Here is a 118,507-nt window from a genome sequence, read left to right as displayed (position 1 = left end):
GTTACAATTATGACTATTAAAATTTTATTTGTAATAGGTAAGAATTTCTAATGTAGTCTTGAATTTATATAAGTAGACTATTTAAATTTAAAATAGATTTGTAAAATGTAAGAACTAATCATTTGTATTATAGAATTCAATAAAATTTTGACTTTGATCTTGAAAATCTTATTATTTAATACGTGTTCTTTGGAATTCTTTCAATTCTAGGAGTCTTTCACTATCAGTATATAGATTTAGGAATAATTTTAGGTTAGGACTATTATTTCTTTTGTTATTAAAATTGATTTAGGAGTCCTTTAACTTTCTTTCTTCTTCCAGTTTTATGAGTCCTTTTTTTAGGTTTACATATACTTTGCACTGGTTATAAATTTTTGTGAGCCTAGCTTTGTTATTGAGTCTCCAAGGTAATTTTTTGATTTTTTCACGTTTTAGATTTTCTCTTTTATTACGTTTGTTTTATTGATCATGAATAACAAATTGTTATTTTTTATATTTGTAGGTAGCTTTCATTATTGAGTCTTCAACGTGACTTTGTGATTTTCAGGTTTCAATTTTTTTTCTATTATATTAATTTTATTGATCATGAATAACAAATCATCCTTTTATATTTGTATGTATAGATTTGAGGCTTATTTTGGAGGCTTTCCGTCTAGATATGCTTTTGATATATATGTTCATGCTAATATTGTCATCTTCTTGTCTTTTTTATAGTGCATTTTCACTCTTTTTTTGTCATAGATCTTAAATTACAATCTTGATAATTGATAACTTGGAGTTTCATTCAAAATTTGAAAGTTCTTTTTTAATGTTAAAATGGAAATAAAACTTATAAATAAGCTACGTACCTTTAAATATTAGGCAAACTTGAATGATAAAAACGTCTGTTGTCTGAAATAAAATAATGTAGGTCCAATGCACACCTCTTAGCAATAATCATTTAATCAAGCTCCTACTATTTAAAATTTTAATTATAAAAAATATCTTTCATTTGTTGAATCATGTACTCACCCGTAATAATAAAAATATTTATGGAATATATAGATCCTTTGCTTAATCAATCTATAGACTTAGAGTAGAATCAATAAAAAATTGTCTAATTAATCATATTGGGAGTGGAATAGCTTATCCAGGCTCTGAAAAATATTCGGTCATATAATTAATAAGTTATCGATAAGAAAAGATAAATAACAAAAATAATAAAACAGAACAGCCAAATAAACAACCATTAAAGAGTATTTCCATGCCATCTATCATTCATACAACAACTTCAATTCCACAATCTTAAAAGCATGAAAGCCTTTAAAATGTTGATGAATTTTTTTGCCATTTATTAAAAGACTTCGATTTAAATAAAATCATCTTTTCATCATTTTTTTCAATTATTATATTATTATTTTAATGATATTAAATATTAACTATAATAGACATAACAAAATTTTAATGGTGAAATTTTCTTATTATGATTAAATTTCTATAACAAAATCTTTTTCCAACTAAAATAGACCTAATAAAAAAAATTAGGTAAACAACTTACAAAATAATAAGTAAAAAGGTTTTTAAAAAACATCAAAAAAAAAGCAAAAAAGGTCCCAAATGTTAGGAAAATGAATGTTATTTTCCCAAGTGGGGCCCACTTGAAGTGGGCAACTTGCCCACTTGGGCTGCTATCATGTTGAGTATCCTCTTATATATATATATGCCAACCTTGGCATTAAGAAGAAGGCCAAGAACATAATACAGAAAACACGTAGAGCAATTACTTTCTACTTCTTATTTCTCTTAATCTCTCTTGTTATTATTTTCTCCTTGTTAAATTATTAATCTAGTCTATTTTACAAAACGTTATCAGCATGAGACTCCGGCTAATTTTTCAAGTTAACAAAAAGCGGTAAGAATCTTATTTAATTTTCTTTTCATAAAATGGCAAACATTTCAAAACTTGAATTTGTTGCTTTGGATATCTCTGGAAAAGATTACTCCTCATGGGCACTAGATGCCGAAATTCATCTTGAATCGATGGATCTGACAGACACCATTAAAGATGATAACACGACATCTAGTCCAGACCGTGCAAAAACTATGATTTTCCTCCGCCACCATCTTGACGAGGGTCTTAAATTACAATATCTTACATTAAAAGATCCCCTGAAATTGTAGAAAAATTTAAAGGAAAGATATGACCACCTGAAGTTGGTCATGCTTCCACAAGCACGTCATGACTGGTTGAATCTGAGACTAATGGACTTTAAAAATATAACTGAATATAATTCTGCTTTATTTAGAATTATAGCTCAGTTAACTTTATGCGGAGATGAAATCACGAAACAAGATAAACTTGAAAAAACATACTCCACATTTTCAACCGCGAATATGCTCTAGCAGCAGCAATATCGCGAAAAAGGCTTTACAAAATTTTCTGAATTATTATCTCACCTACTTATTGCTGAACGCCATAATGAATTATTAATGAAAAATCATGATAGTCGGTCTGTTGGTTCATTGCCGCTCCCTGAAGTGAATCAGGCAAATTATAACCAACGAGAAAAAGGTCATGGCCGCAGTCGTGGTCGTGGTCATGGGCGAAAAAGAAATTATAATCATGATAATCGATTGGCACCGAGAAATGATCAGCAATATAAAATGCAGGATAAAAAGCCAAAAGCTTTACCCAAGAAAAATTCAAAAAAGTGTATGCCATAGATGTGGAGGTGTGGGGCACTGGTCGCGGACTTTTCGGTCGTCAAAACGCTTGGTTCAGCTATATCAGGCATCGTTAAAAAGGACAGAAAATAATCCAAAGATAAATTTTATCTCTGAGGACAATATTGAGCCCATGCATCTGGATGTAGCTGATTTCTTTAATTTTCCAGAAGTAAACATGAATGTTGATAAACCCGATAATATTTAAATAATTCTCTTTGTTGTTATATGTATTAAATATTATGTTCGTATTTTTCTAGATCTATGTAATAAAATAAAATTTTGTATAATAAATTATGTATTAATTATAATATTTACTTTCTTTCCTTTTGAAGAAAATATGGAATAGCCTCAAATTTTATTTGAATCAATGATCAATCAAGAAGATATTTGTGTAATTGATAGTGGAATAACTCATGCTATTTTTAAAGACGAGAAATATTTTTCCAACTTGCTTAGAAGAAAAGCTAATGTTACTACGATATCTGGCAATTCCAAAATGATTGAAGGCTCCGGAAGAGCTACTATAATTCTGCCTAAGGGGACAAAAATTGTTTTAGAAGATGCCCTATTCTCTTCTAAATCCCCAAGAACTTGTTAAGTTTTAAAGATATCCGCAAAAATGGATATCATGTTGAGATACTAACTGAAATAAATACTGAATATCTTGGTATAACCAAGAGTGTCTCAGGCCAGAAATATATTTTGGAAAAATTACCAACTTTGTCATCTGGCCTATATTATGCAAAAATTAGTGCAATTGAAGCACATATGATCGTAAACCAGAAGTTTACTGATCCAAATACATTTGTGCTATGACATGATCGAATAGGTCATCCTGGATTAATAATGATGAGATGAATTCTTGAAAATTCAACTGGACACCCATTAAAGAACCAGAAGATTCTTACAAATGATGAATTTTCATGTGCTGCTTGTTATCAAGGCAAATTAATTGCCAGACCATCGACCTTGAAGGTTGGTATCGAATCTCCTGCCTTTTTAGAGCGGATACATGGAGATATATGTGGACATATTCATCCACTTAGTGGATTGTTTAGATATTTTATGGTCCTAATAGATGCATTATCTAGATGGTCTCATGTGTGCCTGTTATCATCTCGCAATCTAGCGTTTGCGAAGTTGTTAGCACAAATAATAAGATTGAGAGCGCAATTTCCAGATTATCCAATTAAGGCCATTCGCCTTGATAATGCTGGAGAATTTACATCCCAAGCATTTAATGATTATTGCTTATTAATTGGGATAAAAATTGAACATTCTGTTGCTCATTTTCATACTCAAAATGGCCTTGCAGAGTCATTTATAAAGCGCCTACAATTGATAGCAAGACCTCTACTAATGAAAACAAAATTGCCAATTACTGTTTGGGGTCATTCTATCTTACATGCAACAACACTTGTACGTCTCAGACCGACACATTATAATAAATACTCTTCGTCACAATTAGTATTTGGTGATGAACCAAATATAGTCCATTTAAGAATTTTTGGTTGTGCGGTATACGTGCCTGTAGCACCACCACAACGTACAAAAATGGGCCCTCAATAAAGTAATTCGATACCTTGAGCCGTTGACTGGAGACTTATTCACTGCTCGATTTGCAGATTGTCAGTTTGATGAAATAATTTTCCCGTCATTAGGGGGAGAGAAAAAGAAACCCGAAAAAGAAAAAGAAATTGCGTGGAAAGTTTCATCACTATCACATTTTGATCCACGTACCCGCACATGTGAACAAGAGGTCAAGAAGATCATCCACTTGCAAAAAATAGCAAATCAAATGCCAGATGTATTTACTGATTTGAAAAGGATAACTAAGTCACATATCCCTGCAGTGAATGTACCTATTCGGATTGATGTCCCAAAAGAACCATCTACAAGTACCATAGCTTCTAAATTTCAAACACGCCAGAAGCGTGGTAGATCATTGGGATCAAAGGATAAAAATCCTAGAAAGAGAAGCGTAAAAAATAATCAAAATGATACTACACAAAAACCTCCCGGAGAAGGTCAAGATTTGAATACTCCTGATATTTCTGAAGAAATCAGTGAGCCCGAGACTCAAGTGAATGAAGAACTTTCAATAAGTTCTACCGGTGATGAGATAAATCTAGATCGATCAAAAATTACAGTGGATAATATTTTTGCATATAATATTGCAATTAACCCCATGCAAGATAGTGAAAGTCTTAAGCCTAAATCCGTCGAAGAATGTCGACGTAGATGTGATTGGCCAGAATGACAAAAGGAAATTCAATCAGAATTGGACTCACTTGCTAAACATGAGGTTTTTGGACCTGTAGTCCAAACCCCTGAAGGTGTAAAACCAGTTGGCTATAAATGGATTTTTGTTAGAAAATGAAATGAGAGAAATCAAATTGTAAGATATAAGGCACGCCTTGTTGCACAAGGATTCTCTCAAAGACCCGGAGTCAACTATGAAGAAACATATTCACTAGTTATGGATGGAATAACATTTTGATATCTCATTAGTTTAGCTGTATATAAAAATCTTGAAATACACCTAATGGATGTGGTTACAACTTACCTTTATGGTTCACTTGATAATGAAATTTACATGAAAATTCCAGAAGGATTAAAATTGCCTGAAGCATGTAAAAAGTCTCGGGAAGTATACTCAATAAAACTCCAAAGATCATTATATGGTCCGAAACAATCAGGGCGCATGTGGTATAATCGCCTAAGTGAGTACTTAATAAATGAAGGCTATATTAATGATGTTATTTGTCCATGTGTTTTTATTAAGAAAACAGAATCAGAGTTTGTTATACTCGCCGTTTATGTTGATGACATAAATCTCATTGGAACCCCTAAAGAGGTCCAAAAAGCAATTGAATATCTAAAGAAAGAATTTGAAATGAAAGACCTTGGAAAGACAAAACTTTGTCTAGGTCTGCAAATTGAACATTTAGCAGATGAAGTTTTTGTCCATCAATCTGCCTACATTGAGAAAATCTTAAAAAATTTTTACATGGACAAAGTACATCCATTAAGTACTCCAATGGTTGTTCGATCACTTGAAGTGGAAAAAGATCAATTTCGACCTCCAGAAGAGGATGGAGAAATTCTTGGTCCTGAAGTACCATATCTCAGTGCTATTGGTGCACTTATGTATCTTGCTAACGCACCTATACCTGATATAACATTTTCTGTTAATTTGTTAGAAAGGTATAGTTCATCCCCAACGCGAAGGCATTGGAACGGTATCAAACATATTTTGCGATACCTGAAGGGTACTATTGATATGAGTTTGTTTTATACTAATAAAGGTTGCGCAGACCTTATTGGTTATGCAGATGCAAGTTATTTATCAGACTCACATAAAGCTCGATCTCAGACAGGCTATCTATTTACACATGGAGGAACTGCTATATCATGGCGATCTACAAAACAGTCCATTGTTGCTACTTCTTCAAATCATGCTGAAATAATAGCAATTCATGAAGCAAGTAGAGAATGTGTGTGGTTGAGATCAATGATACAGTTCATCAAAGAAAGATGTGGTATGTAAAATAATGTTAAAGTACCCACAATTATATTTGAAGACAATGCCGCGTGCATAGCTTAATTAAAAGGTGGTTTCATAAAAGGAGACAGAACGAAACATATTTCACCAAAATTATTCTTCACACATGATCTTCAGAAGAGTGGTAATATTGATGTACAACAAATTCGTTCAAGTGATAATCTTGCAGATTTATTCACAAAGGCATTACCAACATAAACTTTTGAGAAACTAAGATATAAGGTTGGAATGCGTCGTCTCCAAAATATCAAATGAAGTTTTCATCAGGGGGAGTAAAATACGCGCTGCACTCTTTTTCCCTTAACCAAGGTTTTTGTCCCACTGGGTTTTCCTTTTAAGGTTTTTAATGAGGCAGCATTCAAGGCGTATTACCAGATATGTGTACTCTTTTTCCTTCACTAGGTTTTTTTCACTGGATTTTTACTAGTAAGGTTTTAACGAGGCACAACATTTATGGATATTGAAATTTTTTTACGTAAAATTTCACAAAATGGATGTTATTTTCTCAAGTGGGGCCCACTTGAAGTGGGCAACTTGCCCACTTGGGCTGCTATCATGTTGAGTATCCTCTTATATATATATATGCCAACCTTGGCATTAAGAAGAAGGCCAAGAACATAATACAGAAAATACGTAGAGCAATTACTTTCTACTTCTTATTTCTCTTAATCTCTCTTGTTATTATTTTCTCCTTCTTAAATTATTAATCTAGTCTATTTTACAACACCAAAAAAATAGTCAAAAACGTTCAAAAAGATGGGGAAAAAAGTCCAAAAAAAAATCCAAAAGAAGTGTTATTTGTTTATTTAGTTTTAAGATTCACTTTTGAATTAGAATTCACTTTTGTTTAGGACTACCCACATAAATTGTACAAGGCTTCAAAGGAACGGAAAATTAGATTTATTACTAATTAGTTTTACTTAATATTAGTTTTCAATTATACCTAATAGCATAACCCTAAAGGATACTTATCACGAGGATTATATTGTTGTGTGTAAGGTGATGAGCTCTTTGATCGGATTGTTGCAAGGGGCCATTCAACTGAGATGGATATTCTCTATTTAATATGTTTGTGATAAGCTCATGCTTCCTTTCCTTTGCTGTTTAATGTTGATTGGATTTTTTATCCTTAGTTAAAGATTTTACTTTAGACAAAATTATATTTTTATTATTTTCCTTCAATTATTATATCATTATTTTATAATATTTTGAGGACTCCTAAAATATATGAAAAGAGATGTACTTGATATTAAAGACTCCTAAAATATATGAAAAAAGGCGCATGTGGAAAATTAAAGAACCTAAAATATATGGAAGAAATTAGATGTATATTTTTAATATTAGAAGAATAATTTATTTTTCTTAACCGTGAAAATCTAAATTCTTCGAAGTGATAGTTTCGATGCAAAAGCGTTATGGAAATCGTGTTCCTTTAATTTTATTCTCTTTTTAAAAATATTCTTTTAAAAATAGTATTAATTTTAAGCAATAAATAATATGGGAAAGAGAAGTAGTAGTCAAAAAAAGCAAAATGAATGAGATGTACGAAAGTTTAGAAGTATCTCAATTGTGTTTTTTCCGTCCTAATTTAGTTTGGTTATAAAAATAGAAATAGAATTATAATTAAATACTATTTCTGAATTTTAGTGCCTAAATAAGATCACAACTATTTTTTCGTACAAAGACCATTGGTCACCGATGAAGACCGTTGGTGCCTCCAATTAGAAGCGATATTGCAAGCAATTTTGAAGTATGGTATTAATTTAGTGGGAAAAAATTGCAGTGTTAATTTTTGACAGATAACTTTCAATTTTTATTTATTGCAAATTTCAAGTTCTTATTTATTATTTTGAAAATTAGAAATGAAGTGAGACTTTTTTTTTCACTTGAATTTGTACTTTTTGTAAGCTTCATTTTTATCATAATTATATATACAAAAAAATTAAACTATACAATATATAAAATATTATTGTTTAAATATAAATTTAATAATAATCACTAAATCACACGTGCAAAGCAGATACACTAAACTAGTCAATTTAATGATACGCAACCAACTAAATTTTATTTTTCACCAAATTAATATTTTTCATAAACTAATGCCCCTACTCTATCACCTTCATTGCAAAAAAAAATCCAATTTGTAAAAGTAGCGTATAAAGAGTAACCGGCGCACAAAATATCCTGCAAACCCGCATTAGCAGGGCTCTTAAAGGAAGGGGAGTGATGTCAACTATCTACCCTAGTGTGCATTAGCGGTTGGATATTAATCACCCACCTGGAACGCTGAAGATCGTATGTGTTTGAATTTTCTTTACATTTTGTACTAATAACAGAAACAAGATATCACTCTTTTGAAACAGTTGATTTTGAAAGTTTGAACACTTCAAAAGGGTCAATCACCTTGACAATCCAAATGAATCATTTCTACATTCGAGACTCGGGTGTCAGAGAAGGTATACACCACACTTGGTAACGCGGCAATCACCATATTACCTATTTAGTGAAACACAACAATTTTCAATAATGTTACAAACTAACCTCAGACAAACTCTTTTGTTCCCAGAAAGTGATCTTGAACAACAGAGACAAAAAAGGGTGGGGGTGGAAACCCGAGCAGTGGCAACCAACTCTGCGATAGCACAAGGTTCTGATTCTTAAATGCATCTGGCAAGGACCTAAAACCCAGCTGATCCAACAAGTGAAGAGTATGCCGCATTTTCATCACCGGTAGGTGCCTGTTCAACAAGTCTGTGGGATGTTCCAATCTCTGCTTTCGAAAATGTTCCAACATCTAGGTTGCACGTGGCACAGAGTTCTAAACGCTTCTCTTTTGCTTCTGCAGAATCACCGTCCCAGCAAGTTTCAGAGATAATCTCAAGTGCTTTCTCTAGTTTGTCTTCTGGCACAAGTGTGTCATTTTGTTGGAGCACAAGATAAGCTTGCTCAGCAGCGGCTTTCCTTACCTGCAAAATAGTCGAAAACAATTGTTGAGAATGCGTCCAATTCGTGTTTTCATGTTACTAATTTATCTATTCACTCGGTTTAAGTTTCTCTTGTGCAGGTGCTTTCTGGTACCTTTGGAAATCGATGGGTGAGGAAAGTTAGTAAATGACTGAATGCCTGGATATTGATGTGTTCTGGTACAGATGAAATATATCCAAGTATTGCAATTCCAGCATACAGCTTACTGAAGTCTTTTGATCCTTTCAACTCTATATTAAGAGCATCTAAAACTCCAACACAAAACACTGCAGTCTGCGCCTGTTAAAAGATATGAGAGAGAGAGAGGGGTAAAGTCACATCATCAGTACAGCAATGCTTGTGCAGAATAAGCCAGTACATATAAGAACAAAGGAAAGATACCGGATACATGAATGATTGGATACTATGAGAAAGATCAAGATGGATGTAGACTAACCTCCATATTTAAGAAAATCTTTTTGCTGAATAGGTTCTCAATAGTCTGCAACAAAATAGTAACACATCAGTGTTAGAAAACCTGTTCCATATTGGATGTTTAAGGTTTTAAATAATTTATTGTGTCTCAGGTTACTTTTTTTTTTTGATAAATGAGGTGTCCGGGTCAACTTGCATACACCTCGACTAATTCCACATACCTGCCACCTCTACCAGCAACAGGTATTAGATAACTCTGTCTACCAAGGCTAGGATAAAAGGGAAGAAATCACCTTGTACTTTGTCTCTGCTGGGGTTTGAACCTGAGCCATCATGGTTGTCAACCCACTTCATTGACCACTATGCCATACCCTTGAGCATGTGTATAAGATTACTCCATCCATGGCCTTAAGGTTATGGGTTGGATACTGTAATTCCTTCACATGGTACATACACCAAACACCATTCCTAATATCAGTTGCCCAATGTTAGGCCACTCAAATAATTTATATTATCCCACGTTCCATAGCCAATTCTGAATGTATGAGGGTGTCAAAATACCACAGTAGTTAAGTGTATGTGCTTTTGGTCTTCTTGTATGGTCTTGGTAAATCCTCGCCATTGCACTAGTTCTTGAGATTGGGTTAGACCTAAGGCCCCTTAACATGGTGTCAGAGCCGAACTTTTGTTCCACAACCGTCTTCTCTCAACATATTAATATTATATCACTTGGATCTCTCTCACTTGAGCAAATTGAGCCTTTATCTCTCTGCTCTAAGCAAGCCTATTGGGCTCTCTACTCCAAACCAACTCTTGAGCCTTTTAAGCCACGTTGCTCCTCAACCAAAAAAAATAAAAAAAGAAGGGCAACACAGCTTTCTGCCCATGCGCAAACCCTATTGAACCAGGTTACACATGCAGAAGGGTGTTAGAGAACCTCTCAGATATTGACATAGTAAGAGTTTCCAAATGAGTTAATAATTGTCCCTGATTTCTCCACCCATTGCCTTACGATTGTAGGTTGGATGCTTAGATTCTGTTATATTCAGAATAGTGGAACTTGAAGAATAACATAAAGAGTGCTTGTAGTTTTCCGAAAAATGAGATATGGCAAATGAGGACAAAACAGAATACTCTAAAGGACTTCTTTTACAAATACGCAAAGAATAAAATGGGACTTTATAGAAGGATTTAGCAGAGATTCCTGCAACGAGCCTGTCTAAAGATGAAGCACAGATTTGAGAAATATCCGTAGAGTTGAATTTGATCAGAAATATAGTTATAAGTCAGAGGTGGAGAGCGTGAGATTCCACTGGCGGAATTCATGACTACCAGACTTCTATTGTGATGGCAGATTTCACCACTTCACATTTTAATTCAACTATATTGCACACTCTCTAGCAAAATCATATATCACATATAGCTCTGAGATGCTTCAGCATAATGTTCACCACTAAAGATCCTTGTCCTTGGATATAGTAAGGTCACTTTAAAAGTGAAGGGGCATTCCACATTTTTCTTCTTTTCAAAGGAGCTACAATTCATAAATTTTTACAAGAAATGGTTTTTAACCAATAAAAAGGAAAATAGATAAAACTCAGGATGCTGCATAGACAGTCAAAAATGTAAAATTCACCAGATTGCTGCTGTAAAAAAATATGATTAACAAGCATCTTCACAACTGCAAGAAAAATAACTGCTTCATAAATCCTAACGTGATGATTCTAGAAAGATAAACAGTGGTCTACAATTAAGGGAAGGGTCGACAATTATCATTTGCAGAAAAGGAATTTCCAATCAAGTTTACCTTCAAAGTGGGTTCCACAACTCTGTCACACTTCCTGTATTTCTGAAGAACCCAAAGAATGTCATTGGAAAGATTGTACTCTTTAGGATCATTTATATTTTCATCAGTTGACTGAAGATATTCAAGCAACGCACTGAGTGATGGCTTCCTCAATGAATCTTGCAAGCCACCAATGGAAATAACCAACCCCGATATCACATATTTGCTATAGCAACTGATACCAAGTAACTGAAGAAACCTAGGATATGAAAAAGTAGGTACCTGCAGGTTGGCATAGAAAGGCTTGTTTGTCAGATACCAGAAAATATAGCAACCAACAAGACGAGCAATTTTAACCTACCCCCCATTTCAGATCTGCATCGTCAGGCACTATTTTTTCTAGTCTCTCTCGATGGGGAATGAATGGTACATAAATTGATTTATTATGCAAAATTCTTTGAAGAACATTTGCAGCTAGCTCTCTTAATTTATCCATCTTCTCCACTGCTTGTTTAACAATGTTTCCAACTAAATCAGTTGCCATATTTTCATCAAAAAGAAAATTCATCTGGTTTGTAACATCTGTCTCGTCCAACTGAGGAAGAGATCCAAGTTCCATTTGTTCTGACTTGCTTGAGAAGCCCTTGAGTCCTCTTTTGCATAGAATATATGTGCATCTCTCAAGGCCATCTATGGCAGCCTCACGAACCCAAGAACCAACATCACCTCTGTTATCTTTAGAGTAATCATTCAAAGCTTTAAATAAAGTCTGCATAACCTCATTCTTTATATAAGCATTCAGAGATATGCATTCTTCTGCAGACAATAGATGAGAATGATCTTGTGTCTTGGTTAAAATTTCACACACTGATACAAGTCCTTTGACAGAATTTACCCGTGCTTCAACATCTCTTTCTTCAGGGTTATCCTGTAGAGCATAAAGTTGTTCCATCATTCAAGATAATGTGTAGCTTACTTCCTCCATCAGCAAAAGTTAAAACAGAAGCACTTCCTTACCTCAATTTCACAAGCAGCACAAAGCTTACGAAGTATATCCTTCCATCCTACACATAGAAACTTAAATGGCAAAACACCAAGTGCAAGTGCAGATCCTCGTCTAGCAGCCACATTAGGATCAGTCAATTGCTCAAGGTATCTTAATGTAATGGCATTGAAGCCTTTACTTTCCAAAGACACAATGTAAGTAGGAATGAAGCTCTTTAAGGCTGCAACAGCAGCACCCTATAAACATAATAGTAAATCAGGCAATTCCCTCACAGGAAGCTAATCAGCAGGAAATTGACAAAGTCATAAGATAAACCTGTATCTGAGAATTAGGATGTCTCAAATTCTCATGGAGTGTATCAAGCAGACTCCGTTTTATTTTGTCTGTCAATTGGACACGAGCTGATGAAATGCATTCAATGAAACGGGAAACAGCAGAACGCACTATTTCTCCTCCCTTTCCACGATACAGTCGTGCTTTCTCAATTGCAAGAACCACACCAGCAACTTGATTCTGCAGATCTGTAATGGAAAAATAGAGGGATCACAATTAAGATTGCATATAAACACAGAAATAGACTGTGCCGTAACCCTTAACCAGATGATTTTCTCTTTTTATTAACTTAAACAAGAATCGTGGTAATTAAAAATTTGAAATGACACTCACATGGTAGGAACGTCACAAAAATTGGGTGTCCAGTTGTATGTGATGGAAAAACAATTAAATACATGACACAAAAACTATGAAAAATGAGTACAATATGTCTTAGAATGTAATCCTCTTTCCCAAATTCAATGTCCAGTACATCTTGGCTTTCCTGCTAATCCAAATTTCTGGAACTGAAAGAACACTCATTGCTCTTCTTAAAGTCACTTCTGGGTATTACATACTCCAATCAGTAGCTCACTTCTATTTAAACTGTACAGCGCAGCTATCACTCCCATAATATTCTTATACTCTTGCCCCTAAGGACAATTGATTGGGATTGAGGGACTATTTTAGCTATGCAAAGAAGAAGAATAGAGCAGCCAAGTGCATGAAGTATTATGTGTTCACGCAGGGTTTGGCGAAGGGCCGCACCTCATGGGGGTGTGATGTAGGCAGCCTACAGGGTGCAAACTTCAAAATTGATTCCAAGGCTCGAACCTGTGACCTGTAGGTCACACGGTACAACTTTACTTTTTCTCCAAGGCTTATTTATTTGGTGATGCGAAGAAATCACTGCAACCATAAGCACTGATAGGAACTAAAAAGCTCTGACAAAGAAGTTAGACAAATAATTTCACTGAGAATTCATGATTTGATTTCGCAACCAATAAGAAAAAAAATCATGTTTCATACATTTATGAATATATAAAATAACAATATGTAGAATTTAATTGCACAGATTGAGTACAAGTCATCATTACAATCTCATATATTTTAATAATTGAGTTTTTTTTAAGTAGTATAGTTACAGACTTCCAATTTATGAGCAAATTTCATTTTCCAGTATACTGAAGAACTATTCAACTCAAGTGGCGCGTAGAAAAAAACTAAAATTTATAAACAAAGAGGTAAAACACTCAAATGCATTGAAGTCCTTTAAACTGTAAACCAGTGCCAACCAGCTTGAATTTTGATCTCACACAAATAACTAAAAGCTTGAAGCTAAAAGGGAGACACAAACCTGGGAGAAGAACATAATCACGTTCATGTAGAGCCAATATAACCTCCCCAACAGCTAAAGTTGCACCATGACGCATGCACAAATCAGGAGATAATGTGCAAGGCAATAATTTTCCCACAACGGTGCTAGCAAAATGTCCAAGATCATACTTAGCAAGAGAAGAAAGGGCATTTGCAGCAAGCTCTCTCAAACTCTTATCCTATATTACAACAGTAAGGTAACCAATCAAAAGGACTCATCAATGATAGGAATAGCTAGTGAAAGCACATGCCAAAATTAGTGCACAAATAAAGTAGTACATTGGCCAGCTGGTATGATATTAGCAGGGTCTTAATTCTCAGATTTAGACTGTTATGCATGCATGTCTTAAGCTCAATAGGAAAAGGAACACAGAAAAAATTACAAGGAGGTGAAACATTACTAAATGACCTTATAGTTTGCCATAATTAGGGTTACACCTTTAGTTTCCCAACTGAAAGATCCTTAGAGGGATCAGCATAACCTCCTTTGCAACTATCTTTTCTAAACAGACATGTCGCCAAATTTGTTTACCTTTAATCCTGTCAAGTGTTACAAGAGAAGAAAACTATGAAGTTCCTAAAAGAAAAAAAGAGAGTGATATTTGTAAACAATATCACTGGCAAGGTGGTAATTAGACATGACATGACGTAGTTTCAGCTTATTGAGGACATCATCTTAGATAGAAGGGTGTGGAAGAGACGGATTGGGATAGAAGGTTAGTAGATAGCAGTGTGATTTCTGTAGTTGTCTTCCTGTCCATTCAAATAAGTAGTCATAGTATTGCTCCTATAGTTTCTCGTCCTTCAATTTTTGTTACAATCTATTGTTTCTTGTACCTCGACTATTATAGTATTGTTTTGTTGTAGTTTCCATTTTGTTATTATCTGCTATTTTTTGTTTTGTTTGTTATTTCATGTACTTCCATTACTTCTTTCTTGAGATTGCTTTGGACTGTTTTTCTTGAGTCGAGGGTCTATCGGAAAAAACCTCTTTACCTCTGAGGTAGGGGTAAGGTATGAGTACATTCTACCCTGCCCAACCCCCTCTTTGTGGGGCTACACTGGGTATGTTGTTGATATTTGTAAACAAATTCCCATCACATTTCTAATCCAATTCCTACTATCTTTTTTCAGTTCCATGATGTGACAAAAGTTGTCAGTTATCACAATACTACTTTTCGTAAGACCTCAAAACTTTGATGAGAAATCAGGTATATGCATCTTATCTTTGGTAACAAACTTATATAATGCACCTCCGCAAACCACAAATAAAAGGCACACTCAAGCAAACCATAAACATCTTTTTTTATAAAAGAAGTGTTTTGTCTGAGTAAAAGCTAGCTACCAAGCAAGTATAAACATACCCAGTGACAGATTTTGCTGTTCAGAAGCTCATCAACAAAAGTGTAAAGATAGCCATCATATTGAGCAATGCAGACAGCAACGTGAAGATAGGAGTTTGTACGTGAAGAAAGTGCAAAGTAATCAGCTGTATTCACTATATTGATACCATGAGGATAATTTCCTTGTCGTCCAACATTCTCTTGAAAAGCAGCAGCTGCTGCTCTTCTACAATTAACCTGGGAAGTAATAACAATGTTGCATCATTTTAATTGGAGGAAGAAGTGCCTTGACTGGATAAGGAATGATCCCTGTGTTTTTGGTACCTCGCGGTCATAGCAGGCCACAGTGAGAAGGTGTGGAGCAAGCTGTTGGAGAATGTTTTTCATATCTGCATGGCAATATGCACGGCCAAATGCCCAACAAACATAAGCAGCAGCATCACGTACATGAGATCCAATGCTATGTGGACCCCTTCGAATGTCATAATGTATTGCCTGCCACACCAAACTTTCCCTCATTATTAGGCGACAAAAATCAAGCTTCAATGAGGGAAGAATTGCATGAGTGGATAATGCAAGTCTAATGCAATCCATTATCTCGATTCGGTAGTCGAGATTGAATATGTTTCAGTAACTCATCCCCCCAACAAGGTACACCCATATATCCATTTATCATGCATATCCATTAGTAAACATCAAAAGAGGATGATATGTGTTCCGGCTGCTAAGAATTGAATGATAATATAGAAAATCTAAACAACGGGTGTTTCAAAGGTGAAGATTATATGATCATAAGTACACAATAGAAACATCGACAATGACACAAATACTCAATAATGTGATTTGGATCCATAAGCACACAGCAGTCAGTAAATATGAGCTCTACGGGCATCTGTGCTTCTGATTGCCTAACCAGCATGCTCATCATGGGTAAACAGAGACCCTTTTCTCCCCCTCCTCCCTCCCTACTTTCCCCTCTCTCTATCTCCTTTCTCTCATCTGTAAGTAGGCAGCAGGTCTTATCTATCCTATTTCTGAAGTAAGAAAGAATCTTATCTGCCTAAGAGCGACAAATTTTCTAAAAGAGAGATTCCTGTTAAGATGTTTCACTTGAATACTAAAGTGTAGGGCATAACAGAATTCCAATTAACCTATTTGAATTTCTAGAGATAGCTTAAAGCTGGTGAGCAACCAACCAACATGGAGTAGAGCATAGTCAACTAAGGGTTGCCTGCTTATCTTAGCCTATACGTTTCCTGGAAGGTAAGATGAACATTGATGAAGCAAGTTGTGTATCATTAGCAAGTTTATACTCTTTAGAGAAAATTAATTGCTCAATTGCAAGGTCCAACATAGAGAGATCAAAAGTACAGAAAAATTAGGGAACTTCAGTAAGGAACACCTTTATAACAACAGGAATAATTTTGTGAAAACTAATAGGCAACAGCAATCCTCTACGTGCCAATTCAGCCAGCGCCAAACAGCCACCATGCCATGAACCATCGCCCTGTAACACTAGAATACATAAGCATAACATAAACCAAATGAACAATCAAGAAATATGAAGCGGAAGAGAAACTATTAGCTTTACAAAGTCTGGGTCTCCTTAATTAATATTCTGTATTCAGATATAGTGGCTATATCATAAGATAACAGGAAAAACAATTGGTAAGAAACAACTGAAGTAACACACCTCGCTAGGTGAAAAGAGCTCCAGAACAGATGAAAGGATTTCATCGGAAAGCAAGTAAGTTAACCGTGAAGTAACACGGCCAATACCTTTTGCAGCAGACCAACGCACAACAGTATCCTGTAGTGCCATGATAAAATCTCTAAGATGAGAAAGTTGAAATAAAAAATAGATAGTGAAAATGTGAATAAATAAAAGGAAGCTATTGTAGCAGTAATATACTGAAATGGAATCAAATAATGCTAATGTATGAGAAGACACAAACCTGTTTTTAAAATAGCAACTGCAGATGAACGAAAAAGAGATCAGTTAGCCTGAATGGAAGTAAATAAATGTCCTTTTCTGTTCCATAATGTGAGTATCACTAAGAATCTCTGGAAACAGTAAGGAAATGACACTTTATGACTGTTCAGCTAGATGAAGTGTCATTTATTAACTGCTTTATGAGATTCTTAGTGTCAGTCACATTGTGGAACAGAGAGACAATTATTTACTTCTGTTCAAACTAACTGATCTCTTTTGGCACATGTGCGCATACTCAGACAGAGAGAGACACAACCTTGCATTAAGCTATCAAGTTTTCAAATGCACTAGCTCAAAATGAAATAGAAATATACGTGGATATTCAAACTTAAATTTATCATGATTCTTCCATGGCACATGAGGAAGAGGTGAAGGAGCATTACCAAATAAACAAATAAATAAAATAAATCCATCCAATGAAAACAGATATCAACTTGAATTTGTCTACAGGTATCGCACTAATTACTTAAGATTAACGAGGACAAACAGATAAGTACAAGATGGAAGCTCACCCTTTAGACATACCGTATCACGCAGTCCTGACAGTAGTAGTTCAATTATCTCTTCTACTATCTCAGGGACATCCATGTCGTCTTCTTCATGACAGTCCAGCTCTTGGTAGAAATTCGATAGATCATTGTTCCTATAATTATTGTATTGGTTCGTTTCGATTCTATCGACAGTAATATGCCCTCCAAGCGTGCTGGTTCTACCCTGCATGGCAAAGAAAGCATTGTTGCAAACTAATTTTCCACACTCTATGGTGAGTTGATCAGCACAAAGTATAACAGCGGAATACCGTAAAATGCATGTTGCTCTTAACTTTGATAAACATCACAGTGCTGTAATTTTTTAATGAGGGATAAATATTGACAAGGATCGAGAAGAGCAAGAAAGGATGACAATGTTCAAAAATCACATTAAGATCAGTGAGGCAACATAACGAAAAAAGGATGCCACCTGGCAAAAGATTACAAAGACCCTAATCTCCCTATTCCCCACAGATCATCATAACTTTTTTTCTTAGAAAGATGGTAGGACAGCTGGCTCCTAGTAAATGATACTAAACCTAGTTAACTATGTCAGTCCACACGAGTTTTGAAGCAGAGCAACCATCCCTCTGTAACTAGCAAGAAACATTTAAGCCCCGCCTTTTGAATAATTAGCTGCCTTACCACATATCGCCATGACTGATGACGTGGAGGGAGACATATCATCCCAATCCTTTGAGTTAGCTTCACAAGATACTTGCGAAGTAAAGGACTCCGAGCTGCAGTGTTGGACTTCATCAGAGCTGATGTGTCATTCCAAACACCAGGAATCACACTAAGCAACACTTTCGGGCTTCCATTCTGCATTTAGAGGAAAACAATAGTGTTCTAAGAAGTTCACATACTAAAGCAAGACTGCAAGATCACCAAATAATGAACAGGTTAAATAACCTCTCGCACAAGTGTGCCACTCCATAGTGAGTACAGCGAAAAAGATGTCTATGTTATTTTTGAAACTGGTAACTTAAAAAAAATAATTATAAATTTTTTTAAAAAAATTATAATTTTTTTTTATAAAATTTATAAAAAAAAAAAAAAAAAAAGAAGATGTCTATGTTATTAAGCTATTAGACTTTGTAACATGTTCAATGTGTCTCTTTCAATCACCTGATCGCTGGTATTATGACATCAGGAGATGCTTTCAAAGATAACTGAAACTTAAACTTGGCATTTGCTTGTAAAATCCAAATTGATTTTCCAAACTTGTCCATTTCTTTCAAAATGGATTTTCACCACACTCTCAGATAGTTACCAAAAGAAATGAAGATTGAACAGCAGCTACAAATACTTCATGGTCTGAAGGACGAGGAATGAAAGATGAATTCAGTTGATTCAAATTTGAGTTTGAGGGGAACATCTAAGTTCTTAAGTAGAATCACAGATTCTACAGATAGCAACTGTGCATAAAGAAATCTAGGAAATAACCAAAGTAGTGCACACAGAAAAGGAATGAACCTTGAAAATAGCACCTAGTGCTTCAACTGCACCCAACAGCTGGAAGTGATTGACAACATCATTTGAAAGACATGACATAACTTCATGCGTCCAGTCCACAAAGCTGAAAAACAAAGTTATGGGGGATGCAAATATGTAACTCAAATATATAGAGTAAAAGAATTTGCAAGTGTTAAATAATTCCCAAAGGAGGCATAAAATATTTACATCGTACTTGCTCAGCATATTTCATTGTAGAAGATTTTTTATTCTTTTTGCTGCCCAAACAAATAATACTAAACATGGAGAAAAATAAAACAGAATGCTCATCAGGCATCATGACAATTTGCAAGAAAGGACGAGGATTTTGTCTGCTGATCACGCATAAAAGTGAATTGCATGTGTAACATAACAAGTAAAGTGAAAATGAAGTAAATTGTACTCCAGCGAGTATCTTGTCATTTGCATTCACAAACATAATGTACATGCATGAAAGTGACCAGACAATTCATCTACTGTTACATGTTTTTTCCTTTCTTTCTTTCATTCTTTTTTTTTTCCTGATAATTTTCATCTGCTTGATTGCGAGATTTCAAATCATGAACTGTTAGAAATGGCAAGAGTTTTGGCAGTTGGACCTGGTAAAAGCCTTTGTCATATCTGGGCGTGTTAGAAGCCTTGAGAGCAGCAAACCGGATATGGTTCGCATAGGACCCGCATTTGAAAGGTAGTCTTTAGAGATTTCCAGAATTTTTAGAACAAGTGGAGGTGGCTCATCACCTCCAGCATAGTTATTATCCCCAGCACTAGTATCCATAGAGGCTATATCAAAAGGGATCAATACAAGAATGTAGAGCCACAACAGTATCACACACTTTGCCTCCATCTCTCCAGTACTTTCTTGTCGTAGTGATGTTCCAGCTTGTGTATTATGGCATTTCTCCAGGAGAGATACTGCAAGCTCCAGGTCAGAAACCTGATGAGGGAAGAACTTGACAACAGCCTTGTAGCCACAAACTGTCACCAGAGAATATATTATGATACACACAGGCTTAATTACTTCAAGAATCTCTTCCGCTGCAGCAGCTAGTTCGACAGCTTTTGAACGGACAATGGACATGAGGGGCGAAACCATACTCTCGAGGTAAGGCTCCAGTAATTGACCTTGCTCCTGATATTTGTCCATCTGCATATCATATATAAACAAATAATTAATGTACTACCAAAGAAAAATATAGTACTGCAACTTTTATACAATTTGCATTAGCTCTAAGCAACTGATGTTTTAGGAATTCTGAAAGCAAACTACTCAATCATTAAGTACTTCTAAGAGTTTGGACTTGGCATCATCAAGAGTATAGTGTCCTACATCAACATGCGTAAAAGGCGAACAGAAATTTGAAACAATACATTCTTTGAATTTCTTCTCCACAAATACATCTCTTCACAGTCATATCTCAAAAAACTAAATCTCTTCACAGTTCCTCTACAAGCTCACTTTTAGTTATCAAAACCAGAAAAATTTACTCACCAATGAACCATCATATCAGTTAATCATTCTATCTTACAAAAAAAATTGTCCTTAAAACACAAAATCAAAATACTTCCTGCAATTCAAACTAGAAGGTGGTGTTCAACTGAACTTGGAATTTAAGAAATAGAGTAAGACTTTTCACTCATAAGCTAAATATATAATCCTAGCAACTAGTGGTTTTCAACATGCCATATCAATTTGTATTAGAGCATGTCATTAAGGGAAAAGTAGAAATGTTAATACAATGAACTTTCAAATATACTTAAGAGTTGATCTTTTCAGGAGAGATCAAGGATGTATGACTTTCATATAAAATAGAAAAGAGAGCATACTTATCAAGCTTGAAGTTCAATAACATTCTTCAGTCACAAATGTAGTTTTACAGTTCCTTTAGAAGCTTAGTTTCTAATCAAATCACACCAAAGTTCAAATCTTTAGTCTAAATATATCGCCCAACAATAACAACATCCAGAATCACACCTCAATCTCAAACTAGTTGCAGTTGGGTATATAAATCCTCTATATCTAATATGCTCCATTTAAGTTTCTTTCATTCAACTACTCAATTGTTTGTGGTATAGCACAAATTAGGAATTACTCAAGACTCAAAAGGATTTTTTAGATCTGATGCCTTTTCTTACACTGTAATACAATCTTTAACCAAACTTAAAAGACTCCATCAAACACCATACTAATGTAAATGTGCTAATAACAAAATATCCCAATCCCGACTAGTCGGGATTGCCTATCCATACACTTCTCTTGCATCGTATCTTATCCTTTACTAATTTCGCAATGATCCCAAGAAATTGAGGTACTTTAAGACAACTTACTTTCATCATGTGATCTGAGTACACATGTTCCCTTTTAACACCTTTAGTCATCACGGTGTCACACCTATGGGCGAATGTCCTTGGAATGTAGGACACAATAAAAGCATCTCACGTAACCTCTCACTTTTTTCTCTATATGTGCTATTGTACATCATTTTAATCTTGTATGATCACACCTCATCTTAACATTCACATTTTTGTCTTGGATACATTAGGCACTTAGGCCTTAGAGGCCAAATTTCATTCACATAGTATTATTTGACTCCCAACCATTCTATATAACTGGTATTTCCGTTTGGTAGCCATCCTCTTATCACATAACAATCTTGTAAGATTTCTCCATTTCAACCATCCTACTCTAGCTCTATGTGTTATTTTCATCTATCATGTCATTCTCCTAACAGGATGAGCCAAATATCTGAATTATTTAGCATTTATATTGTTAGACAACCAAAAAACAAAATTAAAAAGGTAAAGTTAAATTTTACAGGTATTTCAGCTACAAACATAGCATTGAACTAGTAATTATGCAGTTCAAACAGACGAAAGACATGAGAAAGAGAGAGTACGATGGATCGGATCTTATGCACAGAGGAGATGTCAGAGACACGCCCATTGGAAATGATATCGTCGAGGAGTGATTTAACAAGCTTCCATTCCTGTAGAAAATATCTCTGCAGAACACTCTCTTTAGCATCGTGTTCATCGTCTTCTTCAGCTTCGCTTACTCCCATTTTCAATTTTTCCTCCATCTTTGAGCTTTCTTCTACTCCGCTAACAGAAACACCGAGAAGAAACACTCTGACGATTTGCCTCAATTTTTTTTATTTGATTTGATTTTGCCGCTGCTATTGCCGGAATGAGATTCATCTGCTTAAAAGCAATTATTAACGTCGGGGTTTAATTGATGAGCCTAATCGAATTGCTGTCCGGCCCAAAATTGATTTTGTTATGTCCAATTCTATTTATGGGCTTGTGTGTTGAGCTGTTCTCGTGAAATTGAGACAATTTTAAATATATATAATAAATTAATTAATTTATAATAAATATAATTATATTTTATTTACATAAAAAATAATTAAAATTATAGGAAATATATAGTAACTATATATTGACTATATAATATAGATTATTTATACATGAGCTATATATTGAATATATATATGATATACTCAAAAACTGAATATAGCTTGACTATACATGAAATATATACTGACTATACAGCGAATAAGCATTTTTTAATAATTGCTTTGTCCGAATGTCCACCGGGTGTAATTTGCCCATTGGAATTTTGTTGGGCTAGTAAATGAAAAGAGAAGAGGGAAACTTACATAAATATACTATATTAAGAAAATATTTATCATTTATAGCAATAATATTTTTTTTTTATTGGACACTTATAATACAGTTTTAATACATATTAACGAGAATAGTTTATAAAACTCATATAATACAAGTTTTATTCATTGATAATATATTTATCACACATTTTAATACACTTATAATACATTATGTCAATTTCTTACCAAACAAATATAATATATTTTAAAACACTTATAATACATTTATATTGCATGCATAGTTCACTTTTAATACATGACAGATATATCATAATATTGTTATGTTTTGTTATAAATAATAATAAATAAATAGTATCACTAAAATCAGTAATTATTTATTAAAAAATGTTCTCCCTCTAATTTTTTCAACAGAAAAAGCACTACATTTTAGAGCCCACAATTATCATATATAACTATAGTTTCTTTCAAAATTTATCATTTGTAGAAATTATTTTATCATCATGCATTTGTATAGCACGACGATTATAATCTATGTTACTTGTATTTGTTTGCACGACTAATTAATCAAGTTATGTCAATTATATTCATTCGCACAATACAACATGTATCAAATGTATTAATTCATTCGCGCAACATATACAATCAAGGAGGCATATGTAAAATACATAGATATATATAAAGATACAATCAACAAAAATATAGAGATTGACTATACAACCATAAAAATACAGCCAAATAATGATACAACCATAAAATACAGTCAAAGAAGGATACAAACAACAAAAATTATATCCCATACCTAAGAAAAAGTTACCTACATGATGCAAAATCAATGCGAAATATAGAAATACATGGATGTATGTAAGAATTCAAATAACAAGAATGCATGGTACAATCAAGGTAAACTACCAAAATACAAAAATTTGCTTGAAAATTTCTCACCTTCCCATATTTCACTTATGGAATTACACCGAATATGTTGTTATTGTTGGGTAAATGAATTGGGTTTAATTTTCTTAATTTTAATATTTTTGGTGTAAAAATGGAGTCACATAATTTTCAAGATCGAGTAATTTTTTTGAGTGAAATGACAAAAGATCAATGCTTTTTCTTAATTAAAAAATTACTTTTTTCAATAAAATAATAAAAGATATGTGATTTTTGTGATGGAAAAAAAGTGACTTTGTCCACTTATTTTGAATAGTTCACATCATTTAATTAGGCAATATGAACTACTAAAAAGAGATACATGTCGCCACTTAACCAAACAAAAGTATTTTCCTTTCTTTTACAAGATATGCAAAATATGATCATATTCACATATTGATTCATCATGATATTATTCAAGTTTACAAACATATTCTATGTATACACCACCAAGACTCAAAAGTAATTCCCATCACAACTAGCTAGCTAAAACACTCTCATAAATATTTTTTGTATATATGTAACCTTCTTTAAGGTTTATTTTTCCCATAGCCACCAGTACCACCATTAGAATTAGCCCTATGCCAAGCTGCAAATCCATTAAACAAAGCCAAAGTATTGCTAGTAACTTGTGCAACATTAAGTACCCTAGCTTTAATCATAGCCATCATTTTACCACCCATTGGGTACCCATAAAACCCATCCATACAAATATATGTGTCAGTCAACACAGTACTTAGCCAAGTTTGAACATTGCTTTGACACCAATCAAAATCCCCTTCACTATATTCTGCACTCTTCATGTGTTCAAACTCTTTGAATGAATTTGTAAGCTGAGAAACGCTATCTGACATTTGATCTAAACAATCTTTCACCGCTTGATATTCCTTAGCCTTTTTTTGTTTGAGTTCTTTGGACACAATTTGCAAATAGTTTTTTGTGTATACTGCCTTAACTATGCTCACTTTTAAAGCAGCTTGAGCTATTTCTGGAGGATCTTGTGACGTTGGATTTAAATGGGTCGATAGAGAACTCACGCATAGACCTGGATAACGAGTGCGCTTGCATTGTGACTCTACAAATTTAGGCACGATTGCACCGGATTCAACAACTAAGATAGAGAAAATGACAAGTAAAATTAGGGGAAGGACAAGTTTTTCCATTTTTATTTTTGGGAAGTATAACAAGGAATGCTTAAGCTAATTAAGAGTATATAATTATATGAAGAGAGGATGGATTGTGTTGTGTTTGTTTGATGGGAAAATTGTCAAGAAGGTGCTAAGGTTTATATAGAAGGGCTATGACATTAATATAATGATCATGAGAAGTTTAATTAGTACATACTCATTCTTGCTTAATACTCCTTTCATTTCGTATTACTTGGATCCGTATTAGCCTGACACACCATTTTAAAAAGTTGATGTATTTTATTAAATTAACCTTATTAATGTTACTTTGAAATTCTAAATTTGACTACTATTTTAAATGATTATTTAATATTAAGTATAGTATATAGAGGAGGGGGGAATAATAATAAAACTCTCTTAATTTTAATGAAACATATATTTTGGATATAGAAGCAAAGTAAAATGAAATGGAGGGCTAATGTATAATTATTTTATTTTAGTCAATTTTGGGGGGAAGGTGTTGATGTTGGGGGTCTAGTAAACATAACCCTTAATTCTTGTGGGAGCAATTTCCTATTTACGTAACTTATTATTGAGTTATTGCTTTGACACCCAAAAAGTAGGAAAATAAAGATTATCTCTTAAATCACCTGTTTTTCCTTTAAAACACAATAAATTATTAATTTGATAAACCAATGAGCTGACGGTAAAATTATGAAGAATTACTAATAAGGTAGTGAAAAAAGTTTCGGCAATTGCTTGACCAACATAATGCTGGGAATTGGGATTTTGGGCATTGCATTCGATAATATACAATTATAAAAGTACATCTCCAAGTATATTAGTCAAAATTAAAAAAAATTGTTAAGAATGTTCAAGATTCAATATGCATATATATATGAAAAGTAATTTTTTATATAAATAATATAATTTTTTTAAAAAGTATTCAATTGATCAGCACCCTTAACTGCATGTAGCTATGCCATTGAATATACCTGTAATAATATTTTGTTACTTTATCTGTTGGACGAAAAGTATGATATCAGTCGAGGACAAAGTCATAGACTATTTTCTCCGTTTTCATTTGTCCGTCTCATTTTTCGTTTTAGTCAATTTCGAAAAGAATATTTCTTTTTTTTTTGGAAATTTTTTAGTTTCAATTTTTCACCTGATATGTTTAAAATCATAGGTTTAAAAATGACATTATGTACATTCTATAAATTTTTAGTTTAAGATCATAAATTAAATTCAAAAGTTTTTTTTATTTCTTAAACATTATGTGAAGTTAAAATCAGACAAATAAATTGAAACGGACAATGTAGGAAATTGTATTTGAAGCCTATATGTTCCTTTAGATGATTTTTAAGCAACTTCAAATTACTTATCGAATCTTCTAGATATTTTTGATTGAGAAAACACACTACGCCTAGCTGGAAGAAGGGATCTTTTCTTAAAATTCAAATAGATAATAGATTACTATAGCTTGTCGTTTAGTATATACACCAGTTAAATATCGTCGTTATATGATAGAGTCAGTGTTCTCTATTATATTAATCCCAACGTTACAAATTATTAGAACATACTATAAACAGTACTTAAATCTCAATGTCTATCCTTGATAAAAGAAACAATTATGATAACGAAAAGAAATTACTAAATTACTGAAAGTGATCAAAATATATGCTCAAGGAATATATTTTTTTTCCCGAGAGAAGTGGAAAAAGAAACTGATGATGCAAGATAAAGGCAAACTAGCAAAATAGAGCAAAGGATAGACCAATTTACTCCCAGGCTGAGAAAATAATATTACATACAACATTATCTCTATGTTATATAGTCCTTCCTTGGGTTCATATTAAGTGAATTGTTAGGGGTATAGTATAGTTCTTTAAAAAAAAAAATAAAGATATAAATTAAAAATTATTTTTCACTATTATCCTTTGATTATTTTCACACTAGTCTTCTAGAAAATATAAAGTAATTAAGAATCTCGTCAAATGAAGACTAACTATTTAAAAAGAATCTCAAAAATTCTCTTAAACTTGAAATAATTAATTTATTTTGAAGTATGAAAAATTTCCAAAAATTCACTCAACATCAATTAAAGGGAATATAACTTATTGACCCAAATTAAAATGCGTAACCTACTTCTCTATAGCTAGGGCCTTAAGTTATGTCCACATGGATGAGAGGTTGACTTTGATTTCTGTAACGTTGTAATTTAATTGGTCCTATACGTGCAATTTACTACGTAGCTTCTAAGAACAGAGAGATAAAGTACAAACCTTAATTTGTGTCGGTTGATTGACTATCTGAACTCTCACTTTATTAGTAAAAGTTTAATTTTTTATATTTTAATCTTCATCTCATTTCTCAAAGAAAAAGAACAAAGCAAACAAACAAAAATAGCAAAACATACTATACAGCTGAACAGGCTCATTATTTCTCTCTGCATACCGCAAATTGTCTAACACAAAACAAATAAATAAAACATGGACTAAATATTTGACCAAATTATGCTAGCCACTATGTATCAAGCTACATAAATCTTAAACAATAAAGTATAAAGTAGACTAGTAGTTAGTAGAGGTACTTCAGATTATCGTGCTTATCTTTTGAGAAACCTTCGATCAATTTTTAGTAAGGAATTATCACTGACAAAATTAAAACTGCATCTAAATAGACGATGCAGTGTTTATCTTTTTTATTTGTTCGATTATGTTTATAACAACCTTAGTCTTATGTGTAAGTTTGAGTTTCTTCATTAACGAAGGAGACTCAACTTTTTTATAGACTAAATATGTGATAGAATCTATTTTTACTCTGATATCTTGTTAATTTAATATGTATGACCATCCAATCGAGCTAATTAAAACTTAAATTGTTGAAAATGATAATTTATTTATTTAATTATGTTTTCAAAACTCCAATTATATAAGAATGGGCATACCTGATTTTTACAACATTATGTCCAATTAATACCTTTAAAATAATTAATAGAAGTAACACAAGATCTTTATAAATCTTTTTAGAGATCCTAATGTAACAGATCATGGACCAAATATATCCTCTAAAACTTCTAGAGTTCATGTGGACTAACAAATACTTCTCTGTCCTTTCTTTCTTTCTTTTTTTTTATTCTTGGTCTTTTACGCGTATTTAACCGTAAAGGAAGTCAAAATATATAGCTCAACTTGCAAATATAAGTGGTACAAAATAAATGTTGGTATAGAGTTGCCTTCTTGTAAGCACAAACTCAGCTTGTTGACTATTTAAACTCTTATCTTGTCGCTGAGAGTTCAATTCAATTTCCCATATTGTAATTCTCTCCCCATTTCCCCCTTCCTCTATCACCAATTATTTTTTGAGAAAAAAGAGAGTGCCATTACTCAATAGAGAAGAATTTTTTATAATAGAAAGAGTAGACTCGATAAGGCAACAAGCTAAGGTTAACTGGTCAAGTTGCAAATGGTAAGAGCTGAATGCTTAGACATACCTAAAAACTGTTCCCAATTAATTTATGTGGATGAATATCTTCTTCTTTTTTAAAAAATAAACAAATATTTCTTTTCACCTAGGAAGTCCAAGGAAAGCTACAAGTATCAGGTTGTTTGGTGAGTGGTGCCAACGGTTTGATTAAACAAGTCCCAAGAAGGCAGCTTTCTCATCAATTCATGTGCCCACTCGTATAGACAATATTATTAAACAAACAAAATCATGCTGGAGATTGTTTGACCAACGTTGTGCTAAGATGATGGTAAATTTTATTCTACAACCTTATAATTATAATGTATCAGGATATCTCATAATTTAGATTCTACACTACATTGTGAAGTGTAAAGTTGGTCATAATAATTTGGGTACAAAATAAGTCGAATTGCAAGTTGTGACTTTCTAGCAAATTCTCGACTCCATGCTAAAAAAATGTCGCCACATGGCCATTCGACTGAATATGTGACATAATAATAACCCAATTCTTTTTATTATTATTTGACTTAAGCCTACTTACATATTTCTTAAAGATTTATATAACCAAGTAGCCAACAAATTAAACTTTCTCCACCAGTACTATCGCCACCCACAAATCACCCGAATTGGGAGAATCGACTCCACCCAAAAACGTTAAAAGAGTGTCAAATGAATGAGTTGGACATGTTAAAATGAACGGAATAAATAATGAGTTATGTTATTTATTTCATCATATTAATCTTAAATAATATTACCTTCGTTTAATATTAGACGGGTCTTCCAATTTTACACGGTGATTAAAAATCATTAATACATTGGAAGACTTTACCATTTTGCCCTATGTTTATATCAATGAAATATACATAGAGTATATAAATAACTAGTATGAGGAATTGTTTACATTCAAAAGGCCATATTAATTATGGTGGTAAAATAGGAAAAATTTAATTAATTTTATCTTGTTTTAGTAAGTGATCAAGTAATATGAGACAAATATTTTTAGTAAGATACCTATCTAATATGTGACGGAGTCAGTAGCAGTAAAGTAGGTATAAAGTAAGGCAGTCTTACATCTTATTTCAAATTGTCATTTTTATTTTGCCAATGAAATATATACGTTAGCTGATGCTTACTGCTCCATGAAAGAAACTTTCCAGCCAATTTTTGGTTTGAAAACTAAATTAAAAACTACAACTGTTAAATTAAAGTCAATAAAATTACATCTAAAAGTAAAAGGACGATGTAGTGTTTTGCCTTTTAAATCTATAAAATTATATGTGTTTAGTTATACGCATCGGATTCACGTCATGTACGTCATGTTTGGAAGCTCCATTAATGGAGTTTATGAAGAGAAAGGAAGAGAAAGTTGAGAGAATGAAAATTGTTCTATTCCAATTTTCTCAAGAGCTTACATATGGACTGTATATATACAAGAGATTTCAGACTGAAAATGACAACCTATTACATTGGATTCCGTGCTAACAACTTCTTAACTGACTAGTATTGGCAGCATTCTAACCAACTAACTAATTATCTAACTAACTTTGTACACTTATTAGAACAGGTCCGTCAACACTCCTCCTCAAGCTTAGAATTGAAAAAGACATTTTTCATTCCAAGCTTGTCAATCAATGCTTCATGTTAAGGCTTGCATAGTCCTTTAGTAAGAAGATCTGCCTGTTGTTCTTTTGTTCCTATGTGCTGTGTTTGGATTAATAAATGCTTGATTCTCTCATGGAAGATGGAATGGGCTGCTACTTGGATAGCAGCTTTGCTATCACAAAATAATTTCACTGGCATCTGCACTTCTACTCCCAGTTCTTTGAATAATCCTTTTAGCCAGACTATTTCAGCTATGGTAGTTGCCATGCTTCTAAACTCTGCTTCAGCAGAACTTCTTGACATAGTACTTTGCTTCTCTGATTTCCACGACATCACTGCATTCCCAAACTTCACTATATAGCTAGTAACTGATCGTCTAGACTCTACACAAGCTCCCCAATCAGAGTCATAATATGCTACAAGTTCTGAACAACTTTTGCTTGACATGGACAAACCAAGTCCAGCTGTTCCTTTGATGTATTTGACTACTCCAAGTGCAGCTTCCATATGAGACTGTTTTGGTGAGTGCATATATTGGCTAAGTACTTGAACCACAAAGGCTATGCCAGGCCTGGTCATGGTTAAGTACAGCAGTCTCCCAACCAGTCTTTGATATTTTCCATAGTTATCAAGTAGTTTATCTTCAGTATCAATATTTCTCCATGTGCATTTATCAAACACAATGGATGTGAGCTTGTGATTGAACTCCAAAGGAGTGGATATAGGCTTGCATCCTGCTAGTCCCAGCTCAGATACAAGTCCAAGTGCATTCAATTCCAAGGAAATATTTTAATTCCCCAGGGTCCTTCATTTTGAACCTTCTTTGCAAATCCTTCCTGACTTGCTGAATAAGATTATGACTACTTCTAGTGATCAAGAGATCATCAATATATACAAGAATAACAATGAGTTCACTCCTTATTCTCTCGGTAAACAATGAGTAGTCATAGTGTGATTGTAGGAATCCCATATCAACCAGTGCTTCAGTGAGTTTCAGGTTTCATTGCCTTGGTGCATGCTTTAGTTCATATAAGGACTTGTGAAACTTACAAACCATGTGACTCTCCCATTGGTTTGCAAAACCCTCAGAAATCTACATGTAGACTTCCTCAAGGAGGTCACTTTGGAGAAATACATTATGACCATCCATTTGAAAAATGAACCAACCACAAGAAGTAGCTAAGGCTACAACTGATCTCACAATGACCATTTTAGCTACTGGAGAGAAGGTTTCAATGTAATCCAAGACCTCTTGTTGGTTGTAACCCTTGGCCACCAACCTGGCGTTGTATCTTTCAACTTCTTCTGAGGCTTTGTACTTGACTTTAAACACCCATTTGCAGCCAATGAGAACCTTACCATCTAGTAGAGAGACAATAGACCAGGTGCAGTTGTCTTCAAGAGCAGTGATCTCAGCTTTCATAGCCTCAATCTATTTAGGATATTGACAAGCCTCTTAGTATGAATGAGGCTCAGCAATTGCTGAATAAGAAGCAAGGGATATTCTATAAGAAGGAGATAAGTTAGAGTAAGACATATACTTGGACATAAGATACAGACAAACAGTTTTGGCACGAGGAGTAACATAGCTATCTAGCCAGACAAGAGGCTTAGAGGGCCTAGTAGATCTTCAAGGAGGAAGTACAATAGGTGAACTCCTAGTGGTTGAGTCTGTAGCATTATGAATAGGAGAAGGAAAAGTTGTAGTAGTAGGCATAGAAGTAGTTGTAGGAGGAACAAAAATACTAGATGAAGGGATAACATCTGGTAGAGAATCATCAGGGAAAGTAAGTATAGGAAATAAAGGATCAGTAGGAGATTTGAAGTCTCTAAAAGGGAACAACTCCTCTTTGAAGACTGTATCTCTGCTTACAAAGAAGGATTTAAAGGCCAAATCATATAAAACATAGCCCGTCTGAGTGGAGGAATATCCAGATGAACAATAGGAATAGCTCTAGGAGCAAACTTATCAAGTTCTTTGACATCAGTAGCATAACATAAGAAGCCAAATACTTTGAGATGTTGAAGAGATGGAGATTTGTCAAATAGTTTCTCAAATGGAGATTTTCCTTTTAACAACACTGTAGGAAGTCTATTTAGTAGATATACTCTTGTAGAGACATAAAAACCCCAAAAATTCAGGGGAACACATGCTTGGAACCTTAGGGCCATAGCCATATCAAGAATTGATCTATGCCTCCTTTCAGCAACTTCATTTTACTGAGGAGAGTATACACAAGAACTTCTGATGCAAGATCCCATTTTCTTTCAATAAATTATCTACTTGAGAGTTAAAGAACTCAGTACCATTATCAGTTCTAAGACATTTGACTCTTGATCCAAACTGCGTCTTAACCATACAAAGAAAGTCTCTCAAAACAATGAATGAATCTCACTTAGTATGCATTAAAAAATCCAAGTATATCTGGACATATCATCTACCAGAGTTACAAAGTATCTCTTACCATCATGATTGGAAATTCTATATGGATCCCACATATCACCATGCACAATATCAAATGCAGAAGTAGAGGAAGTAATACTAGAAGAAAATGGTAGTCTTGCCTGTTTAATAATAAGACAGACAGTACAGACAGTACAAACATGATTCTTCAAGTTTATAGTATTTAGGCTATCTATTTTACACAAGAATTTTAGTGGACCATGTCGTAGTCTTTTATGCCAAAGACTAGTCACAAAATATCCATTATTAGAAACAGAAGAAAAACTACTAGAAGTATCACAAGAATTATTAACAGCTAGAACTCTGTGACTATCTTCCTTCACATGCTTTTGTAGATTTGCTTTGAGTTTTGCTTTTAGTAAGTACAGACCTTGATCCTCTCTACCAATCCCCAGTACCATCTCATTGAAGAGATCCTGAAAGATGCAAAAATCAGAAAAAAACAACACAACACATTTTAGTTATTTTGTCAGTTGTGAAACAGATAAAAGATTGTACTTGAAGTTTGGAATATAGAGGACATTATGCACAATTTTGTCCTTAGGAACTAGTGATTCACTAACATAACTGATAGGAACCTGACCCCCTGTGGGCAAGCGTACTTTCATATTCTTCTTATCACCAAGGTTTGTGAATTGATTTATAAGGTTTAGAGTATGAACCATATGAGGAGAAGCATTTGTATCAACAATCCAGTTGCAATTAACCACATCAGACATGAGTGCTATGCTGATACCTGATGTACTAATAGTAGCAACATTAGCCATGGTTCCACTGTCTTTCCTTTGCTCAGCATTTGAAGTATCTGGTTATACTATTCTGATGTAAAGAGAGACATTCCTTGAACACCTACTTGGATACCTGCTGTAGGATTGTTAGTTGATGAAATATAAGATCCAGCATTAGAGCTTACAGGAGAAGAGTCATAGACTCTAGTGTCATTAGGTTGAATTCTTCTAGTAGTAGCAATGTTTGCATGAGAACTAGATATTCCTCTTTTTTTCTTAGGATAGACATGCAACTTGTAGCAAGTCTCTTTAGTATAGCCCTTGTAGTGACAGAATTCACAATAGATCTGAGACTTCTCATTTCCAAAAGTATTTCTCCCATTACTAGAGTTTCTCTGCTTGTACCCACTATTGCCACCACCATGAGAATTGTAACCACTTTTATTGCCATTTCCAGAATTATAACCACCTGAAGCAGAACCACTACTACTGCCTGAATGGAAATTTGTGGGTTGAAACCCTCCATTACCAGAGTAATAACCGTGAGACATCTTGTTGCTCATAAGAGCAGTTCTTAATGTGTTTTTATTACAGAAGAACTACTGTTGGCACCATTTACCCTTTGACTCTCAACATTGATTATCGTAACACATGTTTGGTTTATATTTGGTACTATAACTATCATCAACACTTGACTATTAGTATGCGCATAGGACTCATTCAATCCCATCAGAAATTTCCACAATTTTTGAAATTGGAAATGTTCTACATACTGCTTAGATTTAGGATAAGAACATGAGGGAGGGGGCATTAATGTTTTAAATTTATCTGAGAGTTCCCTTAACCTAGAGAAATAATTGGAAACAAATGCAGTTCCTTGAGAAAGAGTAACTATATCCATATGAAGATAAAATGTCGTAGATGCATTGACTTTATCAAATCTTTCATGGAGATCTTCCCAAACTGTATGAGCATCATATCCATAGGTGACTGTGCTAACTAGACCTTTAGACACAGTGTTCATAATCCACCCTAGAACAATGGCATTACATCTCTCCTATAAATCATGCATGGAAGGTGGATACATGTCCTTCTTACATGTTCCTAATAGAAAACCTAGCTTGTTTTTACCAAGTAGAACAAGTTTCAGGGATTTACTCCATAATGAGTAATTTTCAGAACCTAAGAGTTGAATTGATATAAGAACAAAACCTTAAGTATCAGATGGATAAATGAGGAGAGGATGATTGTGATCAATTTTGCCGCTGAGCTCCAACAATGCCAGTAGTTTCATTAGTAACATCATCAGTAACAACCATTATTAATCTTCACTTGATCTACAACTTTGAGCTGAAAACTTCGAATCCTTGTGGATGAATAAATTTCTCTGAATCTCCTCTACTAGCTATTGATTTGTTTTCTACAACTAGAAGAGCATTCTCCGTAGCTATGATACCATGATGAGAAGCTCCATTAATTGAGTTTATGGAGAGGAAATAGAGAAAGAAAGAGAAAGCTGAGAGAATGAAAATTGTTCTATTAATTTCAATTATCTCAAGAGCTTACATATGGACTGTATATATACAAGAGATTTCAGACTTGAGAATGAGAGCCTGTTACATTGGATTTCCTGCTAACAACTTCTTAACTAACTAGTACTAGCAGCATTCTAACCGACTAACTAACTATCTAACTAACTTTGTACACTTAATTAGAACAGGTCCCTCAACACATGTGCATACCCGATTCTTTCTATAAATCAAGAATGTGGAAAAAAACATAGAACGTAGAATTTCTGTCTGCTCCGATATCACGTCAAATTGTTAATATATGTTACCATTTTATTTATCTAATTTGTTTTCAAACACTCCTATTATATAAGAATGGGCAACACACTCTACCTATAATATTTGTATTAGGAGATCTCATTATTTATTCTACACTACGTTGAAGTGTATAGTAGGTCATAATTTGCGCACAAAATAAGGCGATTTGCAAGTTGAGCGACTTTCCAGCAAATTCTAGACGAACTTTTCTTTTTTTTTCCCCAAAAAATGGCTCCATATGGCCTCTTAATATATGATACAAAATAATTCTATTTCCTTTTTATTATCAACGCAATCTAGCCCACTTAATATATTTTAACATAAATTTTTACACATACATCTATAATATGTGTGTCCTGAAACTAAAAACAAATAACTTCAGACCTCAAGTAGATAATTTGCAATACTGAAAATCATGAATTTCAGACCCGAATATCTGAATTCATAAGTTGCAAAATTATGTCATTTTTCATTATAATTTGAAGAACCACTAAACTAATGGAGGTTAATCAGACGTATTGACCATATATTAGGAAGTATCAAATATAATCCATGAAAATATAACTCGCTCATGAATACGTCCCATCAAGACTTAGGCAGGCTGGTTGAGTGTGTGTGTTTATATATATATACACACATACTCAGGTCATTTTGGGCATATCCATCTGAAAGCTTTGGGTTTGATTTAGATTGCTTGAATAGCAGAAATATAATTATTCTTTTAGCTGGACGAGTTGTATTGTTACGTGCTTCAAATAATGTAGAATAACAAGGAAAAGAAAACAAGAAACAAAAAGTATCAAAATCTATTTTACAGATAGAATTAATGAAGTTACATACGTACGTTTTGACATACATAACAAAAAAAAGAATATAACAAAAAAAATCAAATACAGTGAGTTTGAATTTAAGTGGATTCCCTTTAAATTTTAGTGCTTGTTAATTTTGCCAGAGTTTCAGTGATGAGAAACCTTATGCCTAAGAGCATATCCATTGAACAAAGCTAAAGCATTGCTAGTGACTTGTGCAACATTTAGAACTTTAGCCTTAATTGTAGCCTTTACTTTATAACCACCAAATTTGTAGTTAGACATCCCATCCATGCAAGTGAAAGCATCAGTTAACACTGTGCTAAGCCAAGTTTGAACATTACTTCTATGCCATACAAACTCACTTTCCTTATCTAAATTCAAATGGTGTAGCTCTTCCACCGAGTTGAAAAGCAACGAAACTCCATCTGAGATTTGACCTAAACAATCTTTCACCGCTTGATAATCTTTGGCCTTAGTCTTTTCGAGTTGCTTGCAAACGTTCTTCACGTAGGCTCTCGTGTAGATAGCTTTAACTAAGCTCACTTTCAATGCTGCATGAGCTAACTCTTGGGGTTCAGATGTGGTAGTGATATAGTTTGACAAAGAAGTCGTGCACAACTTTGGATAACGTGTGCGCCTGCACTGCGACTCCACAAATTTGTTGGCACGAGGTTGCGTATTAGCGCCCTCGACTGCTCCAACAAATGCGAAGATAGAGATATTGAAGAGAAACAAAATTAGGGAAAGGGTAATTTTCTCCATTATATGTTGGAAATAGAAGAAAGCAAAACCTATAGGTAGTTTAGTTTGTCAAAAAAGAGAATGCTTGAAAATTGTGTTGTTGTGGTGTGGAAATGTGAATAGAGGATTGGGGTTTATATAGGGAAGTGTTTATCACATATACTCCCTCCGTTTTATTTTACTTGCCCTCTATACTAGAAATATATATTTTAAGTTATTTGTCCATTTTAGCAAATTAAGAGAGATTTTTTTTGTTCATACTATTCTTATTATTAAATAACTACATGTAATAGTAATCAAATTTAGAATTTTAAAATTAAATTTAATAAAATACACCTTTAATTAAAACTTTCAGGGAAGTACATGAGAGTTGACTTCGTTTCTTTTAATTTAATGATCTTACACGTGCAAGAACCTTCAAAGAACTAGCTGCAAAGTTTTTGCTCTTACCATTATTTCTTAATGTGGGCCTTACCATAGGCATGGAACTCACACAACATTGTTGCTCTTGGGAATCGAATTCATGACTTTGACTCTGATACCACTTGTTAGGATCAAGTGTTACGCCAAAAGTTATAGTTGATAGCAAAGATGCAACTTTATTTTTTAACTAAATTCATCACGCAAGCGTCATGTTCGATCATGACTCCGATCCAGGCCATCCTACCCCTCGTGGGCCTTGCCATAGGCAGAATGTTGTCATTACTCAACACTAACTGCTACTCCTAATAATATTGTAATTAATCTACAACAGTAAGTTAAATAATGTAAAATAGGATTTAAATCGTAACTTAAATTGGTTGTCTGGTAAGTTATGCCAACGGTTTGATTAATTTGTGCAGAGCAGACTTTCCCATCCATGAATAACGCAACTTGTCTCAGACAAATTAAATAAATTAATATAACATAGAGTAAACTACTGATTAGTATAATGATTGTATCAAGCTAAATTATTTATTCCATCATATAATGTTACAAATATTAAAATAGTACTAAAGTATAATGCAGAGATCTGAGATCTCATAATTCAGACTGTCACTTTTATTTTGAAGATCAAATGCACTCATCACACGGTAGCTGGAGCTTACCATTTGAGAATCCTTCCAGCCAATTTTTAGTTTTAAAATAAAAAAATTAGCAACAACTTGTTAGGTTAAGAAACGCTACAAATAAACATATTCAATGTAATCTCAGAAGGAGAATTTGGAGAGGGTGGTGTGCATATAGGCTTACCCCTGCCTTGACAAGGTAGAAAAGTTGTTTCCGATGGACCCTCGACTTAAGTAAAGCAAGGAGAACACTAACAACAACAAATAATATAATAATTGAAAACAAAGAGACAATAAAATCGAAGAATAAGATAATAAGAGAGTAATAAAATAACATTGATACGGAACTAGGCAACGCTCATCCTAATCCTCGATCTACATATCATCCTATTTAGGGTCATGTCCTCAATAAACTACTGATGTGTCATCTCCTGTCTAATATTTCTAGGCCTAATTCTACCTCTTTTTAGACCCACTACGGTCAACTAAGTTCACAAATACACGTAAGGATAAAGATGTTGTGCTTGACCTCCTTTACATAGGTTGAAGTAAATTTGCTATTCAAGATAATAGGCATCAAGAACAAGATCATCCTGAGTTGGTAGCTTTTTTTCTCAAATTAATATTGTTATTTCCAGAAGGAAAAAAAATACTTTACTCTTTCGTTAATTTAGGTTGGAGAATTTCGTAGAACACAAAATCAAAAGATTGAAGTGAGACACGACATCAATTTAGGTATAATTGAAGGAAAAGGTTTTCTTAAACCGTCCAAAAATTCAGAAGAGAGTTATATTAATATAAAAGTATTTAGGTAGTATGCATGTGCTAAAAAAAACAACTTGAAACAGCTAAGATGACGGTCCATGCATAACGCATCTAGGACATAGTCAACTCCGTGATCTCATATCGATGGCTTTTTATGACAAAATATCTCTTATAACCACTAACAAATTGAATTAAAAAAAAGACATTTTTAAATGTATTGAAAAAAGGACATAAAACTAAAACAAGTTTGTAAAAACTACGAAACCAAGTCTACTTGTTATAGACTCATAGCTACTAAGATGCATTTCCTTATCATAAAATATGCGCAGATAATATGCTATCATGGATTATACCGGCAAAAAATATGTGACATACATTCAGTTTTGGAACCAAAATGAATTTCATTAATAAACGCAAAAAGTTTATGAGAGAACTTATAGTTGGGATACAGACCACCTACGTCCCAAAATCATGTCCATGAACAGATGAAAGTTGACTTATAATCTTTGAGATATCTAGTCTAGGCATAAACTGAAGACACATTTTACATCAGACTAACCAGCATATAACAAGAAACACACCTGCTTAAACATAAAGCATACCATAAAGCAGAAAACACGATATACATAGGTGGTCATTCGGTAACCTTCACACCAGTTAGGTAGACTTGGCACTTGATCGCACTGCCCCTGACATAGAAACCAGGCATTACCATCAGACCAACCTTAGGATTCTCGTTTTCGTCTACAATGAAATTTTCCAGAACGCTTTCCATATAAACCTCTGAGAAGTCGGTTCCCCTCTTGACTTGAAAAACCCTCACTGGAGGATCAAATGAATATGCCAACCTATGCAAAAGCCAAATTGACTTGGTTAGTTTCAGAAAAGCCTGATAGAAAGCTGTTCTTGGGTGTCCACCACTCATAACATAGTTTCGCTGATCCAAGTTCCCAAAAAATGCAGACTCCATCTTCGAATGAACCACCTCCAAATATTTCTTCCGGCAAAAGTTCCCAAAAAGGGACTTTGGACCTTGGACTACAACATCTAGTGGATCCGATTCCCGTAATGCAAGATACTGGTGGAAAAAACCATCCTTGGGGACAACTGAATTCTCGTGTTTCACACAGAAGAACTCATTCTGGAATTCAGCAAACATTCTTTGGCAGATATGTGATTCAAACGCATATTTCTTGTGAGCTCTTTTTGCATAAACTAGATCTGGCTCTATGGAGTTTGCTGCAGCATCAAGATCCCAACCAGCAGCTTTCATCATGTTGATCAATGGCTTAGAGAAGTCGTGAATGGCCCTATAAGCAGCTTCAACGGCTGACCTGAAAAGCTCAGGAGTTAGGTCTACAGAGAAATGCCCATCCTCGTTAACTACATTCTCTGATTCTTTCGCTGACAAGCCCCTGAGCTTAAGGTTTTTCTCCAATTTGATCCGCTTCTGACTGGCCTCTAGTATCTGCTGCTGTAGCTGAAGAATCTCAGAATCTTTGTTCTGAATCTCAGATTGAAACTTCTTCACCATAACTTCATATGTTTTCAACAAACTCTGCTGTTCTTGGATCTCTGCAGCCAAGCGAGAGTCCTGAGGTGAAACACACACAGGTTTGGGATTATGCTCCCTGTAGAAGTGCTTCAGTTCAGAGAGATTCTTCAGCTCTGAAATTACAAGTTTATCGGCAGCTTGGATTTTATCAGGGTCATAAGGAGTATGAGCAGATTGGAGTTGAATGTAGGCAGACTTCAGGGAGGAGATATTTGTAAAAATCCTAGATACCACAGCTTCAACTGCTTCAGGATTTTGGTTTGCGGCTTCCTCCATTGGTTGTGGATGGACCTTCTGGCTGTTGCTCTCACGGAGTAGTGTATCTTTTGCACCACTGGGTTGCATAGCTACTTGTAATGAGAATAGATTAGACAAAGCCCAACCCCTAAAAGTTTGTAGCGATTAACCTGTAAAACCCAAACTCCGTCACAGATGCATCATGAACCAATCACAAAACATGCAAATAAATTTCCAACATCTAAAAGTTGCACCGTCCAGAAAAATCAGCCAAAGTTGGAAAAAAATCTTTAAGCAACTACTAGCAGAGTACACTTGGGTAAGCAACCAAACAGAAAGAAAATAAAAGGCTTGGTGACACCAAAGGAAAAACAAAAAACTGGTAACATCAGCATATCCATTCTGAGCAAATTTTACCATGAGATCTCATAAAGAGATGTAAATGTTACTAACACGTCCAGATCTAAGCAGCAATTCACCAGTGTCAAACAAAGCAAAAGTACAGGGATCCCCTATCTTCTTTTTTTCCTCTGACCCTGCAAAATCCCCACTGCCTGATGTTGGATTGACACGATTTGGGTGTGGGATCCACACCAGATTTGGTCAACTTAATTTGGGTGCCTTGATTACATCGATGACCAAGAAGTATATATTGATTCGGTATTCAGTTTGATCTTTGGGTTTGTATCATATACATATATATAGTTATAGTTATACAAATTACATGAGATATCTTATGAACAAAATATTACATGTTTATAAAGAACTAAATTATATTAACTTTAGCTCAATAACTTAAATCAATCGAAGTAATAACCCTGAATCTTAAAATTTTAATCCGACCTCTAGATCACCACCTGAGTCCGAGCAACATAGCCTATCAATTGTAAAGTCATAACTCAAAAGTTATTCTCCATCATTGTCTACTCCCAAAACCCTCCATTCAACAAGAGTTCTATACCACCTCCTCTGAGTCTCCATAAAAATATCTTCTGTAACCAAACTCGAGAAAAGTTTCTTCACTTGAACACACTTTTTTTTTATTGGTGGAAGGGGGTAGGGTTAATAGGTAAGTATTCTTCACTTGAATTATCCAAACCAATAAAAGACGATACATCTAAAACGACAGTACAGATAATCAAATGACATCTTCTCTTGCACCAATTTCACGCATAACTGTTTGGAGTGCAGAAAACTTTCCAAAGCAACCAGTATTTAAGTGAGCACAAGATAGAGTGATGACTCATATTCCCCCCCCCCCCCAAATCCCAGTCCCACGCCCCCCCCCCCCCACAAAAAAAGGACCAACTGAACCAGGTTTGGGACAGCTAAGATTCTCAGCTGGTTCCGGAAAAAATATATCCTGTTGGCCTAACTACCTTAGAATTCTCTCTTTACCCCAAAAGATAAATGAAACGAAATTAACTTCCTTGGACATTTACATACAATTTACAGAACATTTTCTATTCCTCTTTTCCAGATTAGTTACAAGGATACGTGACATTGCTGTTCCGGCAAGCTGTACTCCTGCCATTGCCGATCTTTGGTACTTCAATTCCTCCACCACTTGTCCCAATGTTGTCGTCACAACCCATGAAATAATAAACAATATGAATACCTATCCATAATTGTGATGTAGACCTGCAATGGAATGGTATACGGCATGTGTTTTCGATTGCTCCTTATGTAAACTGGACCAACTCACCATGATCTGTCTCCTTCTTCCCTTAGAAGTTTATCGTTGGCATTGCATCTCCAATTGTATACAGTATACCATGTTTCCTTTTTTTTTCCCGGGTCGCGTGGGGGGAATAGATCAAGAAACCATTAGTATACATCAATATGGTCTTAGCAGTAGAGGACACAATTACAAATGTTGATTATACCTCACAAAAATCTAACCCCAATCTATGCAACATGGATCAATTACCTACCGAGTGAAGAACATGACCTAATTCCACATGTGAACTTCCTTCCTTTACCCTGTTCCAACAAGTTCTCTATACAAGGAATCTACGGAGAGAGATTTGAACCCCTTTCCCCTCCAAACATCACCCCCCCCCTCACCTCCACTCCCACCTCATATCCCCCATCTACAAGATAAGAGTCACAAATTCCATAAGGAATTTTTCCAGCTCCTTCCTTTCCCACTTGAATGGCCTTTTGACAGATTATACACAAGTGATACCCTGCACAGGTCTCCTTGAGGGTTAATCATTTTTCAGTATTAGTCCATTATACGACACGCTCTACCAAAATCATATACTCCTTCCACAACCAACACCAAAGTCAACCCACTCAATGAATTCCTTTTATTTCATAATTCTTCTCCATAAACTTACCCCACCGGAGTTGACATTGTGAACACCTAATTTTTGCACCATTTTAAATTTTCCTAAAGTTGACAACATTTAGCATAATTTTAGTTTACTTTAATAGATTTCACGACTTTGGTGCATTTTTTAATTGCGTCTCTCATTCACAAAATAACCCCCCACAGACAAAAAAAAATATTCCTTTATTTGCGCAGTTTAGTATTAATTAATTAATTAATCAATTAATTAGATTCAATAGTCTTTAGTTTAATTAAGTTTAATGTAATAGTGAACACCTAATTTGCCCACGTGTTTGAGCTGTGGATTTGGAGTGAATAGCTTAGCATTAACACCTTCTCCCGGTCAACAAAATTCCTTAGCCAGTCTAGTTTTCACAGTCAAATAGAATTCCTTACCCGATCTTGTTTACGCAAACCAATAAATAATAATTCAAGAGTCAAAAACTTTCCTTTTGATTAGCGATTCAAATAAAAAGTGACTTGGAACATCAAAACTCAATTTCAAGTGGTGACTCTGAATAAATAATACCTTCTCAAAACGTCACTTCAAATGGAAAAACTCTATAACTCCTTTCCTATAAAGGGGTGAAAACAGGGATGTGTTGGCTCAATGTATGTGATGCAAAAACAAACAAACAAAAACCTAACTAACTCTTGTCAATGACACATGAAAAAAAACACCAAAAAAGACAAAAAAGGATGTAGAATCATAGGCAAAGACTTGAACAAGAAAAAATAGGAACTTGATAAAATCTTCTCACTGGAATGCAACATTCTACCAAAGAAATAGCATTCAATACCCACCAACAAAGCTAAACATTTAATCCATCTTTAATACTAGGCAAATTTACAATACAAGGTTTTCAGATTTACCATTGAAACAAACAGCAATGAAGAACTCTGTTTTCCCTCAACAGCTATCGAACACAGCAAAAATCAAGCACCACCACAGTAGTAACAACGAAAGAACAGCTTAAAAACACTCTGGTATTTTTTTGCTACTTTTGAATCTCAGAGTTGCTGCCCACATTTGCTAGAGAAAGAGATATTTTGTAGGGTCTCACGGATTAGGGCTTGGGGGGGAATTCCAACCCATCCCCTCCTCTCAAAATTAGCCCATAAGAGGCAGGACAAGTATTAGCCAATAGGAGAATCACATATTTCAATTTGCTCAATCTGAGATTACCCTTTTATCCCCGGCTTATTTTAGCCCTAAGATTGTCCGCAAACAGGTCAAAAATGAGCATAGCTGTGGTGTTTAATCCTAGTTTAACTTGCACATTAGGCTAACCAAAACAAACTACATTGGACCCTACTTAATAAACTAAAATTGCCAACCAGGGCTGTTCAAAACCAAATTGTAACCTATAACCCGACCCAAAAAAATTCTATGGATACCAGTTAAAGTTTTTTTTTTACCGGGTTATCAGTTCAGGACTCGAGTTGTCCAATATTCTTAACGGGTGAACCGATAACTTGGCAGTAAAAATGACTTTATTCCAACCATCATCAGTTAGAGGCCACAAACAGCCTTCTAGCCCTTTGTTCATCAACCAAAGAGGACACATGAAATTCCACAAGATATGTTTTTTTCTCCTCAACTGTGACAAACTTGCATCCAGTGTTCTCAATTGTGACTAAATCCATGTTTTAGTTCAAATTAACAGGGTTCACTTAGCACAAAACAAATGAAAGCAATTAATGACCAAGGGTCGAATAACCAGTAGCGGAGCTACAGTGGTGGAAGGGTGATCAGTGAACAGCCTTCACCGGAAAATTACGTCATATGTATAGATCAAATATTGTTGCAAGGACTCTAAAATTTAAATAAGAAAACTAAAGTATTGCTATCTAAAGAATAGAATTATTATTGTCTTTGCCATAAAAATATTGATTCATAGGCATAAAAAAATTAGGTGCAAAGTAAAGACACATATTTTGTTTGTGAATATTTCAGTGACAATTACACAATGACTTTGGCTATATTTTACATCTTTTTGTGTTATATTTTATGTCTTATACTCCCTCCATTTCAATTTGTTTGTGTTACTTTCCTTTTTAGTCCTTTAAGAAAATGTCTCTGTTCTTTTTTGACAACTCTTTAACTTCAACTTTCCCTATGGCATGTTTAAGACTACAAGATTAAAGGATATTTTGATACATTTTATATATCTTTAGTTTAAGACCACAAGATTTAAATGTTTCTTTACTTTCTTAAACTCCGCCCAAGTCAAAACGAAACAAAAAAATTGAAATGGAGGGAGTAATTATTTTTCTAATTAGAGTACCTTGAAATTAGTTTGAAATTTGAATAAAGAGATATTTGCCTTAAATACCGAATAATTTTAGTTTTATATTAAATCAGATAACAAATGATGAAATTTTACGATTTTGTAGTATATTTTGAAAAAAGAAAAATCTTCTAAATCTCCAAAAGATACTATCAAAGTTTATTCCAAAAAAATATGATCTTTCTAGACGAAGTAATATTATAATCCAAAATAATATGATCCTTCATATAAAAAATAGTTTTGTGTGCATGGAACATTACTCCATCTTATAATTTAGTCTTTTCCTAATAAACCCCAATATGACAAGAAAAACACATTTCCATCAAGCCTTGAAAGACTACAATGTTTGGACATGAGACCCTTCAAAATGCTAACACAATTTGTACTGTTAACACTTTAATAGTAACTGAGGAAAATGTTTTACTCCCTTTACATGCAACTCGACATTGTATGAAGGCAACAAATGCATCTCTTAAAAAAAGGTTTAAAAGTTCTAGCAGAACTATCCAAACTGCACACATCTTCTTGCTGAAAACTTCCCAAAAAAATCCACATTTCCTCCCAAAAAAAGCCACAATTTTCTCAAAGAAGCCCATTTTCCTTAATAATTATAACATTTACAGCATACCATTCTTCTAGGAATTGATCTGATCAACAGATTGGGCAAAAACTAGGCTCATCTCCAAATCAGTTCGAGTCGACTACGTGAATCCTTTGTATATATCAATTCAATCAGGTCAATTTCGCTCCAATACTAAACAATTTGTCCTTTCAGCTATATACAGAGATTTCTAAAACCAGATTTTTTCTTAAACAGACACTCCAATTTTTGAAAGGACATTTTCATATATATTTTTACACAAAGAAAAAGAATCATGCTTCCTGATCAGGCACACTCATGAAAATTGATGTTGTTCACTGTAATTCCATAAATCCAATCCCACTTCTTAGAATTTTGGTTCTCTTCATATCATGGTGAAGATGATCCTACCAAATTATCTCATACATGTTCTTTCGCTCTAAGTTGAAAAAAAAAACTATTTTCACTTCTCATGGAATCTTGATAATTTTGAAAGACCGTCCTATCGAATGAGTTTCTTGAAGTTGATTGAAGACAATCTCACCCTACCACACTAGTCTTGAATTAAGTTTCTATGCCAAGAATTAGTGGGGTGAATTTTCACATTCGACAATCACAATGCACAAATGCTTTATCGAAGTATCAAAGTCTCCCTAAATTTTCTACCATGCTATGAAGATCTCTCTCAAGAGGTAGAGGTTTCTCAAAGTTGACTCCAACACATTGGCAGATCAAAAGCTTTGACAATTAATTTGAACCACGGAGACCCTAGAGATAATAGATAACCTAGAATAGATAACAAAGGGATGTAAGTTTAAGAGAAAATGCATATGGAACAAGGAATCAACTTTCCACTGAAATATATTCCTGAAAAGTAAAAACTAAAAGTGATCCAATGTTGAATAGCCAGAAGGTTCCAAAATAAACTTGAAATCAGCACAAACTTGCACAAAACTACATGAATAGACTCAGGTAGATCAAGAGCCTCAAAGAAACAAAAATCATATACAGATTCAAGTAAAGTAAGGAAATTGCACGTAAAAACACCTCTATGAGTGCGCTACTGTGAGAATTAAGTAAACAGGGGCACAGTCTTCTAAGCACGATACCAAAAATGTAACAATAAAGTAGAATAATCCGAAAAACATACCTAGGAAAAATACACATCAATGACTGAAGGCGTCCAACATACATAATAACCTTAACACTGCAAAAAAACAGAAAAAATAACAAACATAACTAAGCAGTCTTGATTAATCTGCAAGATTAGCAATATAGACATCTAACTGACACAAAGCCAAAAATCATAGTAACCCCAATTGTTTAAAGTTGAGACATGGGTGTATTAAGGATGTCCTTCTATGGAATAACTACATCCAGTAAAATCCCAATTGTTTAAAACAATCAAAGGTTACTTTTTTCTTCTTTTTATTTCTAAAAATGATGGTAAAACCCTAGGAGATGTAGTGTAAATTTCTTTTTTCTTTTATTTTTAAAAAATGCGATGTAGTGTCAATTTCTTCAAGCAAACAAGTTCTATAAAGATAAAAGAGTTTGTTAAAAAAAGAAAAAAGGATACCTGATCGGAGATCCCTTACCGGAAGTGAAGAGGAGAGTTTAAAGGTGTGATGGCGATGGAGTTTTCCGACAATTTCTCAAACATTGAGAAGCATCTATTTGCTTTGTCTGTTTTTTTTTTCTTTTAATCTTTCGGTGGTCGCACGCCTGATGGGTTTGGTGCTTTGTGTAATTGATTGCCACACCCACTTGCTATTACTACTGTAGTAATAAATAGAGAAACTTACATTAACTAATTAACTAATTACATTAAAAAATATTTTTTTAATATGTTAAAATTAACTAATAAAAATAAAATTTTATTTTTAAAAATATTGGATAAATAAAAGAAAAATAGACGGAGAAAGTACTAGTAATAAAAATACTACAAAAGTTGGAGAGAAACGTTATTTTTCTTTTGAGATTAGTTTATAAATAAAGTGATATTTCATTTTTTGAGATTGGTTTCTAGTAAATAAATTGATTTAGCTTGCTATTTCTAGAAAAGAAAAGTTATTATAAGGATTTTTAAGCGGTCTCATTCAGCTATTTGTAAGTTATTTACTTGAGTTGTTTAAAAATTATCTATTTAATTAAACGTTAAGAAGTTTCATTTAAAACTTTCGGAAAATTATTTTCAAGTTGTTAGCAACTTTCTTTATGTATAGGCGTAATAGATAGTTACTTCCTCCGGGTTTTTTTACTTGTCAATTCTTGATTTGGCACATCTATTAAAAAATCAATTATTGATATGATGAGTTTATCATTTTACCCTTATTAATCACTAAAAAGTTGTTGCCATATGATCAGGAGGTCACGGGTTCAAGCCTTGGAAATAGCCTCTGGCAGAAATGCAAGGTAAGGCTGCGTACAATAGACTCCTTGTGGTCGGGCCCTTCCACGGACCCTGCGCATAGCGGGAGCTTAAGTGCACCGGGCTGCCCTTTTAATCACTAAAGTCATAATCTAAATTTTAAAATATTTTAATACCAAAGATATTAATTCTTTCAATAAATTGAGAATATAATAGGTAAAATAAAATTGTACTTTTTTTATTTATTAAATTTGACAATTAAAAAAATTTTAAGAGGTAAAAGGAAACATAGGGAGTATAAAATTTGAATATGAAGTTACCTTTTTAGACCAACTTTAGAATGCCGTATGTCTTTTCTCTTTTTAGTAATTATTAGATCATTGTATGGCTGACAGCAAGAAATTGTGAAATACAAGTCGTTTTTGCCTTTCAAACATTTTAAACTCTTCCTTTTATCACAATCTCGTCTGAATTTTGAGATATATTCAGCTAAACTTCCACTCCACATATATTAACTATATGTCACTACATCACACTCCTACATATACTGAGTAACTATTTTCAAAAAAAAATATAAACTAATGGAAATAATTACCCAACACTTATTTTATCTATAAATATAAATAAAATTTAAACACTGTTTAATTAGAATGACAGGCATACCCTTGGGTTGTGAGACAAACTTATCGTAGAGAATGTTTAAAATCCCAGTCATGATAGTAACACCAACAGCTCCCAGCAATATTTTGATTTAAGCAACAGAAGTTATTATTCTGACCAAAAAAAAAAAAAAAAAAAACCAACCACCACCACAACCATCAGTACCACTACCAATAAACTAGAACACGCAAGACTGTCGGGGAGAGGGAGGAGAAGTGGCGAGAAAATAATGTAATATCAGTTAATGACTTAAATATATGAAACTACAACTTATATCAGTAACCTGAATGTGCTCACTATATTGAATCGAAAACAGCCAGTAAAATGTACACCCTTCAAAGTCTTTCACCTCATGACTAATAGCTGCAATGCCACCATCTTATACTCATTGATGCTCTAAAAGTTGTAGAAAAGACCAGAACCAAGAGATCAAAGAAAAGGAAATTTAACAAGCCGCACATGGACCATACAGGCTTCAGAAGAGATGTTGCAATGCTTGAAAGAGGGAAGAAGAAAAATGTTGGTTCTGTACAATGATGGGATTAGCAAAAGCATAAGTTGCTAACATTATGGACATAGATTCAATAGTGGTTCCTAACTATATAATATAACATGTCAGGACATACATTTTCTTCTACCTTTTAGGTTATAGGAATTTTTATTTTCTCCATTTTTCTCTGAAGAAATATGAGCAGTAAGCCTTCTTGCAACCCACTTTATGTGAAAATCGGCATGTAGTTGCTTGTTATGTTTGTGAAATTGGACATAATGAGTCAGACAATCTTCACTATTCTTCAGATCATGCATCATCGCCTGGTCCTGGGTATGCTGGCAGACTCATTATCCTCTTGTCAACAACTGGACCTCCAACTGTAAAATGATAGAGGCTCTGAAACTTTGATCCTCTCAGCCCAAGAACTTCATGTACTGGCAACGATCATGCAAAAGGCGACAGATTAGTTGCACTACAACATCCAATTAATCTAGTTGAAAAAAGTTAACAAGCCAAAACACAACACCGCTAACTAATATTCTGGGAGAGGAAAGGGGAAGATGAAAAGGGCCACAATAGATTTATTCATCATGTCAAATGGAAAATATCCAAAATGATGATAATGCGTATCTTCAGGTTCATATTATAATAGTCCAATTATGATAGTCTAATGCTTGAATTACCAGCATCAGAAAATAGGATATACAGTGAAGTCTTACACATAAAACTTGCAGCCTCTATTTACTCTACCCTTAAGCACTAATTGGTCTGCAATCCTGAATTTCTTTCTGGCCAGACTCTTATATCGAGTTATTATAGAAAATAGAGTGGTGGCTATACCCTTGCTTTCAAGAGACAATGACCTACCCTTTCCTTTCAGCTGAGAGCTGCTAGAATTTTTTTGGACTACAGTATAATCATACTCAGATGAACCGTTTATTGTTATCACATAGACCGTCTTACAGGAATTTTTTCCTTTTCCGGGTGCCTATCCATTTTCAATATTTAATTGTTTCCCCTTATCCTTCTTATTTGGAGGGGGTGGTGTGATGGCTTGAAGGGATGCTGTTGGTGATGGGCAGTGCTTGATTGGTGTATCAGTATTCAAGCTAATAGCTGGGTTCAATCAGATCTCAAAGGATATGACACGCAGAATAAGGATGCTGCTTGTCATGAAGTTCATGCTACCTTTTTTTATTTGGACCAGTTACCAAGTTCATATTACTATGGGAGGACTTCCTGAATGTTTTCGTATCTTTTTCCTTTTTCACTTTCCCCATATCTGGAATCAGATCACAATATCTTTTGACGCATCTTGAGCAAAAAATACAATTCTAACAGGATGTTATTGAGTCCAGCTTCATGAAATTATTCCTAAAAGAGGTTCCACAAGGAAAGAGACTAAACTATGGCAAGTTCAACTCCTAGTCCTATGCTCTTATTACAATGTAAGGATAAAAGAGAGGGTAGACAGAATATACCAGGATCGTCAAAGAAACAGCCAATTCCGGTAGCAGAGATGCCAACTGCATGTGCTTCAAGATACAAAACTTGGCCAAGAACTCCAGTCTCCCAAAATAACCGAGGGTACATCCATGAACCCTTATTGCGCAAGGAGGGCTCAAAATGTGCAATCATACCCAAGCTGAAGCAGCCATCACCAGCAATGTCCTGTAGAAAGAAGTATCCATAGTTCCAAAAGAGGTCACTAGAAGTACCACAAGCAACAAAATGAGCTTTATTGCACTGTTAAGTCCACCTAGCATCACGATTCTATATAATGTGACTGTTAAAGAGAGAAAACTAGAAAAGGATCATCTCCGTTTGCCATCAACATATATTATGTTGGACAAAAAGTTTGTTTTACCCTTATTTTTAGCTTTATTATTTAATCGCTGGAAGACACATATTCATCTCTAGATGTGGAGAATGAACATTTCAAAAAATTTGTACACGGAGTAGAAGCACTTAGTAATGGGGGGTGTTTGGGGGGGGGGGGGGGGGGGGACGATAAGGTAACAACTAATTACAGGTTTACGATGACAACTTTTTCGAAATTCCTACCAAAATGTCAAAATATTATAGGAACCACAACAATAATGTTAATTTGTGTTGTGCAAGGAACATAAATAATGAGATAATAGAGAAACAAGGGATGCAAGCTTGGATTTGAAGCGACAAAATCTAAGTTACTATATTTTTTGGATCCAGATCTGATCACAAAATAGTGAGGTGTTCTGTTTGTTCATCCGCAAGTACGATCATATCAAAGAACAACAACAACAACAATTAAGCTTCAACCCCAAACTAAATGGGGTCGGCTCCATTTTACCAATATATGTTCTGTTCCATCTGGTCCCTCTCCATTCCAGCAGTTACTTATTTATATTTAAAGACAAATTAATCCCAACTAACATGACTTAAAAAAATTCACTAATATGATCAAATCAAAGAACGGAAAATATATACCTGATGGCATGACAATCGTTTTGAAAGCTCCCTGCAATCTCCACTTGCAAGCTCATATAAAGGAAGATCATCAGGGCAACCATCTGGTTTCACCCATTTGAACTCAGCTCTAGTAGCTTTCTTAAGATCATCCAAATGGTTCTCATTTCTCACCAAAAAATATAATCCGTTCAGCAAGCCAACAACTTTATGAACAAACAGAGCAGCATGGACTTCACTATCCCAAGCAAGTGACCTAAACGGCAATGCCAGTGGCCTAACAAGTTTCTCTCCATCACGTGAACCAGAAGGCACACAGTGCAACAATATCTGATAAAATGTTTCTTTGGACATTGCGGTAGAACCATCCATATCAACTGCACTCCTCCGCTTTCTGACCACTTCCCTTAAACTTAAATCCTTATAAGAGCTTTCATTAAATGTTCCACTACTCTGAAATGGATCAACTACTGATAAACTAGACATTGTTAATGGCTTCTTCGCTGCTTCAGCTGTTCTATATATAATATCCCAACAAATGTGCTCTTGACTAAGAACATTAGGCTTGCCCTTCCAATCCAAACCTGAAAACTCCGAAATGGCGCAGCTCAATTCCTTATAATCCACTTCAAATTGACTCAAACCACTAGGAAAAACCAAAAGAACACAATCTGGATGCTCAAACTCAATCTCTGGCATTGCCCCTTTCACGGGCCGAGATGGGATTTTAAACTTGGGAAAATTTTCAACGCCCGTTAACTTCTCTAACTCCTCATAACCTAATCCATCTAGAACTTTCACATCCCATCCTAGCCCTGCTGCTGCCATTGAAACAGCAGCAATAGCATGACCCACATCATGATTACAATACCTAAATGCCCTTTCACCATACTTCCAAGCTTCCCTCCAAAAAATAGATGATAACCCAATAAGGAAAGAATTTTCAGGGAAGAATCTCGTGAAAATCCCAGATGGGAATTGAGCTCTAATTTCCAAAGAATGCTCTTTTGGAGCATAATGAGCCACAAATCCTTTGTCCGATACTGATTCAATAGGTGGACAAATAATATACGCTTCAGTTGGATGAAGGTTTCCGCTACTAGGGTTTACACGAAGGGACCACGTTGAAAACCCAGTCGATTTCCAAGCTGATAATGCTAAAGAATCGTAGAAAAGCTGAGAAATTGTTGATTTGGAAATGGGTTTCAGAAAAGGGAGAGTCTTGAAAACTGATGAGTAAAGAGGAGATTCATCGGAATAGGGAGGGTGTAACAGAGGGATGAGTGGAGAAGAAACGTAACGGCGAAAAGGGTTGGGTTGATTTTCCCAATCAAGACCGCGAGGGCCACGAGCGTAGTTGGTGAAAGAATGCTTCGTTTCTTTGTGGTACTTTAAAACTTGAGCTAATGAAGCTTGTTTTTCTTCATCTTCTTCTTGTTGATGGTGTTGGTCCAATTGATGAGGAGTTTTTTGTGATGATGAAGTGGACATGGAGTGAATTAGGATTAGTTTTCTGGTGGTGGTGGTGGTGGTGGGAAAGAAGGGAAGAGGAATTCTGTGATGAAGAAGAAGCATATTGTATTTTTGTTTCTTCAACTGTCAACCATAATTTGAGCAACGTATGTTCTGGAGAAAGAATTTGGTATGGTATCTCAAGTGTTCCAATTTCTAGTTATTCTCATTGGGTCGGGTATTTGGTTGAGTTTTTTGGGGCCTAATTTAGTTGGATCATGATGGGCTTAGATGGATGGCTCGAGTATGCTGATGACTAGGGGTGTACATAGATCGGATTGGTTCGAATTTTTTACAAACCAAATCAAACTATTTGTATTGGGTTATTAAATTTATAAACCAAACCAAACCAATAAAGTCGGGTTTTTCGATATTAATTTTTTTCGGGTTTTTCGGGTTACTCAGGTTTTTCATAATATCTAATAAAAAACACAGAGCAGTGCTTCTTAAAAAGAGTTCTAGTACAAAATATCAACGTATAAGATGGAGGCAGAACACTGTTTGAAGTTTTAACTTTATAATATAACTTTATAAGATGGGTTTTTTTTTTGTATATTATTTAGATGGGCTTCTCAACTCCAAATCTAAATGTAAGAAAGAAAATAAAAATTATGAAAAAAATTATAAAAATATTTATAAATTATATTTTAATAAATATTTTTATGTATAACATAATTTAAAAGTAGTATATCTATAATCGGGTCGGTTTGGGTTCGGTTTGACTTTTTTTAGTTAAAACCAAACCAACCCTATAATGGTCGGATTTTTTTTCCAAACACCAAACCAAGTCAAACCAAACCACTAGTCGGGTTTTTTTTCCGGTTTGATTCGATTTGTCGATTTGATGCGATTTATCGATTTGTCCTGTACAGCCCTACTGATGACCATTGGATGCAAATGTTCAGCTAGAACTTGCATTTACGACATAATTAACCATCATGAGAGAAGTTGGCCAATGGGGTGTGTGTCAGCCGCCCAATTGCCTTGGGATTGAATTCGGCGGACTTCTCCAAAAATAGTTTACTTATACAATATAGAAAATAATTAAGACATTCGCTTTTTTACTACCAAAACATCATTAAAACCTATCTTTAAGGATTAAAATAATCTTTTTTTTCAAAACAATTTTTTTTAAAAGAAAGTTAATTTTAGAAAGCATTTATTATTTTGAAAAAATAGTCTGAGAATCCCACAAAACATTTAATGGTTTCATTTCTTTTTCAATTCCTTAATTCTTCTTTTTTTTCTTTTCTAGTTTATTACTTCTTCTTACTGATTTCTTTCGCTGTCTCTTTTTAAAAAAAAATAAAAAATGATGTACTGATATCTTAAACACTTAAATTGGACAAATTTATCTTATAAAATGACAATAGTGTTTGATGTGGCACACCATCCACAAGCAACCCTCTATTTTATGGGCGCTATAGCTATAGTTAGGGCTGTACAGGGCAAACCGATAAACCGCACCAAACCGACAAACCGAATCAAACCGGAAAAAAAACTCGACTAGTGGTTTGGTTTGACTTGGTTTGGTGTTTGGAAAAAAAATCCGACCATTATAGGGTTGGTTTGGTTTTAACTAAAAAAAGTCAAACCTAACCCAAACCGACCCGATTATAGATATACTACTTTTAAATTATGTTATACATAAAAATATTTATTAAAATATAATTTATAAATATTTTTAGAATTTTTTTCATAATTTTTATTTTCTTTCTTACATTTAGATTTGGAGTTGAGAAGCCCATCTAAATAATATACAAAAAAAACCCATCTTATAAAGTTATATTATAAAGTTAAAACTTCAAACAGTGTTCTGTCTCCATCTTATACGTTGATATTTTGTACTAGAACTCTTTTTAAGAAGCACTGCTCTGTGTTTTTTATTAGATATTATGAAAAACCCGAGTAACCCGAAAAACCCGAAAAAAATTAATATCGAAAAACCCGACTTTATTGGTTTGGTTTGGTTTATAGATTTAATAACCCGACACAAATGGTTTGGTTTGGTTTGTAAAAAATCCGAACCAACCCGGTCTATGTACACCCCTAGCTATAGTCGTGTCATTGCGGGTCAGTTTGGTTACCTCAGTAAAGAGAGTTGTAGGATTCGTACTTTCATTCGATGATACAAAAAATAGAAAAGCTGCGGGGAGCTCTAGAAAAGCAAAAAAGTCGGCCTTAGTGATTCGACGGTGCCGAGTGGAAGGGCCGTCGAAATGGCAGAATTTGATACATGGATGTTTATGTAATGAAGACTTTGGAGTGCTTGTGGAAGCAGCTTTTTTCCAAAATTCCGGGGAAAATGAAATGAAATTCTTTTCGTAAGGCAAGAAAGAGCTTTACTAGCCAACCCGATCTGACCTTCGAAACTCTCTTCTCATACTCCTCGTTCGTCCTTTTTTTTTTGAAATGGAAATACCTAAATAACCTAAATAAGCCTTAGTCCCAGAAGATGGACTGGGAATAAAAGAGAGTCCACGGCAGCTTGAAAAAATAGCTCACCCTTGAACTCGAACACTATCACTCCTCTAAGCGAGGTCTCTCTGTAGCGGGCTGAATATGATATGTACTCAACAAAGACAAAGCAAGTGTAGTATTAGTACATAAAATCAACAGTGTACTAGTAGAATCACGCGGTTAGCCAATAAGCGAGTCATGGACAAGTAAACCCCACATAATAAACACATATGTACAGAATAACTTAATCATTTTCATCTTAAACAATATTCAATAAGATTACAGTTCATCAATCCCAATACCATAAAATTTCACGTAAGGGTCCTCCCATGGAATTTGCAAACACTTAATTTGTATCGGAATGTGACACCCGATCCAATGATGTATTGAAATGTGACACCCGATCCAAACATACAAAGCAATCATAAATTACAAAAAATAGTCAACAATATATCACCAAGAATAGGTTCATCACAAAACAGGCCAGTAGTGATCATTTCATATAGTTCATAGCATGCTTCCCTATTCATATGCACATATGCATACAATGGCAAGTACATGAAACACATACGGGAAACAAAACCATCACTTACCTCAAATTCGAGCTTTAACAACTCTAAGGCGCTCTAGCTTTCCCTTTTCAAGTTCGATTCTCTTGTTATTTGTCTAAAAACAATAAATACACGCAAAGGATCAACAACATGGCCTAACTAATATGAATTATAACAGAATTCTCATCCTAGGCCAAACTCATGATCCTAACCCCCATTCTAGGGCTACTTTCCACCATTAGTTTTCAAGTCAAAACCCTCCCTCAAGATCACTCACTATAGATTATTGGTTATAGGAATCAATTTACATGTTTAGGTAGTAATTTACTTACTTTTGGCACAAATTTGGGGTGGAAACTAGTAGGAAATCGCCCTAAGTCATTTTTGGTCCTTCAAGAACGAAGTGGAATAAAATAAATCATTTTGGAATTTTTTCAGACTTAAGTTCCGTCTGTCCCGCCACAGCGAGATCATCCCGCTTTGGCGGCCCCACCCTGACGGGTTGCACGAAAACAGAGATCTTGGAACTTGAGTTCCAAACTCTCATTTCACAACACACCTTATCCCATGGCATCTTAAATTATACATTTCACAACAAATCAAATTTCGGGAGTTTTACTCACTTAGATGTGATTCCGTGAAGCCGTAAAGGATCCGTATCATCTTGGCTATCAGCTAATGTAATCAAATCGCCGATTCGATCCCCCACCTATTACCAGGTTACCCTAGACCTCGTCTGACTCGGAATTCATCTAAGTCTGGCCTAAACTTAAATTTTCGAAGCTACTATTCAAAGTTTTCTAACCCAAACTCCTTTCCCTTTGGCCTATCCATAACGACGGGGACAGATTGTTACATAGTGGGATGTAAGACTACAACATTAATGTGTGACTTTCTTGAGTTGTTGTAAACTAGGATCGACACTTGTGAACTATATGATTTTTATGATTTCTATAATGTTTTGATGTCTACCATATCTTAAGTATTTTGATTTTGACTGTCGTTATTGAAGCGTAATGATCATACGTCTGTAATGCATTGTATGTCCCATAATAGGTCCCATTCTTCTACTCTTTCCCGGAAGTCGATGACTATTCATAGCTATTACCTTGACACCAAAGAAGAGTTCGACCCAATGCTTTATTTCTGTCCTAGTTGATCCTGATTCGACATTAGAAGTATATTGATTTTTCCCCAATAACTGAATACTTTTGTCTGTAAATACTGCATATTTGATTCCATCCATAAATCGATTTTCTTATTTTCAAATTATATTTTAAAAAAATACTTAAATATGCAAAATTTTAGAGTTAAACTCTTAAATATTTTTAATTTGAATTACTAAATGTTTCTTTAAATTGAAATATACAAAATTTTAGATATAAAACTCTTATATTTTTAATTAACTATATTGTGTTCATTTAAACATAAAAATGAATTGAATTGAAGTAAAACTTTTTCCAATAAAGAAATAATTAATCTGTGTATTCTTCTATGTTACACCAATTTGATTATTTGCGAATCATTTACTTATATTTGTTATTAATATGGACTCTAATTAAGTAATTTTGTCAATTATCTATGTTAAATATATTTAAACTACACATTCAGATTTGAAAATATTTCAATAACTATAGTCAAAACTCAAAATACTTTAGACACCGACACATTAAACAAATCATAAACATCGTATAGTTCATATGTGTCGATTCTAATTAACAATAATCCAAGAGAGTCACACATTAATGCTTTAGTCTTGCACCCCCTATGCTATACCGATTTGATAACTTGCAAATTCTTGCTTATATTTTGTTATTATTAGGACTTTCAATTAAATAATTTCATCAATTATTATATGTAAACAATTCTAAACTATATATTTAAATGATTTTTAAATATAATTTGCAAATATTTCAATAACAACATACAAAACTCAAAATATTTTAGATGTGGTAGATATCAGTACATTATAAAATTCACATAATTTATAAGTGTCGATCCTAGGTAATAACAATCCAAGAGAGTCACAATGTTGTGCTTTTGTGCACCTATGTTACGATGATATGATAGCTTGCAAATTATTACTTATATTTATTATTAATATGATCTCTAATTAAGTATTTTTAATTGATTATTATATTTAAATAAATTTTAATTATATATTTAAATAATTTGTTAAATAAGATTTGAAAATATATAGATATCGATAGTCAAAACTCAAAATACTTTAGACATCAACACATTATATGAATTATAAAAAATATATAGTTAATATGTGTCGACCCTAGTTAAAAACCACCTGAGAGAGTCACAATGTTGTAGTCTTGCGCCTCTATATTACATCGATTTGAGAATGTGCGAATCATTTCTTATATTTGTTATTAATATTACCTTTAATTGAGTAATTTTATTAATTATTATGTTTCAACCTTAGTTAACAACAACCCAAGAGAGTCACACATTAATGTTGTAGTCTTATACCCCTATAATACGTTGATTTGATAATTTGCGAATCAATAATTGTATTTGTAATTAATATGACCTCTAATTAAGTAATTTTATTAACTATTATGTTTAAATTAATTTTAAACTACATATTTTAAAAATGTTAAAATATAATTTTTAAAACGAGTATAAAAGAGATTTACGATCATATATTATTACTCCGCCAATCTCAAAATTATTGTCATATTTTGCTTATCGATAGTTATATTATAGTGATCGTTGATCAACAATTTATAATATATTTTTCAAATTAAATAACAATTTTTTGTTACATTTCAATTTTACCCCCTGAACTTTGTAAGAAGGGTCAAATGTATCCATGTATGAATTGTATTTTAATAATAATCAAGAAAATAAACTTATATCAAGTTTTCATTTCTATCAGTGGAAAAAGGTATATTTAGGCCGTTTGTATAATGGTAGGGGTACATGTCATCCATTTTTTAACAAAAGGTATATCAACTCTAAATTGCAAAGTTAAAAAATATATCAATTTTTTTTCTTTTATTCTTATAATAATAATTATAATTATTATTATTATTCGTGCATCTCATTAGTGTGCAGTGTGTAGAGGCTGTATACGTATTAAATGAGAATGTATATGATTAATCAAAATGGAGATGTTATTAATATACTAGTATTAGGATATGGTGTGTATACCTGAGCCATTTGTACCTACTGTTACACAAATAACTCAATATTTTTCACTTGACAAAAGTGAAAATATATATTTTTAAATTTTTTTATAATATTTGATTAAAACAAAATTCATACAGGGGTACATGATCTATCTCGCAAAGTACAACGATGTAACGACCTGTCTCCATTGTTATGTCGAAAAAAGACGGTTTAAAATTAATTTCAAATTTATAAAGAAAAAATCAATTTTAGAAAAAGAGAAGTCGCCACTTAATTTTTTAAAGAAATTAAGAAAACTTAATTTAAAATACCCTAACAGATTTAAGTCTTAAAAATTCAGAGAAAAAGGTATGAGGTTCTTATTTCCACTTTGAGAAGGTGTTAAGCATTCAAAGTGGCCGCTAACGCGCGGTTATCCGACGATTTGAAAATTATTTGACTAACTTTTAAAAATATTAATTTAAAAGGAAACGAAGACTTTAAAATTATTTTTTAGAAAAAATGATCAAACTTAAATATTAAAAATAATATACATGTATATATATATATATATATATATATATATATATATATATAATTTACCAAATGTCTAAGTAAAGGTAGAAAATCATCTAAAGAGTAAATTAACATGAATTAGTTTATCTTTAGGGGATTTTAATTAAGTTAAAACAAATTAAAATTAATATCTAAGCAAACATAAATATAATAAGTGAATAAATTATTACAACCCAAATTAATATAAATAAACAATAAATAACACATGAAAATATTGCCCGACACTTAGTTTCTGTATGTCTGAACTAAGCTATTGGGCTATTTGCGTTTTGGGTCTTAAGCACAATTCCACTGTATATCGCAGCTATATACACACTGTATATCGCAGTTATATACACACTGTATATCGGAATGTATATCACTGTATATCAGACTATATATATACTGTATATCAATTTATACGACACTTTTTCCACCTGTATTCTGTGCATATAGCCTAATATCAATATATAAATCATGAATATTACCATCTTTTTCCATTTATCAACTTTTCAGCAATTCAAACAAGATGATGGAGACTCAAAACTCAACAATATACAACGATGGGGTCCAAAGATAGATTCGAATTGATATCACATGCACCAAAATAAAATTACATAAGTATTTACTTATTTTAAGCTAGACCAAGGAACATATCATGATATTTTAAGTTATCAAATTGATGAGCATCCTAGAAGTGACTAACAACATGCATATATGTGGACAAAGGAAAGGAAAGAAGAAATATATTCAAGTAACTAAAGAACACGGATTTAATATATACTCTATACTAGCTCAAATTTTAAAGAATGAATTAAATCAATTAGGCCATGAAAGTTCTAATTGAATAATAACTTTAAGCGTATTTTTGTTAACTAAATCATGTTAAAATAAGAAATTAAAAACATGAAAATCTATATTGTCAAAGGAAACTATTTGGAAAAATAATGAACAAAACTAAAATCTTTCATGAAAAAATCCTAACAAATAATAGATAATTAATTCTAACACATGCTAACTATAAATTTCTTTTATCATTAATCTAATTATTCTTAATACATGCTAACTAAAAAAAATAAGAGTACGAATTAATTAAATATAAAATATGAAATAATTAAATAAAATAAAGCTGAGAAAAGATTTTACCTCTTTCCGGGCAGCAAGACCAAAGACGATGAGCGGAAGAAAACTTCACCACCACCCAAGAGATTGATGAAACTCCAATCTACAAAAGAAAGAAAAGACTAAAAATTTAGACTCGAACCTTCGTGAGTTCGACATTATAAGAACATTGTTCTTAGCCTAAATTTTGACTTCAATCTCCTATTTTCCTTGAAGAAAAATTTAGATTGAAAGCTAGAAATTTTTTACAACTTTTAGGCTGGGGACAAGTGTCCAAAATCCTAGCCAAGTTAAGAAAATTTCTAACTTTGGGGTGGCTAAAAAACCTCTCACTTCTTCTCTCTTTTTAATAAGAATATGAGCCTTTATATAGGCTCTAAAAACTTCAAATTTTTATACAATTTTTGATGTGGGAGATTGGGGGTTTATTTTTTTTAAAGAAAAAACTAAAATTTTCAAAAATGCAAACTATAACTAAACTAATCTAACTAACATTGTATTTAATTAAAAAATAAAATCTTTTTGAGATGATTTTCAAATAACTACATAAATAGTAATCAAAGACATAGTTTATAGAAATATGTATATTATACTAAAATTTATATAAAAAAATAAAAATAGTTAAGAATAACATAAAAATATCTTTGTTTTTATAAAAGTTAATTATTTCAAAAATATTTGAAATTCAAAGAAACTCGATAGCTAATTTACGTATTGTAGGGTCAAAATTAAGTGTCAACACCCGTCGCTATGGATAGGCCAGTGGGGAAGGATTTTTGGGCCAGATACTTCGGGTAGTAACTTCAAAAAAATTTAGCCTAGGCAAACTTAACAAATTTCAAGTCAAGTGAAGTCTAGGGTGACCTGGTGAATAGTGGAAGATCAAATCTCTGATTTATTTAGATAGGTTGATAGCCAAGACGATATGAAATATTCATGGCTTCGCGAAATCGCAATCGGATGAGTAAGGCTCCTGGAATCAAATTTGGTGTGAAGGGTATATTTTAATACCTCTTGGGTAAGGGGTGTGTTGTGAAATGGGAGCTTAGAGCTCAAGCTCTGAGCTCTCTGTTTTCATGCATCCGCCAGAACGGGATTTGTCCCTCCAGAGCGGTATGGTCCCATTAAAGTAAGACAGTCACGACTTAAGTCGGGGAAAACCCCCAGAAATTGTATTTTCAGCAAGAACAATTTCTAAGACTTCAAGAGGCAACCTAGGTCGATTTTCATCAATTTTCCATGAATTTCTACCCTTGAGATAAGGATTCTACTCTCTAAATTCGTTCTTTGATTTCTAGAACCTAGAAACTAAGGTTGGTAATTATTAGGGCAGGGTTTGAACTGAAAACTAATGGTGGGAAATAGCCTTAGGGTGGGGTTATGATCACGGGTTTGACCTAGGATGTGAATTGTGTTATATTTCTTGATAGTTAGGCCATTGTGTTGATCCTTTATATGTATTTATTATTTTCTAAACCAAGAACGAGAGTAACGTACCCGGAAAAAAAAACTCTTGCATTGTAAGGTTGTTGAAGCTTGAATTTGAGGTAGGTGATGATCTTGTTTCCCATATGTATTTCATATGTATGTTAAATTGTTTCATGATATGCATATGTGTATATGAATAGAGAGACATGCTAGATTATGTGTGAAATGATCACTTACTGGCCTATTTTTTGTGATGAACTTGTTCTCGGTGATATAACATGGTAAATACTGATGTACTTGTGATTGTGGTACATTTGGATTGGGTGTTACGTTCCTACACATAAATTGAATTGGTCATCACGTTCTGACATATATTTGGATCGGATGTCACGTTCCAACATATATTTGAATCGGGTGTCACGTTCCGACACAAAGTTGATTGTTTGTAGGTCTTTTGTGAGCACCCTTGTGTGAAGTTATAGCATGTTGAAGATATTGAATTGTGGTGTTGCTGAATATGGTTGGACATGTGATTGGTTGACTTATTCTGTATATGTATATGTTTATCGTGTTGAATTTACTTGTCTATGATCCGCTTACTGGCTAACTGCGTGGTCCTACCAGTACACTGTTGATTTTGTGTACTAATACTACACTTGCTCTATCTTTGTGGAGTATAGGGCATATTCAGACGACTACGGAGAGACCTCGTTTAGAGGAGTAGAAATATTGTTCAAGTTCAAGGGTGAGCTATTTTGTCATATGCTGTGGACTTTCTCATTTGTCTTAATCCCTCGTCCGAGACTCAGATGTTCAGACATTGTTATTTTCATTATGAATTCTTTTGGGGTTGTATTTTCCTTTTCTAGACTTGTTCATTTTTTTTGAGTTTTGGTACGATGACTTTCAACTCCTAGGGTGTGTTTACTTTCATATATTTTGGATTGATAACTAGACGATTTCTGAGTTTATGCGAACTCAATAGTTCTTTCTTGATTTAAACCTGCTTCCGCATCTTTAAGCTTTGTATACTTCTCGATTATTGTTGTTGGTTTGTTGAAAATGGTTCTCCCACCGGATGGTTAGTATGGGTGTCAGTCACGGTGGGTCGGGGTCGTGATAAGCGGTATATTTGATACTTCTCACACCTAATTCTTTTTGATATTTTTAGTTCAACGATTAATTTCGATCTTAAATATCTTCCTTGTAGATTTATTTGCTTATCACTATCTGAGTTTCTTGTTCTTATTTAATTTTTTATTTTGAAAAAGATTGAAAAATAAAAAGAAAGAGAGAGAATGGAACAAAAGAGATAAAAGAAAGAAAAAAATTAAACTATTTTCTTTTGCGATCATATTATAATTTATTTTTTCATAATTATAAAAAAAATCGGCGCATTTATAGTAGACTTTACAAGAAGATGAGTGAAAAATAAATTTGATCATAAAAATAATAAATCACATTAGTCTTCGAATTAAAGAGGATTAAAAAATTCATGTATGAAAATGATCAAATATATATCAAAGCTTCGTGGGAAATGTCAAATATACCCTTATGTGGATTTAATTTTATTTAAAAATTCAAAAAAAGAAATTTAAATTATTTTTCACTTTCGTCAGCTGAAAGCGAGACTTTTTTTTAACAAAAAATATACCAGCTCTAAAATATAAAACTGAGAAGTAGATCAAGTCTTTTCCTTTATTATTATTATTGTTGTTGTTGTTGTTGAGTGAACACTTTATATCAAACATTTTATTTATTTTTACTTGTTAATTGGTTATTTTATAAATCTTGAATTTAAACGAAGTGCGAATTAAATTTATGTTGCATTTAATATTATTAGTGAGCTTATCTTGTAATTCAAATTTTAAAATTTTATTTTCTAATTGTCAATTCAAATTTTGTATTCTTTATAAATTTTTATTAAAAAAAGTAAGAAAAAAAATAAAAATAAAAATATGTGTATTGGCCTTTTGCCATTTTACATCATTTGTTAAAGAAATTAAAAGGCATGTACTTATTTATTGGGAAACTTTCTCATTTATTGAAACATAATTAATAAATAAATTAATACAAAAATGTAAATTTGACAAAGGAGGATATAAAGATAAAAAAAAAAATGTTTATAAGATATGAAGCCGTTTGAATTGGCTTATAAGCTGTTTTCAGTTTATTTTTTAAGTATTTGACTACCAAATTTCAATAAATAATTGAATTTATTTAAATAATTTATTTTAACAATTTATAAATTTAAAACAACTTACAAATCAAAAAATAAATAAATTAATTTATATATATTTTTTTTAACTTATAAACCATTTTCAACTTGTATTCTTTCAATAATTTTCAAGATAGGGACGAAAGTGCTGCATGTCTTCATTCTTCACTCTTCTCTCTTCTCTTTCCTTTAGCTCTGTTCTACTCCTTTTTAAACTCAGCGATTGCCTTTTCTTTTTCTCTCATCACTCTTTTCTTGCACTTGTAGGTATGATATATCACTTTCCTTCTTTCTTTCTTTCTTTCTATTGATACCTAATTTATGACCCTTCAAGAATTAATCTTTTTGTTCTTGAATTTGTTGTGTCTTTTAATCCCCAAATTTAGATAGATACTTTTGTTGTTGGGTTTACTATTTGTGGAACTCTGTTTGGTTATTGAGAAAAGTTTAGCTCTATTATGAAACCATTTTGGGAAATAATAACGGGAATTGAAAGAAAGTTGTTTTCTTTTTCTTTTGGGTGATTAACCTAAGAATAGCTAAGAACTGGAAATTGTTTGGGTATATATGAACATGGGTTTGGGTTGAGGAGATAAAATTCCTATTTCGGGGGATTTCAGTCCATAAAGTAAAAGTTTTTTTTTCTTTTTGGTTTACACAGGGAGATGTGCTGCAAAATCTGCTTGATTCCATTTTCCTTTCCTATTGTTTTTCTTCTATCTGATGACATTTGTCTTCATAAGTGTTGTGTTTTTGCTTTCTTCGAGGTGGACGGTCTATCGAAAAAAAGCCTCTCTACCTGCCATGCCAAGGTAGGGGTAAGGTCTGCCCCCCACTCATGGGGATTATACTGGGTATGTTGTTGTTTGATGACATGACTCGAGGGTGCTATACCTTCCTGTATGTTCACAATTTTGTAGAAGATAAACTTTTTTGCCAGAAACTACTGTAGAGATGAAAAGCTCTTCTTGAAAAAGCAGCGACTATTTCCTGTAAATTTCACCTTGGTTTGATTGAAATCTGAACAGACTTGTGGAGGATGCAAAATAAATCCTCTTCTTTTAGTGTTCTCTCTTATTTTTGGAATTTCAATAGGAGAGGACAGAGCAACTTGGTGGTTGATGTTTCCTCATAAACATGGATACTATTGAAGATATGTACTCCCTCCATTTCAATTTGTTTGTCGGGTTTTGAAACAGACTAAAAAGTGATGTAAGACGAACAACTTGAAGTGGAGGGAGTAACATATGGTTCATTTGTTGTGTAGCCTCATGCCTAGTCAATTCCTCTTTGGGTTGGTTTATTCTTGTCTACTTTGCAGCTTCTATTTCTGTATTTATTTATTTTTTAATTTTTTGTTGAGTGGGTTTTGTAGGATAATCAGAATTAACAAAAATGAAGAGTGCTGGGAAGATGGGAATCCATTGTATGCAGAAATTGTACGCATCAAATGTTCCAAAAGAATTGGTGTTAAGAGGACAAAATCGTGTCATAGAGGCATCTCTTACACTTATTCGTGAAAGAGCAAAACTTAAGGTATGTATGGCTTGGAGGAATGTTATTTTGAGTGGGGCGCATACCGAGGCGGATCTAGGATTTGAATTTCATGCGTTCAGATTCGTAATTCTATCACCTCCATCAAATTTATTGGATTCAGAATCTGTTATTTACATATTTAGTGGACTTTTTAACACGTGTAAAGAGACTAAGACAAAACATATACGCCCCTGAGCGCATATAACGAGATGCTTCATTTTAGTAGCACTTAGTTCTTTTCATCTTTTTTTTTTACTGCAGTTAGCTAATTAATGAAGTAATAGCGTAATCAGAACCTTTTGTGTAAGAGCTCTTGAACTAACAGCTTAACAGCAGTGATGGAATCTTGGTGGTCCTTAATGGTGTGGGTGTGTATAAATTCAACATTGCTAGTTCTCATGTAAATTAATTTACATATAATATTAAATGATTGGAAATTGATAAGCATGACTAAACAGTTTGCCAGCAGCCGATATATTTTCAAAAATTTTGTATTGTTTCCTAACTGTCTGATCTGTGTCCCTGCATTGTCACTTAATCTAGTCTCACAAATGAAATGGGCAAGTGGTAGTTGTATCCTAATATGATAATGGTCAATTTCTTCATTATGATTAAGAATGATAGAACTTAGGTTTGTCAGGGGAGAAGGGGAAGAAAGAAGACAAGTAGCTACTCTTACAAGATATTAGCTCTTATCTTTCTACGGTTGTTGTTTCTCATTTGGTTTGACCTACTAGTTTGTTGTAGTGAATTGTTTCCTATAAGACCCTTTACGCGTGAATGAGCGATTTATTCCCTTCCTGATCTTTTCAAGTTACTTTTATAGGGAGAGCTTGTTCGTGCTCTTGGAGGTGCTGTAGCCGCAACGACTCTTCTTGGAGTTCCTCTGGGACATAACTCTTCATTTCTCCAGGGGCCAGCATTTGCTCCTCCTCGTATAAGAGAGGCTATGTGGTGCGGCAGTACAAACTCCACAACTGAGGAAGGTAAGTCAAGCTATTTACCTGTTAAAACGATTATTCTTCACATTATTTACTTTGGGCAAGATGAGTTTGAAAACATCATAATTTGTTTTAGGGATTATCAATCGCAATCAGATATTCAGTAAATAGTGGGTTATGCTTTATACTCATTCTATTCAATATCAATCTGTTCTGGTTGAGATTTTGGTTCTACTTATGGAGAAAACAAAAAAATGCATTCTAATTAATTGCACAGCTAGACGTTTAATGTTGTTATCCACAATCTTCATAATGGAGTCATGTATTGACATTCCTTTAGCTTACTGATATTGGAAGTTGTACTCTATCTGAACAAGTTATTTCTATTGTGCAGGAAAAGTATTAGATGATCCACGCGTCTTAACTGATGCTGGTGATGTGCCAGTTCAAGAGTTACGAGATGCAGGTGTTGATGATGATAGGTTGATGAGTATCATAAGTGAATCTGTCAAGCTAGTTATGGAGGAGGTAAACCATCATTTACGTAATAACTTCTGGGGAAGTAATAACTTTTCATCCTTTCTGCAAGGGAAGCATACTAATACCATAGGCCTTTGCTAGGATGCAGGAGAGGCTCCTGCACCCATTAAGTTAGGAATTTACTAAAATCTTTTTTATAACGATATATCAGACTTCTAAGACCCCATCTCCCCACCCAAAACCAGTAAAAACAGATGCTTTACAATGTCTTAAGTCCTATCGTGCCATTCTGACATTTTGGCTTTAATTGTATCTCTTCATTATATTGTTCGGAGTTACCAATGTAAAATTAGCTTTCTCACCTTCATCCATATGTCTATGAAAAGTTAGAAAGGAAAAAGATAGTTCACTTCATGACCTCATATGCTGTTCTCATTGAGCTTTTATCCATAATATGATTTTTGAAGCTGGAAGGACCTGCTCGAGATTGTTTACTGATGTCTATGTGTTTAGGCGTCAAACTATTGTGCCTTCCCTGTGCTGCTACGGTAGTCTTGCCATTTTTTTCATCTCATTGTGAACAAAAGAAAAAAGATCGTCAGTTGAATGAAAGAAATTGATTCTGCCCAGCTGTTATTCAATGAAGCATCAACTGTTATCATATAACTTCCCCTTGCTTCTGAACAGAAACATTTCTTATACTTTGGTGACTGGATAAAACAATTGTCATAATTAGGAATTCTACTCAAAGTAGTCTCTTCTTAGGCAAGGCCTGTATGCTTCAGTTTCTAATGTTTTTTCCCGTTGCATATTTATTTGTTCATTTTAATTCCCATTTTGACTTTTTCAGGATCCATTGCGCCCCTTGGTGTTAGGGGGTGATCACTCTATATCCTATCCTGTTGTAAGAGCTGTGTCTGAAAAGCTTGGAGGACCTATTGATATCCTTCACCTTGATGCTCATCCTGACATTTATCATGCCTTTGAAGGAAACAAATATTCACATGCATCAAGCTTTGCACGAATAATGGAGGGTGGTTATGCTCGACGGCTTTTGCAAGTAATATAAGTTCTTACTATAGACCAACTAAGCATGTATAACTTTGTATGCTATTTCTTGCATTATGCTGTGAAACAATCCTTGTTGTGATAGGATAAGCTGTTTACTGATGTATCTTACTCCCGCAAGCATAAAAAATAGAAATTGTTTACCTGAACACTTGATCTTGTTTGTAGGTAGGAATTAGATCAATTAATAAAGAAGGTCGAGAACAAGGAAAAAGGTTTGGTGTGGAGCAATATGAAATGCGAACATTTTCCCGAGACCGCCAATATTTGGAGAATCTGGTCTGTCTTTCTTTACCATCGGTCTCCTTTCCCTTACCCTCTTGTTTTTTTCTGCTCAAATTATATACTTGCAAATGTGTGTTGGGATCGAAAATAATTAGGTGCCATGCGGAAGCTAGCAAAGCAAACATCGAATGACCATGACTAAGAATACAAACGAGAAATATACCATATAGCAAACATCGAATGACCATGACTAAGAAGACAAACGAGAAATATACCATAAGAGATACAAACATTTAACGTGGTTCGGTCAACTGACCTACGTCCACAAGAAGAGATGAGCAATCCACTATAAATATGAGAGTACAAAATATTGAGAGAAATAACCTCACGCAATTCACTCGGAATACAAAGAGGTTCACACAAGTGTTAACGTAACACTTGCGTCTCACAAATTCACCCCTACCCAAAACTCTCATGAAAGTCCATAGGATTACATTGTGAATGCTGGTAGCCTGGTATGTTAGAAGGAATGAACCTTTATTTATAGAGTCATAACTTTTTTCCTACAAGAAAAAAGACTAGCCAAATATGGAGAACTTTGGGTTTTCCTTTTAGGAAAAGAAAAACCCAATTATACTAGGAAAGTCAGGGCAAACACCAACAATGTGTTCATCTCTTCAGGAATTCTGAGTCTATTCCAGATGCATAGCACTCTCATATTTCTCTCTCAATCTCTGTATATACTACTATAAGCTATGATCCTCTTCGATTTCATTTTTTGCGGTTAGTTACCAAATGTAGCAAAGTCTTCCATTGTCCATACACAGGAATTTCATTATTTATTTGTTTTATTGATAATCTCAATTGCTTAATATTATTCTTGTACATTCAGAAACTGGGTGAAGGTGTGAAGGGTGTGTATATCTCTGTGGATGTTGACTGTTTGGATCCAGCATTTGCTCCTGGAGTATCTCATATAGAGCCAGGCGGTCTCTCTTTCCGTGATGTTCTAAACATAGTGCATAACCTTCAAGCTGATGTTGTAGGTGCTGATGTCGTAGAGTTCAACCCGCAGCGTGATACTGTTGATGGCATGACTGCAATGGTTGCTGCGAAGCTGGTAAGAGAACTTACTGCCAAGATGTCCAAGTGACCTGCAGTATTTATAAATTTATGAAGGAAGCAGTACCATATATTCCTATAGAGTTTGCTAGATTTGTTCTCATCTTCACTGGGAAAGTTTGACAGAGAATAAGCACCAACGCAAGTGTTTGTTCACCTCATTGCAGACTTTCTTATTCATTGCTATGTTGTCTTCATTGTTTATTATTCTTTTTTACTCGGGTTTGAGGCACTTGAGCCAAGGGTCTTTCGGAAATAACCTCTCTACCTCTTCGAAGTAGTGGTAAGGTCTGCATATACTCTACCCTCTCCAGACTCCACTAAGTGGGATTTCACTAGGTATGTTGTTGTAGCTGTAGGACAAAAGCATTTACCAAGGAGTGAGGCATTAGCCCCGAAGCATAGGTGTAAACTCCATGAACTTTTATGTTGATGTGCTTAAAACATAAAGATTGAAATAAAAAAGACAATCTTGAAAATTCAAGAGAAAATGCATGAAACATTAAATAATTCAAAAGCAATAGTTGTACAGAAATTGATTTAACTATCTATGCATAATATTGTAAGCCCACCATAAAATTTCAAGCCACCAATTTCATAATCCTAGTACAAAAACATGTTTAGTATTGCAAATACTTATAATTATTTTGCTATCACTCTAGATCGTAGTAATTTCTATTTTATCCTTTCTTCGTTTTGAATCGAAAATAGAAGAGTTGAGTAAATCAAAAATTCGAAAATCCTTTTTCATCGCTCTCAGCGCATCAAGTCGAATAATGAAGTTTAACAATCTCCCGGAACATGGAGACCAAAAAGTTTTGACTTACCGCCACACCTTGCTTTTCCTTTATTACTATTACGTTCTGCCCTTACATCGTAAAAGTAAGGGTTAAGCTATAGAACTAGATACGTAAAAGAAAGAGAGGAGAGCAGAACTTTACTTCAGGCATAAGCAATAGCAAACAATCTCTAAAGAGAACGTCAGACAGAAAATGTTTGGTGGCGTACAGGCCCGAACAGTTCAAGATGCAAAAGGGTGCATGAGGCATTCTCGAGGCATGCATGGCGGATAACTCGTGGCACAAAGTTGGATGGGGCAAATTTGTCATCTATCCGATGTTAATACAAGAGACACTGTGCTCCATGGTTGTCTCAGAACGTTTAGATGCTGCATCGCTCCTAAGGGAGTCCCAGATTTGCATTTTAAAAACATTTCTTTTGTGACCAGTTGTTTAACTGGTTGACATACAGTAATATGTGTTATAGCTTAATCTGAATATTGTCTAAAATTTGTTCTTCAACTAATTATGTAACCACAAGTAAACATCCTGAAGGAAAACTCCAGTCCTTAAAATAGCTTTATGAAAGTCATTAACTTGATATACGTATAACAACGACACAAACTATTGCTAAAGACCTGCAGTAGAAGTAGTGCCTGTTCCAATGTTCGAAATATTTCAAGTCTTGTACTATGAGGTTTCAAGTGGAGAGTGAACTCAGCCAAAGCATGAAAACATGTCTGTTCTGGCATCAATATGATCCATGAAGCATTATAAGCAAAATCAAGATTGCAAGTGAGGTTTTGGTCAATGCCAAGATTGTCATAAAATATAAAACATTCAGTAACTAAAGCATGCTTTCTTTTGCTTTCTATTTAGTTTTCTTCTTTCCTCTTGAGTAAGTCTCCACAATGCTCAGCTTGATATTTTGTGTTTACTTCCTAAACAATAGAACAATTGTTGCGGAGGAGGTACAGTTTTCATTAGTTCAAGCTGTAGCTTCCATCTCCTGTCCTACCTCTCGTTTTTCTAGTGCTATAAACTTAAACCTCTTAGCGCACATAACGAATAGTACAAGATCTAGTGCAGTCAAAGCAGCTGAAAGGAAGAAGAACCTATCCAAGTGCCCGTCGTTTAAATTTGCAGGTACCCAACCTGGCTTTCCATGCCTTGTTGTGATCTTCATTACTACACTTAGTATGATGCTGCACAAGTAGCTACCTAGTGCTGAGGAAGACATGGACAAGCCAAGACCCATGCTCTTCAGACTATCGGGAATTTGTGATGCAAAGAATTCCCACTGAGCGACATAGATGAATGCTTCCCCTACTCCTACAAGCACATATTGTGGTGTTTGCCAGAAAATACTCAAAGAACTTGTCTCTTCCCCTCCTTCATTAGCAAACCTTAGTCTGTGTTGTTCAACCAAGCCTGCAATCACCATAGCTACTGTTGAAATGACCAATCCTATCCCTATTCTTTGTAGCTCACTCGGGAGCTTAGGCTTACTTTTGGTTAGTTTTACATACAAAGGAATCAAGATCTTCTCATAGCAAATGATGAAGGTGGATGTGCTTATGATGTCAAATGCTGTCATGCTTGCTGGTGGAATGTGAAAGCCCGAGATCATTGTGCTTGTGTTCATTGCAGATCCTTGCTCGACGAAGAGAGATAGCACTTGCACAAAGACAATGGATGCCAAGATTGTGCAGAACCATATTGGCAGTAGCCTCAGCACACATTTGACCTCTTCAACTTGTGTCACAGTACAGAGCCTCCATCGGTTGGGAATTTCACTTTTATCGGGTAATATCAGCATGTCTGATGGGGCTATAACTGCAGCTCGATCAAGAAACCTATTCATTACAAGAATGTGTCAGTGAATAACATCACAAAGTATAAGATCCTAAAACAGGGCAAGCTAAGCTTACTTGAAGTCATCTGTATGTGAGATTCTTCTGGTGCTGTCCTTTTCATTTCTTCCACGAGCTTCGTATAATTCCTCTCCACTTGTAGGAATTGTAAGCTTTGTTTTCCTGATAGACGCAACAATTACCTGAGAGAACCTAGAAATGGGGTTGCAACAAGGTCTAATGTGGCGGTACCTAGGGGCACCACTTATGATTGAGAGCAGAGCAACAAAGCCACAAGCTGTTGATATCCAAAAGGCAATAACCCATCTTCCCATGTTTTCCATATAAACCAGAAGTGTCTCAGCAACCAATGATCCAATGTTTAGAGCAACATAGAAATAGCTAAAGAATTTCGTCTTGGAACGACTTTCTTCTGGATCCTCTTCATCAAATTGATCAGCTCCTAGTGTGGCTAGTGCTGGTTCTATAGAGCCACTCCCAAGAGCTAGCAGGTATATCGATAAATAGAACATGGCAACCTCAACTTGTGATTGAGGTTTACATAGCTCTCCCAACTTGCCACAGCCTTCAGGTTCAAGCATAAATGCTTGAGTTAACAAAGACAATACCACCAAACCCTGCAAAAAGCAAGTTGACGGTCGGCTATATGAATCCTTACTGTTCAGAAACGTCAATTATCTAAAAATGAATTGTGGAGCCAGAGGGGTTTATGGGAAAAAGCTAACTTACAACATTCATAACCGCTAGAAAGACAACAGAAGTAAGATATCTTCCAAGATAGGAATCACTTAGGAAAGCTCCTAGTAAAGAGAAAATATAAAGTGTTCCCATCCATTTGCTGAACATGGTTGCTGCTTCAGCATTTGACTGCCTTAGGACAGTCTTTGAAAAAAGAACCATGTTCACTTCCACTCCAGTAAATGCAACTGCTGCCAATCCTTCACTGACTGCATCAATCAAAGAACAGAAAGCTACCATTTTATCATAAGGAGTTATAATTCAGAGACTTTCAGCTTATGGATTATGCAATTTGTAAATTCAAGTTATAACTAGGAAATCTTTAAAAACTTGGAAAATCAGGAGTTTGTCATGGTTTTCCTACTTCTTAGTTCTGTTTAGATGAATTCCTCTTTTTCTTTCTTCCTCTAGATGTATGTTTTTTTGCTGCTCTTGAACCGAGTGTCTTTTGAAAATAGTCTCTCTACCTCCACGCGGTAGTGGCAACGTCTGCGTACACTCTACCCTTCCAAACCTCACTTGTGAAATTTCACTGGGTATATTGTTGTTGCTCTAGATGTATGTTTTGAATCAAAAGATGAATCTTTTTTTCTACCATTTCACAAAAGAATTTACAAGCCTTGCCAAGTTACATGCAATAACATGTAGAGTAGTGTTTATGAAAAATATGATCTGATAACCTGAAATAATTATGGTATAGTAGCATATTAGATTATACCCGTAGTATAAAAGTTTTTTACAGTTTCAGTGTATATAACTCGAGTCCTTTTAGCAACTATGGCCATATGCATGTGTGTTGATCTTTATACATATACAAAATATTACTTTTATTCTTTGTTTCCTTAGTATTAAAAATATAATTAATTGGAACATATGAAATAGGTGCTTAAATGGAAAAATGTTGTGCTAATGAGAGTATAATTAGTAGACCTAATAAGAGAGATCCAGTTTTCCATCCACCAGTTTTTGCCTTGATTGCTGGTTTCCCATGCCTGTCTGTTGATCCATCTTTTGTACAACAATCCAAAAGTCTCTTTTTCCCTTCCTGTTGGCCATCCATAAAAAGATATTATACTTCAAATATTATTATATCCTAACATGAAATATGATGAGGTTTCACATTATATATATAAGCATGCTCCCTTTCTTTTCTATCCCATCCCCACCAAAAATAATAAATACTATAGAGAAGACATACAAAATGTTGTAGGAGATTTTCTTTTGGTACTTGAATTTACTTTGACTTACTTTATAATTTTTCAGATAAGAATAATTTGGTCCATAAAGGGGATAATTCTGCCTTCTCATTGGTTCAAAATCTAGTAAAACAGTTTTAAAAAGTTTTGAGTCAAAAAGAGGGGTAACTTTTATAGGATTATGTCAGATTTGGATGTAGACACAATAAAATTGAGGTAATAATGAAGTCCAAATAAAAGTTGACAAAGTACATAATGCTAAGGTGGCTATTAGCATTTAGTTCCTTTTTTCAAAAGAAATTTTGTTTATGAGCAATTGAGCATTGTGCAGAATCAAAATGCAAATCTTAACAGCAACTAGATAGGTTGCATTGGATAATTAATTTTGAATGAGAAAAAGAAAACAATTCTAGTATTAAATTTAGTTAATCTTGGAAGTGTAAAGTGTTTTTTTTTCTTCAAATAAATAATTCAGTAGTTGGAATCAACTGGACTGATTAATCTAAATTTGTGTCCTATAAGACTCGTTGAAAAAAGAAAACTCTCTCTATTAGAATTTTTTCCATTCTCAGAATTCAAACTCCAGATTTCGAATTAAGGATCGAGTAATCATATTTATCTCACCACGATCATTGATGGTAGAAGTGTGTATAGCTTAAACCTTGGATATGTTCACGTCCATTTTTCACCAAATCACTCCAAACCCCTAATTAACCTCTTTTTTTCGAGGAAAAAAACCCATATATTTTGTTGATCGACACACAAAAAATGGAAAAACTGAACAAGTTGCATTACTTGCAAATGGCAAAAAGAAATTATGTCGATTTACGTATAAATTGGAGAAGACCAGATTTTTAATTTATTATTTGAGATTGGAAAAAAAAGAGAGGAGTTAATTAAGAAGACAGCAAACAAAATAAGATAATTAGTATTTAGTTGTGTTTCTAATGAGAAGGCAACAGATGATCATACGTATTTACTTAATACCACACAAAACACATGCATGAAAAGATAAGGTGAAATTGCCATTCGGTGTGTTCTCTTACAACTATTCCGTGTCAATTTGTCTGTTTTACTTACTTCATTTTTTTGATGATTCTTTAATATTAATTTTTCATGTGACATGTTTCAAACAGTAAAATTCAAAAGTATTTTTTAACTTTCTTAAACTCTTTATCATGTTAAAATCAAATAAACAAATTGAAACAGAGGAGTGTTTGTTTTGTATCTATTAGATATTCAGAATACTTTTTAAAATATTCATTGCTAAGACTTTCTTTTATTTATTTAATTCAGAACTAATATGATGAGTGAAATAGAAAACGAATTATCCATTAACAATAGAGAGATTGTTGAGTAAAAATAAGGTAGGTGGAATCCATCATTATCCTTTTTGAAGGTTTTTCATGTGCATGATGGCACGAGAAGAAAGCATGTATTAATAGAGACAACGAAGATTTTTTATTTATTTATTTTTTCAAAAAAGAAAGAAAGAAAAAGTTAAAGTTCATTTGTTAATGAGATTAATTAATTAAGCATGCCTCTTAATTCTTTTCTTCGTTTATTTGATTGATTAATTAGGCGGCTTCAAATTAATATATAGATAAATAAAAGTAATACTATATGTATCAAGCTTTTTCGAATTTTGGTCACATAAACAAACGACAATACAATGATGGACGATGATTAGCATTAATTTTTCATCATATTTACAACCAAAAAACATTGATCATATATCATACCCAAACTTTTCGGTTTATTTTTTTTTTTTAAAAAAAAATCAATCAAATCAATTACAACGGTGGATCTGCATAAATCCTTATCCCATGCTTTGTTTTTGCTAGCAACAAATTTATAATTTAGACGTTCTAAATTCTGAGTTATAAGACAATGAAATATATATCCTATCAAAACTTGTTTAATATTTTTCACACACATATATAGAGAGAATTTGACTCCAGAGTATTGAGTAATGTCAAATTAATTACCAGAATCTAAAAACTAAAACTAAAAAAAAAATGAACCCGCTAGGAGCTAATGAAAGACATGTAACTCATTTAACTGATCGATCAATAGGGTATTGATACTTATAATGTTCTCAATCGATGGAATAAGAGTCGAGTTGAATGAAAAATAAGCTGTAAATCTTAATTCTTGAAAGCGAGTAATTAAATCAGTAAGATAATCTATCTATATATATATAAAAGAAGGAAAATGTACCTCGGATTCATTCATGGTAACTGAGGATTCATCTCTGACAGCAGACAGTTGTTTTAGGTCCATGATTCCTAGAAAACTACTAAAACAAGAAAGGGAGGTAGGTACTAAAACAAGGAATTTATAGTGGAATGGTAGAGCCTTTTTTTGATGTGAATATAAGAATATTGTTTGTTTTTTTCTTACGTGGGAACCATGCAAATCAATGTCTATTTCAGTAAAAGTGCAATAAAATTGAAGCTGAGATAACATGAAAGTCTGGGAAATTGAAGTGAAGATATATAGGCAAAGAAAGTGAAAACATAGTATTGGCCCACAAGTTTGGAATATAGCTAACAAAACAGTCAAACAGAATTCAAGTAAATTTTCTTCTTTTTGCTCTATCTTTTCTGTTTTTCTACATTATTTTTGTTCCCTACGTTATTTATTACGTCAATTTAGATATACTCTATTCATCTCAAAATAAGTGTTATTTTAGCACAAATTTCTTTTATCCCACTGTGAAAAAAATTAAAGCTAAATTTTTGGAATTAGATTTTTAGGAAAAATTCTAGACTGATCTATTGTAGTATCTTAGATATTTAGGGCTGTACAGGGCAAACCGATAAACCGCACCAAACCGACAAACCAAACCAAACCGGAAAAAAAATCCGATTAGTGGTTTGGTTTGACTTGGTTTGGTGTTTGGAAAAAAAATTCGACCATTATAGGGTTGATTTGGTTTTAACTAAAAAAAGTCAAACCGAACCCAAACCAACCCGATTATAGATATACTACTTTTAAATTATGTTATACATAAAAATATTTATTAAAATGTAATTTATAAATATTTTCTTAAAATTTTTCATAATTTTTGTTTTCTTTCTTACATTTAGATTTGGATTTGAGAAGCTCATCTAAATAATATACAAAAAAAGTTCATTTTATAAAGTTATATTATAAAGTTAAAACTTCAAACATTGTTCTGCCTCCATCTTATATGTTGATATTTTGTACTAGAACTCTTTTTAAGAAGTACTGCTCTATGCTTTTTATTAGATACTATGAAAAACCCGAGAAACCCGAGAAACCCGAAAAAACCGAAAAAACCCGAAAAATCCGAGAAAAATTGATATCGAAAAACCCGACTTTTATTGGTTTGGTTTGGTTTATAGATTTAATAACCCGACACAAATGATTTGATTTGATTTGTAAAAAATCCGAACCAACCCGATCCATGTACACCCCTATAGATATTTATCTTAAAGATAGATCTTGAGCCCGTTTGGATTGACTTATAAGTTGCTTGTAAGCTTCTTTTAATTTTTTTGAGTATTTGACTGGCCAACTTAAAATTATTTTGTGCTCAAAATAAGCCCCCCAAAATAATTGAATATATTTGATTTAGTTTATCTAAAGCAGCTTAAAAGGTGAAAACAACTTATAAGCTGGAGAAAATAGCCAAATGGCCCTCCAAGCTATGATCGAATTTTCAACTACATACTTATTTTTCACGGGAGTCCTATTACCCCCTTTAACTACTTTAAAACAGAATAAATAACCACTTAAGTGCTGACATGACATATAGAGTGTATTTCACTCTTGAGAGAATGAGAAGCAAAAAATAAATAAATAAAATATTTTTACATTTCTGTTATAATTAAATAATATATTTTTATTTTCTTCTTTTCATTTATTTATTTTTATAAGCAAAATGACCCCCTTTTAATGGAGGGAATTACTTTCGCTCTCACTTCAATCTTCAATGGGACGAAGAATCAGCAATCCCAACAATCCATCTTTGATGGATGACAAATATATATATTTGCTAGAGAAATTCATCGAACGAGCCGACGATGATGAGGAAGTAAATCATCGAAAAAGATGAATTCATTGACAAATTCATACTTGAACTTTGAAGCTTTTTAACAATGGCTTTTCATGGATTTGTGGCTTTTTACTTCATTCGTCAATTTTTTTTTAGCTCAAATCAATTGATCTAAGATACTTTCAAACTTAAAAACTCAACATTATAATGGGATTCCCATAGAGGATTCAATTTAGTCTCTACAAATTAGTAATTTCAAGTGAAAATTTTCAGATTTGGATTCAAACCCACATTCTTACATCAATGGAATTTTCTAAATTTTGGCTCAAATCTTCACACAAAATTCAAAATCGATTAACAAATAATGTGTAGATTCAATACACCAACCCAATCACATTCAAAAATTTCACAGATTTGCACAAATTTGATGAACAAAATGGGAAACAATAGCTTTTTTTCTTCTTGAAATTTTCAGAAATTAATAAAGTCAAGAAAGCATTTGAAGGATTTGGGGCAAATATTATAGCAATCTATAAACTGAAGGATAAATTTGTGTATATATATCAATTACAAATTTTAAAAGAAAAAGAAAAGTAGAATAAAGATTAAAGAAAGAACTATAAATATAAAAAAAATTAAAATCATTATATATATCTGATAGCCGGTAGCGTGTGCCCTTCACAGCATGTTAAGAATGTGGTGTCTATTTTTAGAGTGCTATTTATTCTGTTTTAAAGTAGTTTAAGGGGGGTAATAGGACCCCTGTGAAGTATAAGTGTGTAGTTGAGAATCCGATCATAACTTGAGGGGACATTTGGCTATTTTCTCTATAAGCTACTTAAAATAAGTTAAGTCAAACATGCTACTAGAATTTCTAAGTTCTTGTTAAGATAGCTAGAAGATAAAATTATCCAATTTTTTCTTGTAGATATATCTAGAATAATTTTTAAAAGTATTCCTATACAAGTAATAATAGGGGTGACATTAGTCATTTGTAATCAATTCAAGTCGATTCTAGTTATTCTATTACAAAGCTCTCTTATCCAAAATTCTCTTTTTCTTTCTAGTTTTCCCTTTTTTAGTTGAATACTTCGATCCTAGTTAATGATTTTTGACTAGCAGAAGGTCTTTTCAATTATATTTTTCTTTTGCTATTCTTTACACCCAAAATAAGTGTCACCTTAAAAATTCAAAATAAATATTACTATATTTTCCAACTATACTTTTTGTTTTTAAAATAATACTTCTTAAAAGTGTTTAACTTGATAGATCCATATACATAATAAATAGAAGTAACTTAGTAAACTATACTTTATATTTATTATAATTTTACTTAAGGAACGTGAAATAAGTTAAAGCAACACTTATTTTGAAATTAGATGAAGTAACTTTTCAAAACCAAATTACGCAACACTTCCAATTTCCTATATTCATGAAAAAAAATTTAATCCATTTGTTTTACCTTATAGAAACTACTTCTTCCGTTTTAATTCAAATGTTTTATTTTTTTTTATCTGTCCAAAAAAAGGACTTTTTTTTTAATATATATTTAGTAAGTTTTCTAATTTCAATATTGTACCTGACTAATAATTTTAAAAACTGTGTTCAATCTTTTATATACACCCCCCTCCCCCCTCCAAATCCCAAAAGCTCCCTCGATTTATTTTTCGAACCTGTACCTTTAAAATAATGATGAAGGGTGCAAAGAAGTCATTTGTGTCTTGCCAAAGTGTTCCTTGTTTATTGATGTCTTTCTAAACGTGGTATATTTGACACAAAAGTTGAAGCAGTAGTTGTTACCATTTCCAATATTTATAATTGAGTCTTGTACCCACAAATAATCCTAATCAGAACAGTACAAATATTTATAATCTTATTTAAAAGAAAAAAATAAAGAGAAGAGGATATATACACTTGGAGTAGTACTAATAATAACAAGGTGACCCTTGCTTACAGTATTTTGTCGTATGCACGGACAGTACTTATCATCTTTGTCCTCAGCTAATCATCCAAATTAGTACTCTTAATAACAAACGACACAAAAGATTAATGTGATAATTTCCATTTGCTTTCCTTTTTCATGTGTAGAATTACGCACCAGAAATTAGAGTCTTGATACAATGCAAAGAGAGTTAAGAGATTTACTTCAACATTGAGGTCAAGAAGCTCATTTGTATTATACTTAAATGGAATGTTTAGATCAAATTGTATCATAGTCATGTTAAATTAACTAAGAATTATATTAAAGTATTTTTTTTATAGAATAAATTTATAGGGAAATTAAAATTTTAAATTTGGCTCTATTTAAATATTCAAGTTTTTTTACCTCTAAAATTTGTTGTCAATTTTAAGATTTTTAAGATTGTTCGGACCAAAAATTTTACCTCCAAAAATGCGAAACGTATCTAGAGGGAGTAATATAATTAGTAATTCTAAGGTTTTTTTCTTTTTGGATTTTGTACTAGAAATAAATGAATGAATTAAATGAGTATTGAGAGTTAACATAATCATCACTAATGTTTTAGAGATTGAAAAGAGCAAAAATGGAAAAACATGATTAATTTATGTCATTACTTTTTTAAAAAAAAATGTGTGTTATATTCTAACAATTTGATTATTTTGAAATGAAGGGAGTATCAAATTAAGCAAATTCTGAATAACAATAAATCAAATGAATGAATAAAATATATCAATCGATTGAAGATACAATTTCAATTAATTGATTTAGCTCCATAATCGAAAAAGAACAAATAAATTGTTGGAAAAAATAGTTTTGGGGCCTGATAGACCCATAAGGGGTGCTAGATAATTAGACGATGCATTAGTTAGTCCACCTCTTAATTCTAACATCGTCTATATAAATATCACTATGAGTATTGGAGGACGAGGACTAAAACGAATCTTTAAAAAAGGGGCTACGTAAGTCTCTTAAATTAGTTAGTGCTTCCTTCGTTTCTATTTACTTGTCAAATATTTTTTAATTTGAATTTCTTTTTTACTTGTCAATTTTGATAAATTAAAAAAGGACAATTTTTTTCTTTCTATTGTACCCTAAATTTATTAATATTGAGTTAATGTCTTTGAAAAATGTAGTGAGTAAATATGTTTAAAATTCTATCAATTAATAGGGGTAAAATGATAAACTCACTATACCAATTATTGTTTTCTTAATAGTTGTGTCAAGTTAAAATTTGATAAGTAAAAAATAACAGAGAGAGTATTTGCGATTAAATAGCAATGAGGTTTTAATATCTAAAGTTTAGTCATAGTGTATGGTGTTTCATTTGCTTAATATCATGTGTCGGTCCAAGTCTTGTTTCCATGTGAATGGTTATTCCACAAAAATTTAGATGGAAAAGTATCAAATTTAAAATGTTTATACAACATGTTAAAGATCCTTTTATTTACCCCTTTTTAGAAATTTATATTACCTAAAATGGAAATACCTCTCATAAGAACAATAAGGTAACTGTTAATATTGATGAAAGAGAGTTAGGGGCACACAAAAATGAATAGAAGAAAATATTTCTATCTTTATAAGTATAAAAAATATCTAAGTAATTAGGAATTGAGTATCAAGTTTGGTTAAAAAAAAAAGAGTATCATATTTGGCCAAATTTTCAGAAGGTCAAAAATGCTTATTTTAAAAAGTAAAGATGTTTGGCCAAACTTTGAGAGAAAATAAGTGATTTGAGGAATAGCAGAAACTATTTTTTTAGAAGCTAAACTAAGTAGTTTTTCTCTAAATATTTTTTTTTTGAAAAAATACACTTAAAAACATTTGTTGAAAGTTGATTAAATACTAATTACTACTTAAAAGTCATTTTTAAATTTCTGATAAAAAACAAACTACTTCTTATCAAAAGTTTTTTTTTTTTTTGAAAATCACTTTTTAAAATAAGTTAACTTTAAAGTTTCATCAAACAAGCTAAAAGGTTGCAAACGACTTAATTAGGAAATCAAGGGTAGTGCTTTAATTTTCCTAAATCAAGGGTGAAATGTTTTTATGGAAAAATGAAGTGTCTCTCCCAAAAAAAAAAAAATTGTTTGAAAGCTGAGTTATTTACTGTACTTGGTTAGTTCAACTTTAAAGAGGCCCAGTGACTGGTACGTTTGTGATTTGCAAGAATGTATCAGGAGTGATCTTGAATTTTTAGCCTAATTTAATTTTAAAAAATTAATCCCCATTGCTCAACAAACATAAATTGTAGATCTAAACAAGTTTTGTCTACGAGGAAAGAAGTAAGGGAAATTTCAAAATAATAGACCTATTTTATGATCATAAACTCGGCCTTATAAGTAAAAATTATTTGTATTGCTTAATTATTATAAGTCAATATAATTGAAACTGTAATCTATTGAGTAACACATTACTTTATTTTCATTGTTTGAATAAATTTTGAACGCTTATCTCATACATAAACTAGCTTATATTTCATATATTTTTAAAAAAATTATTTAAATTTTAAATAAAATTATTAGTATAAAAAAATATAATCAAACATCACTCCAACTTTAAATTATGGCGTTTAGTTAGGAATTTGAAGAATTAAGGGATCAGTTCTGCAAAATCTCTTCATTTAGTCAAATGCACAACTACCCTCAAACCTCAACAACCCTTTGATGGCTTGAACGCTAAAAAATTGAGAGACAAAAGGTGGTTGGTGAAGGTGACATTGGAGTCCTACTCCTTTCCTTATATGCTTAATTGCCTAACCCCATCTACCTACCATAACCATTTTCTTATTACACTTGAAAATTTCTCAAAAAACAACCCAAACTTTGCTCTTCAAACAACTCCAAGAACACAGAAAGGGAGTAGAAAAGCTTCAGAGCAATGGCACAGATTAGTAGTATGGCACAAGGGATACAGACCCTTAATCTCAATTCTAATCTTTCTAAAACCCAAAAGGGTCCTCTTTTTTCTCATTCTCTCTTCTTTGGATCAAAGAATTCAGCAAAAACTTTAGGGGTGTTCAAGAAAGATTCAGTTTTGAGGGTGGGGAAGTCACCTTTTAGGATTTTTGCATCAGTGGCTACTGCAGAGAAGCCCCATGAGATTGTGCTGGAACCCATCAAAGATATATCTGGCACGGTTAAATTGCCCGGTTCTAAATCCCTTTCCAATCGTATTCTCCTCCTTGCTGCCCTTTCTGAGGTAAAGTAACCAACTTTTTTTTCCCTTTTCTTTTCCTGTGAGTTTGGTTGAGCTATGGGTTGCTATATCTTTAATGGGCTGTGAACTGAATTGACTTGAAGATTTGGTCTTTTTCTCTTTGGTATAGTTAATTGAATGTGTACATGATGTGTTTGGTCTATTATTTGGCATTCTGGTTTACACTAGAAATGTTTTTTTCTCTTTGGAAATTATTTTCTTGATCGTTTTCTAGTGTTTGCTTGGGTATAAAAGTAGGTGAATTATAGCAGCCAAGGGTGTGGCCTAGTAATCAATGACGTGGGTTGAACACCATGAGGTCTCACGTTCAATTTCCACATGGGACAAATACATTTGGGGATTTCTTCCCATTTGTTCTAGCCTTGGTGGATAGAGTTATCTGATACTTGTTGCTGGTTGGAGGTGCCAAGCATCCCATGGAATTAGTTGAGGCCAGCGTAAGCCCAGACGCCATGGCTATCAAATAAAAATAAAAGTAGGTGACTTATGGTAGCTGTATATGGTTTAGGATAAATGGAATAATCTTTTGGTGATATTTTGAGGTATTAAAAGTTGATAACAATGACTAAGCATTAATTGAGACATGTAAATTAGATAAGAGCTGGAATATTTATTAAGGAAAATGCCCCATTTTGGTGGAAACATTTTCATTGAGGAAAAACTTTCCTGAGTTTAAGGTAGTCAAACACTAATAAACATTTTCTTTGAAATCTGTTATACCAAACATACTGAGTTGATATATTTGGTTCCAATGATTTTGATGCTTCATTTAAATACCATGTCATCTGCATTGAGGTTAAATATGCTTTTTACCACTTCAAAAACCGTTGGTATTTAGCTGATTTTGGAAGTGCTACTTGCAATATTAATTATAGTAAGATATTAAGAGACATAAATTGTTTGCACATCTTATTTTTTGCTTAATGTTTTGATTTTAATTGAAATGATTGCATTTTGTCAATCTGTCGACCAAATTGATCTGCCAAATGTTCATCTTTTGTGGCATTTTGTTTTGGTTCTTTGGGATTCATCAATTCCCTTTTTGAGTTTCTGACCCTACCAATTTGGCATTAGGGTGGTTAACATGTAAATTTGGACAGTGTTTTTTTTGTTTCTTAATTAATTCGAGGTGATGTTTATTAGAGTAGCACCAGTAATGATGTTATGCAAAACAATTCAGATTAAGTATATGATAAAAACTGATGCTATTAGTGTGGGGAAGGGATTGAAAGCAACACTTTAGTCTTGGTATAAGCTGTTTTAACCAATGGGGAATGCTTTTCCCAAGCTCACGGTGTCCTGAACAACTCATAGAGCATAATACACTGATAACCCCAAGCGTGCAACCTTTTTAAGCTGCATAAGCTGACAATTATATTCACGTTCCTTTGTTCTTTAATAATCGTGTACATTTTCATGCTTTTATATTCTTGATATATGTTACTTAGAACCTTGTGCTGCCATTACATGTCACTGGCACTTGTATTTCAGGGAAGGACTGTTGTTGACAATTTACTGAGTAGTGATGACATTCATTACATGCTTGGTGCGTTGAAAACACTTGGACTTCATGTTGAAGATGACAATGGAAATCAACGAGCAATTGTGGAAGGTTGTGGTGGGCAGTTTCCTGTCGGCAAAAAGTCTGAGGAAGAAATCCAACTATTCCTTGGAAATGCAGGAACAGCAATGCGGCCGTTGACAGCAGCAGTTACAGTAGCTGGAGGACTTTCAAGGTCTTATAATCGTTCCTTCTTCATAACTTTTGTTTTTGTCTTCTTTGCTTTTTTCTTTTCTCTTCTTTTTTGCCAGTGTTGTTTCTTTTTGTTTTTTGTTTTGGGGCTGTTTCTTTTGAAGCCATTTGACAGTCTTCATGAATTTACATTTTTCGGAATGGTGGAAAAACCTTCTGAAATGTACATCAATAATTTAATCTGTTTTGGTTAGATAATAGTTGCCGCTTGGTGATTAATTAGATGTCACTTATGTCTTCAAAGGTTTAGTAACCAGATTTGTTGCTTTGAGAGCTTCAGAAATGCATGTGTACTTTTTATGTGATGTGTTTTACCATCTTTTTCAACGGGCAGAGAGCAAGACAGGGAACAAGTGTACTTTTGTTTACTTCTTTCTTTAGTTAAAGTTGTTTATTTCTTTTTGGTCTAGAAAATGTTATCTTGTGGTAAGTGGTAACTCCATGAATAATTTGTGTGGTACAGATATGTACTTGATGGAGTTCCTAGGATGAGAGAGAGACCAATTGGTGATTTGGTTGATGGTCTTAAGCAGCTTGGTGCAGAGGTAGATTGTTTCCTTGGTACGAATTGTCCCCCAGTTCGAATCGTCAGCAAGGGAGGTCTGCCAGGAGGGAAGGTGGGGATTATGATTTTATTATGTCCACATGTATAATGTTAGTAATTGGTAGCCTGTTGCTACAATTGTCTTAAACTATGAATAGTATTATCACAATGATGAATAGTATTATCACAATGATGAATAGTGTTGTAAATGCAATGAAGTCTTTGCTGGAAAAGTTAAATACATACCTTAAGCTTGGGAGAAACTGTCTTACTTTATCTGAATTTTGATCCTGAGTAATAAAGCCAAAAGATCCCTCTCATCAGTTGGATACAATGAGTTACATATGGAAATGAGTGGTGGTGAGAGTTGAACCCTGAAGCCCAACCTTGTTGTAGTACCATCTTGAATTATGTGAACAATCTCATCTAAAATGCTTAAGCTATAATAGAGGGACACCTATATTTCATTCTAATTGTGTCGTAACAAATATATTTTCTCTCCATCTGATTTATCTTCATTTTCTTTCATTTTTCGCTTATTTTTTAGAACTAATGAACCAACCTTCAAGTGATCTAAGAACAAGCATGCATTCTCTCCCTCGTGCCATAGAGTATATTAGTTTATAGTCAATATATTTTCCTTGCTTGAATCAATCTTGTATGATAACAAACAATGCAACTCTAGTCTCTATTCACTTAACGAGAAGTGCTAAATGTAAATGGCATAGTTCAAAAAATTTCAAGTAACTTGCTGTCCTTTATTGTCTTTGCTTCCTCCAAAATTCTCTTGTCCCCTCCATTTCATCTCTTCCACATTCCTTGTCGCTGCTACTAAATTAAAGAAGATACATTTGATTCTTGCAATACTTTTTAACATCATATTGATGAATCATAATTCATATATTGTCTGTGGTTAACTGCTCAGCTTCTTTCCTAGTATGGAAAGATATAATAATATAATATAACCACTTTTAAGTTCTTGCTAAGTTATATTCCCTTTATATCTATCAGGTAAAGCTCTCTGGATCTATCAGTAGCCAATACCTGACTGCTCTGCTTATGGCTGCTCCCCTGGCTCTAGGAGATGTGGAGATTGAAATAATTGACAAACTGATATCTGTACCTTATGTTGAAATGACACTGAAGTTGATGGAGCGATTTGGTGTCTTTGTGGAGCACAGTAGTAGCTGGGACAGATTCTTGGTAAAAGGAGGTCAGAAGTACAAGTAAGTCTGCTTTCACACTGTGTTAATGTCTTTGATAATCTGGTTCCAAAGATCGATGAAGCTAACTGTTACGAGAATATCATAGGTCTCCTGGGAAAGCATATGTGGAAGGAGATGCCTCAAGTGCTAGCTATTTTTTGGCGGGGGCAGCTGTCACAGGTGGAACTGTCACTGTTGAAGGTTGTGGAACAAGCAGTTTACAGGTATTTCTCGTGCCATTAAGCCATTAGGGCCAATCACATTCTAGACTTTTCCATCTTGTGCTTGGAATTTGTGACAGAACCATAATGGTTCCTATTTCCCTTCTATTAACAAGCTTAATTTTGTGAAAGTACTAAAAAGTAGGAGTTGCACGGAGCGGGGCCTACATCTTAGTCTCTGACTGCATAAAGTAATTTTCTAACAAGGGACTTACTTTGGATCTTTATGTTCCCTTTGTGAAGGGGGATGTTAAGTTCGCTGAGGTCCTCGAGAAGATGGGGGCAGAAGTTACGTGGACAGAGAACAGTGTCACGGTTAAAGGACCTCCAAGGAACTCTTCTGGAATGAAACATTTGCGTGCCATTGACGTGAACATGAACAAAATGCCAGATGTTGCCATGACTCTTGCTGTAGTTGCACTTTTTGCTGATGGCCCTACTGCCATAAGAGACGGTATGGCTAGCCTTGTTTCCCTGGAAATCAAATCTTATTGAAGCACTTTGTTTTAATTAAGATATAATTCTGAAGTGATTGGAACCTGGGACACTATTCTTCAATATGAGAGCATTTCCCTGCATAATCAGTTACAATCCCGTGATAACCTGACTAAAATGTGCAAAGAGGTTTTCCTGGTAGTTTAGGAGGTCTTGAGGAGAAGGGAAGAACATTGTCGTAGCTTTGGCAATTTTCCTGTTAATACAAGAGGAATGGTTCTCTGCTTCACCATTTCTGGGTTGATGCAGACACTTTGATATATGTTCAATTTCCTTTGTTATGCTACCTCCTTGATATACTTGAAGACTTGATATGGCATGCATCATATAACTTTTTCTAGATAGATTTGCTTTTGTGTCTTAAAATTTGGTGTTTATAACGGTTAATGCCTGTTGGGAAGTTAAGGGGGAAAAGGAAAGAAAAACATCATTTTTCTTGAATTGGATTTTAAAAAGCCTCTGTGAAATACAGAACTATCTGATGGTGTTCTTGTCGAGTTGGCTATATGCTATATTACATGGACTTGGGTATCGGGTATCAGATGTGATAATGTATCTTAACTGTTAGGCTTGATTTTTGTATCTAATTTCTAAAAGTATTCAAGGATCCATACAAAGTAACCAAATCCATGTGCTACCCACTTGGGTGCGTTTGAAAACAAATGAAGAGTTCTAACATTCTATAAGCCAGTGATGGATAACTTGAACTTTTGTTAGATATGAGAACTAATAAATTAAGACACGATCTAAATCTGTATGAATTGAAGATAAATTAGTAGTGTTTCCCGAGTCTGAAGATCTTTCTAGTGCAGAGTAGATTTTTATAGTTTCTCATTGATGTATCTGATCCACAACATCTTTAAATATTAAACTGTTTGAGGACCTTATGAGAATTAAAGAATTTTTTTGGTAATGAAGTTTGTCCTCATAAAGCATGGCTTAAATTTAAATGTTGCTGTTTTTCATTTGAGATGAGCATTGCCGTCATATTATTTTTCTCTCTTTTTTTTCTCTGGTCAGTTGCTAGCTGGAGAGTTAAGGAAACTGAGCGGATGATTGCCATATGCACAGAACTTAGGAAGGTAAACGTCTTAGCTGGTTTCATGATATTTGCAGCTTACAAGGCTAGTGTGGTCTTGAAGAAGTTCTCCATATATCGTTGCATCAACTGTTCTGTTTTTCTTACTCTTTGACATTTCTGGATGAAATTTCAGTTGGGTGCAACAGTTGTAGAAGGGTCAGACTATTGCATAATCACCCCACCAGAAAAGTTAAACGTAACGGAGATTGATACATATGATGATCACAGAATGGCCATGGCTTTCTCTCTTGCTGCTTGTGCAGATGTTCCAGTCACCATTAAGGACCCTGGCTGTACTCGCAAAACCTTCCCCGACTACTTTGATGTTCTCCAGAAGTACTCCAAGCACTAAACCACTTCCCATGTAGAAGAAATTATTTTGTACTACAAGAGAGACTATGCACCAGTTTGCCAACCAAAATGGTGCCCATACCGGGAAAAAAGCTTTGATCCTCCTTTTTTATTTGTCATGTGATGGGTATTTGTTGATGTTGAGCTGCTTCTTTTTTCTTTTGTCTATAAGACATGTATACTATAGAGTTAAGTATACTTCCTTTAAGAATATTTAACACTGATTATCACCGTTTTAGTTATTGTATTTGGTATTGATTAACACTGATTAATCGACAACACAAATTCAATCTTCTCATTACAATTTTTCAAAGGGAATTTTACGCCACACGACAAAGAAATGTGCCTTTATACTAAATATACATACATATACACAATAGATATATAGGCAGTATATACTTGGGCCATTTAAATAGACTAGTTGACCAAAGAATACATTCACTTAAGTTTGACTTATAATATATATATATAATGATGAAAGAAAACATTAAATCAATTTATGATTGAAAAGAGATAATTTAAATTGTTAAAAGTTATTATGAAAGTCGATAAGAAGTAACTTGAAACTTAAGTGGAAGACTCAAAGTTTGTTACATGATTCGAGGTGAGATCCAAATGGATCTGTTAACAAGTGAATAATAATAAGGTAACACATGACTAGCTATTTGAATTGACAATTCATACAATTGCAGACTAATTTTCCCAAATTTATTTCTCTTAGTATTAAGTTTTCTAATCTTAACAACTAGGAAGTCTCAATCTTAAGGAATAATGATACATCATCTACCATTCTTTAATCTATATAAGGTTGCTTAAGGGAAGATAGAAGATGTCAATGCTGATAAGTTAGAAATTTCACAACACCAAAGAAAAATCATATATACTATAGAATTGGTGTCCACTTTTTAATTAATATAGTACAGTGAGAAATATCATCAAATGTTGTGATGAACTGAACCTTATGCGACACGAATTAAATAAATACTAATAGGGAACAGGAAAATAAAAAAATAATAGTTATATGGAGAGGCAACCATGTGAGCAAGTTGCCAAAGAAGTAAGGCAAACCATGTCCCAATAGTTGTTTTCTTTTTATTTATTTATATGACCTGCTGCCATCATGTTCCATGCTTTCCTAATTATTATGATTATCATCACTACACTATAAAATAATTATAATAAATAAATAAATAAAATAATAATAAACTTTATAAAATTATTAGACTATTCACCTCTTCTTTTATTCTTTCCACCGCCCTCTTCCCCTAAATGTCTGAATCACAAGAATTTACTATAAAAAAGATTCTATTATCTCAAATTAAGGTGCCCAATTAGGACAAAGTACTTATTCTATAATGTTCGAGAGGATACATTAATCAAATGTCAAATGGTGTTACTAAACTTTCCATTTTGATTAATCCATAGAATTTTATGATGAGATCAGTGAGGGACTATACAAAAATATCTTTTAATAATAATTAAGTAACGACAAGAGCTTAATTGTTGCTAAAAATATATTTTTAGAGACAATTACTAGTGACAATTACATTTTAGCAATTTTTTTGTAAATGCTAGGGGTGTTCAAAACCGAGCCGTAATCGATAAGTCAACTGCAAAATTGACTTATTGGCTTATTGGTATTAGATTATCAAATAAACGATTGAGGAACGGACTAAAATTTTATAATTAACGATTTATTGATGTGGGGCGGATTATTAAATTATCTTATCGGATAAACCGTTAACCCGTTAAGAATTACCATATACTTACACTTCTTTTCAGTATTGACATGAGTCTTTTGCTCTAGTTGTGCATAATTCTGTAAAAATATGAGTCATCAATTTGAGGCCAATGTATCCTTGACTTTTGCTTGATGGTATATCTTTTCTTCAATCAACTCCACCTTTTCAATGTCAACTTAAGCTCTTTCTCGTTGTCAAATAGTCTACAAACTTCTTATAGGTTATCTGATACATCGCCCGATAACCGTTCAATCAGGGGCGGACCCAAGGCATGTTTAGGGGGTTCATCCGAACCCCTTCGTTAAAAAATTACACTGTATATATAAGATGATTTTTTTGATTTATGTGTATATTTAATATTGACCCCCCTGAGCATAAGTCAAAGGACTACCTCAGTGGCAAATGGGGTTCAATATTTCGCTTTAGCTTGTCTCAACTTGCGAGTTCGAATCCGAATAAGCATATTTTTTTTTTATTAGCGTGTTTAATTTTTTTTGAACCCCCTTCATAAAATTTCTGGGTCCACCACTGCGTTCAATAATTGGTAATCCGTTACCGAATCAACCAATATCTTATAGGTTGGCTAGCGGATTAGTAAAGTTAAAAACCGATATCCGATAGGCCAAACCGTTAAGTGAAATTATCCGCCTAATAAGCAGCCCTAATAAATGCCCTAATAAATGCCCTAAGACTTATAGCGACATTGGATCCATTGACAATTAACTTATAATTTTCTAGGTTTTGAGATAAAAATAAATAAATATTGACTTAATAGAATATGGTATTAAATAATCATTTTTTTAGTAAATATCACAGGACAATGATTGACACTTGAAGAACTGACCTTGGAATAAATATTTCGAAAAAGAAAGATTTTTCAGAAGCTGGCCCAGGTTAATCTCGTCTTCTTGAAGAATTACGGATTCCTAAACCTAGTAAGGGAAAGCGATTCTACTCCAATTGCATTCATCAGTTGGAGGAGAGTGAGAATAGAAAGGAAGCCGGGATCTCTCCTAAAAGAAAGAATTGACCTCGAGCATGTCCTACTCATTCTCCCTTTCCCGTTCCTGACCCTGAGTGTGGAGGGGTTAGCGAGGTCATACTCTGCCAACTACGCTTGGTTAAAGCTTTATCCCGATTTGTTTCATTTGCTTTCAAGTCTAGTGGAATCACTATGATAGCTTTTCCCGGGATCACAAAACACTATTCTATTAGGCCACGAACTTTCCTTGTTCAAGCCGGTATTTAATGAGTAAGTGTTAATAAACTGTATTGGAAAATATTAAACAGTAACAGAAACTTCTGAAAATAATAACAACAGAATCTGAAAATATTAATGCAGAAACAGAATCGAGCCCACTGAGTGCACAGTGTGTCCTTAAGGAAATTATTCCCCTCAAAGTACCCGAGGTTTTTGGAATCTTTCCTCCCAGGATAGAACGATTACTCACCAAAGTAGAGGTACTGCAAATCTTTGATGACAGCGAACCACTTGAAGGATGTATATCACACGATTTTAGGAAGTGCAGAAAGAAGAAGAAGAAGATGGTATGTTCAGAATTTCGTATGGAACATTCTGAAGATTTTACAGATATATATAGACTGTTGATACCTTTTCAGAAAAGGCACCTGTTGGGAAAAGGTTTGCCTGTTGAGAAGGTTTGCAACTTTTCGGACAAGGTTGCAACCATTCAAAAATCCGTTGGAAAAAACGGAGGGAAATTTTTTTTCACTTAATTAATTAATTAAATAAATAATATTAATTAATTAAAAATTTAAAAAAAATTTGGTCCAAAAAGATTATCAATCAATCATATCAATTGACCAAATCCAAATCCAAATCCAAATCCAAATCCAAATCCAAATCCAAATCCAAATCCAAATCCAAATCCAAATCCGAATCCGAAGCCGAAGCCGAAGCCGTAGCCGAAGCCGAAGCCGAGCCGAGCCGAGCGAGCGACGACGACGACGGCGCGAGGGGAGACCCTCTTCTTGACCCTTTAGCAACATGAAGGAGTGCTTCTATTTTTAAATAGGAGACTTTTCATTTCCACCACCTATGTGGGACCAAAGCTTATTTAATAAAATAAGAGAGAACATATCATTTCCTCTCTACTTCTTTTTCACTCAATTTCCCATTCAACCTATCAATTAAACCCAACAATCCCCCACATGAATGGGGAATGTCTACAAGATAAAGGAATGCACGGATAAGTGTGTGATATACAAGCGAAGATTAATTGCATCTGGATAAGTAGGTTTCCCTTTGAACTTTTCATAGTGAACTTATATAGGATATACTCGATCAATCGGTAGATGCGATATCTTTGAACCGTCGAACTTTGTTGTATAACTAGACAACATAAGTCACACAATCAATCATCAACCATCTATGGTTCTCACGGTTGTGTTCGTTTCAGCCATGAACACCGCCTGGTTTCGTGAATGCATAGAGAATGGGCCTTTACTGTCATTCCCCTTGAAGCGGCTTATACTTCACATTCACATAGGTGATTTCTAAACGTGTAGTCTTATAGACACACTATCTAGTTATTTTCCGTCAGATTTAGATAATCATTAAAAAACCTTTAAAGCTTTATTAACTCATTAAAAGCCTTAAGGTTTTATCCTTTGTTTCTGAACATTGTCATCATCACGAGAATGGGTTGAGTTATTTGACAATGTTGAACCGTCAATCATAACTTTGTTTGATCTCTTTGAACCTAGTTCTTGGGATCTCCAGTCTACTAGGTAGAGTTACCGCCATGTTGACTTGTCCTAGGCCTTAACCTCATTCCCCTCGATGATCTTTCAACAGCCTCTCTAGATAAGCCTTTTGTTAGTGGATCCGATATATTATCTCTTGACTTTACGTAGTCAATAGTGATAACACCACTAGAGAGTAGTTGTCTAACAGTATTGTGTCGCCGTCGAATGTGACGCGATTTTCCATTATACATAACATTTGCTGCCCTCCCTATTGCCGCTTGGCTATCACAATGTATACATATGGGTGCCAAAGGTTTGGGCCAAAATGGAATATCTTCCAAAAAATTTCGAAGCCATTCAGCTTCTTCACCAGCCTTGTCTAAAGCTATAAATTCAGACTCCATTGTAGAGCGAGCGATGCATGTCTGTTTTGATGATTTCCAAGACACTGCTCCTCCACCAACGGTGAAAACATATCCACTTGTGGATTTAACTTCAGATGATCCGGTGATCCAGTTTGCATCACTATATCCCTCAATTACTGAGGGATATTTATTATAATGCAAAGCATAGTTTTGGGTGTGTTTCAAATACCCCAAGACTCGTTTCATTGCCATCCAATGAGTTTGATTAGGATTATTCGTGAATCGACTCAACTTGCTAATAGCACATGCTATATCTGGTCGTGTACAATTCATAATATACATCAAACTTCCCAAAACTCGTGCATAGTCCAATTGTGAGTCACTTTTACCTTCGTTCTTTTGAAGTGCAAAACTTACATCAATTGGAGTTTTTGCAATATTGAAATTTAAATATTTAAACTTATCAAGTATATTTTCAATATAATGTGATTGTGATAATGCTAGACCTTGTGGAGTTTTATGGATCCTAATTCCTAAGATTAAGTCAGCAACTCCTAAGTCTTTCATGTCAAATTTGCTAGCAAGCATACGTTTCGTAGCATTTATATTGGCAATGTCTTTACTCATTATCAACATGTCATCAACATATAAACAAACAATGACTTCATGATTTGGAGTATTTTTAATGTAAACACATTTGTCACACTCATTAATCTTAAATCCATTTGCCAACATTGTTTGGTCAAATTTTGCATGCCATTGTTTAGGTGCTTGTTTAAGTCCATAAAGTGACTTAACAAGTTTGCACACTTTCCTTTCTTTACCTGGAACTATGAAACCCTCAGGTTGTTCCATGTAAATTTCTTCCTCCAATTCTCCATTTAAGAAAGCCGTCTTAACATCCATTTGATGAATTTCAAGACCATATACAGCTGCAAGTGCCACTAACACCCGAATAGATGTTATTCTTGTTACCGGCGAGTATGTGTCAAAGTAATCAAGACCTTCTTTTTGTCTATAACCTTTGACCACAAGTCTTGCCTTATATTTATCAATAGTGCCATCAGCTTTCATTTTCCTTTTAAATATCCATTTTGATCCTAAAGGTTTATTTCCAGGAGGAAGATCAACCAATTCCCATGTATGGTTATTCAAAATTGATTGAATCTCACTATTGATTGCCTCTTTCCAAAATGATGAATCAGAAGAAGACATTGCAGCTTTAAATGTTTGAGGCTCATTTTCAAGCAAGAATGTCACAAAATCTGGTCCAAAGGAAGTAGATATCTTTTGACGTTTGCTACGCCTTGGATCCTCTTCGGATGGTTTACTTTCCTTTTGAACTTCTCTTGGTCGTTTAGATCTTTCACTTGAGGATTCACTTTTAGTTTTATACGGATAAATATTTTCAAAAAATTCAGCATTATCTGATTCAATTACCGTATTAACATTAATTTCAGGATTGTCCGATTTGTGAACCAAAAATCGACAAGCTTTGCTGTTTGTAGCATAGCCAATAAAAACACAATCCACGGTCTTTGGTCCGATTTTTACCCTTTTGGGCAAAGGAACTTGGACCTTTGCTAAACACCCCCACACTTTGAAGTATTTCAAGTTGGGTTTTCTTCCTTTCCATAGTTCATATGGAATAGTTTGTGTTTTGCTGTGGGGTACTCTGTTGAGTATTCGATTAGCTGTAAGGATAGCTTCCCCCCACAAGTTCTGCGGTAAACCGGAACTTATTAATAAAGCATTCATCATTTCTTTTAATGTTCGGTTTTTCCTTTCAGCAACTCCATTTGATTGAGGTGTGTAGGGGGCAGTAGTTTGATGAATAATTCCATATTCTAAACATATCTTTTCAAAAGGAGATTCGTATTCTCCACCCCTATCACTTCTAATCATTTTTATCTTTTTATTCAATTGATTTTCTACTTCGTTCTTGTATTGCTTAAATGCATCAATTGCTTCATCCTTACTATTAAGCAAATATACATAACAATATCGAGTGCAATCATCAATAAAAGTTATAAAATACTTCTTTCCACCACGAGTTGGTGTAGACTTCATATCACAAATGTCTGTGTGAATCAATTCTAAGGGACTAGAATTCCGTTCAATAGATTTATAAGGATGCTTAGCATACTTAGATTCAACACATACTTGACATTTTGATTTATTGCAATCAAAGTTAGGCAATATATTTAAATTAATCAGTTTTCGCAAGGTTTTATGATTGACATGTCCTAAACGTGAATGCCATAAATTATTTGACTCAAGTAAGTAAGAAGAAGCTTGAACTTTATTATAATCAACAACCATTACATTTAGTTTGAAAAGACCCTCAGTGAGGTAGCCTTTTCCTAGATACATTTCATTCTTACTGACAACTACTTTGTCTGAAACTAGAACACACTTGAATCCATTCTTGATAAGAAGGCCGGCAGACACCAAATTCTTTCGCATTTCTGGAACATGATACACCTTGTTCAGCGTCACCACCTTGCCGGATGTCATTTTCAGAAATACTTTCCCATATCCTTCAATCTTTGCAGTTGCAGAATTTCCCATATAGATCGTCGCATCAGGTGCTGCAGGGGAATAAGTAGAGAATGCTTCTCGGACTGCACACACATGCGAAGTAGCTCCTGAATCAAGCCACCATTCTTTGGGATTACCTACTAGGTTGCATTCTGATAGCATTGCACACAGATCATCAATAGCTTCTTTATTTTCCACCATATTGGCTTGTCCCTTTCTCTTGTCCTTTTTCGGAAGACGACAATCTGGAGCTTTGTGTCCAACTTTCCCACAATTATAACAATTGCCCTTGAACTTTTTCTTGTTCTGCTCCTGATTCTTTCCAAAAGGTTGCTTCCTTTTCTTATTCTTTGGAGCAGCATCTTTAACGATGTTCGCTCCCATAATTGCTGAATTTCCACGCAACTTCTTTTCTGCTGTTTTGTTATCTTCCTCAATCTTGAGACGAATCACAAGATCTTCCAACTTCATTTCCTTACGCTTGTGCTTTAGATAATTTTTGAAATCTCTCCACGAAGGAGGCAACTTTTCTATCATCGCAGCCACTTGAAACGCTTCATTAACTACCATGCCTTCAGCAATAAGGTCATGAAAAATAAGTTGCAGTTCTTGAACCTGGGTTCCAACAGTCCTGCTATCTATCATTTTATAGTCTAGGAACTTAGCAACCACAAACTTTTTCAAGCATGCGTCTTCAGTCTTGTACTTCTTCTCAAGTGCATCCCACAATTCTTTAGAAGTTTTTATAGCACTGTAGACATTATACAAATCATCATCCAAAGCACTTAGGATATAACCCTTGCATAGAAAATCTGCCTGTGTCCATGCCTCAGTAATCATAAACTTTTCATTGGCCGGCATATCAGCAGCGGGCACAGGAGGGTCTTCATTAGTGAACTTCTGCATACCAAGAGTGGTAAGCCAAAAGAACACCCTTTGCTGCCATCCTTTGAAGTTGGCTCCAGAAAATTTTCCTGGTTTTTCTGCCGGTGGCACAGAAGTGCGGTTTGTTGCAGCAACATTCGCAGAAGTAGTAGCAGTATCACTTGTCATTTCTTTTCACTGTCAAAATAGACAAACTGTCTTAATATTTCAGAATATCAGACCTTTTACAAAAACAACGACGAAGTTTTTATACTCTTCAAATCGTTGTACAAGTATGAACTTTAATATTCCAATGAAGTTTTTATACTCTTCAAATCAGAATATTTATTTCATACGGAGTAGAAAATCACACAGGTTTTAGTCTCCAAAGACAGAATACAGTTTGGTTAGAAAACAATAATAATATAATTTCCTTAAGATTGTTAATAAACTGTATTGGAAAATATTAAACAGTAACAGAAACTTCTGAAAATAATAACAACAGAATCTGAAAATATTAATGCAGAAACAGAATCGAGCCCACTGAGTGCACAGTGTGTCCTTAAGGAAATTATTCCCCTCAAAGTACCCGAGGTTTTTGGAATCTTTCCTCCCAGGATAGAACGATTACTCACCAAAGTAGAGGTACTGCAAATCTTTGATGACAGCGAACCACTTGAAGGATGTATATCACACGATTTTAGGAAGTGCAGAAAGAAGAAGAAGAAGATGGTATGTTCAGAATTGACCAAATCCAAATCCGAAGCCGAAGCCGAAGCCGAAGCCGAAGCCGTAGCCGTTCCAAATCCAAATCCAAATCCAAATCCGAAGCCGAAGCCGAAGCCGAAGCCGTAGCCGTAGCCGTAGCCGTAGCCGTAGCCGAAGCCGAGCCGAGCCGAGCGAGCGACGACGACGACGGCGCGAGGGGAGACCCTCTTCTTGACCCTTTAGCAACATGAAGGAGTGCTTCTATTTTTAAATAGGAGACTTTTCATTTCCACCACCTATGTGGGACCAAAGCTTATTTAATAAAATAAGAGAGAACATATCATTTCCTCTCCACTTCTTTTTCCCTCAATTTCCCATTCAACCTATCAATTAAACCCAACAGTAAGTAGTAAGTAAGTGAGAAGTGGTGTCATACGAAAAGCTTTTGAAAGCTCTTGAAAATGTCTTTTAGTAGGAGGACCCAAAGCCCCTTCCTGAATAGGTAGACACATAGTATCAAAAAATCGGTCTACAAAAGCATGACGCATGACGCTTCTTCTTTTTTTAGTCCACTCTCCCTTAGAAAACAGAGTTGCTTCGTCAGATCAGTATGTCTTTCACTAATTGGTCTTGACTGCATCTTTCCCCGGAGGAGATAAATTTACATAGAAAAATATGATGATTTGATCAATAAAAACTATATATAATCGATCAACTGAACATAATTATTATATTAAATGTGTAATATTGTGTTATCCCACATGAGAAGAAGAAAAGATGGTAAAGAGTGGGAGGGGCTGTATTCTTGTGTCCTTTTTTTTTTTCAATGCTTTTACTTTTTAGGCGAAAAAAAGTTTTAGTTGAAGGAAGAGTACTGCTAATAATAATAATAAAATGGACATACAAATTGATCACATGATAGCTGGCCTAACAAACTTTAGAAGAAAAGCCACTGAATATAAGGAGAGGTGTTATTGCAAATAAAAGAAAAAAGAGTTTTAGTTGCCTTGCTTTCAAGGTTGCCTTATTACCAGCAAACTTATGTGAACTTTCACATGACTTTGTCTCCTTTTTGGGCATTTGCATTAACTCATCCTCAATTTTTTTTATACCTCCACACTTGTAAGGCTAGATGTAAAGTATGTATGGATACTTAATTATCAGCTTTAACATGACAAAAGCAAAGTTTCGGTGTTGTTACATAAACAGAAGGTCATATTCTATTGAATTATAAAAACAATTTTTCAAAAAATGTTTTGTAAGAATATATACGAGAAATCCAATATATATGGTTCACTTACACCGATTACTTTGTATTTTTGTGTGCGACTCAGCCAAAGATCAAGAGAAGGAAAGAAAAGGAACAAAAATGAGTATTTGATTAATTTTATATTAAAGCTAACTTATTTCTATTGGAAATGTGTAAAGAATTTTGAATTTTGAGTTTATAATGTTCAAGTAGGACTTCCCTTACCCTAATCTCTTTGGATAAAATACTAGGAAAAAAAATTCCATAGACAAATACTAGATTGTACTCATGTGAAAATGGATTATTTATTGCCTTTGGCCTTTTTAGAGGACAAATGTCATGTGGAAAGATGTGAAAATTTAAAAAAAGAAAGAAACCTACCTTTATTTGTCCTTATCAATAAGTCCTAAAAAAATGCATTAGTGTAAGCGTATTCTTAGTCATGATCTCATTTGATATATATTTCTTCTCCATATTTCAATAAATCGAAAGTGAAAGAAAAATTATTAATATGTTTTGAGAACCAAACTCTAGTTGATTGATGGAACAAAATATATGGGCCATAAATCTCATGAATTAACTAGAGCACTACATTTAAATGCTTCCTGGGTCGATTTTAGTTATTATTTTATAAAGTTATATTTTTTTATTTTAATTTTTTAATAAAAAGATTGACTTTTTAAAAATCAAAATAATAATTATTAATTGAGTGATATATTTTTGCAAAAGCAAATTAAAAGCAAATAAGAAAAAAAAGGAAAAAAGGGATATGGAAGTTATATATATATAGCATGAAGCAAATATGTTTACCCCAAAAGAAGGATATCTAGAAGGGGGGGAGGGGGGAGAGGGAAAAAAGAAAATATGAGTTTAAAAAAAATAATCATGAAAGGTGAAAAACGTGATAGTCAAAATTGTGTTGGAAAATAAGTCAAAATTGTGAATTTTATTAATATAATAAATATGCATTCTAACAATGGAAAAAAAAAACAATTGATCGATGAAAAGGTAAGTAATGTTTTATTAACTTTTTCTAAGCGTGTCATAATTCGTTTTAGCAGGAGAATTAACTTTTTTAATTTTTAGCTACACACATTGATTCCATTGTACGCTTTTCATGTTGAGAAAAATATAGCTTTCATTAGGTAAAATAAAGTAAAATTTTCCAAATTGAAGAGGACTTATTAGCTATTTGATTTGATTCTTCTAGAAAATTTACTTCTCTAATTGATAAGAAACCAAAAATCTATGCATAAATATAGCATCAAAAGGTAGGGGTATGTAGCTTTGACGGAAAAAGGAAATCCCTATTAAAGCTTCTTAAATTAAGATACTCCTTCTAGTTTCATTTGTTTTATTATGATTTATTAAGATGTTTGTATCTAAATATATTATATTGAATATTAAAATTTAGATATTTAATACATATTTAAATATTAAGATATTTTATCATATCTGATTACTAATTAATTCAGAATATTTGTGTTTTTAAAGTCTAAATATATAAAACTTATTTTTTTTTTGTTTTGTAAACTAATAAATATTAATTTAAAATAAAATATTAAATTAATTTCATACTATATCAATTAAATATTTTTAAAAATTTATATCGTTGTTGATAGTGATGATGGTTAGCGGTGGTGATTGTGGGTACCAATAGAAGATGGTAGCAATTGCGGGTAATAGCTAATGATAAATGATGATGATGCCTAGCAATTGCAGTAAACAGTGTATGTTAATGGTGATAGTTATTAGCCTATGGTGGTAAATGATTGCGATTCTTCTTGATATATAGTAGTGACTAATGATGATAATTGGTGATAAACAATGCTAGAAGTTATGGTTGAGGATAGTGAATGTAGGCAGTGATAGTTGATAGGGTTGTTCACAGTTTTGGTTAAAATCAAAACCAAATCGAAAATTTAACCAAATTGAATAAAAAAAACGACATTTGGTTTGGTTTTAAATTTGAAAAACCGATAATATTTGGTTTGGTTATGGTTATAGTAATAAATAACCGAACCAAACCGATAATTATATACATAAAATTTATAATTATTTATATGTATAATATTAGCTTTTCATAAATAATTAAAGATATTTTGTATCTTTTAATTATTAATTTTTATAATTTAATTAAAGATAAAATTGATTATATTATGGATTCTCTAGTTAGTTTAGTTTAAATATGTAATTTTTTCATTTTAATGGACAGAGTTGTTTGTATTTTGGAACCTCTGATTGACTTGTTCTTTTAAATCTAAATTACGTTGCAAGTTTGGTCCACTTGATTTGCCATCAGCATGTTTTTTCCTCAATATGCAGCAAAGTTCACCCTTGTGGGCCGTGAGAAAAAAAAAGCTTCATAAGAAATTTGAAGAATGTGGAGAGAGAATATTTGAATAGTCTCGGCTAGTCATAAACCGAAAAACTGAATCAAACCGAACCAAACCGACAATAACCAAATCGGTGGTTACTATTTTACTTGATTTGATTATGATTTTAGACATTTAAAAATCGATTAAATTGATTTGGTTATGATTTTAATTAATAACCGATCCAAATCGAACCATGAACACCCCTAATAGTTGATTATGGTTCACAACGACAATAATTGATAATGATGGTAATGACGGTTGACGGTTGACAGTTGACAGTAAAAATTGATGGAGTAGTATTATCAAACTATCATCATTGTAGAGATCTTTAATTTGAGACACTAAGACTTTGTTACAAATTTGAATTATTTAGATCTATTCAAATTCATAAAGTAGTGATAGAATAATAAAAAATGAATGCACTTTATTATTGTGATTTGAATAACTTAAATTTAGATGGGAGTTAAAATGAGATGGATCATCAAATAAAAATCTTCAATATTCAACTCATCATTATCCCACGCCAAAAAAGAGATTAATAACAATGTACAGTATTATCTTAAAGGAAAATCTCATTGTATATATATACATTAAAATGGGATGAGGGAATATCTAGAAAATAAAAATAGATTATTATGAGAGAGAGCTCCCATAAATCTCTCCCACCATCCAAAATTGGTAAAAAAATCAACAATCTTTCATAATTAACCCCAATCTTTAGTCCACTGCATCACCAACAAACTACCCCCTATTTACTCACACTTCCAAACACACACAAAAACCTTAATGACTTTTCCCCAAATCAAGAAACTCCCCTCATTAAAAATTGGTTTAAAGTAAATACTAACTTTAATGAAATAAACTAACTTTTATGAAAATAAGGCCTTAACTTCATGGCCTTTGTTTTTTTAACCCACCTATCAATGCAATGCAATGCCCACCCACCCACCTCCCAATCTCCAAATTAAGACAAAATAACCAACTCTTCCTAATAAGAGTAGAAATATATTCTCTTCCTTCCCAAATAAGTATGCTTCAAGTAACCAAAAATTGTCTACAAATAATTATTGCTTTAAAAATTCAAGACAATAAATAGTAATTGTTTTTAATTGTATTATTCCTCTTAAAATAAATGTCACTTTAGTAAAAAAAAAAATTTATAACAAAATAAATATTTTTAACTATATCTTGTATTAAAGAGGTACTTCTTCTTAATACTGCTCAATTCTCAATAAACATCTAATTAATAAGGATAAATTATACCTTTTGTTTTATTTAATGGACATGAAATAAACTAAAATGACACTTATTTTGAGATTGAAAGAATATTTTTTTGTAATAGTGCTCAATTCTCAAAAAAATACTTAGTAAACAATACTTTACATTTATTATTTTTCTCAATGTGACTGAAATGAGTCAAAACAACACTTATTCTGTGATAGACGGAGTATAGTTGACTTATAAATTTGTCAACAAGTAATTATTTCCTCCGTCCATTTTTATAACTTGTCTACTATACTAAAAATAAATGTCTACTTTTACTTGTTAAATTTGTAAAATTAAGAAAATAATAACATTTTATATCTATTTTATCCTTTTTGCATGTAATGAAAAAAATTAAGGTTCTTTTAACTTTTTACTCAAAGTTTGTTACTTAATCCATTTTATTAATTACACTCTTGTTTGACTATGTCCTTAATCTAACTACCTCCACCCCCCACCCCCAAAACTCAACCTCCTAGCTATTAGTCCACTTCCAATCTTTCATTATTCCTTTTTAAATTGTTCAAACCACATTCTTCCCCCCCCCCCCCCTCCTCCCCAACCCCGTCAAATTTAGTCTACACTCCCAACACAGACACACACTCACCTCTCTCTCTCTTCCAATCACCCATTTTTTATTAATCAATCTTTTCTTATAAGACCAAGTGCAAAGAAACCCCACAAAAGTTTAGAAAAGGAAAAACAATTACAATAATTACTACTACTACCAATTTGTTCCAACAACAACCAGTCCCTCCAAGAAACCAGAAGATTCCCATAAATATAGCGCTAAAGTTTCAATATCCTCAGCCTTCTTTTTTTTAACTTTTTATTTTGTTTGATGATACCAATACCCTCATCATCACCTTCATAGCCACCCCTTTTTCTTTCCTTTTCTTCTTATCTCCATTTCCACTATCAACAACCAAACCTTCATTAGAAGGAAAAAAACAAAAAAGAAGGACTTTTTCAAACCCTAACCCTCACCTTTTCCAAGAAAATTTGGTGATTTCCTTTGAAAACAAGAAAAACCCAAGGTGGGTACTGCTCAAATATCCAAGATTTGGCAAGTGTAATGTCCCAAATGATGCACATTGACAATATCCCATCAACCCCAGGAAAGTTCAAGATGGAAAAGTCTCCTTACAATAGGCTAAGGATGCATTTTTCTCTAGCCAAGCTCACATTTTGGTCATTTGTATTCTTGGGGTTGATCTTTGTATTCTTCTACAGATCTCCAGCTTCTTCATCCCCTGTCTCTTCAGATCTCTCAAGAAGATCTCTCAGAACCAGCTCCTATGGTGGTCCAGCTTGGGAGAAGAGGATTAAAGCTTCAGCTAAAGTAAGGTCACGTAATGGTATTTCTGTATTGGTTACTGGTGCTGCTGGCTTTGTAGGAACTCATGTTTCAGTTGCCCTTAAACGCCGTGGCGATGGCGTATTGGGTTTGGATAATTTCAATGATTATTATGACCCTTCGCTCAAAAGAGCGCGACAAGCCCTCTTAGAGCGAACCGGGGTGTATGTTGTTGAGGGTGATATCAATGATGTCACCCTCTTGAAGAAACTTTTTGATATTGTTCCATTTACTCATGTAATGCATTTGGCTGCACAAGCAGGGGTACGTTATGCCATGGAAAATCCTGGATCATATGTGCATAGTAATATTGCTGGTCTTGTTAATGTTCTTGAAATTTGCAAAAGTGTTAATCCTCAACCTGCCATTGTGTGGGCATCATCTAGTTCTGTATATGGATTGAATACTAAGGTACCCTTTTCAGAGAAGGATAGGACAGATCAGCCTGCTAGTCTTTATGCCGCTACTAAAAAGGCTGGGGAGGAAATTGCTCATACATATAATCATATATATGGTCTTTCATTAACTGGATTGAGATTTTTCACCGTTTATGGACCGTGGGGTAGGCCAGACATGGCTTACTTCTTTTTCACGAGGGATATCTTGAAGGGAAAATCGATTCCCATATTCGAGGCTGCTAATCATGGCACGGTAGCTAGGGATTTTACCTACATTGATGATATAGTGAAGGGATGTTTGGCAGCATTGGACACTGCTGACAAGAGCACTGGAAGTGGTGGGAAGAAGAAAGGCGCTGCTCAACTGCGGGTGTTCAATTTAGGCAACACATCACCAGTGCCAGTTTCAGATCTTGTAAGCATTTTGGAGAGGTTGCTAAAGGTGAAGGCCAAGAGATTGGTGATGAAGTTGCCAAGGAATGGAGATGTGCCGTTTACTCATGCCAATATAAGTTCAGCCCACAAGGAGCTTGGATATAAGCCTACGACAGATCTACAGACGGGATTGAAGAAATTTGTTCGATGGTACCTCAATTACTATGGTAATGGAAAGAAGAGTGCCCAGTGATACATTCTTTGGATTGTGCGGTAGGATCATTCAATTCTTGTTCATTTTGATTTCTGATTGTTTTTTAACACATTTTCGATCAATTGCCCCACTTTCTTGCTTTCTAAATCTTGATGATGCCATATATGGAGCACATCAGATCCCTCTGATGACGACGTTTTGTGGTGGATGCACATTTGTGCTGGACAATTTGATCTGTGTCAAATGGAACCGGAAATTCAACTTTTATTACTTTTGGAATGTAATTGTTGTAGTTTTATCAATTTAGGATTCAGGACTGATAGAACACTGCTGATTGATGGACAGCGGATGTATCATCTTTATTAAGTTCTAATAAGAGTAGCACATGATAGTTCCACATTTGATTTCTTGCATAGATTTATTTGGTTAGGACATTTCTGAGATCATGCTTTTACATGAATGTTGAGGTTGTATATTTCTTATTTCGGCTATTAAATAAGATTTCGTACTTTGTGTTTCTGTTTTTTGTGGTTTATTACTGCAAGTTGATTATTTAGACTCATTACAATGGATTATTTCCATTGTTCTTTTCCCTGTTTGTTATTTCTGTATGGAAAAGGTGGACAAAGAAATAAGAAGCACCATTACAAACTGATACTAGTTAAGAAGCCTGAAGAGAACCCCCACAATGCTCCAGCTCCTCTAGGCTCTATTTTTCCTTTCCTTTTGAGTATGCAAGACCCTAGGACTTAAACAGAAAACTAGTGAGTACAGAGAAAATTTGCATTTCATGTTCTTCTACCTTTACATTTTATGTCTACAAGCTAAGAATGATTCCTCCCTTCAGGAGACAGTCTTCAGAAGTAAACATGCAAAAACTCAGGCATCAAGAAATGTGCTATAACGATGTACGACTAATCTTTTTCGGAAATTACTTTTTATAGTCTTTCTTATGCTGGTATTGTACAAAATCTTGTTGATGGCTCATACAAATTATCTGGTCCATCCGATTTTGAGCTTATTGTTTAAATGTCCATTTCATTGACTATTTGGGTTAGTTACAGCACTAATTCAGTTTGAAGAAGTAGCAATACTATAGAATGGCTCTGAATGTGCTTCTCTTAGAGTTACCAGCTGCTGAGACTAAATTCTATTTAGGTATTATCATTAACTTTAGTTTTAGAAAGTTGCACTCTTGGTTTATGTAACAAGGTAGGATCAAGATGCTGATGCAGTAATGTAAATTTGTGATCTTTTATCTGTCAAATGTAAAATGAGAGTGTGGAAGCTTGAGTGCTCATTTATTTACCTCTTCAATCCTGATCCTAGAAAGTGGGAACTTCTAGAAAATAGGAGGATTCAGCTAAATTTCTGGTCCTTTCACGAGGTTTATGTTGTATTAGAATTCATCTGAACTTGATTTTGATCCATTTCATTTCATGAGATATCTAAGGTTGAACACTATAGTGGAAGCTTTCCACATATTTCATTCTATTTTTAAGCATTTACAAACATTTGGGAGTTGAGATCCTCTAATTACGTGAAATTCTCGTTTAGCAGCTTGAATATTAGGAAAAGTATATCATAAAATGGAGTATCTTGTTTTCAGTCTGAGCAGCTTATTAGTTCAAATAAACTTCAACCAGACTTACTAGATCAAAATATACAATATAATAGTAGTTTCTGTTTCCACTTTTAGGATGAATTTTTGACAGTTGCAAAATGTTAACTGACAAAGCATTTGCATTCTTATTTATTTGATTGATGCAGCTTGCCATACCTACTCTGCTTTGGGGTCTTGTTAGTAACATTTTGTTACATGATTTGCCTGGCTATTCTAATTGACGAGTAGGGTGTTTGGACAGAGTATTTGATGTAAGGTTAAAAATGAAATGATTTAAGTAGTTCAAGGAATTCCCAGAAATGCTCTTAAGTTGTTTATTTCACTTGATATACTCGCACTAATATCTTAATATTTCACCAATACCAGTATTTGTGAATCTTGAATTAAGTATCATAAATAGTGAAATAGTATAATGTATAAACAGGAATCATGCAATCACAGGTTGCGGTTCAATCAGGAATTCTTTTAGCATGTGAGATGCTTTTGCCAGTATTCTTTTCTTTGATTGAAAGGAGGATTCTTTTCTGCTATCTTCCATCACAATGTTTATTTACAAGCATTTGAACAACCTGCCTGTATTTTGAACCTTCGACCCTGAATATACCCCGAAATGAGGTGGAGTTCATTTTTGTGGTGCAGATCTCAACTACTCCATTTCATATAATTCTTTCCTAATAAAAGGGCAAAATATGTAATGAATATCTAATCACAATATATGTTTTACGACACCACAGGGCATTATAACCTGCCTCCTTTTTCCTCTTGGCCCTGGGTACGGAGTGGGTAAGTGTAGTGCAAGGGAATAAGAAGAAAAACGGATGCAAAAGGAAAAGGAAGAGTGAACAAGAGACATATTCTATAATGACAAAGGTCTTCTATCTGGCCATGACTCCATTTTCTGGAAGTACTTCACTGGCACAACGCCATCAATACCCTCTGTCAAGATAACTCTGTTTTCTGAGATATAAAGCTTCATTCCATCTGAAGCAATGCAAAACCAACTGTGAGAAACAGCGAAAAAGTAGGATTTTTGAACTTTCATGACGTCAGCACATGTATCAACATCTGAATATACTTTATTTTGTGATTAGTTTTTGAATCTACAAAAAGAATATAGAAATAAGCTAAGACTTCAGTCTGAGAAAAGAAAGTCAGAATATTCTTTCTTGATATCTCACTGTTAATACAACTTACTTTTTGACAACCTATAATAAGCTACAATATGTTTGATTGCCAACATATAATTTTATTGGAATTGTCATAATATTTTAGAGAAACTTGACTAGAATTTGAGAAATCAAAAACCAATTACCTTCCAAAGCTTTTCTCACATCAAGAAAGATGAGGACATTAACATCTCGCCTCATTCCTGTTCAATAACAAAGAATTTTTAGTCACCCAAGAAAATCAAGACTGTTGAAGTTCAGGTGAAGTGTCTAAGGGCCCGTTTGGATTGACTTATAAGCTGCTTTCAGATTTTTTGAGTGTTTGTCTGACCAACTTAAAGTCATTTTGTGCTTAAAATAAGTCCCAATAAAGAATTGAGTTTGTTTGGATGGACTTATTTTAAGCAGCTTATAAATTGAAAACAGCTTATAAGTCAAAAAAAAGAAAAGTTGGGCTACTCCTATTTATTTATTTTAACTTATAAGCAATTTTCAACTTATAAGTTGCTTAAAATAAATCCATCCAAACAGGCTCTCTAAAGGCAAGAGTTCTCTGCTGATAGAGGAAGATACTAAAGGTCAAAGAAAAACAACAATCCATGAGTTTACACATGGAGATCAGAAAGGCCAATATCCAAGAAATTGATCCATAAAATTGCACCATGGCACGGTTCTATTAGATCAACTACTGTATTCATGCCATAAGAAAACAAATTCAGAGTCGGTGGATGTATGACAGTAGCATGAATTTGTAGATTTTGCAAATGGCAACAGATTCAAGATCCTATAAGGTATCTTACCACTAATTACCTCACCATCTGATGGCAAGCCACATGAGAAATGAACATGTAACCTTTTCATGCGTTTGAGCCCATGCTCCAAAATTGACTCCAAGTTCTTCTTGTAAGTGCCGTGTACACAAACTGCACATTGTCACAGATGAAAACCACAGCTTCAAAGACGGAGATAGAGAATTCTAAAGGACCACGGGGATATTGATGTATAAATTATTCTTCAGCAGAACTGATCTCATTTTATACGAATAACTATTAATTGAGGTACACCCATTTTTGTGTTGGTTTTACAATATTCAAAAAGGGAATTTAAAAATGAATCTTGTAGAAGTCTGTGAACTTACATTATACATTCTATTGAGGTCTTAGATCAAACATTCGGGTATTGGTATTATCGTATATATAAAGCGAGACCTTGAAAATGGAACTCGGAACTTTTGTAAATATATATTACACATTCTATTAACATTAATACTCAGATTTTAGCACTACATCCAAAAAATAATTCAGATTTCAGTACTTTATCCAAAAAGTAACTTAGATTTTAGTACTTCATCCACAAAGTATCTTACATCGTAAAAAGCATGATCTTTCCAGGAAAATTGCAGACAATTTAAGATTTTGACATATAAGTTCGGGTAGAAGGAAAGATCCAAATTGACTCTAGTTTAGCCCAAAGTTAATGAAAATTCTTAATAGTACTATTTCCATAAATTGTTAAGTCACTTGAATTATTTTGTAGGTCCCAAGTAATCCGAGTCGAATGTTGATCCAAAATTAGTCAATAATTGACTGCCATGTCAGTGAAAATCATAGATTGGAGTAAATTCTACACTAAAAAAACACAGTAATCAACAATTTGCTACAAGCATTCAGTTCAGTTATGTTTCTTTTCTCAAAGTTAATCCTTGAAGATACTACTTATCAAAGATTTGAGGACTTGAACGACAATAATCTTAAAAGAAAAACAAAAACATAACAACAGCATTGGGTAAAGAGAGGAGCTATCATTATGACAATAAATAGATAATCTTTTCCTTGAGGAAAAAAAACAGATATAACATCACAGGAAAAAGAAGATAGGCCTCTTTGCCAATTCCCTGCAGATTTGTATTGCTTTGTAGCAACTCTCAAGAGAAAAGCTCAAGCCCAAAGCATCATCCCTCAACAGGACATATTTTAATAACACCTTCCAAATTGATTAGTAAAATTCCCCAAAATGCATATGAAGCATTTTAGGAATTCACTGTACTTAGGAGCCAAAGTTTCAATTCTTTAGGTTACTAAGATCCTTATAGAAAATGCTAATAGGTTAATAAGTTGTTATTGAGGGCGTAGTAGTGTTTACAAGTCATCAAATACAAATCTTACCTGGAACTTCATCAACTGAAAGGATTGGTTTCAGTAAGCTTTCAGTTTCAACTATCTGCAAAAGTGGAAAACAAATATTCTTCAGCTACTAATGATACTGCTAACTTGTGAGCTGAATATCATCAATTGGATGTCCGATAAATTACTTAGTTTTTCATACAAGGGCAAAACATGTATCACAATGGTCTGCATATCATGAGCCTTTCAATCATGAAAAGATGGAAATTGGAATTTTAAAAGCAAGAGTAACACATGGATGCACTGAGAATCTCATAATAGTGTTTCATTGCTAATAAAATTATTAGCCAAGAGATGCATATTTAAATGTCTAAATGTATTTGCTTTCTTTACTGTTGTCTCGTTTGGTTAGGTGTCAAATAAGGGTGTAATGCTTACATTAAATGAAATATGCTTAGAGTTATTGGTATAAAAAGCACTCAACTAATGTGCTTTAAAATGTGCACAAACAGAATAAAATCCACGTTTGATCACACACATTCCAGTCTTTCATTTCCCCCTCTCTTTCATTTCCAATTATGTTGAGAATTTACTTCTTCCTTCATCAGAATTACATCCAACTCTAGTGGAAGTACCCTCTAGAGATTCCTCCACTACGAATGCCATAACTTATTCATAGACTAATCCAACGAATTTCCATCTCAACTATACTAGGAAATAACATTACTCCACTTCACGGAGGAAAATGTACCTTTACTGTATGGCCTTGGTTGGCACGTATCAGAAGCTCTCCATTTTCTTCCAAAAGGCCGAATCTTTGCTTGTTATCCTTCCGTACGGCCTATAATAGAGCATGCAAAATGACAAATAAAATAAAAAGGAGCTGTCAACTCCGTTGAAAGAAAAGTTCATTCAATTGTGAGTTGTGACAATGAAAAGACAGCCACTGTCAAATTTTCGTATCAATCTTTTTCAACTAAATTAACTTGAAAACCTTTTGCAATCCAAAGAAGAGGCAAATCAGACTTTTCATCAACCTATACAAGAAACAGAGGCAACAAAGTAAAGGAGCACAAGGCTTCACACAACTAACCTCTTTCACATCATCAACTGAATGTGACCTCAATGGGACATTCGCAAATGTTTTTAAGTTTAGCTTTAACAGATCTTGTACGTTCACATACCCATCATTCCTCATATTCAAATTTAGCTCAGAGGCCATGTGCCGCAAAATGCGTGTCCTGAGGATAAACAACATTACAGAATATTCCATAGATCACATTTAGTCTATACAAAAGTTTGTTTTTTTATAAGAGAACCTACAAATTTAAGGCAAGTAACACTTGGTTCTCGGCTAACTATAGTTCTAAACACTACAGTATGTACATATCCTTACTACCTAGAAACCTGAAACTAATCACTTCCAATGAGCATCATGTCTAGAAACTTTTTTCCTAATAGTTTTTTCTTGTATCAACTCCCTGCTACCCGAGTTTTGCAAAGCATTGTTGGTCCCAAACCAGGATAAAAGGATGAGGCTCGTAGTAAGTTGAAGTGTCAACTAGTGTACCTATGAATTACTTTGGATCTTTGAATAGTGAAGGACCCATATAAACCAAAATGGAAACAGGGGATTCATAAACCAAAATCCAACTAATTGGAATTGATTAAATTCTCTTATACTATCATAAGAATTGGAGAGTTGTGCCAGTAAAACAAAAGCTAATTCTAAACAAAAAATCCATCACACAAAACATAAATATTAACCATAAAGTGATACGAGTTCATCTCTTTTTTCGAATTGAGACGTAGTTAATATGATTGATTACCATAGGTCACATAACGAAAATTAGATCAAATACCAAAATCCTGAAAGGAGAAAAACATATATACATACAATAGTCTTCCAAGAGCGTCAATTTTATCTTTGCCGGAGCTGCCAGCACCGCCACCGCCCCCTGATCTTTCTTTATTATCCCTCGTGTCCAGTCCCCTTCCTCTTCCTCTACCACTGCTTCCATTGATTCAAAATCATTTTTTTCCAATTAAAGATTGAAACTTTACATTCAAATCAGCAAGAAAGAAGATTATTTTTTTTTTTACCTTGGATTGGAATGAGAAAACACAGAGTAGGATGAAGAAGAAGGTTTGTGAAAACCCGTATGGTCCATTGAAGCAGGGAAAGCAGGAAGCAGAGGAGAAGAGAGGAAGGATGTCAAAGGATGAAATAGGAGGCGACAACGTACAAGTCGGAAAGTGAGCAGAGAAGTGAACATGGAATAACCAATTGGCTCCAATTACCTCTTTCTTCACTAAACCTCTATTTCCGGCAAAACAATAAAAATCTCTCTTTTCCTAATGGCCCAATATAGGAATTCAGTATCCCTAAAATTAATTTTATGTGCTCAAGATATGTTTGTGCAATTTCATAGGTGTTAGGCTAAACTTTTTCAAGCCCAAAATAACTACTTGTGCCCCTAGCTTTGTCCATTCTTCTTAATTAGGTGTGGTCGTGATTCGATTTGGATCGATTATTGATTAAAATTAAAGTTAAATTAATTTAATTGATTTTAAAAATTTTTAAAAATAATTATTGGTTTGGTTCTTGTCGGTTTGGTTCGATTTAATTCAATTTTTTTAATTTGAAAATATTAACTTGTTGAGGGCATATGCATCTTGATAGACACAAACACCTAGTATACGAACAATTCACAAGAAAGCTACTATGGATTCATTTAAGTAATACTAAAGTTATTATTATACCAACAAAGTGTTTAATTAAGCAATATTTAAGTCACTATACACCAAAGATCAAATCTTTATAGCAAAAGAATGACCCCAAGCTCAATAATTGAGGAACTATCCGGGGGAGGGGTTACAAGAAAATTATATACCAAAATATAAGTGTTGCGCTTGAAAAAATGGTAAAGTTAAAGACCTAAGTTAATTAAAATTTAACAAAATATTTATATTTTATGTATGAATGTATATAAATAATTATAATATATATATAATTTCTCGGTTCGATTTGGTTAGTTTTGCAATTTTTTTCAGTAAAACCAAAATCAAATCAAAATAATATCGTTTTTCAAAATTTAAAACCAAACTAAACCAAATCAAATATCAATTTTTTTAATCGATTTGGTTCGGATTACAGTTCGGTTTGGTCTTTAAACCATAACCATGAACAACCCTATTCCTAATAATCCCTTTGTTCTTTTACTTGTTTGCTATTTCAAAAATAGATTTTCACTTTTATTTGTCATTCTTAATGTATTAAAAAAAGATAATTATTTTTTTCACATTTTACTCTTAGCATTAATTATTTATTTCTCAAATTATTTTTAAAAACCTAATATTAAACATCAATTAATAAGGATAGTATGATAAAATAGTCATGTCAATTATTATTTTCTTAATGCACGTGTTAAGTTCAAATATAACAAATAAAAAGAGTAAACGGAGGAAGTAATAAATAATGTAAGCATTGTTATACCGACCCCTTGTATACTTTAAATCCTTGATACGCAGATTCTTTTCAGCTGTCCTCTTTGTTTTCACTAGGTTTTTCATGGTTATGGTTAAAAAATCAAAACTAACCTCAATCCAAATTAAATCGATTAAATAAAATTGATATTTGGCTTGGTTTGGTTGGTTTTAAATTTTGAAAATAGATACTATTTAGTTTGGTTTTGATTTTACTAAAAATAAACCGCAAAAATAATCAAACCGAAATGAGAAATTATATATATAATTTTCATAATTATTTATATATTATTCATAAATAAAATATAAATATTTTATTAAATTTAATTAACTTAAGTCTTTAATTTTATCATTTTCTCAAGCCCAACACTTAAATTTTGGTATATAAGTTTCTTGTACCCTTCCCTGAGTGGTTCTTCAATTGCTAAGCTTGAAGTTATTTTTTTGCTATATAGATTTGATCTTTTGATCTTTGATGTTTAATGACTTTAATATTGCTTAACTAAATCACTTTTTTGTATAATAATAACTATAGTATTGCTTAATTGAATCCACAATCGCTTTCATGTAGATTGTTCATGTATTAGGTGTTTGTATCTATCGAGATACGGATGACTTCAACAAATTTATTATTTTCAAACCGAAAAAAATCAAAAAAAATTGAACCAAACCGACGGTTATTTTTTTAGTTTGGTTTGATTTGATTTTAGAAATTTGAAAACCGATCAAATTGATTTGATTTTGGTTTTAACCAATAACTAATCCAAACCGAACAATGAACACCCCTAGTTTTCACAAGATTGCATAACTAGTGATGGGTGGGAGGATTTTGCAAGATTGAACCAAATGTTATGCTAAAGTTATCAAAAGTTTTTCATTCAGCAGAGGATCACGCCATCCCATGGCAATTGTGAGTTCAATCAAGCTGCAAGAAACTCCCACTAGCACGGACACCAAGTGACTCTATCTCCACAAAATTTTAAACTGAAATTTCATGTTTTTCAACCAACTTGATTGATCAATCACACCCTTTTATCGAGACTTGATTCTGCTAATTAATCAAAGAAGCAGCATCCACTGATAGGGAGAAATAACTCAGAACTAGCAAATTCAATTTCAACATTGCACTACCAAAGGAGATTCAGCATCCGCTGACGGAGAAATAACTCTGAAAAAAATTCAGAACTAGCAGATCCAATTGAAGCATGGCATCACCACCAAGAGATGTGACAGAACAGGTAAAAATGCTGATGCAAATTCAGTCGAGCTAACAAATTTCAAATACCACATGCGAGAGAGAATCCAAACATCATACTAATTCGAATGACAATGAACAATTCAAACTTTGTATGGCTTCATTTGCCAAGAGCAACCGATCATCTCGCTCCAAGGAAAGCACAAATCCAATTCAATTCAATGTTTGAGCAATTCAATCGATTAGTCGGATGTGACAGTATTACTATGTAGCCAATTTCCAAAACTTTGACAAGACAAACTGAAAAACAGCATCTAAACGTAAATGCACCATAAGTAGCAATAAGAGAATTGGATGCCAACTAAACGCAAGAAATGTTTCCCTTATCATCTCTCAGAAAACAAAATTTGTTCAATTCAAACAACTCGGCCATACAAAAACAACTTGGTCCATTAATTTTGAAGATGGGACTTGAGTCACTTGGCCAAGATACTAGTAATCCCGATCCATGATATTCTCTAAGCCACAAGAGTACTGGCGGTGGTAGACTCGCTGCAAGGCAAAAATTGACCTTAGAACTGCAATTCACTATATTATGTAGACTTAAACGAAAAAAGGGTGGAAGGATGCATGAAAAAGCACTAAAGTTGGGGCAAGCCAATAAGGAAAATATTGTCTGCTACAAGTTAGATAAAATTTATGAGTGCACCTCACTAGTGACCATAAAAATATCTGAGCGCAATGTTTAGTCATTTTGCACATCAAGCCAATATAGCAGCCAGAGTAAGGGATGAATAAAGTAATTTCCAATAAATTCAATGGAACAATATGAAGACATCAAGCCAATATAGCAGCCAGAGTAAGGGATGAATAAAGTAATTTCCAATATATTCAATGGAACATATGAAGACTCAAATAGACTTCATCCACCAGTTCATTCCATATACTTACATAACACGTTGGGTGGAAACCACGGAATGTCTCCAGGACTATTACTTAACATGCCTGTGTAAATAAGTTATTTCAAAACAACATTTCAACTTGCACACATATAGCACATGCAAAACCAAAACGAAATGTGTTCTAGATGATAAAATCAGAAGCAGTTCACCACCAAGTAAAATATGCAAGAATGAACTTATAAGACATGCAAAACCAAAATGAAATGTTTTCTAGATGATTAAATCAGAAGCAGTTCACCACCAAGTAAGAAAGAATGAACTTACTACTTCCAAACTGGTGGAAGCTTCTTTGTTTTCTTATAGTAGCGAGCAAGTCGATGAATCCTGCTCTCAACAAGAATCAATCTAAACTTGGAGTCCTTGTCTTTCCTGTTCCTCTCAAGATGCTTCCTGATTGCCACTGCTTTCTTGATAAGGTGGTAGAGATCCTCAGGAATCTCAGGAGCAAGTCCTAATTGGAAACACCAATAAGTTGTCACACAAGCATTCTTTTATTAATGTAACATCAAATGAGCAACTTAAATACACAAAAAGACAAACAAGTACCATGAGCCTTCAAAATTCTGAGAATCTTGCTACCAGTAACACTCTTCACCTGAGCAATCCCATGAGAATCACGAAGAATAACACCAATTTGAGAAGGTGTCAAACCCTTTTTAGCGAACTTGCAGATGTTATCCTCAACCTGGAGCAAAAAAATAGTACTGTCACTATAGAAAACTGAATGACTGGATCACATTCAATGGAGCATAACAAAAGCAGAAAGGTAACTCCAAAAACCAATCTCTTAAGCAGTCAAATAAGTGAAATATACTGTGCCGCGTAAAACAGGCATCCTTCGAAAAAACAATCCCCAAAACAAGGTACAGCCACATTGTCTTTCTTTAAGGGCATATGTGAGAAGATGTAAAAAATAGAGCTTGAAAAAGAAAAGGCAAATGTAGTTAAATTCCGCTGGCAGGCTCAAAGCTAAAGATGCACGAGGTCCAAACAAAATCATCAGACATACAAACATATATTAATCATTTAATATATTCAAAATTTACAGAATTCTTTAAACATGTATTAATTAATTAATCACTATCAGCAATATGAATATTTTTTCTATACAGGTATTCTACCTTTGTGGTGGCGATCAATAAAAGAAATTTTAGAATTCAAACAAGGCATCGCTGCAAATCACTACATTTTTCTTATCTTTCAAATAATTATAAATGTGATATAAACAAGACAAAATAAAGGAACTAATAAGCAAGAAATTCCTTACATCAGGAGCAGAGATTTTCAGCCAACTTGGTGGAGTCCTCTTGTATGGAAGAGCTGAAGCTGAAATACCCTTACTGAGCAACAAAAAAAGGATTAAAAATTATCAGTACAAATGTAGAATGAATAAATATAAAGAGGAAGAAATAGTGGACGAACCCTCGACTGTGCATACGACCCATGGTGGCAGTTTGGCGGTGTGACGATGGCTGCCGCGCTCCGGTTGGCTCTGATTAGCAGCGAAAACTGTAAAATGACAAACTGAGTCGTGGTTAGGGTTTTCGTAATATATAGGTTCTTTATTTGCACTGAGATCCTTTGTTTATTTTGAATTGTATTTTGGATCTTTAAGATGATTTACATATTACACCCAAAAGAAAAAAAACTCATCTCAAACTTATTATACTTTTGAATAAGTATGTATGTCTACTAGATTTACCTATTATTATTCATTATGATATTTAGAACACATTTTTTGCATAACAAATCTAATTTCTTTGGTTATGATATTGATAATAGTTATAATTATATGACAATATCAATGCTTGTAATAATTATGAATTAAATTGGCTATCGGTGATGACACAATGACAACATTATCTCATTTCAAATAATATAGTGAAAGAATTGATCATGGTACAAAATACCACTGCATAGAACAATGATTTTCAATTCTTAATCATAAGTTTCTTTTTCCATGTATTTGAATTGGATGGGCTTGGGCAGACTCAGTGGCCTAAATCTGTTCGACCCATGAGGCCAGTCCGGTGCAGTTAAAGTAAGGTAACGTTAACCTTAAGCCATTTAAAAATAGGTAAACTAAATTCATGCCTTATAAAAGAACTGAACTTATTTTTTTGTGATACTCTATCGGCATATAAGATTCTATCGATAAAAAAATATGAAATGATAAATAATTTGTTTAAAGATCGCATAATTTTTCCTTAAAAGTGTGAGGCTATTAAGCCCACCCTCATTTAACCCACCAACCTTACAAACTGTTCATGATTGAGTCATTGCATTAACAATTTTGAGTTGTTGTGCTGTAGCAAATCCTGAATATTTTATCTTTCATACCCACAAAAATCGTGTTTCATTTTTGTACCTAGTCACGTGTAATATTTTTAT

General features: G+C 33.6%; 11 protein-coding genes across 16 annotated transcripts; 3 read left to right on the top strand and 8 right to left on the bottom strand.

The window, feature by feature from the left end:
- Positions 1–8,569: 8,569 nt before the first annotated feature.
- LOC129886696 (tubulin-folding cofactor D) lies at positions 8,570–22,766 on the bottom strand. Its single transcript, XM_055961492.1, has 17 exons — positions 22,409–22,766; positions 20,111–20,658; positions 19,494–19,596; positions 18,663–18,839; positions 18,013–18,201; positions 17,188–17,304; positions 16,897–17,001; positions 15,819–15,989; positions 15,516–15,731; positions 14,132–14,330; positions 12,778–12,983; positions 12,474–12,698; positions 11,818–12,384; positions 11,478–11,738; positions 9,693–9,737; positions 9,350–9,535; positions 8,570–9,237 (listed from the first exon to the last, which is right to left on the bottom strand). Exons 1-17 carry the CDS (start codon positions 22,589–22,591, stop codon positions 8,950–8,952), a joined length of 3,786 nt encoding a protein of 1,261 aa, XP_055817467.1. The 5' UTR covers positions 22,592–22,766; the 3' UTR covers positions 8,570–8,949.
- A 1,678-nt stretch (positions 22,767–24,444) lies between these two features.
- LOC129886699 (21 kDa protein-like) lies at positions 24,445–25,301 on the bottom strand. The gene has a single exon (XM_055961495.1). It carries the CDS (start codon positions 25,228–25,230, stop codon positions 24,598–24,600), a length of 633 nt encoding a protein of 210 aa, XP_055817470.1. The 5' UTR covers positions 25,231–25,301; the 3' UTR covers positions 24,445–24,597.
- Positions 25,302–36,206: 10,905 nt separating this feature from the next.
- Positions 36,207–36,897, bottom strand: LOC129886701 (21 kDa protein-like). The gene has a single exon (XM_055961496.1). The coding sequence runs from the start codon at positions 36,854–36,856 to the stop codon at positions 36,239–36,241; it is 618 nt and encodes a 205-aa protein (XP_055817471.1). The 5' UTR covers positions 36,857–36,897; the 3' UTR covers positions 36,207–36,238.
- A 2,133-nt stretch (positions 36,898–39,030) lies between these two features.
- Positions 39,031–47,394, bottom strand: LOC129886695 (protein GRAVITROPIC IN THE LIGHT 1). 2 transcript variants are annotated; one of them, XM_055961490.1, is made up of 3 exons: positions 47,227–47,394; positions 46,798–46,854; positions 39,031–40,611 (listed from the first exon to the last, which is right to left on the bottom strand). In XM_055961490.1, the coding sequence occupies exon 3, from the start codon at positions 40,547–40,549 to the stop codon at positions 39,284–39,286; it is 1,266 nt and encodes a 421-aa protein (XP_055817465.1). In that variant the 5' UTR covers positions 40,550–40,611; positions 46,798–46,854; positions 47,227–47,394; the 3' UTR covers positions 39,031–39,283. The 2 variants fall into 2 exon arrangements, with proteins under 2 accessions (XP_055817465.1, XP_055817466.1); XM_055961491.1 differs by having other exon boundaries at positions 47,246–47,394.
- A 1,713-nt stretch (positions 47,395–49,107) lies between these two features.
- LOC129886694 (uncharacterized) lies at positions 49,108–53,331 on the bottom strand. The gene is made up of 3 exons (XM_055961489.1): positions 51,641–53,331; positions 50,653–50,842; positions 49,108–49,605 (listed from the first exon to the last, which is right to left on the bottom strand). The coding sequence occupies exons 1-3, from the start codon at positions 53,192–53,194 to the stop codon at positions 49,478–49,480; spliced, it is 1,872 nt and encodes a 623-aa protein (XP_055817464.1). The 5' UTR covers positions 53,195–53,331; the 3' UTR covers positions 49,108–49,477.
- An 11,389-nt stretch (positions 53,332–64,720) lies between these two features.
- LOC129886693 (arginase 1, mitochondrial) lies at positions 64,721–70,451 on the top strand. 3 transcript variants are annotated; one of them, XM_055961486.1, is made up of 8 exons: positions 64,729–64,855; positions 65,356–65,442; positions 65,964–66,124; positions 66,951–67,110; positions 67,460–67,593; positions 68,396–68,605; positions 68,782–68,892; positions 69,731–70,451. In XM_055961486.1, exons 3-8 carry the CDS (start codon positions 65,984–65,986, stop codon positions 69,989–69,991), a joined length of 1,017 nt encoding a protein of 338 aa, XP_055817461.1. In that variant the 5' UTR covers positions 64,729–64,855; positions 65,356–65,442; positions 65,964–65,983; the 3' UTR covers positions 69,992–70,451. The 3 variants fall into 3 exon arrangements, with proteins under 3 accessions (XP_055817460.1, XP_055817463.1, XP_055817461.1); XM_055961485.1 differs by lacking the exon at positions 65,356–65,442 and having other exon boundaries at positions 64,721–64,855; XM_055961488.1 differs by lacking the exons at positions 65,356–65,442; positions 68,782–68,892 and having other exon boundaries at positions 64,721–64,855.
- A 946-nt stretch (positions 70,452–71,397) lies between these two features.
- Positions 71,398–77,050, bottom strand: LOC129884771 (protein NRT1/ PTR FAMILY 7.3-like). 2 transcript variants are annotated; one of them, XM_055959053.1, is made up of 5 exons: positions 76,768–77,050; positions 74,282–74,396; positions 73,343–73,560; positions 72,671–73,230; positions 71,398–72,595 (listed from the first exon to the last, which is right to left on the bottom strand). In XM_055959053.1, exons 1-5 carry the CDS (start codon positions 77,014–77,016, stop codon positions 71,728–71,730), a joined length of 2,010 nt encoding a protein of 669 aa, XP_055815028.1. In that variant the 5' UTR covers positions 77,017–77,050; the 3' UTR covers positions 71,398–71,727. The 2 variants fall into 2 exon arrangements, with proteins under 2 accessions (XP_055815028.1, XP_055815029.1); XM_055959054.1 differs by lacking the exon at positions 76,768–77,050 and adding an exon at positions 75,172–75,412.
- A 6,063-nt stretch (positions 77,051–83,113) lies between these two features.
- On the top strand, positions 83,114–89,635 carry LOC129886692 (3-phosphoshikimate 1-carboxyvinyltransferase, chloroplastic). The gene is made up of 8 exons (XM_055961484.1): positions 83,114–83,729; positions 85,239–85,483; positions 85,964–86,117; positions 87,056–87,270; positions 87,356–87,473; positions 87,714–87,924; positions 88,986–89,047; positions 89,180–89,635. Exons 1-8 carry the CDS (start codon positions 83,409–83,411, stop codon positions 89,396–89,398), a joined length of 1,545 nt encoding a protein of 514 aa, XP_055817459.1. The 5' UTR covers positions 83,114–83,408; the 3' UTR covers positions 89,399–89,635.
- A 14,155-nt stretch (positions 89,636–103,790) lies between these two features.
- On the top strand, positions 103,791–105,961 carry LOC129886690 (UDP-glucuronate 4-epimerase 3). The gene has a single exon (XM_055961483.1). The coding sequence runs from the start codon at positions 104,292–104,294 to the stop codon at positions 105,597–105,599; it is 1,308 nt and encodes a 435-aa protein (XP_055817458.1). The 5' UTR covers positions 103,791–104,291; the 3' UTR covers positions 105,600–105,961.
- A 1,877-nt stretch (positions 105,962–107,838) lies between these two features.
- On the bottom strand, positions 107,839–112,919 carry LOC129886689 (uncharacterized). 2 transcript variants are annotated; one of them, XM_055961481.1, is made up of 8 exons: positions 112,577–112,919; positions 112,371–112,484; positions 111,567–111,714; positions 111,225–111,314; positions 110,516–110,570; positions 109,151–109,273; positions 108,497–108,553; positions 107,839–108,165 (listed from the first exon to the last, which is right to left on the bottom strand). In XM_055961481.1, exons 1-8 carry the CDS (start codon positions 112,747–112,749, stop codon positions 108,041–108,043), a joined length of 885 nt encoding a protein of 294 aa, XP_055817456.1. In that variant the 5' UTR covers positions 112,750–112,919; the 3' UTR covers positions 107,839–108,040. The 2 variants fall into 2 exon arrangements, with proteins under 2 accessions (XP_055817456.1, XP_055817457.1); XM_055961482.1 differs by having other exon boundaries at positions 112,371–112,478.
- Positions 112,920–115,423: 2,504 nt separating this feature from the next.
- LOC129886688 (40S ribosomal protein S13) lies at positions 115,424–117,655 on the bottom strand. The gene is made up of 5 exons (XM_055961480.1): positions 117,539–117,655; positions 117,384–117,456; positions 116,663–116,801; positions 116,381–116,567; positions 115,424–115,706 (listed from the first exon to the last, which is right to left on the bottom strand). The coding sequence occupies exons 1-5, from the start codon at positions 117,559–117,561 to the stop codon at positions 115,673–115,675; spliced, it is 456 nt and encodes a 151-aa protein (XP_055817455.1). The 5' UTR covers positions 117,562–117,655; the 3' UTR covers positions 115,424–115,672.
- Between the last annotated feature and the right edge of the window lie 852 nt (positions 117,656–118,507).

Source organism: Solanum dulcamara, chromosome 4 (assembly GCF_947179165.1).
Source record: "Solanum dulcamara chromosome 4, daSolDulc1.2, whole genome shotgun sequence".
In the NCBI taxonomy this organism is placed as follows: Eukaryota; Viridiplantae; Streptophyta; class Magnoliopsida; order Solanales; family Solanaceae; genus Solanum; species Solanum dulcamara.
This window is presented reverse-complemented; position numbering and strand designations above follow the sequence as displayed.

What these genes read in the sequence shown, in the direction of transcription:
- LOC129886696 (XM_055961492.1), bottom strand. Translation starts at nt 22,591, where the DNA reads ATGGAGGAAAAATTGAAAATGGGAGTAAGCGAAGCTGAAGAAGACGAT. An exon ending in TGATTATGTTCTTCTCCCAG is followed by an intron (nt 12,984 to 14,131) that starts GTTTGTGTCTCC and finishes TTTCCATTACAG; the next exon opens with ATCTGCAGAATCAAGTTGCT. An exon ending in TTGTGGAACCCACTTTGAAG is followed by an intron (nt 9,738 to 11,477) that starts GTAAACTTGATT and finishes ATTTTGTTGCAG; the next exon opens with ACTATTGAGAACCTATTCAG.
- LOC129886699 (XM_055961495.1), bottom strand. Translation starts at nt 25,230, where the DNA reads ATGGAAAAACTTGTCCTTCCCCTAATTTTACTTGTCATTTTCTCTATC.
- LOC129886701 (XM_055961496.1), bottom strand. Translation starts at nt 36,856, where the DNA reads ATGGAGAAAATTACCCTTTCCCTAATTTTGTTTCTCTTCAATATCTCT.
- LOC129886695 (XM_055961490.1), bottom strand. Translation starts at nt 40,549, where the DNA reads ATGCAACCCAGTGGTGCAAAAGATACACTACTCCGTGAGAGCAACAGC.
- LOC129886694 (XM_055961489.1), bottom strand. Translation starts at nt 53,194, where the DNA reads ATGCTTCTTCTTCATCACAGAATTCCTCTTCCCTTCTTTCCCACCACC. An exon ending in AACGATTGTCATGCCATCAG is followed by an intron (nt 50,843 to 51,640) that starts GTATATATTTTC and finishes TTCTTTCTACAG; the next exon opens with GACATTGCTGGTGATGGCTG. An exon ending in CTGTTTCTTTGACGATCCTG is followed by an intron (nt 49,606 to 50,652) that starts GTATATTCTGTC and finishes GATCGTTGCCAG; the next exon opens with TACATGAAGTTCTTGGGCTG.
- LOC129886693 (XM_055961485.1), top strand. Translation starts at nt 65,984, where the DNA reads ATGAAGAGTGCTGGGAAGATGGGAATCCATTGTATGCAGAAATTGTAC. An exon ending in TCAAGCTAGTTATGGAGGAG is followed by an intron (nt 67,594 to 68,395) that starts GTAAACCATCAT and finishes TGACTTTTTCAG; the next exon opens with GATCCATTGCGCCCCTTGGT. An exon ending in GCCAATATTTGGAGAATCTG is followed by an intron (nt 68,893 to 69,730) that starts GTCTGTCTTTCT and finishes TTGTACATTCAG; the next exon opens with AAACTGGGTGAAGGTGTGAA.
- LOC129884771 (XM_055959053.1), bottom strand. Translation starts at nt 77,016, where the DNA reads ATGTTATCTCAGCTTCAATTTTATTGCACTTTTACTGAAATAGACATT. An exon ending in AACTGGATCTCTCTTATTAG is followed by an intron (nt 73,561 to 74,281) that starts GTCTACTAATTA and finishes TGATTGATGCAG; the next exon opens with TCAGTGAAGGATTGGCAGCA. An exon ending in TCACATACAGATGACTTCAA is followed by an intron (nt 72,596 to 72,670) that starts GTAAGCTTAGCT and finishes TGTAATGAATAG; the next exon opens with GTTTCTTGATCGAGCTGCAG.
- LOC129886692 (XM_055961484.1), top strand. Translation starts at nt 83,409, where the DNA reads ATGGCACAGATTAGTAGTATGGCACAAGGGATACAGACCCTTAATCTC. An exon ending in TCCTTGCTGCCCTTTCTGAG is followed by an intron (nt 83,730 to 85,238) that starts GTAAAGTAACCA and finishes CTTGTATTTCAG; the next exon opens with GGAAGGACTGTTGTTGACAA. An exon ending in CCCTACTGCCATAAGAGACG is followed by an intron (nt 87,925 to 88,985) that starts GTATGGCTAGCC and finishes TTCTCTGGTCAG; the next exon opens with TTGCTAGCTGGAGAGTTAAG.
- LOC129886690 (XM_055961483.1), top strand. Translation starts at nt 104,292, where the DNA reads ATGTCCCAAATGATGCACATTGACAATATCCCATCAACCCCAGGAAAG.
- LOC129886689 (XM_055961481.1), bottom strand. Translation starts at nt 112,749, where the DNA reads ATGTTCACTTCTCTGCTCACTTTCCGACTTGTACGTTGTCGCCTCCTA. An exon ending in GACGCTCTTGGAAGACTATT is followed by an intron (nt 111,715 to 112,370) that starts GTATGTATATAT and finishes GTTTATCCTCAG; the next exon opens with GACACGCATTTTGCGGCACA. An exon ending in TGTGAGAAAAGCTTTGGAAG is followed by an intron (nt 108,166 to 108,496) that starts GTAATTGGTTTT and finishes GCATTGCTTCAG; the next exon opens with ATGGAATGAAGCTTTATATC.
- LOC129886688 (XM_055961480.1), bottom strand. Translation starts at nt 117,561, where the DNA reads ATGGGTCGTATGCACAGTCGAGG. An exon ending in TGAAAATCTCTGCTCCTGAT is followed by an intron (nt 116,802 to 117,383) that starts GTAAGGAATTTC and finishes TTTTTGCTCCAG; the next exon opens with GTTGAGGATAACATCTGCAA. An exon ending in CTTCCACCAGTTTGGAAGTA is followed by an intron (nt 115,707 to 116,380) that starts GTAAGTTCATTC and finishes TTTGCCTTGCAG; the next exon opens with CGAGTCTACCACCGCCAGTA.